The following is a 118356-nucleotide window of genomic DNA, read 5'->3' on the forward strand; positions in this document are numbered from 1 at the left end:
AAAATGCATGCATAAAAAAATAAAAGAAAAAAAGATTAGAAAGTAATTTACCTGGTTCGTTTGTTGCACACGACCCGGCTCATTTGCATGTGTCGACGGCGGGCAGATGAACGTTGATGGAAAATGTGGCATTGGTGGGGGCTGCAATCAAGCATATTGTTAGAACGGGTAACAATGAACTTATGGAAAAAAAATTAAACGTTTAAAAGGGAATGTACCTGGCTACCCCATGCGTATGTATATGAATTCGGATATGCATTTGGATGAATCATAAATGGCGAGTAGTAAGCATTTTCTGGATAAAGAGAAACCTACAATACATGAATGAAAATACATTAATTATTAGAATCGAGACACCTTCCTTTTATGAATGACCAATGTATCATACCTGAGTCTGTGGAACTGGTGTAGAAGGCCTGGGTGGCCTTCTATCTTCCTCTTTGTCCATCAATATATTTCAACTGAGTTTTTAGATCGACATTACAAAAATAAAACCATTAGTTCATAGCTTTTTATTAAATTTACATAATCACAAAAAATAAAGTCTATATTGTAAATTCAGTGGGTCCTAACAATCGGGACTGATTGTTACAAAAATTCAGTGAGAAAACCCTACACGAAGACCAAATCAAATACTGAATTTTACTACTTTCTTAATTGGGACTGATTGATCTGGTTCGGACATAACGCCCTTGGCCTGGCCCTAACAAAGACACGGGAGGTTCCACGGACTACAAATTCAAAATGGGATAAAGGAAAAAAATAAAATAAAAAATGAGTTACTTTTAATACATGGTGAATTCCGCGGATTCAATCTTCCATAAAACAGTAGATTTTCTTTTTCATCTCTCTAGAAACTAAGATATTTTCCGGGAACAATCTTGTTAAGGTCCCGTTTATGGCAGATGGTGAGAAGGAGACAGAAGTGAGTTACGGAAGTCAAGATAAAGTCTATATTATCCATTTTACCCATACCGACCTCGGCAGTATTACTCACTATACATACAATCATCCCAGCAACAGAGCCATTACCGAGTTCTTAACAAATCTACTCTAAAGTCCAGGTTACTTACCGGGGGGGAACCGAGTTGGAGAGAGAGCGATTCGAAGGCTGGGTTTTGCGCAGACGGCACGGCTGAAGCAGACGACACCCAGACGACGGCAGACGGCACGCGGACGACGGCAGACGGCACACGGACGACGGCAGGAACCGAGAAGGAGAGACGGGACTGCGTGAACCGAGCGGGAGAGAAATTTTCGAATGCACTGTTTCGATTCGAAGCCCCTTTCGATTTTGAGTAAAACGTCTTCGTTTTACTGTAGCAATTTAAAAAAAAAAAAGCCACATAGGCGGTGTGTGGTATTTGTTACTGTGTAGGCTTAAGTATAGACGAACTCATTTAATATATAACTCGCATATATCTTTAACATTACTCGGACAAATCTAACGTGCAATAGTCAAAATACTATAACTTTTATTGAAATTGATGTGACAGATTTTCATAAATATGTTTAGTATCTAAATAAAAATATTTACAAATAAACTTATACTTTAATTATTTCTAGCCTTCTAGAATTCGTTTGGATATTTAGAATATTTTAATATATCTGTAAATAATAATAAAATAATTTAAATTAAAATATTTTATTAAATTTTAAAAAATGAGAGACAAAAAATAAATAAAAATATTATAAATTTACAATATTATTTTTTTAATTTGAAAAAATAAATATTTTTTAAAAATAATATATACAAGTCTCAAATGCATAAATCTCGCGCAAGACCTTTATAAAAAAAGTAGATACCACCATATAAAAGTATAAAAAACTCACTTTTTCTTGATAAGACATATTTTTACAAAAGATTTATATAAAATTTGTACATTTGAGATTTGTATCTAGTATTATTCATATTGTTTTGTGTTTTGTTTAAGAGTTTGAAAAAGTTTTAAGAATTAAGTAATGATTAAATGAAAAAATTTAAAGTTTAAAATTTAAAAATATTTTTTATTTGAATGATGTTAGAGAAGAAAATATCTAAGAATACTTAAAGGTTTTGTTTGGATATAACAAGTGTTTTATCTTATCTTATTATTATAATTTTTTTAAATTTTTATATAAAATATAATAAATAATTTGATTTTTTTAAATTTTAAAATAATAATAATATTAAAAGGTACCTTAAAATCAATTGTATTCGCAACCAGAGATTTAACTTGTACCGATGAAATAAAGGTTAAAAAGTAGGTTTTTTTTTTTTTTTTTTCCTTTTTAAACAAGTGCTCTCATTTTTTTGTTTTTATATAATCTGATACCGACTAAATCACCACGTCCTCTCCCGTGATCTCACGTGCAGCTGATCCGTACATTTTCACAAACGGAACTTGGGAAGACGACGACGGTGGGTAGTTACCTCTCAAATCCCATCCACCCACTTCGTGGCCCCCGCATAAATTGTGTACCGGATTAGCCCCTCCCACTTCCCGGTCAGCCCCACTCGCCTGACCGAAAGCACCCGTATCTCGGGCCAAAACGCTCTCTCTGTGTCTGTAAGACGGTAAATAATTTGGGAAGCAGAAAAGGGCAAACGGCCGTGTGAAATGGATGGGTAGCAGTGAAGTGCGGCGGTAAAAGGAATTCCAAAACTTCCAGTTCCTTTAAACTTTCGTTTTCCGATTCGGAATTTAATTTCATTTCCTGCAACCGACCAGAAGTATCGCCAATTAAGGCTCCTGTGAAGTTTCCCAATTGGGGGTAAGTGTCGAAATTCGAAACCCTAGTTCGTCCAATTCCCCGTCCTTTCTTCTTTTTCAAACATGTTTGGTCGTTCGGAATTAACACTAAACTCTGAAACAGTTTTTTTTTTAAATAATTCTTGGACTCTGTCACTGTGTTCTGATGCTTCGGCTCTTAATCTGCCGTCTTTTTTTTCCCTTGGTAGCTGGGTTAAAATGCTTGAGAACAATTGAGAGGTTGGAATTTGACCATTGGATTCTGAGTTTTGTTTTGTTTTCCTTTTTTTCTGACGGTAGGGTTTTATGATTTTTTGTGCGTTTTGGTTTCTGGTGATCCGTGTGTTCGAGTTCTTGCTGTTACTTTTGGAAATTGGAGAAATTGGAAGTGGTCGCATTTTGCACATTTTGTTTGTTTATGTTAGTCGATTGACATAAATTATCCTAGTTTATGAATGTGCGGTACCTACATGATTAAATGAGCTTTTTTAGAAGTATGATGGAGCTGGTTTTTCAGGTCTAACTGTGTGAATTTAGTTGAATTTTTTGGTTTGATTGAGTTTATTGAGTTGATTTCTACGTTAGCAGTACGACCGTGGCAAGAACTGATTTTTGACTATCGTGTAATGTTTCTTTAGCCATACTAATTAAATTTGATTTGATTTGATTAACTATATCTATTATCTTTCTTAGACTGAATATATTCATATGCTTGTGCGATTAAATATCCAATAGAAGCTATTTTTTCTTTGGCCACTATCAACTTTAAACAATCTAATTGCCATTAAAAGCATAGGTTTTTTTTCTTTTGATAATAATTTGCCCATCCATCTTCCTGTCCTTTTATATGCATGTGTGTACGTATATTAAAAAAAAAAAAAAAAAACTTTATACTTTCTGATCTTAATTAAAAAACATTCCAGGCATGCAATAAAAAAAAAAAGGAATTGAGTATGCTTATTTTGAATAGTTTGTCAAAGCTATACTAACTTTTATGAACATTTATGTCTCTTTGTCCATTATTTGGCGTCATGAGGAAGCTCTGGTGTTTTGCAACAAAAAAACAAGTGCTGATATCTCTCAATTCATGAATGATTATATATCTCACAGTAAGTAGCTGTAACTAATAGAATAAAATATAGTTTTCTGAAATCAATCACATCACTGCGGTATTTGTTAATTACTCCAAGTTACTTATGAGAAAAATTGTTAATTAGATCTATTAATGTCATATATGATCAGTTGATATTACTGATAAAAAATTATATATACACTTATAAAAATAAAAATAAAAATTATATATATGATCTGTTGATATCATATGGTGCTGCTATTTATGTATGGTATTTTAGTTGGTTTGTGCTGTAGTCATCTGTCTTCCAATGTTATTTTGAATATTGCCTACAAGTTCCTAGTTCGGGCCAATGAGCTGGTGACATGGGTTTTGTTTTAAATAGTATCTCTCAAGAATGATCTGCTACTACTTTGACAGTGTGGTTGTACTGCCAGATTTTACTCCAGGGATTCAACGTGCATTACAGCCTCATGACTTCTTCTGCGAATGATCTTTCCGGTATTCTCTATGATATCTTGGTCGAAATCTTAAATCTGTGCTACCCTTTCCAACATTCTTTTATGATCCCATCGAACTGATTCAATCGTAATTCTAATTTTGATCTAATTAAGCTAGCTTATTATGTTTTGAGAACCAGTCTTACTGAATTATCACTTTTTTCTCCTGGATTCTGTAACATGGAAATTTCGTTATTTTAATTTCATTCAAGATGTGGAAGTGTTTCTTTTTTCGTTTTCAATTTCATTTATCTTTCTAAAGTGAGATCAACCCTCTCTCCAAAGTGAGACAATAACTTTAATCAGCGAAAACACAATTTTTCAATCATGCTTTTCTAACAATTTTATACTAGGATCTCCAGTATGAGTTTGAAATTGATGCTATTCAACCACCAGAACCAAAGGATGTTCATGTTATCTCAACTAGTTGAGAGAGCATCTTTGTTTATAGAGGGCATTTTTTGCACATTACCTTCCATGGTAATTATTTTTCATTGGCTAGATTTAACCTACAACTTACCCAATCCCACCTCACAATATTTCCTCTTTTGATGATGTCAAACTCAAAGTGCCTAACATCTATGGGAATATTGCTTTATACCGTGCATTGCTCTTGTGCTGCGATAGTTATTGATGTTGAAGAAACTTACAACTTCCTCTGATTGCTTGTAAAAGTTGATTTACCAGGCTGATTTTCAAAATTGTGAAGTCCCTCACTTCAGTTGTAAAGCTTGGTCCCTTTAGTTTTTGTTTTACTTGTTTCTGGTTTCTTTTTTGATTTACAGATATCCTTTTTGTTTTAATTTTTTCCAATTCTTCATAAGATTTGTAATGTACCGTAAACTTATGATTGTCCAGATAATAGTGAAGCTGATGAGCAGCAAAAGCACTCAGAAACTCTGATTCAGTCTTTGTCTCCTGCAACTGGAATGTCTCATCTTGGTATTAGTAGTCAAAATGTACAGTATCAAACACCTCAACAGCTTGGAGCAGCACATGCTTTGGTACTATATTTGAAGTCAATTTTTAAGTATTAGTGTACTTCTCAACATATTCCACTTACAACATCTTTGTCCGAAGTGTTTGAAGTAATCATTCAAACCCAAAAAGAAAAGCAAAACGATAAGTAGAAAAAAAGATAAAAATGAGAAGATTAATTATGAAACAAATAGACTTCGGCCATCAATAAACGACTGTTACCAGTATCCAGCAGCATGGTATACTGGTTATTGATGTTTATAGCGAAGAAAAAAAAATGGAATGCAAGGATGTACATAGAATTATGACTTAGATGAAGGGAAAATGATTTTTTCATTTTGAGTGTAATGATTGCTTTATTTTTTATTTTTCTTGTAATTTAATACGTTATTACTGATTAAAATTAATTTGCATGTATATAATATTTGTGTGTGTGTGTGTGTGTGTAAAGTGGCATTTATGGTGTTTCTCAATGGTTTGGCCTTGGTGATTCTCAAGTGGCAACCACCATTTGGACTTTCTCCAAATGGGAGAAAGCATAGGCATATTGTCTCTTTTCCTGAGATGATGATGATGGTGAGATAATTCATTTAGCTATCTTTGACTTGCTCAAAACCATTCTTTGTTTCCAGATCATCTTACTGGATGGTCCTTTTTTTTACATCTCAATTAAGTTGTAATGAATTATTTTTATTTTATTTATTCTTTGAATAAAACCAGAGGAAAGACAAAAGTCGAGTGGCAGTGGTAAAAATTAAGCTCCATAATTTATGCAACTATGTTGCAGTCTCATCATTGTTAGAAGGGTGTTGGGAAGAGTTCTCCAAACATATTAGCTTCATAGTGGGCTAGGGAATCAAGTTCACTTTTGGAATGGTCTCCACGGTGTGGGAAGATTATAAGTTATAACGTCTATTTTCTAAGCATTTTCATGTTGCAATGTATAGATGTGTGTCAATGTTTGATAATTTCAATCATTGACTTCATTTGAAACTATAAGGTTTATAAAACTGGAAACTTGAGTCGATGGAGCACTTGCGGGAAACTCCTTGCCGAGGGCCTATGTACCCCCAGGATTAGTTAGGACGCTGTTCCCGGATACCCGGTGCCAATCAAAAAAAAAAAAAAAAAAACTTGAGTCAATGGAGTAGTTCATGGAGCTATTATATCCAGTTCATGGAATACTGGCCAGCTAATACCCCAAAAAAAGTGGGGTATTTTTTGGCAATGAGGGTTACAACTTTGACTGTGGATAATCTTAAACAGTGGGGAAATATTTTAGTGGATTGTTGCTGTATGTGCAAGTCAAGTGGGAGTCTGATGACCATCATCTACTTCATTCTGTCTATTGTGGTCACCTCTTTTTTTTAAAAAAAGAAAAAAATTGTTTGGGGTGTCATAGGCGGTGCCCAAGTCAGTTGTAGATTTGTTTGCTAGTTGAAAACGTTGCTTTAATGAGATTTGTAGTAGCGTAATATGGAACACAGCCCCATTATTTCTCAAGTGGTGTATTTGGCATGAATAAAATTCATGGATTTATAGACATTGAACACTCTACTGGAGAAGTTGAAGATGATGTTTTGAGATTCTCGTTTAATTGATTGATAGCAACTACTGGCTCGTCCTCTTCATTTTGGATTTGATGGACCTTTGTAATGTTAGATCTTAAGTTTCACTTTGTTTGGGATCGTGTACATCTTGTTTACTCAGGTGCACGCTGCTCGTCAAATGAAAACAGGATACTTTTTTAATTCAGTCTTTTGTGTGAAGCAGTTGACTAGCCATAAACTTGTATGTCTACATTACGACAATTTCTAAATGATTAATTAATAGAGATGGTGAGTTTATAACAATAGGCTTAGCTCACTTATCAAAAGGGGAAAAAATAAGATTAGCTCTCTTTTTCTGTCCTCTCTGTTTTTTCGTCCTCTCTTTCAAGGTAGTATGAGTTCTGCATATCAAAACAAAAATGGTAGCATGAGTTCTGGATTTCCTTGTTCAATGTAAGAGTATAAGAACTGAACTGGTGGTAATAGTTGTCAATGAATTCCCAACTGATTATGATTTCTCGCTCTCTCCCCGTTTTCATATTCAAATTTGGAAACTATGGAGTATTTAAATAATTTTATTTTGTCTTATCTGTTGAAGGCACCGGCAGTATACCCATATCCAGATCCCTATTATAGAAGCATCTTTGCCCCATATGATTCACAGCCATATCCTCCACAAACCTATGGTGGGCAACCGATGGTATGCTTTCTTTAGTGCTTTGTCGATACAGTTATCATATGATGCCATGTGATACGATCTATGGAAATTTTGGATTTTGACACCACACATGGCTTATAACCATTATTGAATTATTTGTCTTAGGTCCATCTTCAGTTAATGGGAATTCAGCAAGCTGGGGTTCCTTTGCCTTCAGATGCAGTTGAGGAACCTGTTTTTGTGAATGCGAAACAATATCATGGCATTATGCGGCGTCGACAGTCTCGTGCAAAAGCTGAATCAGAAAATAAAGTTCATAAGTCTCGAAAGGTATTTATAAGCCACGAATTTCCTGCCCCTTGCATCAATGTTGCAGTGAGTTTCATTGGCAAAATTTATGAAAATAGCTGTGGGATTGCATTATTTCTCAATTCCATATCATTTCAGTTTATACATATTTATCACTCATTACTCAGAGTAATCTTGCAGCCATATTTGCATGAATCTCGACATTTGCATGCATTGAGAAGAGCTCGAGGATGTGGGGGTCGGTTTCTCAATTCAAAGAAAAATGGGAACCAACAGAATGAGGTGGCATCAGGTGACAAATCACAGCCCAACATCAATCTCAACTCTGATAAAAATGATATTGGTTCCTCAGATGGCACATCTTGAGCTTTTGGAAGCAACACATGCGATGGGCTGCACGAACCCATTGTTCATAAACAGTGTCAATTAACCAAGGTTCTATTCCAGCCCCAAAAGTCTCACTATTTCTTCCTTCTGGATCTATACTTAGAATTCCGTAGTATGTATAGCTTATCCCATAGTCAGTTTGTAGGGAGGTTGCAGAAATAGGCGGTAACAATTATCTTCTCCATGATGGATTTTCTTAAAGGCATGGCCTTTTTTTTCCCTATGAGAGTGATGGTTAGCCTGCTGTGTAGGCATATATCTTTGTGATTAAATATGTGGCGAAGCCAAGACTTCCTAACATCAAAGTTGTGTCATGTTGATTGTTTGGTTTGGTTATGTATATCATTAGCTTTGCAAAGATTAGATTGGCCATTGGTGTTTGTGTCAGGCTTCAGATTCCGTTGTCAGCTGGGAGAATAAGTTAGATTTGTTTCTTTGAAATTGTGTTCTAGTCTATGGGGGTGCTTGTCATAGTATTTTGTAATGTATTTATTTGTACAAAGTTGTATGGCTAATGGAAGTTAGTTAGCATCTGCTTTGAATTGAACTACCAGAAATGAACTAGGATTGTAGCTCTTTATTGGTAGGTGGGGAAGAGAGAGTAGTTTTCTGGATGAGATTCCCGTTTGATTAATTGGTGCTGGAATAACTCGAACAGGCTTCTCTAGGATGGGTGAAAAGTTGGCTGCTACCTTTGTCAAAGAAAGACTAGAAGGTTTGACCAGAGCTGGGATTTGTCCTAGATCCAATATTTTCAAATACTGTATAAAAAAGTTTGCAAATTCTAGCTGTGGGTTTATTTGAGACCTTGAGATGGGATTTGCAGGCTACAAATTCTCCCAAGTATGGATTACTTGTGCAAGAAAGAATGATAAACTAGCAACTCAGGGCATCAACAAGTAATGCAAGGTTAACTCTGCAATAAACTGTTACTACATTATTCTTTCGCCACAAACTCAGCTGTGCATAAGATCATCAGCTTCCATGACAGTGAATTGCCAGTAGTATAATTACCATCAAGGAAGATGAGAGCTTGGACAAGCAGAAACTTCTTCAACCAACTATATTTTAACCCAACCTCGAATGGAACTAATCCAAAAACCCTGTTCGTAAACTGGAGCAGCTCAGCCCAAGTATTTAGCCATTCTCCTTAATGTGAATTCCTTGTACTAGTAGGGCATAAAAATGAGACCCCAGCAAGCTAAAGCCCAAGGAAGCTAGTACTAATTCTACCAAATCTGCCATTTGCGAATCTGCATTCAAGACCGTCTCCGCCCATTTAGTCTTTTTTTTTTTTTTTTTTCCCCTTTATGGATAATTTCATGGAATATTTTTACCTGAATAAAATGAGGCCTTGGGAATGAATACCTACGTGTTTCCTCCCTGCCAATTCAACTACTTGAAATAAGATAAGTGGTAAAAACCCCTCCCACTGAAAGCTTCTTTGTAAAAACCATCTTGTCCCCAAAAAGAGAGATGAAAAAAAGTCAAAAGGGTGGCTCTTAAAATTGGCCATTTTTGGCTGATCGGGGGTCATTCAAATGATATTGATATTCATCAATCAATTATCTCGTCAACAAAGATGGGACTGGCTGGGTTCTCAAATTTCAACGTCACTATTACCTTCTTTTGTTTTACATTATCTATATATATATATATTCCCGATATATGTTTCTACGGTGAAATCATTCCAATTTTGTCTAGATTTCTGCATTGTTTGGATTTGTCTTATTAGGAGACTGCATGATCGATCTCTTTATCATCTCTTATATATCTGCAGTCGTTGGTTAGGTGTGGAATGGCTCTCTTTTTTTTTTTTTTTTTTTTTTGGACCTGCAACTGTTTCTCTCCTTTATATTCTCTTCCCCAATGATGCTACTGCTTCACATGACCCAACAGAACAAAGTTTCAGTAAGCTGTAAACCAACCAGTCCCATCAGAGAGAGAGAGAGAGATTGGTGTTTTTGTTGCGTGAGTGTCTGCTAAGTCTTGCCTTTGTTTACAAATATATCTATATATATATATATATATATAATCTTCATGAGAACGCCAGCTAATTATTGTAACAGAGCTCAATTGTCTGAACATGTCAATCAAATCAAGAAAATTAAGAACCAAGAGATAAACCTAATTAAATTAAAATAAAATAAAAGTTTAGAGTGGGATTTAAGAGTGACACTCGCTAGCGTATGTTTTACCACTTAATCGTCCTTTTTAATTAAGACTTGAAGATTACTCATATATATGCGCACCACACCCTCCATTAACCTTTATATGTATGTTTCCTATTCCAAAAACAGTTCTGATCTTAACACTTCTCTCTTTTTTGTTCTTTGATACCAAACTACTTTTCAATTGCATGGTTTCTTCTAGTGTAAGTTTTTTTTTTTTTTTTATCTGAGATGATTATATTTTTCACAACACTAACGTTGTACGTTTTCTTAGAATCAAAAACATATTTGTTTATGTATTCATTTATTTTTTTATATTAGACAATATTGAATATTAATCATTTGTGTTACACTTAGATGTTTACCATTACAAATTGATCAGTTTTACTCCATTTATATATGTTTTGTTAATGTGTACGTTTTATATTCAAGGCCGTGGGATATACAGTACTCTGGAATTAGCTAAAGATTACATTAGCTCTTCCTTGAATCTCTAATATTGGAGTCCAAGGCTACAACTCGTGTCTTGGGCCTGGGTTCGATATCTACTAAATCACAGCGAGCTTCGTGGGGTCTCTCTCTCTCACTCTCTCTCTCTCTCTCTCTCTATATATATATATATATATATTATTCACTCGCTCGGGAACACATACAACAGGGAATTGAAAAATTAATTAAAGGTCATTTTTTTTATCACTTCAAATGAAATAATTGGAATGCTCGAATTATTACTGTTGCAGGTGATGATCATCAATTTAGTTGCAAGTGTATTTGTCAAAACCATGCAATTTCTTCCCTCCAAGAAATAAAGCCAAAGACAATATACCCTATGCCACTGGAAGTACGATCGATAATATTGCATGCACTAGTTTAAATTCGATAATGAAAAGAAAGAAAGAAGAAGATAATATACACATATAATAAATTAAATCACGAAGCATATTATAATTTTGATTGGCCATGGCCCCCAGATCACCTTTTCCAAACCCTTCAAAATTGCTAATTTACATCGAAGGACATATATATTTATAGAGACGATCTACACTTTTAATTCAATTATCGTTTAATTATACAGTTCAGATGAGATGAGATAAAATATTTTATTAAAAATTAAATAAAATATTATTATAATATAAATTTTTGATATTATTTTTATTTTAAAATTTTAAAAAAATTAAATTATTTATTATAGTTTATATAAAAATTTAATAAAATTATAATAATTATATAAAATAAAATAAAATAATTTAATTTTATATAACAAACCAGCCCGTAGTATCTGCTGATCTGTCCATTATCGTATCAGTACCAAAACGAAACAAAAAGTGCATGGTGATGCATGCACGTCATCTCGACAACTGATTAATGGTATTAATGTAGAGATTTATTGCAGTCTCATGGCTCATGCTGGTAATCTTTTCACCCCCTGAGGCTGTCCTTTCCTCTTCCTAGGTTTTGACAAATCAAATTCTTATACTTTAATACCACTCCTAATCATAGCAAGTATTATATGGTACTGTGCCATAATAATTAGTAGCAAAGATAATTCTATTTCCCCTCACATGAGAGCATGCATCCTATCGATCGAGTTCGGTTCCTTTCTTTTCTGTATATCCAAGTCTATACCTGCTTTACACCTCTTATCAAGCATGGACCCCCAACAAACACGTACCTCACGCACAGAGAGAGAGAGAGAGGGTGAGTGAGTGAGTGAGTGAGTGTGTGAGAGAGAGAGAGAGAGAGAGAGAGATGTAAAATGGAAGCAAAGGCACACAATTCTGGAGAGAAAAAATGTGGTGGGTGGGGTCTTTTTCTATGAGACTCTATGACAATCTTTTGGTGCATGGTAAAATGGGGTCGCCCGCCTCTCCATTTGAAAAAAAAAAAATAACTTTTGGGTCCCTCAAACGGGGCTGGAAAGGAACTTCCACCACTGTTAATATTGCAGAATCACGCAATGTGATATGGGAACATGGCTCAGTGGACCTGCCCCAATGGTGGGGTCTCGGTGTCCCCTACGCCTTATATTTTTTGGAGTGTCCCTTATCTTCCAAAAAGGAGAGGTAAAAAGAAATTACAAAAGGGAAGGAAGGAAAGGGCTTGATGATCATGATATATTGTATATATCGGGGAGACAGGAAAACACCAAGTGAGTCTGTGTATAGCCATTGACTCCTCCTTCAGCTCCCATCATATGCCCATTAATTATACACATGTTAGAGAGAGAGAGAGAGAGAGAGAGAGAGCCAACTTTGGATGAGTGTTTTCGAGCTTTGGATGCTTTCAGGAAAGAAACCCTTTGTGTAAAAATGTCAACCTTTGTGAAATCCAAAAGTCAATTGCTTTTCTCTCTCTCTCTCTCTCTCTCGGATTCTTCTGAACCAAGGGATGGATGGAGGTGGGAAACACTCTCAATTGTCACAAAAGGGGACGGTTGGTGCGGTCGATCCCTTAACCCAAAAAAAAATTTTAAATTTAGGGTTAGAATATTCTAGCTTCGAGAATTTTAAACTTTGGAAGAGTTTAATTTTGAGGGGCTTTAGATTGTATACATGTAAGCTGGCAACGTTAATTTGCTTTATCAAATAAAGCATATTGTTAATGCAATGAGATTTTAACCCCCTTTTTTTTTTTCTTGTCCACTTGGCACATACGTAGAAAGCGAAAGGCAAGGGCAAGTTGAATTCATGATGGCACTGCACATGAAAAAAATAACACATATATGGAGGTTACTCTGATTTCAATCTGATCTAGCTATACGTACAAGTAGTGCTGGGTATATATACGTAAATGATCTACATATATATATGCATATGATCATCAATATATGGTCGTGTAAGCCTAATTGCCACTTCCTTGTTATTTTAACAATTAGTGGCCTTTCTCATAATTAAGCTATAGCCTATATATATATTATTTATAATTAATTGGTGTTATCAAAAGTGGAGCTAAACAATGGGAGGCGGCCACCCCGGCCCTAATAATTTATCTTTGTTGAATTTAGGGAGGCAAACAACAAAGAATAATACTTCGTGAATGAAAAGCCTTGCCAAGTTACTATTGATCATCGACTTTTGAGGCAGGACCTTGGTCCTTCGACATGCAAAGAGGGAAAAGCTGTTTAGACTATTTTTTTGTTTAACATGCAAAGAGCCAAAGAGGCACGTACTAACTTGTTTGTCATATATAGCATGTAAATAGAAGTAGAAAGTTTTAACAATTTAGTCTAAGAAGCTAGATGGTGTTTTCACTGTGTTAGATTTTACCTATGGTTGTAATAAGGTGAGAGAGATTGTCTCTCATACGATACTTTATCATAAAGATTCATTCTCTTTTATGGAACATGCCGTGTTTAATAAGTTTACGAGCGCAACACTCCATATTGAGAAAAAATATCTCGAGCTGCTGTAAAGAATGAATGCATCAAAACTTAAGAGACAAAAAAGACAATTAAAAGGTTTGCTTAAAGTTGTTAACAAAGTTCATATCACAACTAATATGTTCACTTCTTATTGTTGATGATTTACAAAAGTGTTCAAGAACGAGGAATTGAGAATAAAATTAGTTCAATTACCGTAGACAATACAAGTTCTAATGATGTTGTCATTAGGATCTTGAAATATGATTTTAGATAGACGAAAATATTGTCTATTAGAGGAAAATTGTTTCATGTGCATTGTTGTGTACCTATAACTAATTTGCTTGTGCAGTATGGATTTGGGGAGATCAAGGAAATTCCTAATTGTGTGAGGGATTATGTGAAATATCTTGTAGCATCAAAGAGTGGGTTAAAACAATATAGTGAAATTGCAAAGCAGTTGCATTTACCCTCATAGAAACTTGTTAACCTCGTGTTTCACGTGCCTCTAGGTCGGGTTCCAGAAACCTAGATTTTCGAGCTGTCACCTGCACACTTTAAGCAAACACAAAGAATGGAGGCCTTAGTGGTGGCCGAGAAGTCTCTGATACTAAAGTCAATATATCTCTTTAGTAGTTTGTACATAAGTTTAGAGGAATTAGAAAGAGTTCTTCGTACCTAGAGATTGACTTTTATACTAAATTTTTTTAATGGGACACCCTGTCCTTGACTTTGAGGATCTCATGTCCTTTTCACTGTTCGTTTGTCAATAGCCTTTAATGCGGCGTAGAGTCTGGATAATAGTATCATTAATGCAGCGTGGCTTCTTGACTTACTTTATCCTGCAAGTGTTCCCTAATAAACCTCTTCATGCTTGTTTGTCAGGAGATCGAGGATTCTCCATGTTTCCCGCCTATCTACTTGTACAAGTTTCAGAGGGCAGGGTGTCCTTGGGGCTCTGTCATGGTGGTGAGCTTTATCTATCCCTTTCCGTCTATTTTTTTCTATACGTGGATTGCTTCGGGGGTGGGCCTTGCTCGTGGACTGGGTACTTTGAAGAAGCCCACTGAATCCCATTGGAGGAGGATCGTTAAGCTTGGCTGGGCTCTCTGACTTACTTCTTAGTGGTCCCTCGTGCGTTTGCTCTATGAGCCGATAGGGGAAAAAAAAACCCTTATAAAACTGATTTTAGACGTACCTAGTATATGGAATAGGACATATTTAATGTTGGATGTTGTACTTCAATTCAAAGAGGTGTTTCCCAACTATGTTAATAGGGATCAAAGTTTTGAATGGGTTCCAAGTACTGAAGAATGGCTGAAAGTTAAAAATGTTTGTCAACAACTTATGATTTTCAACGAGGTAATTAATATTGTATCCATAAATGATTGTCTATTAGCAAACATATTTCTTTTTGAAGTATGGAGAACAAAAGACATATTAGGTACAAAGTCTAGAGCTCAGAAAAAGTACATAAATCAATAGTGAGAAAAATGAATTCTAAATTTGAAAAATATTGGAGAAAGTAATTTATTTTATGGCAATTGCTACCGTGTTAAACCTTAGGTTCAAGATAATGTTGATTCAATTTTGTTTCCCTTTAATTTATCAAAAGCTTCCAAGAATATTGACAATCTCCCTAAAGTGTTGCATGATTTATATGATGGATATATTAAAAAATACAATTTAACTCTTGTGGAATAGAGAGAGCAAAAAAATGCTCAAACAAATTCTTCCAGTGGTTCCCCCGTTGTTGGGAGAAACATGTATAGTTGCCATGCATTGTTTAAATTTTTTGTTAGAAGTGTTGATACAGTGCAACCGATCAAACTAAAATTGGACATTTATTTATAAAAGAGCATATAAATGGAAGTAGAAAGTAAGCAAGATAAAATACTCAGAATACTCACGAATTATTAATTGAAATAGTCAATGTTCTTCATTTCAGATGAACAATAATACATTAAAATATTTAGAAATTATAAGGGAAGAGCGAGAGAGCAAGAGAAGAGATGGGTTCTTACGTACTGAAGCTCTTAAGAGTTATTGCAAAATGTTCTTTCTTTCAACAAACCTCCTTATATAGGCAAAGAGTGGCTTACTAGTACAATAATTTTCAGTATGTACAGTAATGAATATTAAATCTAACTTTATATATATATGAAGAGGATTTAGATGTAAATTCCAATGACTTGGAAAGCAAATACTATTAAATTTCTAACTTTTTTTCAAATTGACCCGAGATGTATTGGCAACATCAATTACCATTATTAGTTCAGAATCAACTTTCAACATCGATAGTAGATTTATTGATCCTCGTCGAGCTTCATTGTCAACTAAAATAGCGTATATGTTGTCATGTGAGTCTAATTGGGTCGAGCATTATATGGATTTAAAAGACCATCAATTGTGATAGTAAATGTTACATTTATTTTTAACTTTTAAGTCGTTGGTTTATTATCTTATATAACAAAAAGTACAAACTATTGATTTTTCCTTTTTTTGTCAATAGAAGGATGTTCCATCTACAACTCAGATTCTCCTGCCATAGGTAAAAGTATTTTTATTTAATAATATGTAATCTAAACACTTAATTACTTACTTTTGTATGTTTGGTGAATTTTGTAATTTTTGTTGGATGATAATTATTTTAAGGTAATTTCTTACTCCTCACCATTATCACAAAGCATATTTTGTTAAAGAAAATTAAATTTTGCATTATTATCAAGCATCCCTTGACAGAATTTAAAGTTAAAAGTATTTGAGTAATCATACAAGAGATTAGAAAATATATTAATTTTTTAGTGTGTATCAATGTATGCAAGTATAGTTTTTGACGTGGACTTAACTGGAGAGCTTTTGAAGTATGGTATTTACAAATTAGTGTATGCAATATAGTATTGAAAGGGACTTAACTGTTTCAATGCTATACTTGCAGGTATAGTTCTTGAAGTTTGTATGCTTAAATTTTTTAGGAGATTCAATTTTTTATTTTGGTTGTAAGTTTGTATTTTATTTGAAGATTGTTATATTGTGTTAGTACATATCACATATGCTATTATCAGTAGAAGACAAAGAACCTTGCACCTGATTTTATAAATGAACAATTTAAGACATTTGTTATTGCAATTAAAAAAATCACCATTATGACAAAGCATATTTTGTTGAGTCAAATTAAATTTTATATTATTATCAAACATCCCTTAACAGAATTACTAAATTAAAATATTTGTATAATGGATAAAAATTTATCGTAATATTTTTTTAGTGTGTGCAGCATGCAAGAATAGTTGTTGACTTGGAGTGATACTCAAAAGATAATGTAGATGAGGCGGCTCAGTTTGGATACCAAAACTTTTTCAATCCATCTCATCTTATCATTATAATTTTCATAAATTTTCATATAAAATATAATAAACAATTCAACTTTTTCAAATCTCAAAACAATAATAATATTAAAAAAATTATAACAATATTTTATTCATCTTTCAATTTTCATTTAAAATCATCTCATCTTATCTCACTATCCAAACTCCACCGTAGAGTGGTATCTTATGATTTGATTTTATATTTATTGGTATTTAATGGGGAGCCTTTGAAGTCCTTGACTCAAATAAACCTTTGGGAGCTGCAGTCATCCTTTTTTAAAAATCAAAAGTCTAATCCATAAATTTGTTGTTTTTTATGTAAAGTTTGTCAAATGATCAAAGTTTCACCATAATTTTTTGAAATATATTTTGATATAGCCTGCCTACACAACAGATTGTTAGTTATGATTGCTTGTGTGTGTCGTGTTGTGAAAAACAATAACGGATAAATTAAAAGTATACACAATTAAATTAATCATACGATACAAATTAACATGGTTCGGCAAAATATTTACGTCCATAGAGCTGCAAAAGATTTTATTGTACTAAGAAATCACAAATGACACTTTAGGATGAAATCTCACTATTCAGAACACTCAAACCCACTATACCATTCATTAAGTACATATTTATAGTGTCACACAGAAGAAACCATAATTCTCACTTTTTTGCATTATTCACTCAAATGGAGTATAGAGCGCCTCAAGCGAACTCTCTATCCTTCATTCGCTGGAGTGAGATCTTTGTTTGAGTTTCGCTCGAGCTACTTGTCGTGCGAATATCGAGCGAACGTTCTACCTGACACTTTCCGAGTAAAAAACTGTGCCAAAAATTTTCTCAATTCTACGCTTCATGACCCAAGCCTCCTTGAAAATTTGTCAAAAAATCATAACATATCATTGTCGGATTATCAAATTGGGCTGACACACCAACAAATGAAGATCCACAAACCCAACATGTTGTGCAAAGAATATCAATGTTGCTTTGGCCTTTTCTAAGTGGGATCAAGATCCCCAAGAGGCAATAAGTGGTAACACATTTTTGCATTTTTCATATTTACTTACCAAAAGTAAAGCATTTGTGGGATGGGCACAAAGGAAAGCTTGCACGACCTGATGTGAAGATTGAAGAAAGTATTTTTGGTTTGATACTTGCATGTATCATAATTTATAAGCATTGGGGTAAACATTAAACCAAATATTGATTGTAAGTTTGTATTTTATTTGAAGATTGTTATATTATGTTAGTACATATGACATATGTTATTAGCTATTATCAGGTGAAGATAAAGAATCTTGTACGTCATTTTATGATGGACAATCTAAGATGTCTGTTATTGCAATTAAAAAACATCATCCATCTTAAACCAAGTCGAGTTGAGATTAGTCTCACTTTTTCATTGAAACGAGCCGAGCTCAACTAGAATTCTAGACTAAGCTTATATTCGAGCCAAGGCGAGCCTATTAACGTATTAAATGAGCTAAGGTCGGACAGCTTAGGCTCACCCGAGACTAGCTCGAATACAACACTAGTACTAGAGGGTTGTTTTGTCGAGGCATGCATGGAGGGAGGTGATTCTTGTGATATTGATTGCAACATCTAAAGTTAATATCACAATATCTAAAGTCTTGATCCTGGACCACGACATCAAAGTTGGTCTTCACAAAACCTTCTCAAATGGTTTCCAATTCTCCTTTGTTTGGGGAGTTGGATGAGCTTGAAGCTAGCTTTTTTGGGATCTTTGCATTAGGTTGTATTTGGGTAGTGGACTTCACTACTATTTAATATTTTATTATTATTTTTCACATATTTTTCATTAGAATAATGTTATACACAACACTCTCATCTTATTTTGATCATACTAAATAATACGTGGCACATTCATCACCATTAGATGATAAAGAAGCATGCAATAAATAATTATTTAATATTAATAAATATGTCACATCTTACATAATAGAATAAAAGTGAGATGGTAGTATGGTGTATAGAATTTTCCTTTTCAGTATTATGAATTACTATTTAATATTTTATCATTACTTTTTTATTATTTTTTTACTATTATTCATAGATCATCTAATATCACATCACTACCCAAACGTATCCGTATTAGCAAGCCGTGAATAAGCCTTGCTTTGCTTTTCATGATTTTTCCCGTCCAACCAAGTTATTAGTCAAGTAATACTTCTTGGACTTCTATATACCAGAGATTTGTATCCATCTTGCAGTGTACAACTTCATCCTGTTACCAAACTTTTATGCTATGTTTAGATGATAAGTTGATCTCAAATAATTTGTGAATAATAATAAAAAATAGTGAATTGTGTGTGAGATTACTTCACTTACCAAACACAACCTTAAACAATCGACTGATTGAAATTATTATCTCTTTGTAACTCAATTTCTCGAGAAATATATATGATAAATGCTAATTGTATTTAAAGAAAAATTTACAAAAAATTTAATTATTCACTTGTCAACTGAAAACTATTAATATTTAAAGATTATAAAATTTAAATTTCAAAATTTAAATTTCAAAATAAAACTAATAAAACGAGTCTTATAAATAAAATTATAGATACATATAACATTATTCATATACACACACAATAGAAGAGCAATTGGAAGCCTTACTCACTCTACAGTTCAGTTTAAACTTTATCCTCTACAGTCTACAGCGTGCATTAGCTCTTAAATTAGAGGCTCCAAAGCTCCTTTTGAAAGTAATCATAAGCAACTCCACTGCCTGGGCAAGCTTCTGAGCAAATACTCTATTTGCTTGATGAAAGGCACGTGCTTAATTGTGTTGCAGAAGATCAAGTCTTGTGCCATCTTATAAGGATAAAGATAAACACAGGAACAAAAAGGAATAAATACACAATATTTTATATAATTATATTTAAAATGAGAGATATTTTTATAAAAATAATATGACTTATAAAAATACGCTTATTTTAAAATATAATTGTAAAATGTGTAGGAAAAAGTATCATTACTCATCTAATACTACGAGATCAAGATATATATAAAACCCATGACTATTTGGTTTTTTGAAGGGTCATTACAATTTCAGGCCATGACTGTATTTTGCGTAAAAGTTATAAAATATATCATTTTTGTAAAATAATTTTAGAAACGATTATTTAACCCTTTAGGTTCCGTTTGGTCGATAGGTTTAGTTGAAATCAATTTAATTAAATCTAATTTTAAATTGAGTTTAATTAAATACTTAACTCTTAAATTATTAAATTCATCTCAATTCAAAATCTCTTTACACATAAGATCTATAATTTTTTTCAATTCAACACTTATTTACATGCGAGATCTATAAACTTTTTATTTTATATAAATACATCTAAACTTATTTTAATATCTAAACACATTTAAACACGTATTAAATAATTTTTATAAAACTCAAATCATCATCTCAATTCATTATTATTCATAAAAAAAATTTAATTTAATTCAATATTCAAATGCATCTTTAATATATTCTTCCCAAGTTTTATACCCGATACCGCAATCCTCGTCCATTTCCTGTGTTTTTTTTTTCGGTGGGTGGTCCATTGTCTCTGTCATCACTTCACGCCTCCCACACACATTCATCCATCATGCATACATCACATCACATACATACATATACGCCAACGCATGCATCAATGAGAACATGTTTCCTCGAAGAGAGAGAAACTGACGCTTAGAGAGAGGCATGCTGAACTGTAGCTTTATCTTTTTCCCAGAAGAGTGAAATAAACAGCGATCCATTTGTCAAAAAACGTCTCCCTCTGATCTGGCGGGCCAAAATCAGCGCCTCTGCTGTATTTTCATTTATTCCATATCCTTTTCTCCCTTTTTTTTTTTTTTTTTTTCCATTTTGTTTTGCCTTTTAATTTTCACATCACAGATCACACGGTAAAAATGTAGAGAGGACGGAGAGAAGAGAGGGTGTTTGCGGCCAAAAACAAAAATCGAGAGTAGAGGAAAAAGGGCAATGCCAATGCCGATGGGCATGCAACCAGGTGGCCCTTACCAATGGTAATTACCATTGGCTGTTTGATTTTTTATTTTTTCCCTGTCATCTACGTACAAAACCAAACACGACCACACTCTATCTTTGCTCTCTATATATCTTTCTGTGGGTTGGTTCTTTGTCGCTCTTAAAAAGTCTCGAGATTGGCGTCAAGATAAAAACCACAGGACCTCCTTTCTGTTCAAGTTCAAGCCCTTACCCAGCTACGCTTTACGAGAACTAAAACAAAGCACACCAGCTGATGAAGGAGAAAGTAGGCTCTCTTGGAGGAGAGAGCCTGCCCCAGCACAACCCCAACATCAACAACAATAACAAAGAAGCGGAAGAAGCAGAACCAAAGCTACCACCTTTCTAAAATCCCATTTTCAGGAGGCCTGAGTAACCCAAAACATTTTCTGCGTCTGTTCTAGTTTTGGTTTTTTTGAGTGGTTTTGTAAGCTTTTGGTGTTTGGTACTGTATTGTCATATGTATGGCGCTTTCTATGCACAAAAATTCAGCATATAAGGAGATGGATACAAGCAAGTACGTAAGGTATACGCCAGAGCAGGTAGAGGCGTTGGAGAGGGTGTACTCGGAATGCCCAAAGCCTAGCTCTTTGAGAAGGCAGCAGCTCATTAGGGAGTGTCCTATACTTTCCAACATCGAGCCCAAACAGATCAAAGTTTGGTTTCAGAACCGCAGGTAGATGGAGAAGCTATGTACAAGATAGAAAGTCGTGCACTTCGTTATTATTCATTCGTTTGCTACGTTTATCTTCATGAAAATGACTTCCGTAGTTTTCCTTGTGGCTTCCGAGGAATGCGTTTTTTAATCACTTTTTTTGTTTTCTTTTTCCATACATAGCATTCAAGTGGTTGGCTTGGAACTTACCTAAAAAGGCAGGCTTTCAATTCTGGTTGTTTTTGTCAAGTTTATGTTTTTTTAAAGTCGTGATCAGTTCATTTTACAATGTGGTAGAATTTATCTCTAGAAGCCCCTCTTACTCTATATTTTGACAAGTTTTAAAATTTCTTCTTTTTCCTGCTTCGATGGGGAAAATAAATGAAAAATAAGAGGTGTTTTTCCTGTGGGATGGAGGATAACCGTTCTGTTATTTTGTCCTTTTTTTTTTTTTTTTGTAGTTCCGTTCTATTGTTTTATCTTGGATATCGATTCTCCATCTATCCTGTCTATAGTATTTGGATTGGAGATTTCTTGAAAGGGGGAATGTGGGTTCGTAATGGGCGGTTTTCCATCGTTTTCTTCATGCTCCGTCTTAAAATGAGAAAATGTACAGCTTTTACCCCTTTAAGAATTTCATCAACTGTTGATTTCTTTTCTTGTCACTTCTGAACATCGAATCTTTATCTGAAACTAGTGATATGATCTGACTCAAGTTTTGGTAAGCTTAATCTTTTCTGGTTTGAATTTTCTGTTTTTTCAAAGAATGGCATGCCCTTGAGAAAGGGTTAAATTCAAATGAAAGATAACGACAGCTAATCAATATGCTTTTCAAGAAAACATTCCTTATTTGTTCTTGTGGCAGTTATTTTTACCTTTTTTTCAATATTCAGCATATCTGCAGGTGTCAACATTGTAACTTCGAGATGATTGATTATGTGTCGTATTTATTTTAGAAAAAATTGCAGATAATAATTGCTTATGTTATTCTAAGTCCTAAAATGGTGTTTTTGTCTGCTGTGTAATACCTTTGGGTGTTCAAATTATGGTTATGATAATTCTGTTTACTTCTGGTTCTGTCTGCTTCATGTTTGCACATCTGATTGTGGTGGCATTTGTATTTATTTTATTTGACCTCCTAAATTGAGGATTTTTAGTGTAGATTTAACTTTAGGATTAGGGCTTGCTTGGATGCTTCTTGGACTGATATACTTGTATTTAATAGATAGATTTTGAATCCATGCCGTCAGTTTTAATTTTTCAGTTATAATCTCATGGAATGCTCTTGGTTTTCTATTTTCCTATCATTTCCAATTCATCTTATTTTGTTCTTTTGTTTTTGCACCTTGGGATGTACGTGTGAAAAGCAGGAAACAATAGAAACTTAGTTTGTTTTACCTCCCATGGAACGGCTGTGTTACCTTCATTTTTGCTTTACCAATATTGAGTTCTCTTTCAATTTTGATGGCAAAATAAATTTTGTGAACTTGTTCACTGACACCATTCATTTTTCTTCGTAGATGCCGCGAGAAGCAGAGGAAGGAAGCTTCTCGTCTCCAGACAGTGAATAGAAAGCTGTCTGCAATGAACAAGCTGTTGATGGAAGAGAATGACCGGTTGCAGAAACAGGTCTCACAGTTGGTGTATGAGAATGGATACATGCGACACCAACTGCAGAGTGTAAGCTTCTTGTCCTTGAACCCCTAGCTGTTTCTACTTTGAAAGATTACCTGCTCGCTTAATTTCAAGCACATGAAGGATGCTTCTTGTGCTCTGAACATGGTTCTGTGGTGTCCTATACATGTTCTGTTAAGATGTACATGCGGTGAGTGTGCCCATTTTTACTTGAATTTGGGTGTCTTATAATTACCAGTTCAAGATTTACTGAACGAAGTCCAGCTTCTTCAAATTCTATACACTTGATTTGGGCCTCCAAGTTTTGTCTATTAGATATGATGGATGTTCCTTGTAGGAAAAACTTGTGAATATTATCACTCTTATTGATTAAATCTAAAAGCATCATTTGGGGTATCCTAACCAGGCATCTGGAACGACCACAGACAACAGCTGTGAGTCTGTGGTCATGAATGGTCAGCACCAACAACAGCAAAACCCAACACCTCAGCATCCCCAAAGGGATGCTAACAACCCAGCTGGGTAAGTAATTTGTCCAGTTTAACCACTTTATATTTCAGAATATTACTATTTTTTTTCTTGACCTTATCGTTCATGTAGTCTTCTCGCAATTGCTGAGGAGGCCCTGGCAGAGTTCCTTTCCAAGGCTACTGGAACTGCCGTCGACTGGGTCCAGATGATTGGGATGAAGGTAAGACTTCTTGAATCTTTCTTCAGAGATGTGGGTGTATTTGCTAGCATATAGGAACAAGTGCATTACCCTGTGCCACTTCTGTTCCAAAATCTAACTTTGATGTTGATAATGTAGCCTGGTCCGGATTCTATTGGAATCGTTGCTGTTTCCCGTAACTGTAGTGGGGTAGCAGCACGAGCCTGTGGTCTTGTGAGTCTAGAGCCCACAAAGGTATTTTTCTCCCTATATGGCCGGTTCCCTTCCTCCACAACTGCTCCCCAACATTTATATCCTAATTTTTCATGAAGTATATAACAAGTTCATCACAGGTCGCCGAAATCCTTAAAGATCGTCCATCGTGGTTTCGTGATTGTCGTTGCCTTGATGTACTGAGTGTACTCCCTACGGGAAATGGAGGGACAATCGAGCTCATATACATGCAGGTTTGTTGCCTGTGTGAACTAGGATTTTATCACTGTTGAAGATACATCGTCTGGACTTTCAGTTCTCACTTTAATTCCCTTTACTTTTTAATTTTTCACATTCTTTATCAGACTTATGCACCTACAACATTGGCTGCGGCACGTGACTTCTGGACGCTGAGATATACTACAAGCTTGGAAGATGGCAGTCTTGTGGTAATTCATATTCCCTTTCAACATGGAAGATATTTTCTGTTTCCTTAAGGAATTTTTTTGGAATTTCACACCCTCATCAATAACCATCCTGTTTTGTCCTAGACTTCCTCGACTATGCTGCCATGTCTTCTACAAGAAATGGCTGGGACCCTAAGACCCTGTTTGGATATAAGAAGTGTTTCATCTCATCTCATTATTACAAAATTTTCAAATTCTCACACAAAATATAATAAACAATTTAACTTTTTCAAATTCCAAAACAATAATAATATTAAAAAATAATATTCTAATAATATTTTATTCAACTTTTAACTTTCATCTAAACCCACTATCCAAACGGCACCTAAATGTAGTCATTTGCATAATGCATTGGATATGAATATCTCCCTCGAATTTTTTGAATTAAATTTACATATATAAATATTCCTTGAAATTAGGTGTTTCTTCAATCTGACTAATATTAATTGACCCAAATTTACAGAGTTTCTCACTTGAATTCCTTCGAGTTTACCACATAATTGTAACTTATTTTATTGTATCAAAATATGTTTTGCAGGTGTGTGAGAGATCATTGACTTCTTCTACTGGTGGTCCAGCAGGGCCTCCCACTGCTAGTTTTGTAAGAGCTGAAATGCTTCCGAGTGGCTTTCTAATTCGACCTTGTGAGGGCGGTGGCTCCATTATTCACATTGTCGATCATGTCGATTTAGATGTAAGGAAAAGAGCTGATTGAATTCTGTTTCTACTTCAACTTCTGTCTTTTTCATTTGCTTACTTCAATTTCCTGGTTGTCCTAGGTTTGGAGTGTACCTGAAGTTCTCAGACCACTTTATGAATCATCAAAGATTCTTGCACAGAAAATGACTATTGCTGTAAGAAACTGTGATATGAGGGGTCATTCATTCATCTATTTGGTTAGTTTTGTTTGTTCATACTTTGCCTTTTTTAAATCTTACAACACAGGCCTTACGACACATAAGACAAATTGCACAAGAGACTAGTGGGGAAATTCAGTATGGTGGTGGCCGCCAGCCTGCTGTTTTAAGGACATTCAGTCAGAGACTTTGCAGGTAAGGTCTCCAAACATGGTATTCAAGATCAACAGGGCTTTGCCCTCATTCTGAGTTTATTATTTACAGTTTAGAGCACAGAATCTCAAAGAATTGATTACTTCAATGTGCCTGGGCTATACTGGATTCCCCATTGACTAAATTGTTTATGAAAATGAACTGTAGGGGATTCAATGATGCTGTTAATGGGTTTGTCGATGATGGTTGGTCGCTTCTGGGTAGTGATGGTGTGGAAGATGTGACCATCATGATAAACTCATCTCCAAATAAATTTCTCAACTCCCAGTATAGTACATCGATGTTCTCAACTTTTGGAGGAGGGGTGCTATGTGCCAAGGCATCAATGCTTCTGCAGGTATTTTGATATGCTAATCCAAACAAGCGAGGATGGTTAGCTTGGCTGTTTCACTGTTTTAGCCTTGCATCATTTTAATTGTATCTTCGTTAACTCTCCTCTCAGAATTTCTATAGATTACTGATGCTTTAATCTTTGTATGAAATTTATATTCACATTTGACTTTGTACATGATTAAATTTTTAATCTTTCTCTGGAGTCTGCAGGATGTCCCCCCTGCCTTGCTGGTTCGTTTTCTTAGGGAGCACCGTTCAGAGTGGGCTGACTATGGAGTTGATGCCTACTCTGCAGCATGTCTTAAAGCTAGCCCTTATGCAGTTCCTTGTGCAAGACCTGGTGGTTTCCCTGGTAGCCAGGTCATCTTACCTCTTGCCCATACTGTGGAACACGAGGAGGTGGCAAAATTTCTTATCCACTTGAGCAAGTTTCCATTATTTGTTTTTACATTTGTTATTCCACCAGATTTAAATACAAATTTCTAAGTAAAGTTTCACCTTCATTAATGAAGTTCCTTGAGGTGGTTCGGCTAGAGGGTCATGCATTCTCCCCTGAAGATGTGGCGTTGGCACGGGACATGTACTTATTGCAGGTTGGTTTTTTCTATTCCTTTTGTCACACAATGGATGAAAGTTTATAGTTGGCATGCATTATGTTGAAATAATCTCCCTAAATAGGAGCCTAAAATGGTGGGATTAAATCTAAAGGTAATATGTGATCAAATTTATAAATGTTTTGATTTGTAGATAAAATCCATTTATTTTTAGACACCCCAAGGAGGTAAATCTCTCCCCTATTATTCTTGGACAGAGATTAGTATGACATGGCATTGGTTTTGTTTTCATGTTCTAAAGAATTTTTCATTAATGTGGATCTTTATTACTGATATAATCATTTAATTTTAATTATATTCTATGGTGACAGCTTTGCAGTGGGGTTGATGAAAATGCAGTTGGTGCCTGTGCACAGCTTGTCTTTGCCCCTATCGATGAATCTTTTGCTGATGACGCCCCTCTATTGCCATCTGGTTTTCGTGTGATACCGCTGGATCCTAAAACAGTTCGGTGATATCTTTGATCTACTGCCATTTAGTTTTGAAATTTTAAGCTTGTGCTGAATTCTGTAATATCTGTTGCAGGATGGGCCAGCTGCAACTCGAACATTGGACTTGGCCTCTACTCTTGAAGTCAGAGCAGGTGGTGCCCGCCCAGCTGGTGAAGCTGATCTGAACAGTTACAACCTTAGATCAGTTCTGACTATTGCTTTCCAATTTACTTTTGAGAACAATTTGCGGGACAATGTGGCTGCCATGGCTCGCCAATATGTGCGTAGCGTTGTAGGGTCTGTTCAGAGGGTTGCCATGGCTATTTCCCCCTCCCGCCTTGGTACCCATCTTGGGCCCAAACCCCTTCCTGGTTCACCTGAGGCTCTTACTCTGGCCCGATGGATTTGCCGAGGCTACAGGTTGACATCCTAGTGTATCTTTCAAGTTTTGCATTTCCATTTCTTATTGGTTTTTTTTTTTAGTTGCATTTTCTGTTCAAGAGTTGAATAACTTTCTTCATGGAAATTATGATGGAGTATGCTAACGTGTCGGTGGTGAAGCAAAGTAGACTAATGATGTCGTGGGAGGATTTATTCTTATGTTCTCAAGAGTAATGGTTATAACCCATGGATAGCCATATAATAACCCTAGTGCTTGGTTGAATGGTTTAAAGCAACCTTTATATTTATGGTTTTATTTAACACATGGCAAACTCTGTCAAATAACTTTATAACTTCTAAAAAGCTTGCAGTAAACATTTGGAGATGGTGTGGGATTATCTTTTTCATTGCCAATTGCTCACTCTTTTGTGGTATCTTTCAGGGTCCACACTGGGAGTGAGCTATTTCGGGTTGACTCCCAAGCTGGTGATGCAATCTTAAAGCAACTTTGGCACCATTCAGATGCTATACTATGCTGTTCGGTAAAAACAAATGTAAGCACTTTTTCAGTTTCTTTCCCTGTTCTGTAGTGCTAAATTTCTCTATCCAATGCATTTCATTGAAATATACTTCAGATTATCAAGAGATGTGCTATAAACTACACTCCCATAGCACTTCCATCATACTTTATTGACTCTACAGTACCCATCAACCATTAGATCAACTCTTGTTTCTAAAATAACAAATTTAATGGTAGACAGTTAATGTCACATCATTAGCAGTAGGATGGAAATGGGATGAGAGTGTAGTGTTATAGTTATGGTATTTTCTTTTTATCAAAGGACAAGAAGTTGAAGCAATACAGACTTCATTTTATAATTTCTGTTCCTTTTCTTATGGATTAAATCTACTGGCATAAATGTGTATGCAGGCATCTCCTGTGTTCACCTTTGCAAACCAGGCTGGGCTTGACATGCTTGAAACAACACTTGTGGCCCTTCAAGACATAATGCTTGACAAGATTCTTGACGAAGCTGGCCGGAAGATTCTATGTTCTGAATTCTCCAAGATCATGCAGCAGGTAATGATGCCTTGAGCTTCCACCAGTGTGGAAACTTTTGGTTATACCCTTTGCTAGGAAGACAAAAATATACTTATTAAGATACTGAAATCATTGAAAAGTAATAGAGCTTTAAGAATGTTTCAAAACATCTAACGATATCAACAATCAACAAAAACCCTTGAATCATCATTCCAGTATCCAAACCCAATGCTGCCTGCTGTATGATGTTTTAGACTTTGTTGACTGCGCTCTTACATTGAACATTCTTATCTTTTCCTAATGTGGTTCTTCAAATTGCCAGGGATTTGCGTATCTACCAGCAGGATTATGCGTTTCCAGCATGGGTAGGCCAGTGTCTTATGAGCAGGCCATCGCATGGAAAGTTCTCAATGATGATGATTCAAATCACTGCCTGGCCTTCATGTTTATAAACTGGTCTTTTGTGTGATGAAAGAATGCAGATACTAAAACACTTTAGCTACTTATTAAGTTATGTACTTTGCTAGTGGAAGTTAAAGACATTGTGACATATGAATGCAGTCATGGCAGGATCTTTATGAAAACGTATTTAGTATATGCACCCGTTATATGTTTGCTTAATGTGTTTGGTTCAGATGTCTTACCTCATTCTAGTCAGGTTTGTGAATTTGGCCAAGATTTATACCAAAATTGATAATTTTGGAGTGTTTGTACCAACCGAGCCGTGGGGGGCCATCTATTCTGGTTGGTGGCCTAGTTTGGTTGCTTGGCATTTCTAATTTCTATCGCAAGGTTGATTGGATTGGGTTGAATTTTGGCCAATTGGGGTCATATTCAAAGATATAGAAAGTAGTATTCCAACTGCTAATCATGCGTTTGTCCTGTCTTGTCTTTTCAAGAATGACAACTCTTGAATTTAAATGCAGGACTCAAGAGTAGACAGGGATGTTATATTTCTCTCTCTTCGTATGCATTATGGGTTTACTATAGACGGTAGCTTACAAGGCAATATTAAACCGTGCAGTTCTTATAATCTCTAAAGACCAGATCTCGTCCCAGACACTATCATCTGTGTAGAATTATGAAAGAATAAATAAAAATAAAATTTGACAATATGGTGATACTTTCGTAAGAATACTTGTCTTACAAGTTGGTGATAGACAGAGAATTGAGTGAATAAATTTGTATACCAATAACTCTTATTTATAGTTTATTATGCACCGATTGACAAATAAAACAATTTTAAGAAGTGACAAAGGTTGTCTTTTAACACTTAACAAGTCACACAATCTTTTGATTGTCTCTTGACACTTCTATAACTATCACTATATAAAGTGTTATTTCAAGAGTACACACCCTTAAAATTACAATCTTAGAATTACAATCTTCAGTGTCAATACGTGAGGAATTGAGAAGGTTTCCTTATGGTCAATGGTATCTAGTTCTCAACATACAACAATGAATAAATTCATAAATCAAAATCTTAAAAAGATCCACCACAACACTTGTCCTCCTCGACCAGAGAAAAAAGGAAAGTAGAAAATGCAAATATGCCTAAGCTAGCTGAAACCCACCCATCAAAACGTACCCTTTGAAATCAGTCACTGTAATAAGGCTGATGATGCTCGCTGTGTATTGTACGTGACACCAGCTTTTTAAGGTTGGTTCTTTTCTTTGAAATTACCTTTCGAGTTTTCTCTCTCTCTTTTCATGCTCATGTATGAAAACTTGGCTCTGTAAAGACTGCTGTCTGCTGCGCCTGAGAAAGACAATACTGTAAGTTTGTAGCAGCAGCTTTCGCAGGAGGCCATTAAACTAAAGGCACTCAGCACTCTGCATAAACAGCAGACCTAAATCAGCCTCTTTACCTCTGCAATTATTATCACAGAGTATCTTTCCTAATTAATGATCTTTAGACATATCTATCTCCTCTTCAGAGTCATTATGATTACATATATGGAGAGAGTTGATGCTTCTTTTTCCACTGTTGGCAACCAGATCTGTTCGAGTCTTTCAAGTTTATCTCAGCACGTTTGAATTAAGAGTCCATCTCAACTAAAAGTTATCTCATTTCATTAAATTATTATATTTTTTAAAATTTATATATAAAATATAATAAATAATTTAATTTTTTTAAATTTTAAAATAATAATAATATTAAAAATTAATATTTTATTTAATTTTTAACTTTTATTTTAATTTATCTCATTAAAATTCACCCTACAAATCTAATCTAATTGTTCAAGTTGGATGCCAGATGTCATATGCCCAGAACTTATACAAGAGGTGTAATCAGTCCTGTTATGGGTGTGATAATTTTGTTTTAAAGCATGAAGGCTATTGGACTATTATTTAATTATTTTTATTTGCTTAAATTTTGAGGTAAGTGATCAGAAATTTTATAGCATTTAATTTCGAGCTTCGATAAAGTTTTCTCTACGTTTGAAGCAACTGGAAATATTGGAAATAACTATTAATGATGGAGGATGTTGTTCTTCATCTTATACTACATATTTTATATATTTTAAAATTATTTTTTTTATTTTTTATTTTATTTTATTTTTATTAAATTAATTAAATTATTTTACTTATCATACATACACCACATATTTATTATAAATAAAAAATAAAAATAAATAAATATAATATATAAGAATGATAAGTAAAATTTTTTATTAATAAATATTTTGTATCTTAAAAGTATCGAGAGTTCTGTATTATTTAATATTCATTCTATAAGTTGTCCTAATTGGCACAATATTTATTAAATTTATAAAAGAAATTGACACTTTATGCCTTATTTTAAAATATAATCACTAAGATTGTGTCATTTCATGAATTATAATTTTCTTTATTTATCTTAACAATTAGAATTTAATAATTTGAGACGTTAAGTTTTTTTTTTATAATTAAAATGAGTTATTCTATTTTCAAACTGTCATGTAGAGCATATTATTTAATACTTAATTAATATAATTTAATTTTAAATTAAATTTTTTTAAATTAAATTATAAACTTTAAGAAATAATGTTAATATAATAAATTTAATTAAAAATGTTGAAGCTGTAAAATATATTATCTTGTTTAAGAGGGTCCTACACTGTAAAGGGGACCACTGGAGCCGGAAAAGAATCGTTAATTCTGTTCGGCCACGGATTTAGATGGGACCACAAGAATCTCTACCTAACGATTTTAGTCAAAGGAGAGAATGGGCCCCACTGGGGTGGGTTTATGATGTGGCTTTCACCGTTCATCTATGAGCCACGTCACTAATTTAACTCCTACATACGTACATGTATACATACAGGCACGGCTTCAACTTCAAATGTTGACCGTAGAGGGGTATTATCGTCAAGTCGTAGAAATAAATAGCAGTTCCGGGCCCACTGGACCCAACCCATATGGGCCATGGCTACAGGAGCACCGAGAATGAAAAAGACTTTAAAACATTTTTTTCGCAAAAAAGACCCCAACACTTTCTGACCAATCAGAGCACGGTCCATCAACTTTTTCCGAGCGGTGCGAAGAAATGCAGTTTCGTGCGGGGCCCACTCGTTCACCGCGTGCACGCACCTCATCACACACATACGCCACCGCACATATCTTTTTCTCGTACTGTACATATAGTTTTGTACGTATGCACAATTACTCCATGCATGGCATCGAAGCATGGAACAAACATCACAGCCATCATTCATCACCATCATCCATCAGAGGGACCCAGCCGAGCGTTGAGCCGTAGGAGGAAGAGGGTAGGGTTAGGATTAGGGTTTTCATTTTCTTACCCTTTTCAGTGTTTGAAATTCGAGGCGTTTTAAAGGTGAGTGCGAAGGGTACTGTATTTTCGAGCTTCGTGCTACTTTCTCACTCTTTCCCTTCGTTACTTTCACTTATTAATGAAAAATGGCATATATTAAATGCCTCAGCAGCTCGCTCTCTATCTTTTGGTGCAGAGAAAATTTAAAGGAACTGTTCCCGCGTGGAGGGCATTCTGGCATCCCACTTTTGTCGATAGTTGTATCATCTCGTCTCATGCTTACACGAAAAGTCTTCTTTTTTATGGTTGGGATATCTTATCTTTTTAACATATATTTGTATTTTTGGTTAAGGGTGAAAGATTCAGAAGGAGCGTGCTTTTGAATCATTTTCTAGACAAAAAAAAAAACACATTGAAGTGCAAAGATCTCTAGCTTTACAAAACCCAAGGAAAGTGAGTACTGATCAGGAGGATCCTAGGGTTTTGCTCTTTCTTTCAGACTGTACGTATATAGCTAGGGTTGGTTCGGGTCCTGTGTTGAAGCAAGAGTCTAGAGATCTCTTATGCCTGCAGGTTATCCAAGATTCTGTAGGGAGAGGGATAGACCATCATGGGTTCTGGGACTTTAGGTGGAGTTCCAATTAGTAGTTGGTTTGACTGGGTGGGCTTGAGTTTAGAACTTACATTGTTTTATGATTCTGTTTGAGGGATTAGATTTTTGTGGGAAGTTGTCTGTTTTGGTGGAAGAGTTTTCAATCTGCAGGAGTAAATTGAAATTGGGTTTTTGGGGTCATTGTGGCATTTTGACAAGGGATGAATTCTAGTTTGATTCAAATTAAATAAAATAAGATGTTTTATTAAAAGTTAAATAAAATATTATTATAATATTAATTTTTTATATTAATTTTATTTTAAAATTTAAAAAAATAAATTATTTATTGTATTTTATAGAAAAGTTTAAAAAAATTATAATAATTATATAATTTAATTTGATGTAAAGTGATGTTAGGCTGCATGGAAGTCTGGTGGTTTGCCGGATGGGTTTTGGGAAATCTTTGGTTCATGCGTTTCATGATTGATGCTAGTTTTTGGGTTCTTGTGTTGGACCAAAGATACCTCGGTTTGACTTTTTTGGGTGAATTTTTTTGGGTACCAAGGTTTATTTAGAACCACAACCAAGTATATTAATATATTATAGACCAATTACTTCATTCGAATATGGATTTTCATTACGATTGGTTGGTAAATTCTTCTGCCTTGTTTGGTTAATATAAAAGTAAATAATTAACTAAATATCTCGAAGCAGTTATTAATATTTCTATTGGAATAATATGGTTTGAGGACAGTGAAAATCATCTCAACTGATTAAAAGCTAACTAGGTTCGATGAGATCATAACCTTTGCTTGGAATGCTTTGGAAACGATTTGCTTCTCTTTATTTATATTTTATGATGTGGTCACTCTGTTAACAATGCGGTGGTTGACTTGTGAGTGTCAAAGGCATACATGTCTGCTAAAACATGAGCATGTGGATAAAGTAATTCGCTTGATATGCGGTGATTGAAAGATTAATCATGAAGAACGTTTGGTGAAAATAGCTTAGGGATGGATAGTCTTTACTTTTAGAATGAGAGTAATGCTAGATCGTGTTAGAGTGTGTAATTTTTGCATTCTCTTATCTTGCATACTTCTTTAAAAAAAATAATAGAATTCACGATTAAAAATTGATTTTTTTTATATATATCTCATTTTCATTTAGTTATTTTAAAGAGCTTGCATACTTTAATGTTGTATAAATAATTTTCAAAATTATTAGGTAAAATATGGGTGATGTGACAATCTATCATTAGGTGGTCTTACGAAAAAAATGTTATTAGGTAATATTATTAACATTGTTTTCATATATATATTTATTTTTTTAATAATATATAATTACATGATAGAATAAGAATACTGACTACTGAGTATCCATGGTGAAACTAGCGAATAATTACGCGTAGATTTCATATTACATAAAGCGGGTATGATTGGGAATTAAACTGGTCTCATACTACTTTATTACTATTTAAAAATAATTTATTAATATTTACAAACATGTTATTATTACTCATATATGTAACGCCCTGGTCCTAGATGGGTCGAAGAGTTACTTCTTGTAACTTAAAATCGTATCTCACCATACATATATAAATTCTAATTTCTCAATTATTCATAGATCTCATTGTTTTAAACCAACTACTCTAAAATAATTAACTAAGAACATCACAAAGTCTTAAAATAAATGTCAACTTTCCAAAATACCAAGTCAACAGAGCAAAATAAAACTACTGAATAAAATTATCCAATAACCCAAGTACCCTCATTTTACTTATTATATTATATTCACGTAGCCTTACACATACTTCTTATTCTTGAATTTCAGCTGACACATCTAAAATATCTGAAAATATTGTGGAGATAGGAGAATGAGTTATCAACAACTTAGTAAGCAAAGAACATATAGCAGTATGCAAATATGAGCATTTACATAGTACAAAATGCAGAACAAAACATGTTATCAAAATTATCAAAGTGATGGTTCAAAATATTTATATTCCAAAGTCTTTTGGCATAGCATAACAGAGTGTCATCACCATCATATCATATCATATCAGAGCATCATATAAGAACAAAGGTCATGTTTAACCCCCATGATAGGGTTATGCCATCCCCCGTGGCCAAACCGAACAGAGACAGAAGTGAATCTTCCCCTTATTCATTTTTGAAACCCCGAGTGTGCACACAGGAAATACCACATAAAAAATAATTTTGTTTCCAAAGTGGGTGCACTCAGAGACAAAGAAGTTGTTACCAACTCAAACAGAGGTCACTGTTTTACACTCGTGGTCGTGGTAAGGTCAGAGTAGAGCAGAGCAGAAACAAAGTCAAATACAGAATCAAAATGTCATACCAAAGGTTTTCAGATGTCTCATTATATCAAAACAGAGTATTGAACATAATCATATCATTTTCACATAATCAAAACAGATTCAGAACATTTTCTCATAATCATGAACATATTTTCAGATTTCATATTCACTTTTTATTTCACAGTTTATAAACAAAATGCCAAAATATTACTCATGTCTACGCCAGTTATGACAAAAATAATTTCTCATTTTTATACGGATTTCATAAGTAATGTAAAACATATAAATGATGTTGTTTCAAATTTCTTTTAATTACAGAACATGCATTTTTTTTTCCCAAAATCAACATCAGTCTATTTATTTTATGCAAAGTCTAGTATAGGAACCCCGCTTACCTGACTCTTACAGTATAATGTCTAAGCCTTGATTCTGAACTCTAATAATATCAATACCTAAATCAGAAAATACTAATATTATAACCTATTTCCAATTTATATAAAAAAAAATAATGGTGTAAACATTTAGTTCATAAACGATGGCTTAACTATACCGAATATTAAAACAATCTTGTAAATTATTATTATATTCAAATCTTAATTTAACACTTAATTATATATTTTTAAAAAATCTCTTAAATAATTTCTTAAGAAAATAGGTTTATGTAAAAACAAAGAGTTTAATTAACGTGAAGTAACTGAACCAAAAAAAAAAAACTCTGTCGCGCCCAGCCAACAAATCTATCATTGCACCGGCTCTGTGAATTTTGTTGCGCGATCCTCCTTCCTACAGTCAAGGTTTGTGAAGCCTCATGACCTTACTACCCTTATTCCTTGTCACGTGTGTCCCTAACTTTTGATGTTAAAAATATTATTTTGGGCCTTAGGTTGTAGTAGCTTGGGTTTTTGTTTAGTTGGTTTATTTCATTTTCAACTAACAAGGTGATGTGTGAGGTTGATGGGAGGTAATGACCGATAATTTTATATGGCAACCCGAGCACTCCTACATCATGTGATGGTCTACGGTGGCCAATTGATTGCTCTTGGTTTGTGCAAGCTTCTGACTTACTAGTTACTACGCACATGTATGGATGGAGAGGCCTACAAAGGAGATGTGCAGCACCTTCTGGTGGTTGCTGGTTGCAAGTCTCACGATGTGGCGTTAGTTGCAACTTTTCGTGGCATGGAGTTGCTCTATTTTTATTATATAAAAACAGAGGCTACGTCGGTATCATGTGGGCTGGTTTGGTGGTTCTTGATGGTTCACAGTATAGGGTTATGGTATTAACTAGGTGGAGGTGGCAGGCAGAGTGACGATGCAGTGTTACGAAGGAGGGAGTGATAAGTTTGTTTGCTGGACAAGCGATTGGCAATGTGAAGGGAAGGATTGGATCTGCAACTCAATAGCAACTTGAGGGCTTTCGGCGAGAGGTGTTACAACTTGGAACAACGTAGAGGTGGGCAGTGGTGTTAGGGACCTCGGTCTAGTCCCTAAACAATAAAGTCTGCTAGCTCACCTTGCCTTGTGTTGACCAATTGTCTCTTGCTAATTTGCTTAGCCTTGAACGAATTGTGGCAATGGAGGATCCCTAGGTTGATGGAGGTATGGTGTTTAGTGGTGGAATTAATGATGATGATGAGTTGTGGTGATCTAAGTGATGAATTTGTGTGTTTGATGCAATGTAGCACGACTTGATGATGACCCTTGATGTTGGCGCCACTTAGATGATGTTTAGGGTTGATATGGTGAAGTTAGGCTAGGGTTTGGATGGGAGCTAAGGGGGATTATGAAATTGGGAGGAGTTGGATTAGGGTTGGCGCGTAGGATGTGTTGCTAGAGTTTTGAAGGACGTGGATGAGTGAGGCTAGAACTCCTAAATTGTAAGAGGCAATATAGGGATGCTGGAAATTCGGCTAAGGCTTGGAAAGGAAGAATTTGGTGGTGCTTGAATAAGTCTAGGGTTGTTCCTTGAATTTAGGGATGATGGAAATTCGGCTAAGGCTTGAAAAAGAAAGATTTGGTGGTGCTTGAATGAGTTTAGAGTTGTTCCTTGAATTTAGGGATTGGCTAAGGTAAGATGAATTAGGGTTTTGACTAGGCCAAGATATGATCCTAAAATGCAGGAATTGCAAAGGGGGGTTAGGATTCCTAATATTTAGAAATTCCTAATATTTAGAAAATCCTTATGGAAGGTTAGGGTTTTCAACTAAGGCAAGATATGTGTATGGAATGATGGAGGCAATGGAAATTTCGGCTATGGCAATTAGTGGAATATGTAGGAAGTAGATTTGGTCTTTGATAACAAGGGAAAGATGAAGACTTTGTTTTTTATATGTTTGGATATTTGAGAAATCAAAGAATATGAAGAATAAGACTTAAGATATGTTTGATATGTGAGAAAATGCAAGAAAATATATGAACAAACTAGAAAATATAAGAACAATCTATGGATAATTTGGATATGGAATGGAGAATGGAAAATATGCAAAAGATGGATAAAAGATTCAACACCTATTCATGAATTGGAAGGTGATGAAACATAAGATAGATAAATGGATAGATAAATGAAACAACACTTATTCACGAATTGCAATGTGATATTTCTCTCATTGGGATTCACCAATTGCACCCAAATAACCTAAGTGTAAAGGCGCCGAAAGTGATCTTAAGAACAAACATGCCATCCACAAAGAAAATTTTCAAATGATGTAAAATGAAATGTTTAAGATCCTATTTAAAGTAATAACATAAGTGGAAAATCTTAAAAGGCCCCCTTGTAAATTAGGTCTTGGGTGGGCCCCATAATGGGTTGTGGCATATGTTGGCCTTTGGTGGCCTAGGTTGGCCCATGGCATGGGCCATAGGCTAGCATGGCTGCTGGCGTGAGGTTGGCATGACCCAGGCATGGGCCTGGGCGTTGGGTTGTGTTGCTGCTATGGCATGGCCCAGGCAAGGGGCTTGGGCACTGGTCCTGCATTGGCCTGCTGCTGTTGCTGGGCGCGCGTATTGGGTGGGGATGTCACTAGCCTCGCTGCACGTCCTGGGTGTGCCATGGCAGGGTTGCACGTCCCGTTTGGGATTTTGCTTGCCATGCGTGAAGGGGCTACTCTAAGTTGGGATGTTACGTTCAACTTGTTGGTCGTGACAAGGGGCTAGGCGATGGAACTCACAGAGAACTAAAGAGAGAATTTTGTGAGGGAGTGGAACATGAAAAGGCAGAAGGCAGTTGTGGAGAGGAAGAATTGTAGTATAGTGACGTGAATGAGGATGAAATGGGGAGAGGAAAAATAGGGAGAAGAGAGTGACGAGGAGGAGAATGATTCGGGAGGGAGAAAATTATGGGAAATGAGGAAACTGTCAAGGGTGGAGGAGAAAAAAGAGAAATAAAAATAAAATAAAATAAACCTACTTACAAGAAACGGGGCATTTCCCTTGTTATTGGGCTTCTCTATAGACCTGGGCCAAGATTAGTCCTGGGTATTACAACATACTATTTCATTATTATTTACAAGTTATTTCATTACCATTTATAAATAATTTAAAAAACTCTTAACATCAAAACGAGTCGAACACGTTGGTAGGACAGACTTTTTAGAGTAGAAGAACCCATGTATGTAATGTTAGGTCTAGGCCCATCTAATGTCCCATTCCCATTGCCTGCTCTTTTCACGAAAAGACCAACAACAGTCCGAATACGAAGCCCAGAATACACGGCCCAAGGTTCCATTTCATCAGCTTCTGCGTCTCACTCACTGTGATCAATCGGAGATGGAGGAGACGGAGAAAGAACCGATAAGAGCGGCTTCTGAGGAGGTCTCTCGTGAATTCAAAACTCTTATCAACGCAGAGGATCTGGACTCCCTCAAGCAATCGCAGAACCTCATGTAACATTTCTCTTTCTGTTGATTACACTGCACGTTTGTTGGATTGACCTTTAAATTTGAGCAAACTTTATACTATTTTTTTTTTCTCTAATGCTTTTAATTTTTTCATCAATGGTTTTTTCCAATTCTTTTGTGTAAATTCTGTATTTGATATCATATTGCTATTTTCTTACAATTGGTTTTTCTTTTTTGAGAGTTCGTAAAATGTGCATTGGATGATTGGAAATTGAATGATGTGGTGTGTATGAATATGCCAAAGAATTGTGGGAAGAGGTTTTATTTTGTTATAACTTTAATTGATTACGATTGTGATTAAATTTTGCAATTAATGTTAGAAACTGAGAGAAGGCAGGTTACAAATCGACGAAAAAGTGCCTAATTTAATAATAGCTCATAAACCCGCCGAAAAAATAATTCTTCTATCTGAGTATGAAATTGCTTAGAGATGGAATAGCACTGGGAAAATTATCTAGTTTGTTATAATGTGCAAGCAATTTCAACACTGGGGCTGTACGTGGTACAATCATTGTTTACTCATCTCATGCTCCCCCACCCAATTTTTTGAAAACGAAAATCTCATTGTAGTAAAGTATGTATTAGAAAGTAAATCCTATTCTATTGCGTTGATCCTCTGTAAAGGAAATAAAAACCAAGTTGTATCAATTAGCTATAAAAAGGCTATGTCAATGAGGAGGAAAAGGAAGTGGATGCTATATTTGATGAAAAAATTATGAAATAACCATTTCTTATTACTGGAATCTCTGAAAGTGAGTGAAGCTTCCATATATTGTCTATGCTATATAGACAATCAAAACGTCTGGAAAAAGAGGAAGAAATTTGGGCAACTTTGATGATTTAGCAATGTTTTATTGCCTAAACTATGAAATATTTGTAGCTTGGATAGTTTTTGGGTTAGAGACATTTTCAAACCTAAAGCATGGTCTAGAATTGGATTTGATCTTCTATTTGAAGTCCGTTGAGGATATACTAAAATAATATAGTCTGTAATATAGAAGCTATGCATGTTTGTACCTTCTTCCTATAAAGTGAAACTGATGACGAACCAAAATGGCCAAATTTTTTGCCAGTAATGCAAACATTGGTTGGTTATGAACCTCATAGTCTTAATAATTAACAACTTGAGTGTTATTTGATTCTTACCTTATGAGGATTTTTTCTCTCGTGAGGGACACCCGTCTGTATGCTTGTGTACATCGATTGCCCCACTTTTGTTGCTGTTTAATAGCACTTCCACTTTAGGTCCAGTTTGGATACAATAAGTGTTTCAACTCATCTCATCTATTCATTACAAGTTTCCCAAATTCCCACACAAAATATAATAACCAATTCAACTTTTCAAATCTCAAAACAGTAATAATATTAAAAAATAATATTTTAACAATATTTTATTCAACTTTCATCTCAACTCACTATCCAAACTACACTTTTTGCATGCTAAAGCTGAAAGTGAGGATGCAATTAGATCGTGTGGGAAATACATTTGGAACGGTCTTCAATGGAAAGAGAAATATTTCTAAACCATTATAACCATGGAGAGAAATATTGAGAGCAACAGAGTAAATGTAGTTGCTGGAACTTCTTTTGCCAAGCATCCCTATGTGCATATTTATATTTTTAGGAATCTTAGATGAGTTGAAATTATGAATTCCTCCAGCACCCTGAAGATCTGTTAACTTGGTAGCTAGCTCTGAAGATCTACTAATCATTCTTCTTCTGCTGATTTTATCGTTGGCACCTCATATTGCAGATTGGGAAGATTGCAGGACAGCAATGCTGTCCTGTCGCATTTTAATGATTATTCAGAGCATTGTTTTGCCGAGGTTTCTGGAGACTTCTCTAGAAATACACGTCTTTTGAGGTCTATGAAGTCGGATCTGGATTACATATTTCAGAAACTAAGGTATAGATCACACTCATTTTTCGTTCCATGTTGATTCTTTCAACTGGTCAATCTTGCTGAAAGCTATGGATAGAGTCAATTATTCTGTTGCCTCATAGTACATGTGATTAATAATTTCTAGGGAGATATTTTAATCATATGGACTGCACTTGATCCTCATGCTTAAATAGATATTTGAATGAGGAGGATGGTTTTGTTGGGGAAATAGAGAGAATATTTATTACGCTTTGAGAGTAAGACCGCTTAAGCATAAAATCAAGGGCTTCCAAAATCATTTTTTGTGATTTGAAGAAGAAGTGAAGAGAAAACAAATCCTCCTCTTTCCCTGTTCATCTTCTGCTGCTACTTTTAATTAGTATTGGCAAGTGAGTAAAGAGAGCATCAGAAGCAACAAACTCCCTGACGATTTAAAATTCTGAAACTATAGGATTGAGATTGATACTAGCTAATCCAAAAATCAATGTTAAGCTCCGTGGTTTATGATGTAATTCATCCCAAGGATTTTATTAGGTGTCCTATTCACATCAATTCAGTATATCCCCATAAAGGATCCCGCTTATTCTAATATAATCTGAAATTAAATAATAGTTCGATTGGTTTGTTTGGGCTTCAAGTGGTTTTTTAGAGTTTTAAACCTACAAGTACTACTGAACCGACAACTTTTTTTTTTCTTGGATAACAGTGATAACAAAGGAAGCAGACTGAAATTAGTCAATTTGGTTTGATGCTTTCCTCAGTTTCGCATGGTTTATAACCACTCTATTTTTTTCCAAGTGCGCATTCATCCTCAGAAACAACAAATGCTTTCGGGCATAAATTAAACAATTATCAAGAAGTCAAATTCAATACCATGAAAACAAATACTTTGGTGATCAATTAGTTTCTCTTGGGGCTTGGAAAGGGCATTCGTATATTCAAGCCCACCAAGATCATTCGTAGTACATGGATATGGGACTGTTTTTAATGTTCAGGTAGCAGGGTGCAGTTTTTTTTTCTGCATATAATTTATTTTACTCTATCCTGCCCTAAATCCTGTGGATACAGATGCTACGTGTTCAGTGGGATATTTTCTGTTGATCAAGTCTAGTGCATTCTTACCTACTGCTTGAATAACTGAATTTTTACAATATTTGTTAGTTTGTTATGCAACGGAAGTGTTGATTGGAAGCCACTTATGCCAAGACCCCTCGTCCATTCATCCTAGATCAATTTTAGGATCTTGATTGAAGTTGTCTTCTTAGTACAATTCCTTATTCTCTTGGCCTTCTCATATTTTAATGCTCTCCTCACACGCATACATTGTTAACAGGAGCATGAAATCAAGGATTTTAGCCACATATCCAGATGCATTTCCAGATGGTTCAACAGGAGAAGTACTTGACCGGAGACCTGACCTCGAAATGCCTCAGTAACACGAGACAATTTGTCAGCAACTTGTATCATGCTACCACTTGGGAAACACAATGTAGGAGAAACGTTTATTTTTACCTAATGTCCTCTCTTCTAGATCAGACGTGATTCATGCTCACCATTTCATGCAGTTTTGGAGCTCGAAAAGGCCTATAATTTTAAGTTTTCATATAAATTTTCTGATCATTTAGGGCTCGTTTGTTTTCAGAGATGAGATGAGATGAGTTGAGATTAAAGTTAAAAAGTTGAATAAAATATTGTTAGAATATATTTTTTAATATTATTGTTGTTTTGGAATTTGAAAAAGTTGAATTATTTATTTTATTTTGTGTGGGGATTTGAGAAAGTTGTAATGATGAGGTGAGATGAGATGAGATGAGATGAGATGTTTTTAGAAAACAAACAAGGCCTTAAATGATTACTCAGATTCTTGGTGGAAATATTTTCAAATAGGGTACTAAATAACCTATTGAAGTGTGTCGACTGAATAACAGAAAATGGAACCCCAGATCCATCCAAGCCTATTAATGAAGTTGTTTTCATAGTGTTTTGAAGCAATAGGGACTTCTCCAGCATCTCTTCAGAATATTAAAAACTGTTGCATTTTCCGTCATGATTTCCTTCTGATTTTCCTCCCCGGAAAAGCAAATTTCAATACACGCTGGCAGATCGACATGATCTTATGAGACACACGATTCCCTCGGTCTAACGGAAAGTCTGTATTCTGTAGACACGAACTCTCATGGTGGCAGTTGTCACGAAGAGCAGATGCATTACTTTGTCCCAAGACATGTAGATGAAAATCCTAGCATCAATGGCTTCATCTTCACGATCTATCATCATCTATATTTTTCTTTCTTCAATGCAATATATGAACCCTGCAAAACCAATAGAATTTCACTAAAATGATTACTGGGAGACCTTCCAAATTTTAGGGTATATGCCTCCAATAACAGTATTTTGGCCGTGAGAGAGGATCATCCATTGCGGAGGCTTCACGAGAGATTCATTCAATCGTACAGTCCCAATGAAAAATGTACCCGTTTTTGTTGTGAAATTTTTTATGCTATCTGAAGAAAATAATAATAATGAGAGAGAGTTTTCGGACAAAAACAAAACAAAAGAGAGTAATACGAAGGAGAAATGTAAAGTAATAGAAAAGGGGGTTTTCAGTTCTCACTCGGATAAGCTGGCGCGTGGTTGTAGACTCTTTTCAAGTAGCAGGTTCGACTTCTTTATTCTCTGCAATGATTGCAGAAGAACTGAGATTACTGTCAGTTCATGACCAAGAGATCCCCAAATCTCCTTTTCTTTTTTCTTTTTTTTTTTTTAGAAAAATGACAGACATACCTTTTGTAATTTGTATAAAGGGAGAAACTGAATAGTCGTAAATACTTTTTTTTTTTTTTTTCCTTTTTGCTTTTTACTTAAAAGAGTTGGATATGGCATAGAGAGCTGCTCTTCCATTGTTGAGAAAGTGTCTAGTCATGGTTACTTATTTGCCAAATGGGTTGAGTTGCAAGAAGGTGGCTCATCGTTTTAGAGATCCAAGCTGTAAATACCATTTTAAAGATACCAAGGAAAGATGCAATTGCCTCCTGCCGGTTGGAAATTTTATTCTAGAAAAAAAAATATTGCTACAACTCTGATTCACGTCAAGCATTCCATATTTATAATTTTTTATAAAATATAGGTGTATTTTTTATAAGATATGAGAATATTTTTTTATAAAAAATAGAATGTAAAATAGTAAATATTGACTGATGAAAATAATTTTTCTTAAAATAAAATAAACCAAGAAAATATGAAAGAGTTTAGCAGTATGTACAAGAATGATAGTTTAAAGAAAATGAAAAGAGAGAGTATGAGAGAGACAATACTACTCTCAAAATTGCCTCCTACCTTTATTCTTAAAAATTGATCAATATTCGGCAAGATATCTCATAGTAAGTACCGAAAGAAGGGTAATGATATGCTTACTCTTCCTAGGCCGACCTCGCCCTTCTTGGCCTGGCCCGACCCGACCCATTATATTCTCTTATACTGATTCCGTCCTGCCGAGCTGTCTTTAGACCTCCCCATACCACGTGGGCTAGGTTCGTGCGGTCTGGCCTAACACTAGGAACGGCCTCCCTCACAGTAATCTTCCTCAAATTCTAAAAGCTCATAGAGCATGAAATTCACAAGCACAAAACTATAGACCTTCAAATAAAAAACCAACAAAACAAGTCTCAAATTGTATATCCAAAAACCAGAAAGGTAGAAATCCAATAGGGAGATACAACAACCCAATTCAAACACAAACAAAAGAGAGTGGGATAATATTACCGAGGCCTTATTGGTGATGAGAAGAGAGGAGTGGAGAAACAATAAGGACTAGAGAGAGGTGGAGTGACAATTTCGATGTGGTTGAGCTTTGAACTTGAGTAGGAGCGGCAGTAAGGTAGGTAAGGCAGAAGAAGAGTGAGAAAGTTAGGGTGAAATGTAACGGAAGAAATGGTCTATACGAAAAATTGTAAATTGAATTTTTTTTTTTATATATAAAAAGTGTTATATGTCTATATTTTCCTTGTAATTATATGTAAATTAGAATACAATATGTTCTTATAAAGGCCATTGAAAATAACTTGTTAATATTGTTATTGACACTTTTACAGAATCAGTCTAGACCAAAATCTGCAGCAGTAAAAAACTCTCCGTTTTTGTATCCGAGTGTCAGTAGATAGCCAGATCGCAATCACGTACCCTCTGTCGTTTCGGCCGCCAGCCCAACCCCCCCTACATATCAGTCTTCTCCTTCTTCATTGTCCCCCTCTAATATATATCGATCATCGCCCCACTTCACGCGCATAACCCACTCTCTCTGGAGGGCTGAAACACGCATTTGTGACTCCTGCACCTTCCCCGTCTCATGCAAAAAGAAGAGAGAGTACATAAATTCCCCTCCTATTCTCCCTATACTTCTTCCCACATCACAACCGTCCACTGCAAAATGCCCCACCTCACGTGGCTCTCCCCCAACCGTCCGATCACTACCTAAAAACGTCCGTCCACTTCAACTACAAAGGTGGCTAGACTTCCTCTGTTATAGAGACACGAAACAGGTGAGAAAGTAAGAGAAGCAGTGAAAGAGGAAGAGTATGAAGGAAGCGGCGGCGGGTAAGGCAAAGGCAAAGGCGTTGATGTTGGGAGGAGAAGCGAGTGGTGGGGCACAGCAAAGGACCACGTTGGGGATCATGAAGAGATCTGTTGGGAAACCGGGAGCAGTGGGGAGGACGGAGAGCGAGAAGGAGAAGACGAAGATGAGGGAGAGGCAGAGGAGGGCCATTACCACCAACATCTTTCACGGCTTACGAAAACACGGCGGCTACCACCTCTCCCCTCGCGCCGATATCAACGAGGTCCTCCGCGAGCTCGCCAAGGAGGCAGGCTGGGTCGTCCAGCCCGACGGCACCACCTACCGCTCTTCTCACGTAACTTCTTTCCCTTCCATTTTCTCTCTCGCTGACCAAACTAAGCTAGCATTACTGAGGACATCTTGGTCTTCTCTGTTTTAAGGGTATGAGCTGTTGTCCGCTTTGTGGGTCGTGGAGAACGAGCAATAACAGTACAACACCGAGCAGCACTGTCGTGGTTGGTAGCGGAGGAGAATATTGCTCAACCACAGCGTCGCCGGTAAGGGAGTCTACGATGAACAACAGCAGCAACAACAAAATGGGTGGTGAGCCGACAATACTAAGTTCGCTCTTCGTCTCCGGCGGCGTTGGACGTTCGCCCGACGCTGACATTCCCCTTGATCAACTCTACATGTACGAATCAGGATTCACCGGTGGGCTCCACCACCCGAATTTGTCCGCCGGCGGTGGTGGGCCATTGGGATTAGAACCTACATATAATCCTCAGCAGTTGTATGCGCAGGAAGCGAGGGCGTCCAACCAAAACACGCCCGTGGGTTCTCCTCTGCGGCGCGCTTAGAATGTTGAAGCTTTTCCTCGATCTAGTTAAAAATGGCTGCAATATATATACTAGTAGGCTACAACAGAAGTATACAGAAAGTGAAAACAAGGCTGGGTGCTTCTTTTTCTGCAACTTTTTTTGTTCTTTCCGGCTGAATTGATACCCATTAATCTAGATATATTGTGGGGGCGAAAGAATCAAAGCAGCCATGCATTTTGTTTGATCACAGATAGAAACGTGCTGGTTTTATTAGCTCATTTTTTCCTTTGCCTTGATGTCATGCAATCCCATTGCATATTGCCATATTGATTATTCATATGCCCCCCTGAAGTTTACAAAAACGAAATCTTTAGCTTATTCACAAGTTTGTATCTCCAACGCACAAATTAATATGAATTCCCTCTACATAATGACCACACTGAATTCAAGGCTTCGTTTGGTTTTAAAAATCCTCTCAACTCATCATTATAATTTTTTCAAATCTCAACATAAAATATAATAAATAATTCAATTTTTTCAAATCTCAAAATAATAATAATATTAAAAAATAATATTCTAACAATATTTTATCATCTCAACTCAACTCACTTCAACATCCAAACACAACCTTAAGATTCAGATATAAAAACCCTCTGCCTGTTCGTATGATTTGGCCTGCACTTGAAAACTTTCCGTTAATTTATGGGAAAAAAATCAATTATTTCCTTCAAAGAATAAAAAAAATATAATTACCCTACAAATTTTATAATTTAATATACTAAATCAAGTCATGTCATGTGTATCTCTAAGAAGAGTTTCTTGAGGCTTCTAGAAATTATTTTTTATATTTCTCATCAATTTAGAGAAGGGAATATGGTGGTCGATTATCTGGCTAGGCATTAGGGTTGAGCAAAACTCCGATAATCCGACTCCGCACCGGCTCTGCTTCGACTCCGTTCCGGCTTCAACTTGTCGGAGTCGGGCCGGAGGTTTTTTCTTCTTGGAAGTCAGAGTCGGATTCGAAGTCACTGATGAACCGACTCCCGCTCCGCTCCGCTCCACTCTGATCCGACTCCGACCCTTCGTCTCCGACTTCGACATGGCCCTTTGACTCCGACTCCGCCTCTACCTCTGATTTTATACATATTTTATAAAAATATGTATTTTTTTATATATTAATTATTTAAATTTTATACAACTATGTCTTATATAGTTAGTTAAACTCAATAATATACTAGTTAAATAATATATTTATACTGTAATATATGGACTAAATTGACTAATAATAGTTTAGTATATGACTATAATATACTACTATAAACACTAAGATGCATAATAACATCAACATGTAATATTGTAATACTAATGAATAAACACTAATCTATAAATTTATAATAACATATAATACTAATGTATAATAACTAAAGTATTATTCATATAAATTACTAATAGTATTAATTACTATATATAAATTAGTAAATCACTTTAAGCCTATATATAAATTACTATATAAATCACTATAGTATTAATTACTAATACTATATTACTATATGATACTATTAACTATAGTGATATACTAGTATTAGACATTAGTGTACTAATAGTCAAATACAATTAGTGATATAGTTAGTATAATATTTATACTAATACTATTATATAGTTATACTAAATTAAAATCACTATAGCAAATACTAATATATAATTATGTTAATCACTTTAACTAATAGTAATATTAATATAGACTATAGTTATAACTTATAGTATTATAACTATACTAAATCACTATAACTTATACTAATATATATATACTAAAATTTAAATCACTATAACTAATACTAATATAGTTATATTACTATAGGGTACTATTAACGATAGTGATATACTAGTATTAGACATTAGTATGTTACTTGTTTTATTTAGTTGTATTTTTTGTTATAATCAAAAGTTTAATTAGTTAAGATTATAATGTTGAGAAAATTGAAAATTGAAAGCCTTCTATTTCTTTTTTTAAGTGAGTAAAATATGAAGTTAAAAAAGATAAAAATAAAAAAATTCGACTTCGCTCCGACTCTACTCTAATAAGTCGGAGTCGGAGTTGGATCGGATTCTGTACGTCTCGGAGTCGGAATCGGAGGTCGGATTCGACTTTCGACAAAGTCAAAGTCGGAATCGGAAGTTGGGCTCTCCGACTCCAAAAGAGTCGGTACTCAGCCCTACTAGGCATGGAGAGGAGGGGTTGAACAGATTTTTTAATGATTATAATTTGCTTCCTATAGAATTGAAGGGTATGTTGCATTTGGAGAGGTGGGATATACCTTATATTCGTTGTTGGTAGTTTTTAGCGGAGGTTTATGCTATATGTTGGGTTTGGTGATTATTTTGTAAGCCGGTTGCTTTGTTTGTTTAGATATTCTTCCGTTATAAACGATGGCTTTTTACATACCATGTATATATATATATATATATATATGACAATTACTGTTCACAATAATAGCATTAATTATAAAAAATGAAGAAATTAACATTAAAAGAGACAAACGAATAAGACATAGCTTGGTCCCATGCCGATGAAAAATGTTCACTTTCATCAAATGACAACTCTCCCACATAGACTAACTGTTGCCTCAGTTTGACTAAATTAGATCTTATTTGATTATATAGATGAATTAAAGTTAAAAGTTGAATAAAATATTATTATAATATTATTTTTATTTTATAATTTTATAATTTTAAAAAATTAAATTATTTATTATATTTTATGTAAAAATTTAAAAAAATTATAAAAATAAGATAAAATAATTTAATTATTTGTGTAAATAAACGAGATATTATTTGAGTTTGATATAAGAGAAATATGGAAAGAATCTTGTTCCAAGGCTTTTTCCTTCTTGTTTATCATCCATTTCTCTTATCCAATCGCATACTGCCATGTGTAATAATACAAATCTACAACAGTAAGCACGCATCATTCTCGTGCTTATTAGAATTGAATTATTGATATCATTATCTTATGAATATTATGGAAAGAAAATTAGAAAGGGAAAAAACTTGGTTATGCATTAAATGCTTGTACAGCAAGTGGACAGTAAGCCTCCAACATTTGGGGCGTCAAGGCAACTACTAACTAAACACAGGAAAACTGCGGCGGATCATTGCCACTTTTCAATACCCAAGTCCCTAATATAAACGTCATTATAATAAATAAATAAATAAATATCTCATATATCTATATATATATATTATTATTATTATTATATATTATTTTCAGCGCAACTGAGCCTATTCATTTCCAAATACTCTCGTTCCTCCATCCCGCGATTGCAGGTTTTTATTTTTCGGTTCCTCGCTCGCACAGCGTGGTCTGGATTCGATCTAATCCAATGCCTCCGTTCAGACTCTAGGGTTTTGTTTCGATCTTTGCTACGCTCTCGTCGGTCGGGGTTTGGTGAATCCGCGGTTGGTCGGAAGTTTGGCGAGGCGGCTGCGCTAGGGTTTCTTAGCGCTGCAGATCTGAGTCTGTTTCGTTCTGTGGAGGAGGTTTCTCTGTAGAATTCAGAATGTTTTGGCGTATGGCAGGGTTGTCCACTACGTCTCCCGTGAGTTCTTGGATCGGGTTTTGTTTTGTTTCTTCCATTCAATGTGTAGCATATTTATACTATAGGAGGTGCATTCAATGACGTGGATTGTTTCGATTTTCTGTTTCGTTGTGATAAAATGTAGGATGAGACTTCGGAATTGGATTTATAAATTTAGTTTAGTCGTTGTTTTGGACCAAAAACCAGTACTCGTTCTCATTATCTGGGACTTTGGCACATCATGAAAAATTAGACTAAAAAAATTCTGCTATTTGTTCCTCTAACTTCCTAAGTTTCCTTAGTTTTTTAATTAGGGATTCATCAGATTGCTATAGTATTTATTACAGCTAAGTTGAACTTCCAGTCTGAATTTCACGGAATGAACTTTTTAAGCATACCTGTTTCTACCTCGGAGTAACTCCGCAAAGAAATGGTTTGATGGAAGGCTGCAAATCTATGTGTAAGCCCTCTATTATCAAAGTTAAGGACAATGTTGGCTTGTCTGCGTGGTAGAAAAGCTGACCTTTGCTATAATTAAAAGGTTTAGAAATGAATGGGCTTTATAATTTGGAATCCCATGAAGCACTTATGTGGATACCATGCAAATCCACCGAAGCAGATACTGCAAATGTCAATTTGACATACATAGAAATTTGAAAGCTTGAAGGTTCTTAAGTCTAGCTTTCCAAAACATTGGATCCCATACATTGCACTTTTTATAAGCATGCAGTGATTGCACTCTTGGCCAAACTACAAATGGTGATGAATTTAGTTGAAAGTTAATGGCAAAGATACCTACAGATACTTTTGATGTGGGTGGAGGTCGTAAGGAAGGGGATACTTACTATGATTTTACTATGTATTCGATTGGTGAAGCAAAAGTGGATTTGATTAAAATTGTATGCCTTAGAACTTGTATGGAGTAGGTAGCACCCTTTCATGCAAATGATCGAACTCTATCTCCATGCTGGGTGTAAACTGAACTATCATGTTGATAGCATATAAGAGTTCCCCTGCTGATCGATAAAACTGGGTATTTTCATCCTATCAAAATAAGAGAAACATTTTGTCATTTTATATACGATACTCGTATACTTTATTGAGCCTCGTTTTATAGGTAGCTAATGAAATTGAGGAATTAGCATTTCAATATTTCTCTTTAATTACTTCATTTTTGGGTAGAAACAGCTTCCATGGAATACAAAGTCTTGAAGCTCCTCTAAGTAGCTTCTTCTATACATACATATGATGATATGCAAGTGGTTATAATGAAACTTGGAAGTGAAAGGCGAAAAAAAAAACTAAGTTACATGCTGGTGAGGCTGTTAAGATGGATGATAGCAAGGCAAGGAGAAATGGAGCAATGAATCTTTAGAAAAAAGTGGTGGTGGATAGATGGGTGAATGCCATTCATATGTTTCTGTTTTGTGGAGACAGGATGTGTAAATCATCATTCATAGGATTCACCATTCAAGTTTAAGGGACACAATATACAAGGCATGAGATTTTTTTGGATAGGTATGAGATGGACAAAGGATTCATTACTTCATATGAGGTGTTTTAGTTTGTTTAGATTGTATGAAGTGCATAGCTGTTAGCTGAAGGGCCAGCCGCTTATATGGATTTTCTAACTCTCATTTTTTGCTCCAATGATTAATACACAAGCACTTAGTGTGTTACATCACAACAAATTCTATATCAACCCATTGCATACTATTTCGGTAGGCAATTTTGTGACATGAACTAGTTTACCTAGGATCCAATTAGTAGGGATACAGTTTTCTATGCCTCTAGTGGGAGGGCTGAAAGATTTATAAATCGACCTTTGTTTGATTCTAGTTTTTGGTTAAGGAATCTTACCTGGCTTTCCTTCTATTATGTGCTTGTTGCTACTTTAAAGGTAAAACATATTCCTTTTGAACGTATTAGCCAATTAGGCTTCTTATTTTTCTATCTTATTTGTTCTTGATATATGCTCATTTGCAGGTGGAGACTATTTTGGACAAGGAAAATTTTACATTGGAGGAGCTTCTTGACGAAGATGAAATTATTCAAGAATGCAAAGCTCTTAATGGTCGCCTTATCAATTTGTAATGCTCTTTTCATTTACGTGTTTCTTATATCTTTTACTTTCAAGCTATTTTGTTTTTCAATGATTCATTGTTATGTATGAGAACTTATTGATGCTTCATGACTTTGGGGGAAGGTCTTTTTTTGCAGGATATTATGAGATGTGACGTCATGTTTTGATATTTTAACTAGGGAGAAGAGGGTTAAGAGTTATAGCGTAACATTTAGTGTTTCAACTTTAATTTACCTGTCGGTGTGTAGCCTAGTGGTCAAAGGGAGGGTTTGGGATCGGTTGTAGATCTAGACAACCTTGTTTCAATTCCACACTGGTAATTCCTCTAGATTACCTTACTTATCAAAAAAAAAAAAAAAAAAAACCTCTGGACTACCATGGACTACCTTATAACAGTTTTGGCAGGGTCATGTATCCGGGGTTTACCTTATAGTTTGTATCTAGGCTCGTTGTATACCCCCTTTGTACTCGGGCCTTGCCTATTTTCATGACTTAATATATTTCTTTTTACTTGTAAAAAAAATGTATCCGGGGTTTACTCCCAAGGGGTGGGTCCAAAGGGCTTTGTTTTGGTGAGGCTTCACGTTATAAAAAAGTTTCTCAACTATAATTTCCTTTTTTTTTTCCCCATCTATTATAATTATTTTTTGAAAGGAGGTAATATACAAAGCATTAATAAAAGTAGTGCCAAGTTAAATACATTTTGGTAGCAGTTTACCATTCTAGCATGGATGATCGAACAAAAAGTACGAAATTAAAGTATAATGTAAGAAAGTGAATTTTATTAATGGTTCAAAAATGTGTTGAAGATAATATTTAACTTGTTTCAAAGTTAATTAAATATAATATTTATTTATCCTTCCATACACATGACTTATATGCATGATGTCTTATTTTGCACCGCCATCAAGAGTGTCTCTGGCTAAGTGTAACGACCATTAAAATCATTATGAAGCCCGGTTCCACACTTGACTAGAAAACAATGTGGGAGATGGCACTTGATGCACCTATATCACACTCATTCACCTATATCATTTTTCACTCACCCGAGGTGGGTTTTAGCTTGGTGGTGCAATCTTTCTTGCTTAAATCCTTGACATCCTCTTCAAGGCCCATATTGGAGTTTATTGAAATCATTATAATGTTTAGATCACTTAATAAGGACCCCTATATGGATTTGGCACTCAATATACTTTTTTCGTACCCCTATCATTCTTCATCCGCCCAATGTGAGAGTGAGTGAGGTGTTACTCAATTGGGTCTTGTTGGTTAGTCGATGGAATAGCAATTGATGCCTTGAAGGCCACACCTTTGTAGTAATTTTTATGCCCATTTCAAGTCTTAGAAAGAGTGAAGGATTACTTATAAAAAAAAAAGAAAGAGTGAAGGATGCTCCTTTTAAGAAGTTGTAAGCATTTAAAAAAAAAGCATACATAAAATTACAATTCTTTATTTTATAAAAGCCTTCACAGCAAATTAGCTCATATATATTTCAAAACCAAATAAACAAATGGGTGACATAAACGTTGGACCATGGTAAAAAAATGAAAAAATGTTCTTACTTGCTGATAAAAAAAAAGAGCTGTAAGCATTTGTTTCCTGTGGTCTCATTCCCTCCTAGAACCAAATGTCACGTCAAAGTTTGAATATTGCACTATCTGGTCAGATTGACATGTTCTGCATGTCACCCCTACATTGTGGCGGTGGTTCAGTATTACATGGCCCCTTCTCTCAGATGGGTTCACTGTTTATATATATGGCCCAGTGTTGAAACTGCAAAATTATGTCGCCTTTAAATAAGTTGATATTAGATATCTGCCTTAGTTTTCTGTGTTAGTATATCGATGTGGATGCCTCCTATAAATTCATTGCTAATCTAGATTAGCAAAATATGCTTAAGTGAATTGTTGCAATACCCATGGTTCTATTTTTTATTTTTATTTTGTATAGGATACATTGTATAGGATACATCATAATGGTTTGTCATTATTATGTCTGGAAAACGATTCAAATGTAAATTCTTCACTGTATGATGCTGTACTTGAGTCAATAAATTTTTCACAATCCCCCGGAAAATAATCCTTTTTATTACAGGAAAACAAATTCATCCTTCAATAGTAATTTTCATCTCCTTTGCCTTGGTTAAAGCTGTAAATGAAGGGTTGCTGAGTAAGGATTAGATTTCAATTTTCACAAATAACATATAGAGAAAATTGACTCTAATATTTTCACAGTAGTGTTAACGGTGATTTGATTAATACTCTTGGGAAGTGAATTTCATTTCATTTTCTTTTGGCCTTATTTATATGCCCTTTTACCTTCTTCTTTTTTGTAGTTTGCGAGAAAGAGTTCAGGTTGAACAGCTCATACGATATATTGTGGAAGAAGCTTCTGAGGATGCTGAAAAGAGGCGAACTTTCAAGTAGGATGCTTTTGCCTCCCAGATGCTCCTGTAAACCTGGATGTATATTGTGATTGATATTCTTGAAATTATTGTGTTCACAGGTTTCCTTTTATTGCCTGTGAGATTTTTACTTGTGAAGTTGATATAATACTCAAAACACTAGTTGAGGATGAAGAGGTGAGGAACTTTATGTGCTCACATCCTGATGTCTTTGAAACCTTACTTCTGTTACTGATTTCCTTTGTCCGTTGCTTGTTGGCAGTTGATGAATTTGTTATTCTCCTTTTTGGAACCAGAACACCCCCATAGCACATTATTGGCTGGGTACTTCAGCAAGGTACTTCTTTGTTGAACTTTTAGGTTTATCTTCTGCATTGGTAGGATGGTCCTTGTTTCATTATGTGCTTGTAGTTATATCTTTTATCTAAGCTCCTCTTTTTTTCTTCACTTTCCTTTTTGTGTTAAAGAAATTATCAATGACATATTCTCTAGGGCCATATGTGCCCTAATTTCTTATTTCCAGGTTGTCATATGTCTGTTTTTGCGTAAGACAGTCCCTTTTATGCGATATATTCAAGTAAGTGAATTGTTTGTTCGCAAAATATTCTCTCTGGTATGCTTTTAATAATTATCGTGAGATGGTCATTGCTTCTAATAAATTTATCCATTATTTGTGCATGTTGGTAGAAATACTATTAAAACAAAAAACACATCTAAAGTCTGTGTTGATGTACAGGAAGGTGTTTCTTTCTGGTGCCTCTGTATTTGTTCTGTCCATTTTAATCAACTGTAGCTCCATTCCTCTGATGTTCGTGTATTAGAGATTAAGGGGCTAGTGGATTGATTCATCCTAGAGTCTCCCTTACTTTGTTTGTCAACCTACTGTGTTGAGAATAAATGAAAAACAGGCTTCTATGTTTCGCTGTAATAAAAAAATTTATCAACATATGCATCAGCCTAGAGAAAAATAGCAAACAAGAATATGGGGTGATTGAATAGACTTAATGAAGGACTGAAAAAAGCATTATGAGTTTAAGAAAATGATATTTAATTACTTCTTTTATTTTGGGGGTCAAACAAGTGTTTAGAAGTATTCTGGATTATTATTTTTTATTTGTGGCTAAGTTTTGAGTTTTAGCAAAATCTTGAGTACATATATTTTATAGATTTTTGGAAAAGAGAACTATGGGTTATTAAGTTTTCTAGGACGAGTAATAATATCTTGCTACTGTATGCTAATGAGTAACTCTTGCTTCTCCATTCAGCTTTATTTTCGCGGACTAATAATAGGGTAACTCTTATAAGCTGCTTCTCTACTATGGGTTGATCTGTTTAGTTCTATGTTTTAATATGTAATTATGCCTTGTGCATTTGTCCAGGCCCATCAGGATATAGTAAGGAAGCTAGTTGACCTGATTGGAATTACATCTATCATGGAGGTTAGTTGGTGATTACCTTTATCTATTGGTTCTGGTCTTGAACATCCTGTGTATGTGTTTGTGCATATTCAAGTGCAACTGTATGCTATCTGCTGTCTGCATGCATGTGTTCTTGTGGTCTGATCTGGTATTTCATGGGTTTTGGATACTTCTGATGTTTATCATTTGTATAACCAGAATTAGTGTTCACTGGTGCTTTAATTTTTTTTAATTTTTTCCACATCTTCTTGTCTTATGTTAAACAACAGTGATTGTCACTTTAAACTTTTGACCCCACCTGCTGTTATAGTTTTAGTGTAATTTTGTTTGCAGAATGGTTTATGAGACATGTTTCCTTGTTGAACAGGTTTTAATTCGTCTGATTGGTGCTGATGAACATATGTATACAAACTATGTCGAAGTAATGCAGTGGATAGAAGACACAGATGTGCTAGAGATGATTGTCGACAAGTTCAATGCTTCAGTAAGCAACATTAATTATGCTAAAAACCTGTCAATGCGAATGATTATGTCTCGTTGCTCAGTTGGTCTCTTCTTTCCTAGTTTTTATTCTGTTTTATATTATACTGTTGCTTTATGCATGTTACTCTGTGTGCCTCTTTTTGCTGTCACTGATTTCTGACACTGATAATTCAGACTAAACATTTTGGAGGACATAATAGCCTTTTATCTTCTTCCAGAAGTCAAATAGCTGCCTGCAATTTCAGCCTTTCATTTCATATAGGATTCCTGCATGCTATGCTCTGTATTTCATTTCTTATGTACAAGATTTTGAACCACAAGGCTTTTACTTTTCGATTTTCTAGTACACATGGACCTTGGTGAAATAGGATGTGTTGCTTATAAAAAAAAAATGAAAATGAAAAAGGACGTGTTCACGGTTTGTGGATCATTGCTTGCGGGCTGAAAATATTGGAAGTAAACCCCATGTTCATGTTCAGTTTGTGGACTGCCATGTAAAACCACTCTGGTCTGCTAGAAAGCCTATCAACCTTAAAGGCACTACCCAAGCTAACCCAACTCTGTCAAATAAGTCATTCTGTAGCTTTTTGGCTACCTCACTGTGTAGTTGCAAATGATTTGCATTTTCCCAGTTCTTTTTACACATATAGCACCAATTCACCAAAATGATCCGATGTTTACTTAGCTTGTCTGAGGTATGATAGGTAAGGAAACTAAAGAAAAGTAACTAAAAACTTATCAAAAAAAAGAAAAGTAACTAAAAAAAGCAAAATACTATGTATAACCTAATAAACTCCCACATACATTTATTAGGACCCATAGCTTTTGTTTTTAGTGGGTTCAAATCCCTTTGGGTGCAAATCATCTCTAGGGGCCATCAGATTCGGGGATTTTTCCCTTGAATTATCCGATGTGTACTTTCAGGAAACTCCTTGGTGAGGGCCTGTGCACCCTCGGGATTAGTCGGGACGCTATTCTCGGATACCTGGTGCCAATAAAAAGAAAAGCTTTTGTTTTTGCTGTCCAAAGAGGAGATTTTTAGCCAACGATGCTACTGCCACACCAGTACTGGGAAATCTTTCTATTATACAATGCGATGTATATTCCATATGGGGAACTTGAAAACTCAATAGGATTACAATATGTTTTGGTAGGATAAAAACATGTTTTAACAGTTTGATGGAAGTTTGGTGTTACAAAAGTTTAGACGCACGTGCTTTTCCACATGCACACTGGAACACAGTAAGCCTATTTCCCCCCTTTAAATTTTGTTTGTTACTGCCTGCTGGTCAATTGTTGCGCAAACTTTAGCACGTTTAAGAACTGAAATCTGTTTCAAATCTTTTTTCCAAGTTCGTTTCTGCTGTCTATCTTTGCCCACAGACATGCAGAATTGAGGCAGTATAAAAAAAAAAATAGTTATATGGAATCATGCCAGCCTATAGCTGTACTGCTTTTCTTGATCAGAGGATCATCTGTTTGATGAGTTTGATTTATTGGTAGAGGAACTGTGGATTGATTTTAGAGGAATGTTTATGGGACATGTTTACAGGACTCTCCTGAAGTTCATGTTAATGCAGCAGAAACGCTTTGTGCTATTACACGATTTGCTCCACCCGGGCTTGCTGCTAAAATTTCCAGCCCAAGGTAGCATGTATTTCATCTCATGTTGAGTAGAAAATGTGCGTATAGTTCTGCTATGACTTTTCCACTGATTCTATGAAGTTTCTATGTTTTGGTCTTTCCAGTTTTATAGGAAGGCTATTTCGTCATGCCTTGGAAGACTCACGACCAAATTCTGTTCTTGTCAACTCCTTGTCTGTATGCATATCTTTGTTAGACCCTAAGAGGCTAACTTTGGGAATGTATCATACATACAACCGCCAAATAACTCAAGGTTCTAAAGTAACTGCTAATCCTGAGACAGTTGAAGGCATGCTGGAAAGCCTAAGTAAGGGTACCTTCTTTCATGTTGGTGTTTGTTTGTTATACTTTATTTAACAGTTAATTCCCCTGATCATCTTTTCCCTTAATTCTTTTTTGTACTCATGCAAACATTGTGTGATTTCCATCAGCTGTATTTACTTGGGCCTTCCCCTTTTCCTTTATGTTTCCCAAAATTTCTGCTATTGTGATGTTTTCAATTTCACTTCTGTAAGGATGGGGATTGAGGAAGATGTGACTCATGTCAGTTTTGATCTACCTGTTTAGTTATAATGAGTTTTTTTATTTGATATGTTAGAACAAACCAGTTTTGGGCCGCAATTTTGCTATTTGGTTGAGGGTGACAAGTATGTGCACATAAGCATAGGGCAATGGACCTAGAATATAGTAGACTGGTAAACTTATTTAGGGACGCGTCTTGTCATCAACATATGTAAATTACTCAAAGTTCTATATCTATTCTTGAAAATGCTTTTTTTTTTTTTTTTAAATTAGTAAATAAGGTTTTATTGATCGTAGAAATAGGCAAAAGCCCAAGTACACGGGTCATATACAAGAGCAATGCCTAGGAGTGATGTTCATTCTTGAAATGCATAAGATGCATTGGTAGTTGGTTTGTAATTTTAATATTATTAGAGGTCAGCTTGCAAGAATCCATATTTGGATTAGAACCTGCAGGACGGAGAGACTAACCACGGAGAGCACTGAAACTTCTGAGCTGATTAGCATGATAGTATTGGACTTAAGGGAATTAACTTGTAAGGAACCTGGTGAAGATTTGAATGGACTACTACTTATAAAAAAAAAAGATTTGAATGGACTACACATCTATTTTTTAACACTTTGTTTCTTTGCGCACTAGGTGTAGATCTCAATGGGCTAAGCTTTCATGATTTTCGGATGTTTTCTCTTGTATACGACCTGTATATACTTGGGCTACGCCTAATCTTTATTATCAATTAAAAAAAAATTAGTAAGGGATCATGTGTTCGAATCAATATGGAGATCCTGGGGAATAGAATTGCCTATTTAAATAGTTTTGTGCATGCATTCTATAGGGAGAATAAACAAATATTGATCAGATTTATCTTGCAGGTGATTTACTCAAGCTTTTGGATGTTTCATCTGCGGGGAATGTCCTGTTAACTACTTATGGCAAGTTACAACCACCTCTTGGAAAACATCGTTTAAAGGTATTGTTTATTTGAGTTTTTGAGATCCTATTTGGTGTCGTACTGGCAGTGAATATTCATTGTCATTCTTCTATCTATAATCATAGACTACTGATTTTTTATCATCTTAATTTGTTTGTATGTTTTTACATATTAGCAAAACCCATTGCTTATGGATTATATTCACAGATGCTGGTTACCATATTTGCAAGTTTATACTGATTCCTACCACTCATTGAATTTTTTAGATTGTGGAGTTCATCTCAGTTTTAGTGACCGCTGGAAGTGAAGCTGCAGAGAAGGAATTAATTCGCCTTGGAGCTGTACAAAGAATTTTAGACTTGTTCTTTGAGTAGGTTAAAAGAAAAATGTGTTCTTTATGAAGAGTGATGGGATTTAAACCTTACTCCTCTGTTTTCTTGTGAAGGTACCCATACAATAACTTCCTGCATCATCACATAGAGAACATACTAGTGTCATGTTTGGAGAGCAAGAATGCTCCTTTTATTGATCATCTTCTTCATGAGTGCAATCTTGTTGGGAGAATTCTTGAAGCTGAAAATAATGATAAATTGTCAACCGATTTAAACAAGGTAGTGGTCTATTCCTCTATAAATGATTAATATCTCCATGCCAAGACAAGCCTCAGTTTTCTTTTTCTGTTTTTGGAATACAAAGATTGTTGTGCATGTGGAAGTGGCATCTGATGTTATGCTTTTCGATTCTTTTCTGCAGCCAACTGTCCCTGCTGAGGATAGATTGCCTCCAAGGATAGGGAATATTGGACACTTAACTCGTATATCCAACAAACTTGTTCAATTGGGGAATAGCAACAGCGAGATTCAGGCATTTTTGCAGGTGTATTACCAAGTCTTGAATCGTTGGTCTGCCTTTATTGAAGTATTTATATTGGGCTCCATATTATTTTCAGTCATTATGATGGATCTTTGCCCTGTAAAAGTTATTAGTTCACAATTTTGTTTCGGAATATATCTGAATAACATCAATGATTGAGATATGGATGAGTATTTATCAAAAGATTATAACAGTAGATATCTTTTATTCTGTTGCTTCCATACCGGGCATCCACTTTTATTTTAGTTAGTCATTTGCTTGTGGGGTTGTAATCAAATGCAATTGACACCCAAAACTAAATGGAACTAATAGTTCAAAAGTTAAATGCCATATTCCCCTCATACTGTTCATCTTCAAAACTCATTTTTGAGTGGTTTTTCATTTGACAGGAAAATAGTGAATGGAGTGATTGGCATACAAATGTTCTATCAAAGCGGAATGCAGTTGAAAATGTCTATCAGTGGGCCTGTGGGTATGTTTCTTTATGTCAAATGTTGCTAGTCATCTCACATATTTTTTATAAGTAAAAATATTATTATCAATAGGAGTAACCAAGTACACTGGACGTATACAAGAAAACACTTAGCCCATACTAGAGAGCTCCTAATGACCCAAAAAGCTTGTGAAAAACTACCCAAAATGCACCAAGCCTGAATTGGAATAAAACACACCTCCCCAAACCCCAACCCCAACCCCAACCCGTTGTTTCCCGTAAGACTAATACTCTACTCGAAACTCCCTCTATGAGAACGTCTTCATAATGCTCTCCCTTTAGTCTTCCCTCGACTTGAGCTACCACTCTTAGCGTTGTAGTTGATTGCCCAAGAAAGACGCTTTAACTCTTTGCTTTTCTTAAAACTTGATTTGGTTTTGCGCGAGTGGCTTGCATCAATCGCAGTGAGTAGTGCTTTAAATTGGTCTTCACATCCTCCATGTGAGAGCCCCACGATATGCTAAATCTTGTTAACCTTATGTAGAACCCAATCCGATGGTGAACTTGCTATATTGTTTATCAGAGGAAGAGAAACCAAGGAAACAATATTATCCCCAGACACAGTACCCAACTGCACTCCCGACCCTAGACATTCCTTCTCACAAGGCACCAACGACAAAGCCATAATTTCCTCCCCGCCATATCTTGCATTCAAATCCCGAACCTCCTCAATCGCTAAATGGTTGCTGTCACCATTAAAGGTTCCTCCCCTCCATCGACGTGGACATTGCTTGTGTTGATGATCATTTATGTGCCACTTTGTTAGAAGCTACTGCTCCCTTAGGAGGCATAGAGCAATTAGGGGAAGCACTACCTTCTGTTACTCCATTTTCATCTTCTAAAAGAGGCTCGTCAATTTCTTTCAAAGTACTCAAGACCCTGGAAGGACCTCCATCTTCAACTGAAAGTGAACCCTGGAAAAAGTACCAACCCTATTAGCAACTGGTGACTGAGGGCAGTCAGACGACAAGCTACCGAAGTCTTGAGTGACACCGGCGTGAACAACGATGCCGGCGTCCAACGACCCTATCTGTGACGGAGTCTAAACGTCCTTTGCCGGTGCACTTGAGGCCTTCAAACAGGATCTACGCCCCCTGTCCATTTTCAACCTGCCACCTAAACCCACGACTAGGTCTAGCCCCTTATCCACCTTAATCATGAGATCACTCACTATTCTATGACTCTCGTCAATTGAGCTTTGACAGCCCACAAGACCCCCTCCACTTCTCCCAATGTCACTTGATAGCCTTGTCTCCTACAAGTGCCTTACCCTTTCCTTCTGTGCGGAGCTATTCTCGGATGGACTACCCGTCAGTGACCTCAACACGAAGCGTACGGGGCACCTTTGACTGAGGAAGGCCTTCCCACTATCTTTCCATCAACAAACTCCCACCGGCTAGTCATCTCACATTTTAGGATAAAAGTATTCTGATTCAACCTCAAGTAAAATGAAACTAAACTTTATTCTTATAGTTATTTTAGTTATATGAATAATTAATTATCAATAGTAATAATAATGGTGATGATGATAATAGCTATATGAATGGTCCAATAAAGCAAGATCTAGGTCCTATGAAACCAATCTTGCATTTGAACCCTCTGATGGGTGGGGGTTGTTTATGACCTTCATCCACTATTGTTGGAATCACAATTAGCAGGCCATCTTGTTGAAACATCTTACTGTATCTATGGGCAATGAGTTTTGCTCAAATGGAACTTCTCCGGTAAGAGCAGGGGGGGTTTGTAGGGGTAAGATCCACCCAATCATATCCATTATAAAACTAAGAACAATGGATTGGTCTATTCCTTATTATCTATCCCTTGAGACGTGGGATATAAAATTGAGAACATAAACATAAACATAATCATATGTAATATAAAAATGTGGTTATGGAGATACCACAAGGAAAGGGGGGCTTTGTGAAGAATCGTCATCGAATTGAAGCATGGTGAACCATATTGAGGATGGTGTTCCAATGAGGTGAGCGGACCTTATGGTGTGGGGCTATGGAAACATATAAGAAGAGGTTGGGACACATTCAAGATGTACTCCCACTTTACAGTGGGTGATGGATCCAAAATTAGATTTTGGCGCAATCTATGATGTGGTGATAGGGCACTCAAGGAAACTTATCCACAAGTTTATGGTATAGCAAGTATGAAAGAAGCCTCGATTGCGGACCTCTTCATACTGTCTAATGGTATTCCCCAATGGAATGTTACATTCCTTAGAGATGCATAAAATTGAGAAATTGATGTATTTTTGTTGTTCTATGACCTAGGTACTCCACCCATTTGTTGGGGGGAGTCGAAGACATGATCTTTTGGTGCCCCTCTAAGAAAGGGAAGTTCACAATCCACTCTTTCTACCAAGCCATGACTAAGCACAATACAAATCCATTTGCATCAAAAAGTCTTTGGAAGACAAATGCGGCCCTAAAGGCAAAATTTTTGTATGAACTGCTTCCTTGGGAAAGATCCTCACTCTAGAAAACTTAAGGAAACGTCAAATCATAGTGATGGATTGGTGTTGTATGTGCAAAAAGAGTGCAAATTCGGTTGACCATCTACTATTTCATTGTGAGATTGCTTGGACTTTGTGGAATGAAGTCTTTGCTCGGATGAGATTAGCTTGTGTGATGTTGAGACGGGTAATTATCCTCCTCGCTTCTTGGAGAGACATTCAGGGTAACTCTCACATCGCTTCAATTTGGAATATGGTTCTAATATGTTAATGGTGGTGTATTTGGAGGGAGAGGAACGAATGGAGTTTTGAAGGTCAAGTGCGGTCAATGGATGAGCTTAGAACTTTATTTTTCAGTACTTTACTCCATTGGTCGTTTGTAATTGATTTTCATGGCATGGCTATTCATGATTTCCTAGTATCTCTAAACTAGCATTCTTAGGCGTCGCTCTTATATATGTTTCGTATATTTGGGCTATTGCCTATTCTTTTGATCAATAAAATCGTTACCGATAAAAAAATAAAAACGTGACTTTTTTATTGTTTCATTTTCTGCCTCATATTTTCATTTTTATCATGATTTAATCATTTCTAACAGGCGACCAACAGCACTGCAAGATCGGACTAGGGATAGTGATGATGATGATTACCAGGACAGGGACTACGACGTTGCAGCCCTGGCTAATAATTTAAGCCAGGCTTTTCGATATGGCATTTACAGCAATGATGATATTGATGAGGTGCCTTTTAAAACTTTTAACATAGAACTTATTTAGTGCTTTATAATATTCTTAGATAAGAAACACATGCCAAGTGGAAGTATGAATGGTTGAAACACAAAAGTACAGGATTTATGAGGCTAAATTAAATAAGATGAGCACCATCAAGACTTACCTTATCAGCTTTTGGGGTGGTAGCCTAGGATCTGAGGAAAAAAGATTGAAGAAGGGTTGAAAAACTGCAAAATCATGTTCACTATGTTTGCCTAGTATGAAAATATAAGGCACATGGTGCACTAGTAAAACTCATCCCTTGCTGTACTTTTGTAAATCCTAGGCAAAATCATCCCTTGCTGTAAATGCCATGATTTTGTACAGCAATTCTATTATGTACTTTTATCATAATGCCTTTCACCATCTTAGGCAAAATGATGTGTGCCTTAGGTTTGCAAGGCATTATGATGTGTAAAAACAATGATGAGCCCCTATTTTTGCTTTAAGTTTACTTATAAAAAAAAAAAAAAATTGCTTTATGTCGCAATGTTTCCCTGTTGTCATGTTAGTTATTGGTATGGAGTGTCATTAAGTCCAACTATATTCAACCAAATAGGCTTACTAATTGGATAAACAAGCATCACATCATTGTTTTTAACATATATTTCAACAATTATCCTTGTATCTATGGCTCCTACGTAGTTAGGACTCACTTTTGTACTGAACATGGCTTTTGCCAATTCTTTTATTAATATACTTATAAAAAAAAAATATTCAACAATTAGGTACTGGAACTTTTGATAATACAATTTTATTTATCTTCATCTCTTACATAATCCTATAATGCCTGTTGCCCACACTGCGTGTGACTTCACAGTTTACTGATCTTTTTTAGTCTTTCTAAATCAGTCCTATCATCCCATGTTAGTTATTGGTATGGAGTGTCATTAGTCCAACTATATTCAACCAAACAGGCGTGTTTTCATCATTGTTTTTAACATATATTCAACAATTAAGTACTGTAACTTTTGATAATGCAGTTTTATTTACCTTCATCTCTTACATAATCCTATAAGGCCCATGGCCCACACTGCGTTTGACTTCACAGTGTACTGATCTTTATTTAGTCTTTCTAAATTAGTCCTATCATTATTCCTATTACCCTACATCAATTTCCAATTACTATTCATATGTTAGATAGTTGTTTATTATGCAACTCCTTGTTCATACTTTTCAGGCTCATGGTTCACTTGAACGGGATGATGAGGTATGGGATACATTACGGACTTCTTGGTGTTTGATCTTCTGAATAGAATTAACTGGTGTGCCTATTGATATTAATAAATTTTTATCTATCAAAGAAAAAAAAAAAGAATTAACTGGGGTTACTCTTCCATTCGAGTTAGGAAAATTGGATCTGATGGTTATTTCCTGGTTTTTCACTGGCCTAGTTTAATTTGGAAATGATCTTAGACCTATGAAAGGGATCATATTTTGGTTGCATGATCATCTATGAAAGGGATCGTATTTTGGTTGCTTATGAGTATCTCTGAAGGGATCATTTTTTGGTCACTTGTGAATATCTCCTGTTACTTGACTTTTCAGCCAGTAAGTTTGATGCATTAATCAGGAAAGTACATTAAGGACAGGACTTTGGCCTGAAGTCGATGTAGGAAGATTGATCTTTTAGCATATGTGAATATTAAACCCTTCCAAAAAGGTCCATATGTGAATATTTTCTTCCCTTAAGGATTGAGTAGGACATTACTATTTAAGAGTTATTTACTAAACCTTTCCCCCAAGGGTCTACCTACATTCATTATTGCATTTTTAAATTAAAATAAGCAATCCAGAATGTTCTTTTTATTTAACATGGAAATTATGCAATGTAATCTTATCTGAATTGGACTTTTGGGTGGAATGACATGATGTTAGCATGCATGTCTATCATGTAATTTTTTTTTTTTTATAAGTAAAAATATTATATATATATATCAATAGAAGTAACCAAATACACTGGACGTATACAAGAAAACGCCTAGCCCATACTAGAGAGCTTCTAATGACCCAAAATGCCCGTGAAAATTAGAAATCTATATGAAATACACCAAGCCTGAATTGGAATAGAACACACCTCCCCATTCCCAACCCCTTGTTTCCCTTAAGACTAATACTCCTCCCGAAACTCCCTCTACGAGGACGTCTTCATAACCCTCCCTTTAGTCTTCCCTCGACTTGAGCTACTTCCCTTAGCATCGTAGTTGATTGCACTAGATGTAAAAATTAATTTCGGTCATTTACCTTTATTTTAATGATGCGCCATCCAATAATCATTTCAAGTTGTGGGCCTTGAACTTAGTTGGGTTAATGAAATATGTTAACAATTGAGCTAGTTTGCAGTTCAATATGGATAATGTTTCGTAATTCATCCATGCGAGTTGTTATTCTGAGTCATCAATGTAAAACATTGCTTGCCATTTTTTTAGTTTTCTTTTTCCGAAGGACCTGCTATAAGGATTGATTTCTGAGTTGGGAAAAAGAACAAGAGCTCAGTGCATATCTTGCATTGTAGTTGTCATAATCGCTCTTACACATGCATATCATATGTATCGTAGATAGCAACTTTTGTCCCTTTTTCCCCTGATAGCGGCTGTTTTAGTAGGAAATAGATGAATAGTGGATATGTTTCTTACCTGGATACTTGGCAGGATGTTTATTTTGATGATGAATCTGCAGAAGTTGTTTTATCTTCACTGCGTCTGGGAGATGACCAAGAAAGGTAGGCACAAGGTCTTCTTTGACTTTTTATTGTCTGTTAGTTCTGAATTATAAATATACTGTTGCCCATGGGGAGGGCGTTGTCTGTCTTTTTATTCTGTTTTTGTTGGATTTTTTTGGCGTCATTTTTATGGGATGTGGAGTTGGAATAGCTTATGGTTCTTTCATGTGGGCCAGTGTAGTTAAAAGCTTAAGAGGCACTTATTTGTAAAGACCTTATGTATAGCGCAGTTGCCAAGTGTGCATCTGTTTGAATTAAAATGAACATTTTGTTAAGTATAATGTGTAATAACTTCTAAGAGAGTTTATTACATACTTCCCAGTTCCCTGCAGGATTTATTTTTTATTTTCCAGTGATCATAATGCCTCGCAATTTAAATTCTGAAGTTCCAAACAATGAGAAATACAATATATTATATAAAACAACCACTTAATGATAAGACTATAGCATTTCTGATTATAGTTGAAAGCAATTTTTATCAAGGCAACGATTTACTTTGTTTCTTGTTAATCCTTTAATATAGCATATTTAAAACCCCAACCCACAAAAAAGATCGGCTTCATCTGGCTGTTACATGATGTGGAGGATAAATGGATTGTGTGCATGCATGTAGGCTGTACCCAACCTTTTATAGGCTTTAGGTTCACCAATCCAAGTCTCTACACCAGGAATCGATTGCCTTTTGGAAAACCAATGTGTACCTGTTGACTAGAATGGCAGGGATGCTGCTTGTACTACATTTGCTAGGGTGCCTGAGTAGCTTCTTGCGATTTTGGCTTACATGCTTATTGAAGAATGTGGTAGTTTTTAATGATCACAAGGCTCGTACTGATTCTTCTTTGGCGTGGTGGCCCTATGATACAGAGAATAGGTTTCTAGATGATTTGTTGGCATGGAATGGCGTTCCTATTGTGCTTTTATTTTCTCAGTATATTTATTAGAAAAAGAAGTGATTCTGCCCGTGCTTTCATTCTACTGATTCTGTTCTATATTCTATGGTGTCATAGTTCAGTTTTGTGTGTTCACATGCAATCCCAGTTGTTTGACTTTGTTCTTTTTGCATGTCTTGGTGTGTGCAGTGGCTCACTATTTAAAAATTCCAACTGGTTTGCTTTTGAGGATGAAATAATTGCCAATGAACGGTCAATTGGTTCACTTGCTTCTCCATCGCCTAATACAGAGGAGGCTGATGTTATTGGTGGCAGCAGTGATGATAACGTAATTGTTGGTGAAGATGATGACCTGGTTGACACTGCAACATCTTCTCCGGAAACAGGAACAAAATCAGAAGACAGTACACATCTTGTGTCTGACAACTTAAGAGAAATGGGAGATGGTGAAACTGATAAACCACCCGAATGGGTTGAGTGGAGGGAGACTTCAGACTCTGGTGATCCATCTGATGATGTTCTACCCAATGGTGAGATTCCAGTTGGATCAAAACCTAGTGAGCCAGATGTAGCTGAACCTTCGTCATCTACCGATGGATTGGAGAAGAATGAGGAAACTGCTACTGCACAATTGCCGGCGTCTACTGATGAGAACCCCAGTTCTGATCCTTCAAAACAGTCAGAATTGGGTAATGAGAATCCAAATTTAAGCCCAACTGCTTCTGACGATGTGGTGATGGTGGAAGGGACCGAAGGATCTCCCAAGGCAGAAGATGACAAAAAAGATGTTAATCAAACAGGGAACTAATGTAAATTTTCAAGAACCGGTTTGATTGGGCTAACTCATGCGCTGCAACATTGATCAGGTGGGAAGAAAAATTCTACAGGCGGCTGTAACTTTAGAGCCTTGTGTACATCATGAATGGGGGGGCCAGTGTTAAATAGGGGGGGCTGATGATTCTTTACCCCCGCCCATGAAAGTCGGTTCTCCGTCTCTTTCTCCTTCCCTCTCAATATTGGTAGAAATGGAAAGGGCAAGTTCTGATTTTCAAACTCTTAGCAATTCAACTTTTTGCTAGGTGAAACAAGGCTGTTACGTGTTGCATGGATTTTTAGCACAAGAAATCTGTGTATATTGTACCATTGCCCTTCCTCCCAGAATATCAAGCTATATTGACTGTTATTGGAAATTTCACATGAATGCCTTTTGTTTTCTTACAAACATACACGCTTCATAATAATATTCTCTGGATTTTCAGTCGCAGTCAAGGTTTTCAGCTTGTTATTTCTCCTTGTGTTATAATATAATGGTGTCTTGGGTATATGATTGCATACGAAGAGGAGCGAACAGCCAGACCACACCCACCATGAGATGAGACTCCTGGTATGGTAATCCCTTTATTTTATTTTATTTTATTTTCTCTATCTTTCTATGCGATTGAAAAGAACGAAATGTTGTGTATTCTGTCGCAGTTCGATTTTGATTATATAAGTATGATTAATTTTGTTGCTGATCCGAAGTGATAAATGCTCAAACTGAACTTTAATCCTTGGAACTCTCGATTTTCATCCTAGAGTCTTGAGAAGAAAAAAGGCACATGTTAGAAACTTATAAAATGAAAAATAAAGCCTCCACTTCGATTTCACACATCAATCCTGACTCTAAAGGCAAGGAGAAACTTCCCATTATCTTCTTCAGCAATCGTGAGATCTCAGTGATCCTCATTTTGTCACATGTTTGAAGATCGGTAACAACGTCTTCATATAAAATCCCCCATCATCCAAAACCTACTTCACAGTTCCCTTCCTTGACTTTTCGTGTGTTCAAAGTTGGCTAAAGATTGAACAAGAGGGGTGAATATAGAATTCTTGAATTATCAAATCAATATCACGAGAGGCTAGGGGCCTTTTGTCAATGTATCGGACAGAAAGTACTTGAATTGCGGATTCGTTGAGGGTGTTTTTACTTTCTAGTGAATGTTCATGGTATAATAGGTTGGTAGATCTTCTTGGCACAACTCTAGGGTGGGAGAAAAATATATGAAATGGGTACCATAGCATTTATTGAACGTTTAATGTCGCCCAAGAAATTTGCTCGGCAGCTTATAAATATTAGAGTTCATTTTATGCATATATCTCTTTTCTACTATAGACCCTCGTTTAACTCTAAGAGATCTAAACCTAGGTATACAAATATGAGTAAATCTTTTTATCATCATTTTTTTCATTATCCTCTCACCATCCCATGATGTGGCATTAGATGATAGGTTTGAACCTATCATCTAATGCCACATCATGAGATGATGAGAGGATGATGAGAATTGGGATGATGAGTAACATTATTCGTAATCACAACATTCATTCACCATAGTGGGGTTAATAAAATTACATATGTTGTCTTTTTTAAAAAAAAAAAAAGATTTAAAGAGAAAATTGAAGGGTTATTTTGTATTGGATATGAATGTTTAAATGTTAGAAACTGTTATTTTAAGTTCAAATAATTAAATGACAGTTTATTAGAGAGATGAGATGAGGTGGATTGAAAATTATATTTAGAGCTGTAAATAGAGTACTCATCTAGCAATTCTTGAACACAAAACTAGGATTAAATTATTAAATAATAAGACACTTGTAAAACTTGACTGAACTCAATAAGTTTGTATAAACTCAAATAACTTCGTATTTATAATTTTATAGCATTTTTTAATTTTAAAATGATAGTATCTTAAATATTTAAAAAGATAAGACATCATATTCCTAACATGATACATGTTATTTGAATTCCTATGCATATGATCCTTGACACATGTATACATAAACTATATAAAGATATTTAAAAATAAATACAAGTTGACAAAATTTGCATATAAAGTTATAACTTATAAGATATAATATAAATAAACTATTTGGTCAAAAATAAATAGCTCGTAAACAAGTTCAAACTTATCGAAAATTAAATTAGTTATTCGTGAACATAAAATCTAATTTAGTGATAAACTCGAACTTGACTCGTGTTTGAATAAAAAATTAAATAATAGTGCTTGATTACGTACTATTCACTAAATCTCGGCTAGTTTACACCTCTACAATTTTCGTGAGTTGAGTCTACTCACGAAAATGTAATGGGTCGATGTTGTAGGTCGAATATTTTACCCACCGATTAATACCGTCTCTTTAACTCCATTTCCTTTCTACCACCTTCTTTTATATACTCCGAACAGGCTACATTAAGAGATGGAATGCTACAAAATAGTTCTACCAGAGTACCAATAATTTTATTTTCCATCTTCACTATCCAATGGACAAGAAAACACATTGCGTCAAACTTGCACTCTATCTCTAACCAACATGACATCCTTCATGTGGTCAAGTTTTACATTAAGATGATAATTACACGGATGACATCCTAGAACTTGTAGAGAACAAACACATGTTGTGTAACTGACCAAAATTTCTAGATCAACTGGGTATCATACTGAATACTATATTGTACATATCTATTTACAAGTACGTTAGTCTATATCAGCATAAGTCCCATTATCTATTCATCACATTTTCCCTGACTCATTACATTAAACTCAACATTAAGTTGCAACGCATTTAGATACTTTGAATACTTTCAGAAAACAAAACAATTCACCACCCCAGATTTCTCAAATACGACAGAAGTATCCAAAAAGAATTATACTCAATTATGTTTCCAAGAAAGAAGGTTAGCCTAGGGAAGATGGCTTCCCCTGTTAGTAGTTTCACTTACTTTGCCACTCAGCTCATGGCATCTGTAAGTGATCGGAGCCTGTGGTAGTATCTCCTTCTGAGCCTCGCCGCTTCTTCCTCCCCTCCCCATGCCTTGACCGCCTAGGTGCCTCATCCTCACTTTCGCTCTCATCATTTTTAAAGTTATTACCGCCACCATAATGATCTTCATGGTGAGCCTTGAATCCATGCTGAAACCGTGTCTCATCATCTGGTCCAACACCAGGACTAGGCATCTCTTGACCCTTGCCTTGCTCTGAAGCTGCATTATACCTGTCATTCCGATCATTCACCCTCTGATCTCTCTTCATAACCCGGTTGATATTTTGAGAGGATGGTGGTGGGGGTGGTGGAAACATTTGAGGCATGCCAACTGGCCGGCCAGGCCGAGTTGGATGTGCACCTGCAACCCCCATCACTCCCATAAAGGGGGCACGCCCTGGCCCCATCATCATCCCAAATCCACCCGCTGGGAAAGGTTGAGAAGGTCGCGCACGGAACATCATGCCAGAGTTGGGACCGGTAAAATCACCGGAAAATCTTGGACCATACGGTGCAAAAGGACGGGGGCCAACCCCAAAAAGATCAGGCATTGGAAACCCATCAGGTGTAATAGGTCCATAAGATAACCCATCAGCACCCATTATAACAGGGGGAAAACCCTGTGTCCCAGGCATAGGTCTGGCTCCACGTGCTAGCGGCATGTGAGGGGGCCACATGATTCCCCTGCCCCTCCCTCTACCCTGCATTGCTGCCCCAGGAATCTGGCTGAAGCTCTCCTCCTCTTCTTCGCTTTCTTCCTCTTCCTCCTCTTCATTGTCCTCGAATGGGACAATATCTGGATTCTCTCCTCTGTTGTCTGGATCGACTCCCTTTGCTTTCTCCTCCTCTCGTTTTGATTCAGCTGCAAGTGAAATTTCCTGTACCCAAGGAAGAAATACAACAGTCAGATTCATTTAGTTCTGACCATTTAAAATGAATAGAGGGGTCCTCTTTCTTCAAAAAAAAAAAAAAACCATACAACAGAGGGCATATTGTAGCATAATGCAATTCTTGTACTGTCTCCACTGATTTCCTCACAATAAATGCCACTCACTGGCTACCTTGGAAAACAGATTGATGGCACTGACAATATCTTGCTATGCAATAACTAATTCTGCCAAATATTAGGTTTTTGAATTGTCACTGAACTGATTGCCTTGCTCCGAACAAATAAATCTTCCAAATATGCCTCATTGGACAACATCAAAGAAAGACCATGATCTGATGGGAGATGTTTTATAATATCAAGTACTTGAAGGTAAAAGGAGAAAATAACGACAAAATATACTTCATAATTTATTCACACATGATATGGCAACAAAATAACCATAGATTTATGGAAACAAAATCTGACGTTAATATTCTCAGCATCCTAATCACCGCTTTGGCACACTTCCTGAGTTTCCAAAACATTGCTAGCTGTCCTGTCAGCATGCTATTCCTTTCCTCAGGTTACAAGGCAAGTATAGGAATACAAACGAACCATTCTAACACAAAAGTTTGTCTATGCATAATCCATCTTCCACCAGCAAGCATTCCTGTCTAGATCCCATAGAAGTTCACCCCCGGCCACAATGGGTGGGTGAAGGACAGAGTAGAGTTTAATAGCACCTTACTCCGTCTGCAATGCAATCCATCATTCTGCATTTTCATGCTACATAGCAAAACTCAATTTGTCATCTTGCTAGTGCAAAGATTCTAATATTGCTCCATCAAACCTTGACAAATTTTGCTAACTAAGCTGTCAACAAAAATACTAACTTAAACCAATTTTGGTCAGATTTCTGGTGCAGGGACCAGCCCTTCAAGACAATCTTCCCAAAGTTATTTCGTATATCCTAATGTAAGGAGGTTTCGGTTGCAAAACACTTACAGATTTCTTATTATATGTGCCTATTGAATGTTACTTTTATCAGAACAGCCCATGATTGGGAGATCAAGTTTCTCTTCGGTCTTGAACAAGTTGTATTCCTTTAGTGGAGAAGAGACGGTAATGATAAAAATATGTTGGATCCTGTCTAAAAGATGATATTTGAGTTAACCCTTTTTTTAATGTGCTCATCCCTCCAATTGCCTCTTCATTTCCTTGGAAGTATGTTTGGCAGAACAAGGCGCCTTCAAGGGTATGTTGTTTTGTTGAGATGGTAGCCTTAGTAAAGATATTAACAATTGAGAAAGAGACGTATCACAGTAGTGGATTGGTATCATATGTGTGAGCAGAATGGAGAAAGCATAGCTCATCTTCTGCTACATTATGAGTTGGTGAGGGACTTGTGGGTAAGTATGCATTACTTTGGTATTGAGTCAGTTATGCCCAGCTGGTGGTGGATTTGTCGGCATGATGACAGAATCCATTTGAAAGTCATAAAGATTTAAAAGTTTGGAGGATGATGCCTTGTGCTTAATGTGATGTATTTGGCAAGAATGCAACGTCCAAACTTTTGAGGACTGCGAGAGGGCAGTGTAGGAGTTAAAAGCCACAATATCCACTCACTTGTGGAAGTCTACTTAAAACAATCCCTCCCTCAAGCTAACATACACATATATATATATTTATTTATGTTTCAGGTTATTTACTCACTATTGTTCATTTTTTTTCTTTTCTTCTTTTACCTAAACATGTTGTACTAATTACTATATTGCACCACATAATGAATCAAAAGAAAACCTACCATAAGTTCACTATCCGGTTCAAGATAAAGCAAGGAAGCTAACTGCTCACCAACAGAAGGCTCTAGCTCCTGACAGTCTCTACTTATCTGCAACAATAAGTGCATAAAATGACGTCAATTGGGGCTCATACGGTGAGATGGCCACAAGCTACGGTATCTCACAAGCCAAATATACATACTGGGAATTGAAATGGTAGCAAGCAAAAGAAAGTGGTAAAACGGAAGACAAGATGGGTACAAACACAGAGTTACAAGGTTAGCTTACAATATTTATTTGCAAAGTAGTATTTAATCCATCTTCCAGAGAGCGCACCAATGCTATATGCATTTAATTTGAAATATTTATGTTTTAATTGCCAATAGCATGAGAACTTGAAGGCCCTTGTGCATTTTGTATTGGTCCTAAATCAAGTCCAAGTTGTAAGTTGTAATTACATATTATCATATCATTAAGAATTTCTACGAATTCTCCAATTCCCCTTCGTGTGATAGTAACCTACCAACAACGTGACAGAACCTAAATTGGTTTCAACAAATAAAGTTAGTATTCATGATGGAAGGGTGCCTCTTTTGTATGCTTAAATCTCGATTGTTAAGTCTCTAACACTAAAAGTAAGTACAAATTATTGACTCTTAAGACCCACTTCAGTTTTTTTTTCCCCTTTTTTACAACGAAATAAAGGAAAATTATGTTTGCTCGATTGAGCAAATGTGACCAGCAGGCCTCTCATGAATTATTACAAAAAACCTCTTTAGCATGGGTTACCTCAAACCTTCTCAAGAAAGAAAAGACAGAAAAGCAGCATATTTTAATTCACTTTCTATTGGTATATTCAAAGCAATTCCCATCTTCAACTTAGCAAACTTCTAAATTTTTGTGTCGTTGCTACTTTGGGGATTGCAAAAGCTAAGTAAGCAGTAACCGAAGCTAGGTGTGGGTGTGGTGTGTGTGTGTGTGTGTGAGAGAGAGAGAGAGAGAGAATTTGTGTGCAGGCGTGTGCGTGTGTGTGCGCGTGTGCACACACGTCAAATATGCATGTCTGGGCAGAGCCAAGCCCAAGGACGAACAGAGGAAGAAGATGAACAACAAATAAACAGCAGCAGCAACAGAAAACACAGAAAAGAAATCTCAATACAAGCAGCATTTTTTTATGAAGCCCAAATGATACCTTGACTGGTAAGTTCTCATTGAACGGATTCCGCAGATGGCGAGTGTTGTGGAAGGACAATTCACATAACTGCATATAAAAAATTGCAATTAACCATGAAAAAAATTTATTGTTTACGTACAAAACTTCTCTGGTGTTCTGTTCTGTTAGCATTGCCTGGTCTCCACACGATGATACTGGTTTCAAAAAGAGTTTCAAACAAATGCCAAAAGAAGGAAGTTCAGGCATTCCATGAAAACTTTTCCTCCCTTTAAAGCTTGAGAAAAAACAACTCCAATAAATGGAATGCATACCTAACCCCACATAAACCATGTTTACATTTCTTATTTTTTTTTATATGTAAAAAACCATGTAAACCATGGAATGCCTTGTAAACCATGTTTAAATTTCTCAAAACAAGAGCACGATCTGTAACATGAATCTCAAGAAAGAAAGATAAATGAAACAATCTCCTCTTACATGACCCTACCAAATTTTAGGAACTCAATTATTTGAAAGGGGAAACACAAAAAGGAAGGATTTGGTCATTTAGTAGGTTGAATAATAGCCTTGTCAGGGTCATAGATTTGGTAGTAAATTGCATCATAAGAATTTTTGGAACCAAGATAAATACTGCAGAACATCCTGACAAAAATATACTATCCATTAAGAGAAAAAGGTGTACCTTTAACCATTTCACTGAAAAATTCCGCCCATAATGTGCAGTTCCATGTGCATATTTCCAATTGCCCCCACCAACAGATCCACCAATTCTTGATGTCATCTTTGCACAACCCTGACAAAGCATAGACATCTTTGTGTTTACTTCAAATATACAAAAACATGCAATTCAGACTGGGGGAACTTCCCCTTGAATTACCCGAGTTGCACTTGTGGGAAACTCCTTGCCAAGGGCCAATGCACCTGGCATTAGTCGAGACTTTGTTCTCGGACACCCGGTGCCAATGAAAAAAACTCATTGAGAAACACAGATCAAGAGCAGAGAATAAATAGCATTAGTAGATAGTAGAATATTGAATAAAAATCTACCTGGAAATGCCGAGTCCGGTTGACAGAAAAAATCAAAATCACATTTTCAGCAGAGTCAAAAGCTTCATTCAGTTTAGCTTCATTGCTCCTTTGAGTTGCCCATACTCCTTGTTGTACAGATAATTCCAAATTTTCACGGTTGCAACTTTTAACAATAAAATACCTGACGTTCCATGTTTGGAAATGAGTTACTCCAAATTCATAAAATCAAACCTTAATAAACAGAACAAGGTGCTTTAACTGGAAAGTAAAGAATGTACATTCATCAAGCTAAGAGTTCAATCGATAATTAACAGTTACCATATGGGCTGTGAATGGCATTAAGGAATGACCCAGCATTCAATCTACATGTCTACATCATTATACTCAAAACAATAAAAATTGGCATGCATATAGGCTCATCACAATATCCAGATGGCATATAGTCAAGTAGAATAAAGAAGTACACTAACCACAGATGGTATATACTTTACTAATTCTAGCTAGACGGTCCATCAAATTACAGGTGAACTTAAAACTTTAGTCAACATGGAAGTGCAGCATAAACTGGAACTTTGCAACATAGCATGGAAGTGGCTAGCGATTCTGTAATTTCATATTTACTGTAATGTCCAAACTGTTTTCTTTTTTATCGGTAAGTTACATATGGACCAGGTGGGTCTTGAACTCGCAAGTTGACCCTACAGATCTTTTACAGGTGGCTGAGGTGCTGTTTAAGCTAAAGTCCATTGGCTGGAATTTGATGATGATTACTTAATATATACAACCTCCATGACTTGTAACCAAGAATGCAAAACAATGAGCCACTAGTTTCTATAAAATGCATGTAAAAGCCATCTAGAACCACATTTTACTGTCATCCAAAACCACTTGACAGGAGAAGGAATTCTTTTCTCCAAACGTCCGTTAGGATTGCATTCTTCAAGAGACGTGGAATTAAATTACTCATTTTCTATCATCCTTGTATAAGTAGTTTTGGTAAGAAAAGGTAATGGCCAAAAACCCCTGAAGTTATGACATTTTTTTTATATAATTGATAGAAATAGAATAACCAAATCACAGATCATCCGACAGCCAGAAGAGTGCTGTTTCCAACTACTTCTTAATTGGTACCAACCTGCAGCCTACACAATGCTCCGATTGCTCGCCAACTATCCACCATCTCAAATGAAGGTATTTATCCAAACCAATATCTAGCAAGGCACACACCAAACTCTAACTAGTGATGCCAGTGTATGGCCTTTCATACAGAACATGAAATTAGTAACCCCAAATTTGTTAACATTCGGGTCATCTTGCTCATCTCCTTCAAACAACCATAATGCAGCCAAGAAACCCTGACATCTAAGTGCACAATGAACCCCCCCCCCCCCCCACCCAAATGGATATTGTCAAGACAAAATATAAATAATTAAATTTATATTTTCCCATCAACTTAAACTTTTGGAAAAAGTGGTGATTTCATATGATATCAGAGTAAAGATCCAGAGTTCGAACCCTAATTCTACACTTCATCCAATTAGTTAAATATTTCACGTGTTGGACCCACTTATTGATGGATAGTCTAGCCCACACGTGATGGGGAGTACTAAGACAGAATATAAATAATTAAATCTACATTTTCCCATCAACTTAAACTTTTAGTACAAGTTGTGATTTCACGTAGGATGAGAACTTCCCAGAAGGCCCCCACCATACTACTCGCCCAATTGGATTGACTGAGTCACTGAACTTTCATTTCAAAAGCACTTTCTAACTCTTAAGTTTTACATATCTTGCAGGGTTTTTTTTTTTTGTACTTCCTTGATAAATTAGAGGGATGGCATCAATTTCTAACCAGCTAGAAGATCTCTGAAAACATTTCTCATTAAGTTAAAAAGCTAACATCATCCATAGGATGCCATATTTCTCCCAAAGGCACATGCAAATATAGGACCACCAAGGTGCATAATTGTCCATGTACAAATAAATTTGGCATCTCAGCACTTCAACAAAGTTGGAATTGATGACTTTTCTTCCTCTTCGCTCTATAGAGATATCAGTCAGCTTCAAAGGCCAATGGCATGCTATTTTTTTATTTTTATTTTTATCGGTAAACAAAATTTTATTGATCATAAGAATAAGCAAAAGCCCAAGTATACAGCACATATACAAGAGCATTGCCTGAGCATGCCAGTTTAGTGATACAAGAATTCATAGAAACTCATTCCATTGAAATCAATCACAACCGACCAATGAAGTAAAGAATTGAAAAACAATTTCCTAAGCTCTTCCATTGATTGCTCTCGATCTTCGAAGAATGCACCACCATAAGCATATTGGGATCATCTTCCATATTGCTGCAATATGAAAGGCCACCATTGCTGCACAATGTTCTATGCGATTTACTAATTAAAATTTTCTTCTTTCTACACTTGATGCCAACCCATTTCAATACCTTCATATCAATAATGCTCAAGGAAAAAACAGCTAATTATCTTTCTCGTATCACACAACAATTCTTGTCTAATGATATGCACTAGTCAACTTGATATAAATACATAAGTTAAACAGCAGAAAGACTAACTACCTGCTTCATACATTTCTACCAGATTATGTTATTGATGTTTTAATCAACTCTCCCCCATTAAGGATCACATAAGGTGATCAAATAACCATCCTTGGATATCTCTTGCCAAAAACTTTAGTTATTCCCACATCCTCCATGGTCCACAATAGAGAGGAATCTATTCAGTCTATACAATTAGCTAAAATAGTAGGCTTAGTCATTCCAACCCCACCAAGTTCAATCACCGAAGCTCTTGACCAAAACATAAAATACCAAGAATAAAGGCCAAAAAATACAATAAAAGTCTCAAACTAACCGATTGGGAGTTTGTTTTATAACAAATATATTTATAATCAAGAAAAAGAAGGAAAGGCATCATCAAAGTACACGGGGAGCATAGATCATATACACCTATGCCAAGAAAGAAGAAGATCAAGAAAATCCTGAAAATGTTTTTTGATAAGTAAATGCTAGTATTAATAAGGATAGGCATAGTCCAAGTACACAAGAAGGTATACATGAGATAAGACCTATCTAGGTGGCTATAGAAGAAAGAAAATCATGTACATTTAGGCCATTAAAATCTATAGCTATAGCCCAAAGAAATAGGTGCGAAAAAATAAAGCTTGAAGCTCCTCTAGTTCCCGCTTCTTGGCTTCGAATGTCCGCTTGTTACGCATTTGCCATATGTACCACATAATGCAGGTAGGGACCATCTTCCACACAACTTTGATTTGTGGAGTACCACCCGGCATCACCCAACTGGCCAATAACTCAACCACTGTGGTAGGCATCACCCAGTTCAACCCTATTCGACTGAACACTTCGCTCCACACGGCTCTCACTGCCTCACAATGTAGCAAGAGATATCCACTATCTCTCCAATTTTCTTGCACATACAACACCAATCTGAGATAATTACCCAGCACTTTCGCAGATTATCAGTAGTCAAAAATCTTACCCAAGGCCACTGTCCAAGAGAAGAAGAGTGCTTTAGGAGGCGCCTTATTCCTCCACAATCTTTTCCATGAGAATTGAGTATTTGGTATAAGTGTAAGAGACTTATAAAAGGAGAGAACCGAGAAAATACCCTTACCTGCAGGAGTCCACCATAGTTTATCGTCCCCTAATCCGTTCAGCTTCATAGAATACACTAGGCTGAAAAAGGCCTCAAAACTGTCTATTTTCCAATCTTGGGCTGCTCTACTAAAGGTGACATTCTATTGAACTTGGTCCCCTGAACGAACCATGAGGTCTGCCACCGAAACTTCTTGGTCACATGGCACACGAAAAACGGATGGGAAAGAATCCTTTAGAGCCTCCTCGCCACAACAAATGTTCCTCCAAAATTTTATACGAGTACCCTCCCCCCACCATAAATTTAGTATGGCAAGTAAGAACCCCCCACCCTTGTCTTATTTGCTTACAAACCCCCACACCATAGGATCCATTCCACTCTGTAGTACACCAACCCCCCATAAACTGCCATGCTTGCAATCTACCACTAATTTCCAGAGAGCTTCCAGTTCCCTATTTTATTTCCAAAGCCATTTCTCAAGAAGTGCCCGATTAAACGTTCTCAAGTTCTTTATCCCCAACCCACCTGACGGAATTGGTCTGCATACCTTGTCCCAGCTTACCAGGTGAAACTTGAATTCATCCCCCATCCCACTCCATAAGAAATAAAAATCCTGAAAATTGAAATTAAAGAGAAATAGGTGGGCCCTGAGTTCTTTCATGGTCCTCCCACTATCTACAAAATTTTTCGGTAATTTCTTTCCCTCCATATGCACCACATCAAACAAAGTAGGATCACTTTTCTCGGTTGTATTTGTTCAGGTGGAGACAGTGTGGTGAAGAGAATATGCATTGCAGTGCAAAGAGGGGTGTTTAAAGTTAATCTTTCTATAATGTATTAGTCCCCCATGCCAGCATTCCTTTCCATGAAAGACCATTTGGCAGAGCAAGGCTACCTTGAGAGTGGCTTTCTTCGTTTGGAGAGTTGCACTTGAGAAGATATTTACTTTAAAAAAATTAAGAAAGAGGGATTATGATAAAATGGTGCTGTATGAACTTAGGAATGGAGAGTTTGTAAATCATTTCTTACTCCACTGTGATATAGCTAGTCCATTGCTGGTCACATATCATAAGTTAGTTTCTTAGCGGCAAATGACATCAATCTTCCATTCTCTAAACAGATTCTGCACAGAGGCATTTGTCTTCCTCATTCAAGCCCCCAAACATTCCAAGATAGTAGCCTCGACATAATGGGGAAGCAAATACCCAACTCACTTTCATTTTGCTATGACTGGAACTAACTTTTGGGTCATAATTAATAGAGGTCAACCTTTTCAGTCCACTATCCTCTTTAGGCCTAATTGGTGGTTCCTCTTTGTCAGGTAGTGGCTAGCATCAATGGCAGTAAACATGGACATTAACCCTACATCAAGGCCCTCACAGAATTTGCCCACAAAAGGTCTGACTTTCTTCAAATTCTACAATACCCAATATGAAGTCTCATGCTTACCCCTTTAAGCGATTATTGTCCATAAACAGAAATCTAATAGTAATAGCTCACAACTTAAAGGTTTTTGATCGAGAAGCGATGTTTCCTAAGAGTAGCCCAGCAGAGACTTCTAGGACTTTGGACCACTTTCCCATTCTCCTAAAATGGAACAAAATACTTTTAAGTTTGGGGATGCATGGCTGAAATATGAGGGCTTCATGGAGAAGGTGAAAATGTGGTGAACTTTTTATTGCATTCAAGATTCCCGAAGTTATGTCCTAGATCGAAAACTCAACATTCTGAAAGCCGATTTGGACGTTTGGAATGAGCAAATGTTTGACAATGTGGGGACACAAGAGAAGCTCCTTCTAGGAACAAGCAAAATCAGTTAGGCTCCAATCCTCATCCAAATTAAACTGTTATTCACTCTTCATAACATGCACACGTGAACACAAACACCTATGTGCATGCAGGTTAATGCCCTTCTATGTTTTGTATATTTTCCGAAATGTAAGATGAACTTTATTAATCAATTAACGTTGGTGCAACCTGTTTTTTTATCTTTATTAATAACTGTGAAGGCGCAACCCAAGTACACAAGTAAAATATAAGAGATACCTAACTAGTAGAAGAAAAAAATTCTAGAAAATCATGTAAACTAAATCATTAAAGTTTATAGATGCAGTCTGTATGAGAATATTATGGGTAAAACAAATTATTGAGTTCCTTTGTCGTCCATTGGCCATCCTAGAAGATTCTCTCAATTCTTTCACTCCATATACACCAAAATAAGGCATATAGGGACCATCTTCCACTCTGCAGCAATTTGTGGACTGCCATCTAGCCTTCTCCAAGCACAAAAAAGCTCCACAAATCTTCTAGACATGACCCAAGCCATTCCAACCTGACTGAAGAAGTCGCTCCTCAGTTGCAATCTCACAGTGGAGTACAAGATGATCAACGGACTCCCCACTCCTCTTAAACATGAAACACCAGTCTATCACAACTATATTTCTCGAGGAAATACAATTGGTTCTGCCCTTCTCCCTTAGCGTCAATTGTGTTTTCTAAATTTTTACTCATCAAAAAATAATTCTCGAGGAAAGTTCAAACTGAACTTCAATAATAATACCAATATCAAACCATAATGGCTCAAGGAAAGTTCCACTGCAGCTTGGCTTATGCTCCAAAAGAAGTAGTCAAGCTTACAATTGGAGCCCCATAGAATCAATCAACCACAAAAATTTTGCCCTGTCAAGTAATGTGGGATCTCAGTCACCAACATCATATATGCAATCCAAGGTGTTACAATACCCCCTTAAATCCCCAGTGTCCTCTTTAAGTCATTTTGTTGTATGTTGCATGGCTCAAATCCCGCACTTCCAGTCAAAATTTGCTCTAACATTTGTAACCACCCAAGAAAAACCCAAGCCTCATGCAGGCTTATAACTAAAAAGCATTAGTCAAGATTACAATTGAAGACCCTTTAAAGCATCAAAAACCGTAAGAACTTCTCATTACCAAGCAATGTAGAATCCTATTCACCATACTCTACTCAATCCAAGGTATTCTACAAACACTAAGTTGTGGCCAAACCATTTATGATGTTGCACTACTTGAATTCAACAGACATTTAACCACAAGGAAACACAATTAAGCCACTCAAAGGGGTCAACCACAAAATTGAGGCATAAAAGTAGCAATAAGAGGTTGAGGCATTTTCCATGAGTATCACTCAGATGAATATTCAAGGTATAAACCATAAATGCTACTTAAGTATAACTTTAGGTACCTTAAAACCAACCAATTTCACTTCAAAAAACTTTACCGAATGTAAAAAAAATAAAGGAAATATATTTGTTTCCTATTTTTTTTTTTTTTAATAAGAGTAATTATATTAATACGAATGAAATAGGCATAGCTTGTGTACATAGGAAGTATACAAAAGAATACCTAAATACATTCTAAGATCAAGAGAATAAAGAGAAGAAGTCATGCACATTATTTCCATTTAGCACAATAGATGAAAGCCAAAGCATTAAAGTGTGTAAGAAAAAATTTTGTAGTTCCGCCATTGTGCCCTCCCTATCTTCAAAACATTGCTCGTTTCTTTCTGACCAAATACACTACATGATGCACAACGGAATCATTTCCACACTACTGCCACTTGAGGATAGCCCTGAATCTTCCTCCAACAAGCCAATAAATCCAACACCCTCAAAGGCATCGCCCATGCAACGTCAACTCTTCTAAATATCTCATCCCACAGCATCTTTGTCACCTCACAATGTAAAAGTAAGTGGTCCACTAATTCTCCATCCCTTTTTTGCATAAATAACACCAATTCATCACAATGCAACCCCTCTTTCTCATAATTGTCCGTGGTCAATATCTTCCCAAGAGCAGCTGTCCATACAAAGAATGACACTTTAGAAGGCACCCGGGACCTTCAGATAGACTTCCAAGGGAAATGTGCATGAGCTTGTGATATCAATATTTTGTAATATGCCCTGACTGTACATTTCTTGCTACCATTAATCCTCCACTGCAGCTTATCCCCCTGTGCCGTAGTATTTCCCGTGCATATATCAAGCTAAAGAAATCCGAAACAGAGGGCAATTCCCAATCATGAAAATCCCGGTTGAAGAGGACGTTCCATTGAGGAGGGCTGTGAGGGGATCCCCACACATCTGCCACAGAAGCTTCCCTGTTCACTGCAATACTATAGAGGGCTGCACTGTGTTAAAAGCCCGATCTCCACACCAAAACTTTTTTTTGATAGGCAATCAAGAAGTTTTATTCATAAAAGGAGACAAAGCCCAAGTACGCAGAAAGTGTACATGAGAAGTACCTAACTAGGGTTTACAACTGAAAGTAGAAAATCATATACATTTAGCCCATTAAAAACAATGGTCCATGCCCATGAGAACAATGTTTTATGAAAGAAAACTTTAAGCTAATCAATTGTTCTCTCGCGGTCCTCAAAGCTTTTATCATTTATCTCCCGCCAAATGCACCACCACATGCATATAGGAACCATTCTCCATATTGTTTTCACTTATGGATTACCTCGGAGGCCTCTCCAGCTTGCTAGGAAATCCACCAGCCTAAGAGGCATGACCCATGATAATCCAATTCCTACAAAAAAAATCATCCCACATGTTCCTGACCACCTCGCAATGTAAAAGCAGATGATCAACTGATTCCCCATTTTTTTTACACATGCAACACCAGTCCAACACAATTACCTGACGATTCCTCAAATTATTTGTGGTAAGAATCTTATCCAAGGATCTTTTCCAAACATAAAAAAACTGCTTTTGAAGGAGCTTTCATCTGAAATATACTCTTCCGTGGGAATGTGGTCATTTCAGGGATCATTAAAACTTGGTGAAATAATCTGACCGCGAATCTACCTTTCTTAGAGGGACTTCAGTTCATCTTATTATGGTACCCTCGGTCATGCTTATGGAATACAGCGCCGTATAGAACTCTGTGATAGCCTCCAACTCTCAATCTTGGGCTACCCTAATGAAATCTACATTCCATTGAGGGGAGCCACTAGAAAAGACTAAGAGGTCAATTGCTACATCCTTCGCTCGTACAAGTTCAAAAATGGCAGGGAAGGTGTCTTGGAGGCTTTGTTCACCAGACCATTTGTCGTAACAAAATCTGACACAAGAACCGTCACCCACCACAATATGTGCATGTCTCCAAACGATCTCCCTATGCCACCGCCACTTATGATGCCAATTCCCTAAACTTCACCAAACCCGCTCAAGATCTACAAAAGGGGGGTTTACCCCATATGGACCGCGTACCTCATTTGAGCACCATCCTCCCCAAACTTTGAATCTATAACGGACTTCCATAGAGCCCCCCTTTCGTGTTGGTACCGCCACTACCATTTACCCAACAGAGCTAGGTTGAACTACATCAATTTACGAATCCCCAATCCACCCCCAAAAATTGGAGTACAAACAATTGACCAATTTACCAATGAAATTTGAACTCTTCCCCCAACCCACTCCACAAGAAGTCATGTTGTAACTTCTCAATAAAGTTGGCAACCTTTATGGGGAGCAGGAACAAAAACAGAAAATAGGTGGGTAGGTTAGAAAGAGTACTTTTAATCAAAGTGAGCCTACCGCCTTTAGACAAATATAGCCTCTTTCAAGAAGCCAATTTGCGCTCCACCTTTTCAACCACAACATTCCAAATCCTCTCTGATTTAAAGGATGACCCAGTGGTAAGCCAAGATATTTCAGGGGTAGAGAAGATACCCCGCTTGGGGGCAGCCCCCACCGGAACTAATTCAAACTTTGAGAGATTAACTCTCCACCCCAAGACAACTTCAAAACAAAGAAGTAGAGCCCTCAAAGATTGGATATGCCCGAGATTTGCTCCACCAAAGATGAGAGCATCGTCCGCAAAAAGCGAGTAATATTTTTTTGTTTTATAAGTAATCAAGTGAGAAAGAGCCATAATCACCATTCCCCACCGGGAAACCATAGAGAAAACCACCTTCCACAAGGCCCACAATCATCTTGTTAAGAGCTTCCATCACGAATATAAACAATAGTGGAGAGAGCGAGTCCCCGCTCAAACCATGAGAGGAATCAAAGAAACCCACCGGTGAACTATTCACCAAGATAGAGAAGCGAACTGTAGAGACCCAAAACTCTAACCAATTATACCATCTCTCCTCAAAGCCACATCTTGCAAGTAACAAAGTAAGAATTACCAATTGACATGATCATAGGCTTTCTCCATGTCTAATTTGCAAAGTAACCTAGGTTCTAGGTTCTCTAGATTTGAGTCATTCATCCAAAACTACATTTGCAATTAAGACTGAATCTAGAATTTGTCCTAAACCTTTTTCCCAAAACTTTTGATAACTTTATATCACTTTTCCTTGAACAAAACGAGAAAAGAAATATTCAAAAAGGACATCCTATAAGAGAGAGACTTTATTCCAAGTCCTAAAAAAATTCATTGGAACTTATCAAGGATATACCCCATTTGTTTGCTTTCCTTTTAGATGTCCCAAGCAAACAAAAATTATAATAATACAGCACACTGCAATAAGATATTAAGCAAATCCACAAATCAAATGGTGTTCACTTTCCTTTTATCTTCCCATAAATATATAATTTTTTATTGATAAAAGTACACTACATAAGATGAGAAGTAAATCCATACATCTAATAGTCAAAATGAGAAAAGTACAACATAAAATGTGTATCAAACTATAAGCCAACCGAAGAGTGATCAAGGGACACTAACTAGAGCTTCTAAACATGGAAAGAGTTCTTTTTGGCAATTACTGGTTGAATAATGGGCTCTTCAACAATGCCCGTATAATTATACAAAAACTGATTTCCATAACCTAATTAAAGACCTCAGGACTCTGAACACACCTAGATATTCCTTGAGGCAAAGGTATAGCAGTTCTGTTCGTTTGATTGAGCAGGCCATTTGGAATATTTGGTGTCTGATTCTGGCTGACCTGCTGCTTGGACTGTTGCTGCTGCTGGACATTAGAAGACTCATTTGTTGAAGGTTTAACCACGCCTTGATTGGCAGTGTTGGGACCGTGTGGAAACTGAGACTTTTCTGCTTGTTGAGGGAAATTACCATTCCTTTGTTGGAAAAATCTGTTAGAAGAGTTGTAGTTGTAAGAATTTAAATGCTGAATCTTCTGAAGGACCTCTTCTACAGGAGGTGGAGGTCCAGGCAGTTTTGCATGCCTGTAACGACAGTCAGGACCATTTGGACAAAAGCCCAACCTGTACCTGCAGTTAGAAAATTTCCAAATTAAGTACATACACCTTCCATGCTCTTATTATTTTACCAATGCTTTACCGATAATAATAAAAAAACCAACACTTTGCCTCACACTAAATACAAAATTAACCCCCCAAAAAAGAACAAATAAAATAATTACATTGTAAAGTCATTCTTGCACAGCAACAATTTCCAACTTTTTTCGGTGCAGGGCCATCATTTAAAATATTTATTATTCAAATCTATACCACGACGTACCTACCATAAATCTTGAAATAAGATTTTTTTTTTTATCGGTAAATCTTCAAATAAGTATTCAAAAACATTCAAACAAAACGAACAATATAAATCCTCCGGATCCTCGTGCAAATTAAATGTTGCAACTTCCCCTTCAGATAACGAATTTCATACCTACCCAAATCAAAACCCCATTCTTTGAAGAAAAATTATATACATAAGTCTCACACTCCTGCACACCACTTAAAAGTATGTGAATTTATTCTTTTACCCTCATGTTTCATGAAATATGAAATATGAAGTATGAAGATAAAAGAATAAAATCACATATTTTTTAAATAGTGTGCAGAGTGTGAAGCTTACGTGTAGCATAACTCTTCTTTGAATCACATACTCCTTCCACTTAAAATTAATCAACACACCCGTCCTTAGTTAATCCCATTATTGATAAAACCCAAGTTCATTTTTCACCACGAAAAAATATACCAAAAGTATTATCACCCTCCAAACAAAAACAACCTAGTAAATGCAGTATGAATAAAAGATGCATCACATACATGTTACACTCCTTGATATCTTCATTGGTGTGCTTGTACACGCAGTCCTGCTCGCGGCACTCGCCGTAGAGACGGAAGAAGCGGCAGACGGGCATCCGCGACTTGTCGTACTGGTGGAGGAAGCCGCAGGCGTCGCCTTTCATACAGAGGCTTCGGAGCCAGTGTCGGCACACCGTCTGACGGAAGCTCCGCCTCCCCGAGGCGAGGTTGCCCCCCGCGGCGGCGGAGTCAGCTACGAAGGCCGCAGTCCCGGGGCCCGCGGAGGCCGCGTTGGCAGCCGCGGCTCCGACGGCGGAATCAGATTGGACGACGTGGGGCCCCGAGGCGACGGCGGCGTTGGCATTTGGACCGGCGTCGAGGCCGCCCTCGAAGTCAAAGCTGAGAACCCCCTCCGAGTCCTCCATTGAGGGAATTTCCTACCTCCGCGTATTAGATGTATATTTACGGGTTAGCTGTTGGTTGTGTTTACCGAATTAGGGCTTTGGAAAAAGCTTTGCTTGATTTTGATCTGAACAAGAGTAGTTACTGTTAGAGAATTGAAATAAACGCGCAGAGTGTTCGTTGTCGATGTCTGGGTTTTAAGGAATGGACTGCCCCTTCACCGAATTAGGATGCTTACAAAAATGAATAAAATTTTTAATCTAACAATTTGCTTACAGTTTTAATAAAGGAAGGTGGCTCCAGATGTCCAGCTATTATGGCTCGGATAGACGTTTTGGTATTGAAAATTTGACAAAAAGTATATAATTTTTATAAATTTAAAATCTATATAGCTATATCTTCATATTGAATTTATTAAAATAATAATATAATATTATTTTTAAATAAAAATAATTTTATTTTTATTTTTATATTTTATAATTATACTAATCATATGTTAATTAATAATTTAATTTAATTCTTACATTATTATTACAAGATGGTTAGAGATTAAACGTGAATAAAAAAATATATTTAGATTAAAAGTGTATAAAAAATAAATTTAATGAGTGAATAGTAACCCTTCAAATTTAAAGAAACCTATCAATTTACTGTAACTCAAAGTTTTACACTTATCTCTTTGACTAATCTAATGCACTTCTATTTTGATAAAATTCATCATATTTTACATTTGGTTAGACTTTTGAAGAAATCAATATCAATGCTCTTACACAAGCTGTTGCCAAATAAAATAGGAAAAAGTTACTTTGCCTGTCAAATGTTACCGTTCTATTTGACCGTTCAGAATTTTTTTTTATTTAATAATTAAGAAAGTGATTTTAAATATATTAATATATTTTTTAAAAAAATATTTTAATATATTAAAAAATATGAATAGAAAAATAAAAATAAATAAATAAATTGAAAAATGAACTAGCCGTCAAGTAGAACGGACTACTCTAGGCAGCAGAGTAGCCCGACTCAATAAAATATCTACTGTACTAGATTTTATGAAAAATACTATTTACAAGTTTATATATTTATATATTAAAACATATTAATAATATAGAAAATATAGAAGCATATAACATCAACTAATTAATAGAAATTAAACTTTTTCACAATGACTATAATAAGTGATGTGTTGACTTATCATATTTGCAAGTAATATCTTTCTTTTTATTCAATCGCTCAACCATTATACTTGAAATGAAAAGTTTAGGTAGAGACTGGTTCTTAACAGCACACTGCACACCCCTCTAACGTGGCAAATCAGGTTTAAATTACACGTCACAGTTCTTAGGATTCCTCTGAATAATGTTGAAATTGTTTGGACTCTCTCTCTCTCATGTTTGAAAATCCTTTTGTGAGAAATCTCTCTCTGAATCTCCCGATTATCCTCCTGTGAACCTTTCTCTCTATCCTCCCACGCTCCTCTCTATGAATCTCCTTACATTTGAAATCTTGCATAGGCCCCTCTGTTTTCTCTCCCCCTCCGTTGCTTCTCTCTCCCGCCAAACTCATCTCATCCCCTCCTTGATTCTAGGGCAAACCCCTTGCATCTAGACCACTCTCCACCCATTTCTCTATCTCTTTTCTAAACTGTGGTTGTTCATCGAAGGGAAACCCCCTACGTCCATATCTGAGGCCATGTCACGGTAAGTTTACAACTAAATCTATGTACATGCTTGCCCCATAACACATCGCACACCCCTCTTTGGATTCTTAACCGATTGTGTGTAATTTTTTTTTTATGGAGGTTTGACGGAAGAGGAATGCTACACAACCTCCCAACCTCCGCACACCATATTTTTTTAATATTTTTTTTTAAATTTGAGTTTATTCTTTTTAAAATAATTCAATTCTTCTATTAATTATTCATATATTAAATATTTGATAAAAGAAAAAATAATAAAAATTAAAAAAAATGTAGTGTGTGAAAGTTGTGTAAATAATAGAAAGTTGTATAGATTTTTTCTTGACGGAAGTACATTATTATTAACGATTTTCTATGTAATTTACTTCTTGTTAAGGCCTCATTGGCGAGGCTTGGTTGTTGTGAAAAAGTTTAATTTCTATTAATTAATTGATTTTATATGTTTCTATATTTGCAAGTAATATTTCTTTTCTTATTCAATCGCTCAACCATTATACTTATAGGAAAAATTTAGGATGTGGCCGATTCTTAACAGCACACCGCACATCCTCTAATGTGGCAAACTGGGTTTAAATTACGAGTTATTCTGGGCATCGGCCCATAGCCGCAGCACACCCGTGCTGTGGTTTTTTTTTTTTTCATCCAATACACTTAGTGTGTAGCGGCTGTTATGCACAGTAGAGTACTATTTATATTTTCTCTTAAATTACACATCACGGTTAGGATTCCTCCGATTAATGTTAAAATTATCTGGACTCTCTCTCTCATATGTCTGAACATCCTCTCGTGTGAAATAATCTCCTGATTATCCACCTGTGAACCTCTCTTTCTATCCTCTTGTGCTCCTCTCTCTCTAAACTCCTCCCATTCGAAATCTTGCATAGGCCCCTCCATTTTCTCTCCCCCTCTGTTGCTTCTCTCTCCTGCCAAACCCATCTCATCCCCTCTGGGATTCTAGGGCAAACCCATTGCATCCAGATCACTCTCCACCCCTTTCTCTATCTCTTTTCTAAATTGTGGTTGTTCATCGAAGGGAAACCCCCTATGTCCAGAGCTGAGGCCCTGGCAAGGTAAGTTTTCAGCTGAATCTTTCTACATGCTTGCTCTATAACACACCGCACACCCCTCTAAGGATTGTACACTGATTTTTGGTTGTTTGGGCTTGATTCTTAACCAATTGTGTGTAATTTTTCATTTTTAGGGAGGTTTGACGGAAGTACATTATTGTTAACCATTTTCTATGTAATTTACTTCTTGTTGAGGCCTCGTTGGCGAGGCGTAGTTGTTAATTCTTTTTGTGCCCATCATTTGTTTGATGGAAGTGCTGAACCAATTTCTAGTATTTTTTCTATTTTGTGCCATGTTGTATACTGTAATTTTGGACTTGTAAATAAGTGTAGGGATGCTAAATATTCACTTTTTGTTTAAAATAAACTATTTTGGTGAGCATCATGAGGACTTCCTATATTTTCAGATGAACTGAGGTAGCAATCGTCAAGTGATGTAGAGAACTCTAGCGCACTTTATTCTCAAACTCGTTAGCTTGGTTTCTTGCTTTTTCACTTCAACAATCCAACATATGATTATTTGTATTTGCATGCCAGTCATGGACTTCCTATGGGTTGGAATCATGAGTGGATTTACAAATTTTATTGACCCGCATCCTTGTTTTCTTAGTTTACAAATATGCTACTATTTCTAAATTATCTATTGGCTTTACAAGACAGTATTTTTAGTGTGTACTTGTAGTTATCCTCATCTGATATAGATTGTGGTGTACTTCCATCAATTCTTTAAAGCATAGAAATAGCTTAATATGGAATTTATCACTAAACTGAATTAACAATACAGAGGGTTGACATATTGTTTGTTATTCCTAACTGCAGTTACATTTTTTCCCTCAAAGACATTCTAGCTATTAATAATGACTGAGACCTTGACACTATTTTTCGTGCCTACCCATTTTTTGACACCTTCTACACTAACTATTTTTGCATTTGTATAGAATTTTTCACAATCACATATGACATCGACTCAAACATCATCATGTGTAGTTGATGCGTTTGTAATGGAATCACCAAGTTGTTGGTATGGTTTAAAAGCATCACTAAAGGTCTCACACACTAACAAAAATCCCACAATGAAATTTTATGTTTGCTATAAGTATAACACGATAAAGCTTGCTTTTCAATTTGTAGGGTTGACTTTCTCATGCAAAATGTTCAGATTGTGTGCACGGAGAAGCATGACGTGAGTTCTTTGTATAGAGGAATATACTTCAACTTATAATAGAGAACATTCGGAGAAAAGAGAATGCAACTCGGAAGAAGGAGGATGACGTATTGTTGTGCGAGTATGAAGCTTGTAAAAGAGAAGATAAACAAAGAAAGAGAGATACAAATGTTGACATGGTTAAGTATAAACTTAGAGAGAGAGAGAGAGTAGGATTGCAATAATATTATGGTGTTTGTACTGGGTTGTATCTATTGTAAATTTGTAATAGTTTCCGCTTGGTTCAGATAAAATATAGGGCACATGTAAATAGTTGGATATTTTTTCTATGATTTTTGTATGGATCATGTGTAATGTCCTACCCTTTTCTCTCTATTTTGAAAATTTCTCATTAGTCCCAAACAACAATTTGTCATCACTGTCTAATGGAAATTTGTAGCTCATGATGAATATATGAGAATCTGGAAAAAGTGAAAGCTTTTTGAGTAGAAACGGTTTCAATTATTTGTGTAGCTCTTTCTCTCATCTCGTCAGGAAGAAACTTGAACTAAAACAAAAAAGTTATGTTGGGAAGAAAATTGCACTAAAATTGAACCGCATTTTCTCTTCCATAAATAGTTAGCAAAAATAAATCATCATCTAGTTTATGTCAAGAAGAAACTTGCACTAAAACAAAAACAAAAGGAACCTTTTGTGAAGAAGCACGTTGTGAGAGAAAATGACTGTTTATTTTACAACTCGAAATCATGGAAAGCCTTGGCACAATAAAAGATGACAAAAACAACCAAAGTCCACACATTTTAAACAGAACAAAGAAAGTCCAAACCCTAAAGAACAATGATGCATTTCCCAGCCTTAATATGGAAAGGACTAAGGGTGCTATCCGCCCCCTACGAGGCGAGGCCACCTCTACCTCGCCCCCCGCCCCCGCATGAGCGGGTGTGCGAAATTGTTCCCCATACCCCGCCCCGGCCTATACCAGGAGGGGGGGTACCCCGTCCGTTTGCCAAGGTGCAGGGGTGGACTCCCATCTATCCGCCTTCCTGCCCCCAATTTTTTTGGACCTCTTTAGGTCCAGAATCCGTTTTTGAGCCAATTTGGACCCATAATTTAACTAAAATAAATAAATAAATTTAAAAATTGAAAAAATATATATATAACTATTAACTATATACTAAATTTAACTATTAGTTAATTAAGTAATAATCATCATTAAAGCACTAAACTATTACAATTTACAATTATACAAATTAAGACTCTAAGAGAACTAATAAACTATTACAATATTACAAATTCCTTTAAAAATATTAAAAATTACAAATTGTACTATTAATTATTATAGCAACATTAAACTTAATTGTAAATTAACAATTATAACTCATAACTTTTCAATTTGATCAATTTGGAGTGGCACTGTGGCGATGAGTTCACTGAGTGGTGAGTGGTGTCGACTGCTGTGAGGCTGAACATCAAGATCATAAAAGTTAATAAATTATAAAACCTGAAATATTAATAAGTTAAAAACAAAACAAATTAGAATTATAAAATTATAAAACGAAACACAAATTTAAAAAATTAAATTACAAAATACAAAATATTAAATGTACTAACCAATATGAGATTGTGATTGAGTAATTGGAATTTGAGATGAAGATGAGACAGATGAGCATAGATCAGTCATTAGGATTTGACATATGCATATTAATAATATAAAAGCTAAAAAACATACAAGCAAAATAATTAGATACTAAAATATGATATAAAATTATAAATGCAAAAAACAAATAAGGGACAAATTGTGCAAACCATGGCAATGGTGGGTCCAACACAAAGTCATACTACATCGAAAGCAGCCGTAGACGCCGTCTCATATATCACTATAACAATTAAATTTGAAATGAAATTAACTAATACCAATTAAATAAAAATTAATTAATTAATAATAAATTAAAAAATGAAATTAAAATAAATACCAGATCCAGGCTGATCACCACCCTCCTCATCGACGTCGGCCTCCTCATACTCAAGAACATCCAGAACATGTTTTGGAGTTTCCTTGATCCAATTCTGCATGCAAATCAAAGCCTTTATAGTAGTAGGAGCTAATGAACTCCAAAATGAATCAAATACACGCCCTCTGGTGCTAAATGCCGACTTTGAGGCTACGGTGCTAACATAAATGGCTAAAAAACTACAGACTATCTCTCTAAGGATGAGATACTTCATGACATTCACCTTCCACCAACTTAATATATCAAAGTCTCGTGAAAATGGTAGAAGTTCTGCTGCTAAGTATATGTCTATCTCTGACTAAGCCTCTATAGAACTCCGGATAAATGGGGCCTTCTCAAACCTCTCACCCTAGTCCAATCTACGTTTTTTTCTCAACCTCGACTTCTTGAACTTGTGGGAGGGTAGGTGCAGGTGCCGCAATATTACCACTATGCAGGACGGTAAACTCATCAAATAATCTACTAAAGGTTTCCCGAACCCTTACTACAATAAGTTCTGCCTTGGAAATGTTTGATGTTTCCCACAGTTTAGGGTAAATCGAAATCCTAAATTAGTTTTGGGATTTCCATACTTGAAATTCCTAAATTATTTTAGGATATTTCGAAAAAAATGAAAAAATAAACCACAAAGTCACACTGTCATGGACAGATTCACACACGACTACACAGTACACATTGTTCATCAATCATTCAAACCACATGCACAATAAAGTCTTCACAGCACACAATTCACAAAATCTCATCCTCCATATCCAATTAAACCTCATCCTTTCTCCAATCTTCATTCCATAAAATAAATATTACAAAAAAATTAAAGTAGATTTAAGGTTTCTTACCTTTGGTGACAGAGATGAAGACGGAGTCACGAAAGGCTATGGCGATGGCTACGATGACAACGATGGAGATGCAGATTGCATAACGTAAGTGACCGAGCGGCGATCAAGAGAGAGAGAGAGGGTAATGTCGTGAGGGGGGATCTAAACAAATAACGAAACGACGTCGTTTTTCCATTGACGAAACAATGTTGTTTCGTTATTTGTATATTTAAGAAAAAAAATTAAGTATGAAACGACGTCGTTTCATGCTTGGGTTATTTTTATATATATACTTATATATAATTCAGATGTGAGCGGGGCCACTTGCCCCCTGCATCTGACGGACGGGGGGCTCTGCCCCATTAAGCGGGGGCAGAGCGGAAGCACCCTCGCTGCCCACCCCTAGAAAGGACATCTAAATTATACAATATGAGCAACCGAGTGAGGGTTACAGAAAGATAGACCAAATATGGCAGCATTGAACTTTCTCCTATTTAAGTCCCTTCTAGTAATTACAATATATATGTTCCAAAAATTACAAATCACAACAAAATACAAATTACAACATTCTCCAATTTTACAAATTACTCCACAATACATTGTCTGAGCCAGTCCAAATCTCTATGGGATTACACAACATCAATATGGTCACATCTCTTGCACAACACAAATAAAAGTTAAATAAGGCATGCAAAATAACATATTAATACTTACTTCAATACAATTAAACAAAGAAACAAAGAAGCAAAGCCTCACACCTCCTCATTGCCCGGCATCAATTTTGCATGCTTGCACAATCAGGACCATTTGGACAAAATCCCAACATGTACCTGCATTTACAGAATTTTCCAATTAAGTACATACACCTTCCATGCTCTTATTATTTTACCAATGCTTTACTGATAAAGATTAAGGAGACGTTTGTATTCACAGCTCATCTCACTATTATTCATTACTATTCAGCAACTTTAACTCACAAATCTCACTACTATTTACAACTCATCTCATTACTATTCACAATCTATCTCAACTTATCTCAAGTTATATTCGAATCCAAACGTCTCCTAAAAAAAAAATACTACTTGAACCGATAAAAGTTACCAATAAAAATATCAGATTAAATTTTCTATTTTTTATTTATAGTTAAGGATTAAGGAAGTGACTAATATTAGTGAGTTGGTATTTTTTTTATTTTTTTAAAATGTTTAAAGATATATAAAAAATTATTGAAATAAAAGGAAAAAAAAAAGAGTAATAATACATCCACAACTCTTTTACAACTATTTTACAACTAATATTCAAACAATCGATGAAATCACGCCACTCCATTAAAATAAATTTTAATATTACAAAAATATCCTCCATTTTATATAGAGTTGTAAAATAGTTATAAAGTTATCATTTTCAAAATAAGTGCATTTGTACTTATCGAGCAAATTTTATCGATTCATCATCGGTCTCAGTAGCTTTGCTTCACACTAAATAAAAAATAACCCCCAAAAAAGAACAAATAAAATAATTACATTGTAAAGCCATTCTTGCACAGAACAAATAAAAGATTTATGATTCAAATCTATACCACGACGTACCTACCATAAGTCTTGAAATAAGTTTTTTTTTTTTTTTTTAATCGGTAAATCTTCAAATAAGTATTAAAAAACATTCAAACAAGACGAACAATATAAATCCTCCGGATCCTCGTGCAAATTAAATGTTGCAACTTCCCCTTCAGAAAACGAATGTCAACCAACCCAAATCAAAACCCCATTCTTTGAATCACACACTCCGTCCACTTAAAATTAATCGCTACACCCGTCCTTAGTTAATCCCATTATTCCTAAAACCCAAGTTCATCTTTCACCACCAAAAATTATACCAAAAGTATTATCACCCTCCAAACAAACGAGAAATGCTACTTATTATTATTTTTTTTATTATTTTATAATATAATATTAGATGATTAAAGATTATTTATTATGTATTATTAATAATAAACTTATTATTTAATAACACTTCAGATGATGAAAAAAAATTGATGAATAGAATTTTTTCAAACAAAAACAACCTAGGAAATTCAGTATGAACAAAAGATGCATCACGTACATGTTACACTCCTTGATATCTTCATTGGTGTGCTTGTACATGCAGTCTTGCTCGCGACACTCGCCGTAGAGCCGGAAGAAGCGGCAGACGGGCATCCGCGACTTCTCGTACTGTTGGAGGAAGCCGCAGGCGTCGCCTTTCATGCAGACGCTTCGGAGCCAGTGTCGGCACACCGTCTGACGGAAGCTCCGCCTCCCCGAGGCGAGGGTGCCCCCCGCGGCGGCAGAGTCAGCTACGAAGGCCTAAGCCCCGGGGCCCGCGGAGGCTTCGTTGGCGGCCGCGGCTCCGACCGCGGAATCAGATTGGACGACGTGGGGCCCTGAGGCGACTGCAGCGTTGGCAGTGGGACCGGCGTCGAGGCCGCCCTTGGAAGTCGAAGCTAAGTCCTCCATTGAGGGAATTTCCTACCTCCGCGTCTTATATGTATATTTATGGGTTAGCTGTTGGTGGTGTTTGGAAAAAGCTTTGCTTGATTTTGATCTGAACAAGAGTAGTACTGTTAGAGAATTGAAATGGAAAATGATAGTATCACCGTTAGTTCTTATTATTCGTTTTTATCGTTGGAATTATTTTATATTTTTTAATTTTTTTTACTTAATAATTAAAAAAATATTTTTTAATAATATTCTGATTTTTTTTAAATATTTAAAAATATTAAAAAATATATATATATAAAAAAAACACAACAAAAAAATAACATCTAATGGTAACTCTCGCTCGGAGCGGTGGACTTAGCGCCCTCCAATTGAAATACATGTGCAGAGTGTTTGTTGTCGGTGTCTGGGTTTTAATAAGTAACTTTTCGTTTTAATTTTATCATTATCATTTTTTTATCAATTTATGTAGTATTAGATGATTAGAAATTATTTATTATATTTTATTTATAAATTTATCATATAATATTTTATTATAAAATGATAAATAAATAAACGAGAAATAATTTTTTCCTTTAAAGAATTGACTTTTGCCCCTTCACCGAATTAGGATGCTTACAAAAATGAATAAAATTTTTATCGGAATAATTTACAAAATTTCTCGATTTGCCATAAAACCCTTCATATATATATCGAAGTCAAAAGCTAATAAATTAAGCATTTTCATTAATTGTGATTAATTTTTGTGTGTGTGCAGCCCATACATTTTATGAATTTTTTTTAGCAGAGAAGATACATGAATTTTAATGGACTCGAAGGTGTATGTGTATTGTTGTTGTGATTGTGGAGGTGAAATTGGAAAATTATCATTTACTAATTTTAATTTTAATCGGATTCATGCGGCTTACAATCTTTTAACTATGCAATGTACGACATTCATTTTGGAAAAAAATTGAACTCGCATTAAAATATATTTTTTTTTTGGCGTAGATTATAGATTTGCCTATTTTTTTAAGAAATTACGCAAAATTTGCACGTATAAATCATTTTCGTTGATAATATGTCCTACTGATGTGTTTTTAGAGCAAAATGTGAGGCTATATTCTTCTAATCTTACTAACATAGAAACTCTAATAGAAAGAAATGCTGTAAATTCCAGTGTCTAAACCTGAAATTCATATTATATGATGCAAATAAATTTAGAGCATCCAGAATTTATGTCAGTATGCGGGCAGGTAGAAGTTGACAAACTAATCCTTAATCCATACCACAATTCCAACTGATTTTCTCTCTTCAGAAAAAATTAAATATTGATGAACGACACAATCCCGGAGGTAGTCACATGCAATTCCCACACCCACCCGCTATTGTTCTTCGATTTTTATTTTTTTTTTAGGAAAATTACCACCCCACAGGCCACAGCATAACCCTTAAAATTCACCCATAGAACTATAAATCTCTCGGGCTACAATCATGGCCTCTCTCTTAACTCGCAGTTTAACTCCAAAAAGAATCGAACTTGTGACATAGGACTTGTGCCCACAAGTTCACCCTTACCACTTGAGGTACTCACGGGTGGGTAATTCCGACTCCCACTAAATTAGCAACAAAGTCTGTCATCATATTGTATAATTTCGTTGTATTTGTATAATTGCATCAATAATATCCAGCTTGTCCCAAGTTAACATAGATTGGTCTAATCAAATAAAACTGAGTAATCGTGTAACGACCCATGTTTCACCAATCTACACCCAGTTCTCTTGCAAGGAAAAGATTGTCGATGTACAGGATCAAAGGAGCTGATGTAGCGATGTAACTTTGCATTTCGATCCTTGCCGACGCCTCTGAAAGCAACATTATATACCATTATTGGTTAATTAAGTTTCAAAAAAAGAAATGAGATTGGCATGAAAGGATCAAATAAGTCAAATATAAATGAATTTTAGCAAACCAACCAACGGCATCACCCCCTGTACTTAGGTAAAAAGAACTGCATCCCCTGTTACAATGCAATTAGAAAAGTGTCTCGAATACCAAAAGCAAATCGACAAGAAAGTCTCACTTTTTTGTTTTCGATGTTTAAGTGAGAATTTGTACCAATCGCTTCATGAACTCACCTTCTTCATTGAGCTTCCTCAGTAGCTGTGCCTTTGTAGGAAGGGCATACATCCCTGCAGCAACGGCCTTCCTGATGGCCCATCCATGGTGGGGAGCAAATACCTGTGCATAAGCCTTGGAAGCTGGATCCTTCAGGGAATTCCCTCTGCCATATGGTTATCAGGAACTGTTAACTCTTGTCAAATTAAGTACATAACATCAACTTTAACATCAATGTCAATCAGCTTAATATTTTAGCTAAAATTGCCGCATTTCTACTCAGAAAAAATAAAATATTTTAGCTAATTGCCACATTTCTACTCAGAAAAGAAAATTCATTATTATTTTCTACTCAGGTTGTTTACAAGAGAAACACTTAGCTAGGATTATAAATCGACAACAGGAAATCATGGACAAGTTGGTGTAAACCAATATAAATTTGGGATAAGATGAAATCCTTTTAACATGACCTAATAGACATTCTTAAGGTTCTGTTGGGAGGGGGTTCGAACGTTTACTGTTTAATACATTTCTGGTAACTCCCATATAATTTCCATAAAATCGGAGTTCTTAACTCTTGATCAGTTGGAATCAAATTAGGTATCCTCTTCTAAGCAAAATTTCAATCCTAGAGCCACCTAAAACCATCCCATCCCTTTATCACCGGAGTTAACCACCCTCAAAGGCAAGATATAAGTCCATGAGCAAGGACAATTTCAGTACCAAATTTCTTACTTTAAGCAAAAAGAATAAAATGCTAGCCCCATCCCATTCCTATACTACATAAATGGTTTTGAAGGTTTTGACTTTGCAGGCAATATATGGGACTTGAATTGGCCCCATAGTCATGGATAATATCTTTCCAAATCATATTTCTAGAAGGCCAAAGAATAAAAATAAAAGAAGAAATAGAAGTGTGAATCTGTGATACCCCATATGATAAAGATAAGAAAATGTGGTGAATTGGATCCCACATTGCTTGGGAATAAGAAGTTATTGCTCTTTATAAAGTTCCAATAGAGCTCCAATTGTATCATTGACTAGTCATTTTGAAGTATAGGTCATGTGGTTTAGGTCTTCTATTAGAGTATTACAAATGGTATCAGAGCCTATCCCAACCAGAAATGTGAGACTTAAGCCGTGCCACCAACTGGCCCGACGAGGACGTCCGGAATTTAAGAGGGGTAGATTATAGTACCTCATATGATAAGGATAAGAATAGGTGGTTTATGTGATCTCACATTGCTTGAGAAAGAGAAGTTCTTGCTCTTTATAAGGTTCTAATGAGGCTCTAATTGTATCATTGGCTAATCCTTTTGGAGTATAGATCATATGGCTTGAGCCTTCTATTGGAACGTTACAAATGGTATCAGTGCTTATCACAACCAGAAATATGGGACTTAAGGCTTAAGTCGGGCCACCTACGAAGGACAGGCCCAACGAGGACGTCTAGAATTTAAGGGGGGGAGAGATTGTGATACCCCATATGATAAGGATAAGAGTAGGTGGTGAATGAGATCTCATATTGGTTGGGAATAAGAAGTTATTGCACTTTATAAGGTTCCAATGGGGCTCCAATTGTATCATTGAATAGTCCTTTTGGAGTAAAGGACATGTGGTTTGGATCTTCTATTGGGGCGCTACAAGAAGATATCCAGATCCAACAATGATTAAAAACCATACATAAGCATGATAAAAACGAAAGGAAGTTTTTTTTTTTTTTTAATTCTCGACTATTTTGATGAGCATGATAAGGGGACAGAACAGAAACATAAAAGTGTATTCGCGTCCTACAATTCAGGCATCTTAAGAATCTAAAGCAAAGGCATCACGTGAGAGACAGAGGGCATGAATTCTGCAACCATCCACCTTCCGTCTAATCTTCACCCGTACCCTTTACCTTGCCTCCGCAAAGCAACTCAAAGAAAGCACCAAAGATCCGTTTTCCCATGTTTAGGTGCCCCTTATATACAAATGCACCAGTTCCCCCCATGCTCAGTTCTTAATGAGATTATACAACAGAAACACAATATCTTGTATACTTCTTGTGTACTAGGATAATAACACTATTTTTCATCATTAAAAAAATATTTATATTACCCATCAGAAAATATAGCAGAAGAGTAATTCTACTCATCTGCCTTTTAAGTCTCCAACTCCACACACTAATGATGTGGCAGTTTGAATGCTCCGCACGCCTTTCACTTTGCAGTGACGTGGATTAAGTTAAAAATAAATAAAAGATAAAATAGAAAGCACAAAATCCATCGCAAAGACAACGAAATCATAAACCCAAAACTTGGATCTTGATTTCATACTGCCACCAAACTCGTATATGGTCTTCTTCAATCGTGTTTTCCTTTTGTTTATTTTTTGCTACTCCAATAGAATTTTGCTAAAAAGGTGAAGAAGGGTCGTCAGATTGGGGTCATCGGCAGTGGATTGTTTCGGTACTGTATCGCTAACTTCTTACGACGATGGATTTGCATTTCAAAGGGTTTTTTGCTCATCAGATTCTAGCAATAGATTTTCCATGGAAGACTTTTGAGTTTTGTTTGTAGATAATCTACTCAGACGGATTTTGACAGCAACAATTTTGCACATTGGCTCTATGAAATGTTTGGGATAAGAGTAGGTTCTATCCCTGGATTAAAAATATTTTTGTCTGCAAAGATTCTTATTGAAGTCAGAAAATTTTTGTATGCAAAAATATTAAAAATATGGTAGCTGAACATGAGTTTCTTTAAAGTCAAAAAATTTAGAAAAATCCACAAACTAGACGCAGAAAAAGATTTAGAGGTTAAGTTAGTGCCACGACCTGGAGAAACAAAGAATGGGAATCATGTTGGTGATGATTTTAGTAAATCTGCTCATGCCGATTTGGTAGCCTGAGAAGGTGAAGCAGGCCGAAGGAGATAGAGAAAAGGGGTCGACGTGAAGGAGAAGAAGAAAATGAGTTGCGGACAAAAATGACAATTTACTTTCTCAAACCGTCATTTTTTTATAAGCCTGGTCTGCCACGTACGAGGGTGTGCAGTGTGAAGGAATAAACCGGCTTGGGAATAGATTTTTCCATAGCAGAAATATACACTACCAAAACTATTAGACTTTAAGTGCAAGTTTAATCAGGACCCATGTGCCACAAGATAACCATATCAGATATTTAGCACTACAAAGAGAAGTGCTATGATACGAAAATTTTACTCGAAAGTTTCCTTTTACTTCTTGTTTTTCAAAGAGAAGTGTTATTAATCATTTTTTTTTCATCATCCTCTAATGTAGCATTAAATGATTAAAAAATATTTATCATCCATTACTTACCATTCAATTATTTGATGTCAAATAAGAGGGTGGTGATTAAGAAGATGGTGAGTAGAGTTATTCTTTTCGGAATTACATTTTAATAATCAATCCATTTGTCAACGACACTAGTATTTTCTTGACATCAATCTCCATCATTTACTCCAGCCTTAAATACTATTACAGACCACAAATTATTGGCCTGGCTAGTGGCTAATCCTTAGATCATATGTCCGTTCTAGCAAATTCTTAAACGTAACTGACAACCATGTGCAAAATAAAATGGCTTGATGGTACGGGACAGGATAGATATAACATACACACACACACATATATATCATTTGGTTGATAGAGCATCTTCTCAAAAAGGAAAATTTATTACTCTGCTTCTTTTCTTTTCTTTTCTTGTGGTTCTGTAGCAATGTACGGATCATTCCTGACTATACACGCTTCAAGGTAGTTTCAGTTCTTTTCCTTCACTTTATCACCATTTTACACCAATCAATTCAACAAGTCCTCGGACTACGCATACAAATTTGAAAATTTCCAGAACACAACGCTATCTTGTGCTGAAAATACTTTGAATGCATGAAAATACTTTGAAGACAGAAAAATGCTAAACAAAGTAGGAGATCGTAGACGTACTCTGTAGCTAGCATCTGCTCAAACAGTATCCTGACCATATCGAGCCCACGTTTCACTCTCAAGAGGTTTCTCGAATGACTACCGGCTTTCTTTATTGTGTTTGCTGCGATATCTTGTTCAAGCAAAGCCTGCAAGCTCCCAATCGACTTCGACGCCTCTGCAAGGTCCTTAACCTAAAATCATCAAGTAGCGAATCAGTTACCATCAAATACTCAAAATGGAAAAAGAAAAAAAAAAAGGCAATGATTTTTTTTCATAAACAATAAGAAATTTTATTAAACCAAGTAATTAGGCATAGCCCAAGTATATAGGGAGCAATGAATTAATTAAGCAATTAAACCAGCATACTCAAATGGCAGGAACACAGAGAGTAGAACGACGCATGAGAATTAGGTAAATTAAGTCAACATAGCAGTTCGTTTGCTTTTCCAACATATTTCCTATTTTCCTGCGAAGAAAACTGAGAAAGAACAGCCAATTAACCCAAATAAAACTGCTGCTTTAAATTAGGTTAGCCTAAGAAATGGGTGAGCCTGTATTCTCTCTTTTAGAAATCAATGCAAGTAACTGACGGCTCAACAAGTTAATTAATTCGATCCCATCTTTCCTTCGCGTTATCTCGGAACCACACAAGGTTGATCGAGATGGGCGGAGTCGTGACTCGTACCTTTGCGACGTAGTCAATCTCGGCGAACTTAAAGGCGATACCCAAGCAGCCAAAGAGAGGCGAGATGAGAGAGCAAGCGCGAGAGAAAGGGGCGACCTCGACGTCTGCGGTCTGGGCATTGACAGTGGCCGCAAGCTCCTTGAAGGCCTCCGATATATCCCTAAGAGGCTTGTTGTCGTCTAGGTCCGCCATTGACAAAAGATCTCTCTTTCTATTTCTCCGACTGGGAAATCAGAATGTTCTTTGCTGCTTCTGAATGAAAATGGAGGACGAACAATTTGCGTACAGATTATTAAGAAAGATGCCTAAGATGACCAGCCATTAAAGTCGTTGCCGAATAAAATATCTCCTAAATTAAATTTTATGAAAAATACTATTTACAAGTTGAGTAATGCTACTCATCATTCTAACTTTTATTATTTTTTTATCATTTCATGATGTGTCATTAGATGATTAGAGATTATTTATTATATTTCACTTATAAACCTATCATCTAATACCACATCATGAGATGATGGGAGGATGATGGAAGTTAGGATGATGAATAGATTTTCTCTTACAAGTTTATATATTTATATATTTAAATATATTAATAGAGTTTTGCTACTCATCATTTCTATACGGATCGTGCTACAGCCCCCGCTGGGGGCTCCCGCTAGGGCTGTAGTGTATTTTTGTATGTGTTTTTTTTTAAGTTGTTTTTTATATAATTTTTTTAATATTTTTTAAAAAATAAAATAAATTTAGAACATTATTAAAAACACTTTCTTAATCAAGAGGTAAAAAAAAAATTATTAAAAAATACTTCCTTAATCACGAAGTAAAATAAAAAATTATATAAAAATATTTTATATTTTACTTCGTGATTAAGCAAGTATTATTTAATAATATTATAAATTTTTTTATTTTTTAAAAATATTTAAAATCATTAAAAACATCTACATAAAAAAAAGAATTAAAAAATACACATAAAAAAATACACTAGAACTCCAGCGGGAGCTCCCAGCGGGAGCCCCAGCGGGAGCTCTAGCATTTTCCTTTCTACACACTACATATCACATTTATTTTTATTTATTTATTTTTAAATTTTAAATTTTTTTTAGTTTTATTTTTTCTAAACTAATTGAATTCTTCTACTCCTTCTACTCATTATCTATACACCACACATATGGTAAGGAAAAAAATTAAAAAGTTATATATGGTGTGTGATGTGTGAATGATAAGTATAATTTTTTTACTAAGTGATGTATTGACACATCATATTTGCAAGTAATATCTCTATTTGTATTCAATCGCTCAACCATTATAAAAATCTTAGCAGAGATCAGTCCTTAATAGTACATTGCACACTCATCTGACGTGGCAAACTGGGTTAAAATTAAAGTTTTTAGGATTTTTTTGAATAATGTTGAAATTGTTTGGTCTCTCTCTCTCGCATGTCTGAACAGCCACCCATGCAAAATCTCTCTCTGACTCTCCTAATTCTCCTCATGTTCGAAATCCTCCTGCGAACCTCTCTTTATCCTCTCCTGCTCCTCTCTTTCTTTGAATCTACTCCCATTTGAAATTTGTTTTCTCTCCCAGTGAACCCATCTCATCCCCATTGTGATTCTAGGGCAAACCCCATGCATCCAGATATCTCTCCACCACTTTCTCTATCTCTCTTACGAATCGTGGTTGTTCACTATCGTTCATCGAAGGGAAACCCCCTGCATCCACATCCAAATCTATGACCCCGTCAAAATAAGTTTCCGATTGAACTTGTGTACATGCTTCCCCCTCAATACATCACACATCTTTATATGGATTGTACGCTGATTGTTGATTGCTAGGGCCTGATTGTTAACCTCTTGTTTGTAATATTAAATTTTTTATGGAGCTTTGACAAAAGTGTACTAATTGTTAACCATTTTCTATGTAATTTACCTATTGTTGAGGCCCCATTGGTGAGATGTGGTTGCTATTTTATTTTTAAAAAAATTTCTTCGTGATTTTTGGTTGTTGAGGCGTGGTTGCTAATTTTTTTTTGTGCCCATCAGCTGTTTGATGGAAGTGCTTAACCAATTTTTAGTGTTTTTTATTTTTTTTATTTTGTGCCATGTTATATACTATAATTTAGGACTTGTAATTCATTATAAGGATGATAAAATATGCACTTTATGTTTAAAATAAACTAGTTTAGTGAGCATCATTTAGACCTTCCTATATTTACAGATAAACTAAGGCAACAATCGCCAGGTGATGTAAAGGACTCCAATGCACTTTTTTCTCAACCTCGCCAAGTTGGTTTCTTGCTTTTTCACTCCAACCGTCCATCATATGATTATTTGTATTTGCATGCCAGCCGTGGACTTCTTGTGGGTTGGAATCATGGGTGGCTTTACAACCTTTATTGACCTGCATCATTGTTTTTGTGGTTTATAAATGTTTTACTATTTTCACTTTCTCTAATGGCTTTACATTACACTATTTGCAATGTGTACTTGTAGTTATCCTCATCTGATATAGATTGTTGTGTACTTCCACTAATTCTTTAAAGCATAAAAATAGTTTAATCTGGGATTTGTCATAAACTGAATTAACAATACAAAGGGTTGGGATATTGTTTGTTATTCCATCATGCAATTACATTTCTTTCCTTCAAAGACATTCTAGCAATTAATAATGACTGAGACCTTGACACTATTTCTCGTGCCTACCCATTCTTTGACACACTTTCTGCACTAACCAATAAATATATTTTTTGCATTTGTATAGAATCTTTTAGAATCACGTATGACATCAACTCAATCATCATCATGTGTAGTTGATTGATTTGTAATGGAATCACCACGTTATTGGTGTAGTTTGAAAGCACCACTAAATGTCTCACACACTAACAATAATTCCAGAAGGAAATTTTATGTCTGTCCAAATATAACGTGGTATGACTTTCTTTTCAATTTGTTTTATAGTATGCGGGGTTCACCTTCTCATGTGAAGTTTAAGGAACGAAAGTTCATTCTTCTCTTTTCAAACACTTTTCAAAGAAAAAGAATGTTCATAAAGTTTGAAAGTTTCGATCACCAAATACTTAGGGTATGGTTGGTTCATTCATGAAAATTTTTTTCTTTCAAAAACCAAAAGCTAAAAAGCAAAAGAAGTTCTTTTATGAGGCCATGTGTTAGCTAACCATCACTAGGGTTTTTTATTCAAAGCATTTGTCATGAGCAATCGAGTATGGAGGTGTGATTAGAAGGGTTTATTGTGACTCAATAGGGTCGCTTCTCAGGGCTTTATTTTCAAAAGGGTATAGCATGATGACAACCTAATTGTCATTCGGCCTACCTAGGATTTTTCTTATTGGATAAGCAATACCTTAAATAAAAAGGGCTAAGAAGAGTGAATGTTTTCTAAACCAAATTAGGTATGCCTAAAGTTAAATTTATCTCTTCAAGACTCTAACTATTAAAACATACACTTTTAGCTTACTTGATTATTGATATTTTCTTTTACATAAAAAAATTTGTAAGTTAGTATTTTAACTTACTCTTAGATATGTACTTATGTTTACATGTAAACTCTGCATTTTAGTTGCTTAAATTGAATTATTAAATTGTTACTTGTCACGTGGTATGATAAATTTATATCTTATATGTGCATATTATGCTCAAATGATGCTTGGTAAAAATGTTGGTTTAAATGACATGTTCTGAGTTTTGAGAAATGGAATATGCCTTGTTTAGTTTTCATATGTTATATTTCATGATATGTTTCAGCATGTTTTAATTATTTCAAACTATACATGTGATGCATTCTATGTGATGCATTCTTTGTATACAGCACAAGTACATGATATTATTGCATGAAAGTTATATGATATCATCTCAATACACATATCACATGTCTTCAGGTTATGCATTAAAAGGAAATGATTTTCTCACGACCTTAAGATTTTCTCACGACCTTAATGCTAGTATGTGGGAATATCTTGGTAGAACTCATCTGTCTACTCTAGAGTGCTTAAATTGGAATATAACTCTTGGGTTAACGAAGTACAATCAACAGACTTCAAATTGGTTATTTTTAAAAGTTTTTGGAGCAAAGTAACCGCACTTAATGCTAGTAGGTGCAACATATTGTAAAATGCGGTGAAAGCGAATTGTGAACTGTCATATCATATCATATGGACTCTGACGTACTCACACCTAATCAAGAGGGCCGTTAATATGATACGGTAACTAGCAAAGAGTTTATGGTTTCTAGGGATAGTCGTGAAGTGTCCACCCATATTGTTATATGGAACAAGATTGTTAGTAATATTCATAGGAAAGGAAATGTGATATTTTTATTACATAGTTATTTTGTTACATTGTTACTATGATACATGGTTACAACATCAATATTTTGAAATGGAAAGAATACATATGGGACAAAAGTGTGTTTTCAGTCAAAGTATATGTTCACTCTCATGTACTCATACTCATGGTTTACTTTATACATGCTTGTATTATTTCAGTATATGTTTTTTGTTTAAATTGCTGAGATTTCTTGAAATATCACTTTTGTTGTTTTTACGACATTATCTCAAAATTGTAGAAGTTGTGGTAGGGTCCCAAAAAAATAAGCAGGATGAATGAATAGCTTGACTTGATTGAGAATGAGTTCACTATAAAAAGCTCGTTACAATATAGCTATTTCTTATTTAGAAGCCACCTCGCAGTTCTTCAAGGAGATTCAGGATATCATTAACAGAGAATACACATCGCAATAGACCCCGAGCTTGAAGAAGATTTTACCTTGAAAATCGTTTTATTATGTGAACGACTGTGTAATTAAGACATGAGAATTTATATCGGAGGCTTAGGAGGTCTTGTGAGGTTTGTTTTGAGTCACAACTTTTTGGGACTCATGTCTTAGAAGATGGTATTTCATTTGGATTCTAAGGAAAACACGGTTATGGTTTAAAATCTTTATTTTGTATTAGAAGATCTTTTGGAACAAATATTTTGGGATTAATAGAAATTTTATTTTAATACCATATTAAAATTGTTCAAATTTTGTTTAGTTATGAACTTTTCTGCTGCAATTATTGCATATTGTTAGAAACATAATAAGTGCATTGAATGTTAACTATTATGAACGATGAATATGTGACCTTGAGTTACATGTCCCGATACTTCAGTCTCTGTTTAATCCCAAACGGGATCTCAGGGCGTCACAATTGATGGCGTGCTAATATTCTAAAGTTACTCGATGTTGTGTGATGTATCATTTTTATGAAGATTTGTGTGAGAAAGTAAATGATTTTTAAAAATGCGTCCCATGACTTTCCTATGGGAGCAAGGTATATTTATAAAGATAATTATAAAGTGTTTGTTACATCAGCTATAACAGATCGAATTCAAATAAATGTTATATATTATTATCTTATCTCTTAGTTTTGAATCGATTACATGATCACTTTGAGTTTGAACCGCAGGTGCAATATCTTTTGGAGATGTTGACCAAGTCTTGAGTTGATCGCATTGAGTTTGAACTATAGATGCATTATTTTATTAAGATATTAATCAAATCTTGGGTTGATCGATTTCTATCTTAATATGCCTTGACAAACTCAACAAAAGCTTGCGAACGTTAAGGTTGTCATGTAATAATGAGAAGCGAGCAAAAGGCAGACGCCTGGTGAGTACATCTGTCACTTGATCTTTAGAAGATAAGAAACAAACATTGAGATATTTAGAAACAACCCGATAATCAATAAATATATATTTGGTGCGTGAGTGGAAGAAATGATTTGTTATTAGTTAAGTAACAACAATGTTATCACACCAAATAATTGGTTGTCAAGAGAAGATAATACTTCGTTTGGATAGTAGCGATTTGACCCAAATTATCTTTGTAGTTGTGTTGGCAATGAATCGGTGTTCGGCCTCTATGCTAAACTTAGGGACAAACTTCTGCTTGTGTGAACTCCTCGAGATGATATTAGATACGAAGAAAATATAGTAGTCGGTTATTGATCAACGATCATCTAGAAATTTGGCCCAATTAGAGTATAAGATGGCTTGAAGAGTTGTAGTTCGACGAAGCAAGAGATCATGATGAGTAGTTTGGGGAATATATCGTAGAATCCATTTTACAGCACTCCAACAATGCATGGTTGGCTTGTGCATGAACTAACAAACTTTACTGATTGAGTAGGCGATATCTGGTCGAGTAAAGCTGAGGTATTAAATGGAGCCAACAATGCTTCTGTAGAGGGTAGAATCTGAAAATGGAGCTCCATGATGCTAAGATAATGTTGTGGCTGAAGGCATGGGAGATGAGACACTCTTATCTTGAAGCATGTTGTTGGGCAACATGAGGCCAAAGACAATAAAGTGGGCTTCCACACCAAGGAAAAAGTGTAATTGCCCGAGGTCCTTGAGAGCAAAAGTGGCCTGAAGTGTATTGATTAGTTGGACTATAAGTGTTTGATATAGGCATGTGATCAAAATATCATCTACATAAATAAGAATGCAGACAGGAGATGGGCCACATTTGTAGATAAAATAAGGAAGTTTCCAATTTGGAGCCTTGAAAACCTAATTCAATTAATTTGGAGCTCAGACTTTAAAACCAAATACATGATGCTTATTTGAGCCCATAAAGTGACTTATTTGAGTGACAAACATGATCTGAGAATAAATGATGCTTGAAACTTGGTGGTTGTATAGAAAACATTTTTGTTAATAACGTAATGTAGAAAGATGATATTGGCATCAAGTTGTTTAATGAAGAAATAACCATAAAAAGTATTAGCCGAATTGTGATGGGCTTAATGATAGGATTGGAAGTTTCACAAAAGTTGACACATTCCTATTTATGATAACCCATAGCAATGAGGTAAGTTTTGTATAATTCAAGAGAACTATCGGCTCATCTTTTGATTTTAAAGATCAATTTACAGTTTAGAATATTTATTTTGGGCTTTGGTGGTACAAGAACCTGTGCGCCATTTTGCATTAAGGCTAATTCCTTGTCCATGACCTTACGTCATTATGAAAATCTAGAGGCCCTAATGTATGGAGTGGGCTCCAAAGACAAAAAGCGTGTGGATTCTGCAAGACGGGCCTTAGGAAGATAGGTCATTGTACCGTCAAATAACATTATAAGCTTGAAGATATTTGCACGTGACCGAGTTTGCAAAGGATGCAACATTAATGGCTGTAGAGCTGCAACAATTGTAGGGATGTACGCTAAGTATGGTTTTGTAGAAGATGTAGGCGTTGGTATTGTAAAAGGCAGATCTGAGACTTCATCTTTGACATGAGCAGGAGAAAAAGATGTATTTTGTGAGGACATAAGGAAGATCCGAATGGTATAAGATAAAAGATAACCAGCAGAAGAATTAGACTGAGATGCAAATAAGGTTGGGTTATCAAATAGAAACAATGACTCATTAAACACGACATTCTGAGAGATATATAGACGACCAATACATGGATCTAAACATTTGTAATCCCTGTGATTTTCACTATAGACAAGACACACAAAGTATTGAGCGATAATCGAGTTAATGACGATTATATGGGCAAAAATGGAGCCAGCAGGCGCACCCAAATGTATAGAGAAAATAATAGTTAGGATTTTAATGATAGGGGAGTTTAAGAGGAGTTTTGTTTTGAGTCACAGGGGAAGACAACCGGTTGATTAGATAAATAGTAGTGCTAAAGAAATCATCCCAATATTGTTTCGGTACAGAAGATGATATAAGAAGGGTAAGCCTAGTTTCAACTAGGTGGCGATGTTTACGCTTAATAAACTCGTTTTGTTGATGTGTGTGAGGGCAACTAAGTCTGTGAGAAATATCAAAAGATTAAAATAAATGATGAAATTTGTGAAATTCACCATCCTAGTCAGATTGAAGGGACTTAATGGGTTGGTCAAAATAATTTTCAACTTGAGTTTTAAACTTAAGAAAAATAGTGGAAATAGAAGATTTGGAATATATGGGAAATAACCAAACATATTTTAAGAAATCATCAACAAAACTTATGTAATGTAATTTTCATTACTTGAAATGTGGGGGGAATGATCTCATACATTTGTAAACAAAAATTCTAAAGTTGATTTTGAAACAAATAGTAATAAATAGAATGGAAGTCGATGACTCTTTCCAAGTTGATAAGAATAGCATACTATAGTAACTCTATTCGAGAGAGTGACTAGATTGTGGTGAGACAAATCTTGACTAACAATGCAAAGTTAGGGATGCTCAAGGTGGGAGTTCAACTGATCAATGGAGACTCGAGATGCGAAGAAAGCATATGGGTAGGAAGAAAGTTCGGAAAAGTTGTATAATGTATAAAGACCATAATCACTCTTGTCATGGAGAATAGCTCTCGAAGATCGATCATTAACACAAAAAAAGATAGAAATAAAACTCAAAATAAACATCATTATCTTTTGTAAATTGATAAACACACAAAGATCATTTTTTATATGTGGAACATGAAGAACACGACAATGGGTGGCAACAGCATCAGCATACCAAGCTTGATCCGAGAAAGGCTGAGTAGTTGTGTTGTATTCCTATAAAGTATAAGGTGTTTGGAAATCTTGGTCAAAACAATGCTAGCATTTTAAAGAAGTGTGTCCGGATTTGAGACAAATCTAATAGAATGAGCGAGATGAAGTAGAACCATATGAAGAGAAGATATGATTGTCATGACCACGACCATGACTCTTTGACTATGATTTTTAGAGGAACAACTACGAGATTGGTGGTTGGACTAAATTTAGCCTCGTCCAGAGTTGCTGGAGTTCTGAGTGACAAGGTTAGTAGAAGAGAGATGGACCTCAACAACAGCTGCAAGCTATTCCAAACACATCTCGTGATGGAGGAGATGACCAAAAAGTTCATCAAGAGGCATACGTTCCATACGAGTGTTTACCGAAGTGATAAGAAAATCATACTTAGTAGGAAGTCCAACAAGAATGCATGATATGAGTTCTGGTTCACCAATAGGCAACATTTTGACTAATGACATAGATAATATCATAACAAATCTTTAAAATAATCTTGGATAGAGAGACCAACTTTATTTAATGTGCTCGGTTGGAAAAAGGTGTTCATGACACAAGCACGTGATGTGGTAGAGAACATCATTTCTAAGGTAGTCCAGACATTTCGAGAGGTTTCGAGACGCACAATGTGATTGAGAACATATTCATATGAGGAGGAGATTAGAGTGCTTAAGATAAGTTGATCTTGTTTGAACCATAAGTCATAACTTGGGTTGGATTGTTGAATATCAAATGATGAAGTTGAAGGAAGAAGAGTAGGGATGAGCTGAGATGATATGTTGAGAGAGAGAGAGACTTTGAGTTGGGATGAGGAAGAGGCGACGATTGCAAAGTATAGAGAAGAAAGTAGAAGAAGAATAAGGGTTATGTTTACGTCAAATGAACTTGGGCTCAGAGGTGTTGGGTCATGGGGATTGGGGAACTGCATCTACCATAACCACGTAGATAATTTAAAATCCAAAATAATAATAGTCTAGAATGGTAGGGAATTACTATTCTTATGAAATTAATAACTTTTAAGATTATGTAAATTACAACTATTATTTCCAAAATAAAGGGTTGGATTTTGTCATTATAACTTGATCTATTATTTAGTAAGATGTTCAGTATACACTATACACAATCATAGACTAGTTCTAATATACATGGGATATTGAAAAATGATGGTGCGATGGGTGTATATCGTGCAAGGTGTAAAAGCCCACATGCCCATGAAATGCCAAGAGATCTTTGAAAATTATAGAACCATCATTCAAGGTTGCGAATGGTATTCACAAAATATATTCATCCATTAAACAGAAAAGGTTGAGAATTTAGGTTTACAATTCAAGATTTTTCATATTTTTTTTATTTAAATATTTTTACAATTTAATATATAGATACAATATGTATGGTTGTGTTTAAGTGCTGAGATGATCTTAGATGATCTCAGTTAATCTGTAGATAAAAGTATTTTATGGGTCCCATTGAGACGTGTTTAATGTATGAAATATATTGAGATATGCGTTTGAATGTATGAAATATGTTGAGATATGTTTAACTTTTTATGAAAATTTGTAAAAGTAGTAGGTTATATCAATAATTAATTTGGTATGGGTTGAGATGAGTTTGACACAAAATATAACCTAAATCTCACAATATTAATTATGAATTTTGCCACATACAGTTACTTCTGCGTACTCATTGTGTACTTCACTTATGTGATTGATTAGAACAGTTATTTTATATTAAAAAAAAGTGACATAGTCAATTAAATTAGTGGAGTGCGCAATTAGTACGTAAAAATGACTACACATAAAATTATTGTTTAATTATTGTTCATAGACATGGTAAACTCTTGCATTATTATTATATAATCGATTTATTGCGTATATTGATTCCTCTTGTATGACCAATATTTAGGAAATGTTTTGAAAAGTTTTTTTTTTTTTTTATCTCATTTCATCTCATTTTCTTCGTAAACATTATTCAAATATAAAAACTTTAAAACTAATCATTACAACATTTTTAAATTAATCATTACAACTTCTCCAAACTTTCAAATAAAAAATAAAAAATAATTTAAATTTTTCAAATTTCAAAATAAAAATTATATTAAAAAATTATATTATAATAATTTTTTAATTTTATAATTTTTTTATTCAACTTTTTTTGTTTCATTTTTCAAAACCCAATAAATACTTAATTCAAACTATCCCACTACTATTTACAAAATTTTCATATCATCTTATTCTCCAAACATCTCTTTATTATAATTACTCCATGTTTCTATACATATAACGTTAGTACACATGAAACTGCTTATAAATCTAGTTGGGTTAGTTCTCTAATTTTGAGGGCATGATTGCAAAGAGACAAATGTACAAGACAAAATTTCAAATCTATTTGATTCAAATATTACATATAAACAAAGCTAGTAAAAAAAGTTGTAACAAAATTTGACAAATGCTATTTTAAGATATTTGTATTACACACTATCTATATAACATAATTTGATTTGTAAGGCTCTGATTTAAAAATTTATTTTCTAAATCAAATTATACTATTTGGATGGTATGTGATGTAGAAGTTTTAAAATATAATTATTCAAAATATTTATATATCATTACTGTTCATATAATGTTCAATATATGAGTGATACTCTACTGAAAACAACATCTTTTTCGAAAACCAAAAAGCAAAAACACCAAATGCTATATGGGTAACAATTATTGATTGAACATGCTTGGATAAATTTTACTACATAACCTATTTGACGTGAAATGATGAGTTTTTGGCCTACCAAAACAACATCTTCGGAAGTGAAATCGAGGAGTACTGTAATGAGATAAAATGAAAGGGCAGGGTCTAGTTAGTTTAGAGTATATTATCCATATTATTTAAGGTCTTGTTTGAATAGTGAGAGTGTTTCATCTCATCTTATCTCATTGTTATAACTTTATCAAATTCTCATACAAAATATATTAAACAATCAAACTTTTCAAATTTTAAAATAATAATAATAATATTAAAAAATAATATTATAATAATATTTTGTTCAACTTTTAACTTTTATCTAAAATATTTCATCTCATCTCATTATCCAAACCGCATCTAAATGTGAATATTTGGTTTGTAAGATTTAAACTTTAAAATTTATCTTATAAATGAAATTATGCTACGTACATCGTGTTTGGTGTATATCTTAAAATAGCAGTACTTGAGACAAAAATAAATTTTTATTGGAAATACTCCAAATGCATTTATGAAAAATTTCTTATCAAGGACTTATATATATGTGTGTGTATATATATATATATATATAATTATATATATGAAAAATGGTAATTTGAAAGCAGTCTACGACTATTTTACAATTTTATTTATGATGAAAGGTAGTCATGTAAAATTAAAATTATTTTTAATGAAGTGGTGTAATTATATTGGTTGATTTAAAATGAATTAGAAAATGGATATAAAAAAATTATTGGTATATCATTACTTTTATATTTCAAAAATAGTTAATATTTTAGAAATAAAGAGCATTGTATAGAGAAAGAAAAGAAAATAACTTCTACAAGTTTAGATTATGTAAATAAAATGCATTTAAAAAAAAAGTAAAGTAAATTTAAGATGCATGTGAGAAAAATAGTTTTCTCATCATGAATTTTATTTTATTTTTAAATATGCAAAATTTATCAACCTTAAAATTATATTTAGTATTAATTTAAAAAAAAAAAACAGGGTGAAAAGATGGCAGGTTGGAAAGTCATTTAACATTATTATTTGATTACACGTAGAAAGAAAATGAAAGCGAGGGTTAGAGAATTGGCGCCCATTGGTTTCATCAAATTTATCTATAAAATTGGATGAAAAGTATATATTTTTCATAAATCTAAAATCTCCATATCCATAACCTCATATTGGATTAATCATTAGATTCATCAAAATAATAATATAATATTTTTTAATAATAATATTTTTAATTTTTTCTTTCATATTTTGTAATTATACTAACTATATATTAATTAATAATTTAATTTGATACTTAAATTATTGTTTCCCAATTAATTTTTTTCTTCAATCTAATTATCTAACAAACACATTTTGCTAACTGTTATTCTACCCAACAATCATATATACAATTTATGAAACCAACAAACACATTTTGCCAACTATTATTCTATTCAACAAACACATTTACAATTTGTTCACTGAACAAACATATTATGCCAATTATTTTTTTATTCAATACTCACATCTACAATTTTTGAAACTAACAAACACTTTTACAAACATTTCTTTTCTACCCGAACTTCACATTTTCAATTCTAAAAACTAACACACTTTTATTCCACCATGCATAATACCCAACATTCATATCTATAATTATTGAAACCAACAAGTAGATGTAGCCAACCGTTCTTCTTTTGTCAAGATTTTTAATTGTAGCTAATAGTCTCGGATTAAGCTTTATAAATAAATCCGACCTTATGGAGCATTTATAGAATATGTATGGCCGCTCATAATTTATGAACTAGAATGTGGAAAGACTTGTAGTTAATTGTAATAATAGTAAAAATGCACCTCATATTAAAGAAGTTATATTATTTAATATTTCCCTTTTTATTATTTTAATGGACATTAATTTCTTGAACCTAAGATGACTATTGAAAATCTTTCATTGTCTTCGTTTATGATAAACTCAAATGTTAAAGCTTTCAAATCTAACTACCAAAGAGAATTGTCCCCTCTTCTCATTTGTCTCTTCCCTACTACTGTAGTTTGATTCACATTTATTTTCTTTAAACTTGGGGCCACCAGTTTATGCACAAAGATCAATTGATCATATATCTTTTAGCTAATGTCATATGGAGTAGATGACACAGATGGCTAATACAAGAAACTTTTGGACAGTCATCCACAACAAAAGGTCAGGGCGTCGCAAACTAAGTAATTTCTAAGTCTATTGATGGGAGTGAAAGGCCAAAATGTCTTTAATAATAACATCTATATGCAGAAGTGGCAGAGGCATTGAAATTTTCATGGAAAAAGAAACATGAATTTTGGATTTGGCTTCTGTGGCTATGCAGGTATAGAGAATTGGTTTGACATTGGTGTAGTTCCTTCTAGAATATCATAGGAAGCTGTTGGAACATTCTAGTATAACATTAGTGTTAACTTTAGAATCCACATTCGAGTATTCCTACTAATCAATCCTCATAGTTCACTCTAAGCCACAACAGCCCAATAGGGACGGGTAGTATGCAACAACAGAAGGAAAACAAGATTAGCCCACAACAAACTCAAGAATTAGGTGTCGTTTGGATTCGAATATGAGTTGAGACGAATTGAGATTAATTGTGAATAGTAGTAAGATAAATTATCAATAGTAATGAATAGTAATGAGATGGATTGAAATGAGCTGTAAATACAAACGAGGCCTAAATTATTTGGTAAAGTAGCACGTTCCTATGCCGGATTTGAAAATATAAAAAAAGAGTGG

At 35.4% G+C, this 118356-nt stretch overlaps 7 protein-coding genes, 1 long non-coding RNA gene and 1 pseudogene across 15 annotated transcripts; 6 read left to right on the plus strand and 3 right to left on the minus strand.

Moving 5' to 3' along the window:
• Positions 1–2350: 2350 nt before the first annotated feature.
• LOC108996576 (nuclear transcription factor Y subunit A-7-like) lies at positions 2351–8733 on the plus strand. 6 transcript variants are annotated; one of them, XM_035688315.1, is made up of 7 exons: positions 2351–2754; positions 3769–3841; positions 4225–4305; positions 5163–5308; positions 7431–7532; positions 7656–7820; positions 7980–8733. In XM_035688315.1, the coding sequence occupies exons 2-7, from the start codon at positions 3820–3822 to the stop codon at positions 8163–8165; spliced, it is 702 nt and encodes a 233-aa protein (XP_035544208.1). In that variant the 5' UTR covers positions 2351–2754; positions 3769–3819; the 3' UTR covers positions 8166–8733. The 6 variants fall into 6 exon arrangements, with proteins under 6 accessions (XP_035544208.1, XP_035544209.1, XP_018828094.1 ...); XM_035688316.1 differs by having other exon boundaries at positions 4242–4305; XM_018972549.2 differs by having other exon boundaries at positions 3773–3841.
• Positions 8734–21073: 12340 nt separating this feature from the next.
• Positions 21074–29230, plus strand: LOC108996578 (homeobox-leucine zipper protein ATHB-14-like). Of its 2 annotated transcripts, none has more exons than XM_018972555.2 (18): positions 21074–21795; positions 23295–23454; positions 23816–23931; positions 24010–24100; positions 24218–24313; positions 24412–24525; positions 24637–24720; positions 25277–25432; positions 25518–25592; positions 25684–25790; positions 25956–26145; positions 26352–26540; positions 26654–26734; positions 27067–27201; positions 27281–27606; positions 28010–28121; positions 28499–28648; positions 28932–29230. In XM_018972555.2, exons 1-18 carry the CDS (start codon positions 21584–21586, stop codon positions 29076–29078), a joined length of 2541 nt encoding a protein of 846 aa, XP_018828100.1. In that variant the 5' UTR covers positions 21074–21583; the 3' UTR covers positions 29079–29230. The 2 variants fall into 2 exon arrangements, with proteins under 2 accessions (XP_018828100.1, XP_035544210.1); XM_035688317.1 differs by lacking the exon at positions 21074–21795 and adding an exon at positions 22260–22384.
• Positions 29231–38972: 9742 nt separating this feature from the next.
• LOC108996517 (kxDL motif-containing protein 1-like) lies at positions 38973–42662 on the plus strand. Its single transcript, XM_018972452.2, has 3 exons — positions 38973–39156; positions 40925–41077; positions 42387–42662. The coding sequence occupies exons 1-3, from the start codon at positions 39041–39043 to the stop codon at positions 42487–42489; spliced, it is 372 nt and encodes a 123-aa protein (XP_018827997.1). The 5' UTR covers positions 38973–39040; the 3' UTR covers positions 42490–42662.
• Positions 42663–45627: 2965 nt separating this feature from the next.
• LOC108996532 (protein BZR1 homolog 2-like) lies at positions 45628–46462 on the plus strand. The gene is made up of 2 exons (XM_018972468.2): positions 45628–45960; positions 46046–46462. Exons 1-2 carry the CDS (start codon positions 45628–45630, stop codon positions 46460–46462), a joined length of 750 nt encoding a protein of 249 aa, XP_018828013.2.
• Positions 46463–49689: 3227 nt separating this feature from the next.
• LOC108996557 (serine/threonine-protein phosphatase 6 regulatory subunit 3-like) lies at positions 49690–68960 on the plus strand. The gene is made up of 19 exons (XM_018972504.2): positions 49690–50019; positions 51985–52088; positions 54417–54503; positions 54587–54662; positions 54748–54822; positions 55009–55062; positions 55865–55924; positions 56271–56387; positions 57939–58033; positions 58135–58337; positions 59426–59523; positions 59751–59854; positions 59930–60095; positions 60238–60360; positions 60747–60829; positions 63913–64054; positions 65265–65294; positions 66736–66806; positions 67886–68960. The coding sequence occupies exons 1-19, from the start codon at positions 49981–49983 to the stop codon at positions 68502–68504; spliced, it is 2346 nt and encodes a 781-aa protein (XP_018828049.1). The 5' UTR covers positions 49690–49980; the 3' UTR covers positions 68505–68960.
• A 2258-nt stretch (positions 68961–71218) lies between these two features.
• Positions 71219–88603, minus strand: LOC108996575 (30-kDa cleavage and polyadenylation specificity factor 30-like). Its single transcript, XM_018972547.2, has 7 exons — positions 88000–88603; positions 86839–87213; positions 76365–76527; positions 76000–76110; positions 75336–75404; positions 74167–74253; positions 71219–72372 (listed from the first exon to the last, which is right to left on the minus strand). The coding sequence occupies exons 1-7, from the start codon at positions 88401–88403 to the stop codon at positions 71467–71469; spliced, it is 2115 nt and encodes a 704-aa protein (XP_018828092.1). The 5' UTR covers positions 88404–88603; the 3' UTR covers positions 71219–71466.
• Positions 88604–90806: 2203 nt separating this feature from the next.
• On the plus strand, positions 90807–92681 carry LOC118347933. Its single transcript, XR_004801117.1, has 2 exons — positions 90807–91146; positions 92275–92681. It is a non-coding gene; the product is annotated as an uncharacterized LOC118347933 (long non-coding RNA).
• A 2943-nt stretch (positions 92682–95624) lies between these two features.
• Positions 95625–97704, minus strand: LOC108996529 (annotated as a pseudogene).
• A 1508-nt stretch (positions 97705–99212) lies between these two features.
• On the minus strand, positions 99213–104628 carry LOC108996579 (accelerated cell death 11-like). Of its 2 annotated transcripts, XM_035688318.1 has the most exons (5): positions 104322–104624; positions 103655–103827; positions 99730–99875; positions 99568–99611; positions 99347–99456 (listed from the first exon to the last, which is right to left on the minus strand). In XM_035688318.1, the coding sequence occupies exons 1-4, from the start codon at positions 104511–104513 to the stop codon at positions 99589–99591; spliced, it is 534 nt and encodes a 177-aa protein (XP_035544211.1). In that variant the 5' UTR covers positions 104514–104624; the 3' UTR covers positions 99347–99456; positions 99568–99588. The 2 variants fall into 2 exon arrangements, with proteins under 2 accessions (XP_018828103.1, XP_035544211.1); XM_018972558.2 differs by lacking the exon at positions 99568–99611 and having other exon boundaries at positions 99213–99456; positions 104322–104628.
• Between the last annotated feature and the right edge of the window lie 13728 nt (positions 104629–118356).

The sequence above is a fragment of the Juglans regia genome, chromosome 3, assembly GCF_001411555.2.
Source record: "Juglans regia cultivar Chandler chromosome 3, Walnut 2.0, whole genome shotgun sequence".
Taxonomy (NCBI): Eukaryota; Viridiplantae; Streptophyta; class Magnoliopsida; order Fagales; family Juglandaceae; genus Juglans; species Juglans regia.

Excerpts from the sequence above, each read along its gene's own strand:
- LOC108996578 (XM_018972555.2), top strand. The coding sequence starts at position 21,584 with ATGGCGCTTTCTATGCACAAAAATTCAGCATATAAGGAGATGGATACA. Across the intron at positions 25,593-25,683 it reads CACAGAAAATGACTATTGCT|GCCTTACGACACATAAGACA; the intron begins GTAAGAAACTGT and ends CTTACAACACAG. Across the intron at positions 26,735-27,066 it reads GGGACATGTACTTATTGCAG|CTTTGCAGTGGGGTTGATGA; the intron begins GTTGGTTTTTTC and ends CTATGGTGACAG.
- LOC108996557 (XM_018972504.2), top strand. The coding sequence starts at position 49,981 with ATGTTTTGGCGTATGGCAGGGTTGTCCACTACGTCTCCC. Across the intron at positions 59,855-59,929 it reads ATTTTAGACTTGTTCTTTGA|GTACCCATACAATAACTTCC; the intron begins GTAGGTTAAAAG and ends TTTCTTGTGAAG. Across the intron at positions 60,830-63,912 it reads GTCTATCAGTGGGCCTGTGG|GCGACCAACAGCACTGCAAG; the intron begins GTATGTTTCTTT and ends CATTTCTAACAG.
- LOC108996576 (XM_035688315.1), top strand. The coding sequence starts at position 3,820 with ATGAATGATTATATATCTCACA. Across the intron at positions 5,309-7,430 it reads TTGGAGCAGCACATGCTTTG|GCACCGGCAGTATACCCATA; the intron begins GTACTATATTTG and ends TATCTGTTGAAG. Across the intron at positions 7,821-7,979 it reads AAGTTCATAAGTCTCGAAAG|CCATATTTGCATGAATCTCG; the intron begins GTATTTATAAGC and ends GTAATCTTGCAG.
- LOC108996532 (XM_018972468.2), top strand. The coding sequence starts at position 45,628 with ATGAAGGAAGCGGCGGCGGGTAAGGCAAAGGCAAAGGCGTTGATGTTG. Across the intron at positions 45,961-46,045 it reads CCACCTACCGCTCTTCTCAC|GGTATGAGCTGTTGTCCGCT; the intron begins GTAACTTCTTTC and ends CTCTGTTTTAAG.
- LOC108996575 (XM_018972547.2), bottom strand. The coding sequence starts at position 88,403 with ATGGAGGACTCGGAGGGGGTTCTCAGCTTTGACTTCGAGGGCGGCCTC. Across the intron at positions 76,111-76,364 it reads ACCGGACTCGGCATTTCCAG|GGTTGTGCAAAGATGACATC; the intron begins GTAGATTTTTAT and ends ATGCTTTGTCAG. Across the intron at positions 72,373-74,166 it reads AACCGGATAGTGAACTTATG|GAAATTTCACTTGCAGCTGA; the intron begins GTAGGTTTTCTT and ends CCTTGGGTACAG.
- LOC108996579 (XM_018972558.2), bottom strand. The coding sequence starts at position 104,513 with ATGGCGGACCTAGACGACAACAAGCCTCTTAGGGATATATCGGAGGCC. Across the intron at positions 103,828-104,321 it reads AGATTGACTACGTCGCAAAG|GTTAAGGACCTTGCAGAGGC; the intron begins GTACGAGTCACG and ends TGATGATTTTAG. Across the intron at positions 99,457-99,729 it reads GAGGAAGCTCAATGAAGAAG|AGGCGTCGGCAAGGATCGAA; the intron begins GTGAGTTCATGA and ends TGTTGCTTTCAG.
- LOC108996517 (XM_018972452.2), top strand. The coding sequence starts at position 39,041 with ATGGAGGAGACGGAGAAAGAACCGATAAGAGCGGCTTCTGAGGAGGTC. Across the intron at positions 39,157-40,924 it reads AAGCAATCGCAGAACCTCAT|ATTGGGAAGATTGCAGGACA; the intron begins GTAACATTTCTC and ends CTCATATTGCAG. Across the intron at positions 41,078-42,386 it reads TACATATTTCAGAAACTAAG|GAGCATGAAATCAAGGATTT; the intron begins GTATAGATCACA and ends CATTGTTAACAG.